Source organism: Polyodon spathula, chromosome 11, assembly GCF_017654505.1.
Source record: "Polyodon spathula isolate WHYD16114869_AA chromosome 11, ASM1765450v1, whole genome shotgun sequence".
Taxonomy (NCBI): domain Eukaryota; kingdom Metazoa; phylum Chordata; class Actinopteri; order Acipenseriformes; family Polyodontidae; genus Polyodon; species Polyodon spathula.
This window is the reverse complement of record NC_054544.1, coordinates 20,191,337-20,335,515: the sequence shown is the minus strand read 5'-3', so window position 1 is coordinate 20,335,515 and position 144,179 is coordinate 20,191,337. Positions and strand designations below refer to the sequence as shown.

General features: G+C 38.0%; 3 protein-coding genes across 8 annotated transcripts in view; all 3 read right to left on the bottom strand.

The window, feature by feature from the left end:
• The window catches only part of igfbp2a (insulin-like growth factor binding protein 2a), a 25,161-nt gene extending 14,104 nt beyond the window's left edge, over positions 1 to 11,057 (bottom strand). For both annotated transcript variants that reach the window (XM_041264873.1, XM_041264874.1), the window contains exon 1: positions 10,579 to 11,057. In XM_041264873.1, the coding sequence (XP_041120807.1) occupies positions 10,579 to 10,939 (361 nt within the window). In that variant the 5' untranslated portion in view covers positions 10,940 to 11,057. The remainder of the gene's footprint in view (positions 1 to 10,578) is intronic.
• A 6,852-nt stretch (positions 11,058 to 17,909) lies between these two features.
• On the bottom strand, positions 17,910 to 22,042 carry LOC121323665. Its single transcript, XM_041264855.1, has 3 exons — positions 21,857 to 22,042; positions 19,451 to 20,676; positions 17,910 to 18,772 (listed from the first exon to the last, which is right to left on the bottom strand). Exons 2-3 carry the CDS (start codon positions 20,651 to 20,653, stop codon positions 18,623 to 18,625), a joined length of 1,353 nt encoding a protein of 450 aa, XP_041120789.1. The 5' UTR covers positions 20,654 to 20,676; positions 21,857 to 22,042; the 3' UTR covers positions 17,910 to 18,622.
• A 30,745-nt stretch (positions 22,043 to 52,787) lies between these two features.
• LOC121323395 (anion exchange protein 3-like) lies at positions 52,788 to 136,715 on the bottom strand. Of its 5 annotated transcripts, none has more exons than XM_041264436.1 (24): positions 136,595 to 136,715; positions 122,091 to 122,241; positions 98,005 to 98,161; positions 96,604 to 96,854; positions 94,941 to 95,095; positions 88,407 to 88,630; positions 77,900 to 78,042; positions 76,313 to 76,493; positions 75,215 to 75,350; positions 74,399 to 74,539; positions 73,205 to 73,376; positions 72,216 to 72,315; positions 71,607 to 71,791; positions 70,706 to 70,922; positions 69,201 to 69,413; positions 64,952 to 65,100; positions 64,232 to 64,426; positions 63,468 to 63,680; positions 62,550 to 62,639; positions 61,362 to 61,528; positions 60,217 to 60,470; positions 58,711 to 58,880; positions 55,770 to 55,943; positions 52,788 to 54,567 (listed from the first exon to the last, which is right to left on the bottom strand). In XM_041264436.1, the coding sequence occupies exons 2-24, from the start codon at positions 122,136 to 122,138 to the stop codon at positions 54,490 to 54,492; spliced, it is 3,813 nt and encodes a 1,270-aa protein (XP_041120370.1). In that variant the 5' UTR covers positions 122,139 to 122,241; positions 136,595 to 136,715; the 3' UTR covers positions 52,788 to 54,489. The 5 variants fall into 5 exon arrangements, with proteins under 5 accessions (XP_041120370.1, XP_041120372.1, XP_041120371.1 ...); XM_041264438.1 differs by having other exon boundaries at positions 74,483 to 74,539; XM_041264437.1 differs by lacking the exon at positions 136,595 to 136,715 and adding an exon at positions 124,688 to 124,840.
• Between the last annotated feature and the right edge of the window lie 7,464 nt (positions 136,716 to 144,179).

Genomic DNA, 144,179 nt, shown 5'->3' with positions numbered 1-144,179 from the left:
CTTGAAAAAGTCTGCCATTAATGTGAAGTCATTTTGCGGGGGCCACTTTTAAAGTGTAAATGGAAAGCCTTTTGCTCATCCCTTATTGTTGCTGAACATGGCTGTGAAGATGCCCCGCCCCAATGCATATGTGTTGTATGTTATATGTTGTGTGTATTTATTGGTGCATGGAGTGTGGGTTATCATGGGTGATTTAAAATATATAGTTGTATTTAGGCACAGGAATTGCACAATCCCTTTACATGCAGGTCAAGTGTGTATTAGTATGTGGGCACGGGGACTGCAGAAATTCGTTCACGTGCTGGGATTCAAGTGAATGATTAATTAGTAATTGAATCCCGGCACAGTAGTATATATAGATGCATGAATCACTCACTCAGGGTTGGGTGTCTGGTGAGGAGAGAACAGGGGAGAAAATATGGGGGTAAACTTAAAACTAAAAGTAAACAATTGCTACTCATGCTGGCTTTAAACCAGCACGATCTTTGTTTGATTTAGTGTTCTCTTTGTTTTGTCTGTTTGGTTTGGCCAGCGTACCGTTTTGTGTGTTAAGTGTTTTGTTTTCTGTTTAAATCTTTTTATTTTACAATAAACCAGTGCAAGCAGTGCTTTCATTACCCCAGCATTGTTGTCTGTGTCCACTGCCTTCCTGGTCTAACGTCACTACCAGCCATCCTGGTCAAAAGATATTATCAGCTTGTTTGGTTGTTTGATCTGGCAACTTTAACAACCACAGTCGACTGACCTGATGATTAATGATGTGTGCCAATGTTTTGTATGGTGCATCATAGAATGGAAATGTGGAATGTTTTACTCTAGTGTACTCTAGTGTGTTTACCAGGATCTCCAAAACAGGTAAGCTCAAGGCTGCTATCCATTGAGCAATTAATGTGTGTGATGTTGGAATAGCACAATACAGATTGCTATAAGAATGCTTCTTGTATCTGCTTCCTGCCATCTTGAATCCAACTCGCCACTTCATCATTCTAAGCCAAAAAGGTGCTTCTGCTACTACTTACAGCAGTAGGAGGTTATAAACTGTATACACCCATGTACAATGTTATATCAAAACAAATTTAAAAAAAACATCATTTGGATGACCCCTTTATGACTTGTAGCATGAACGAGTAAAATAACTACAGGAGTTATGGAAAAGAACGATTGACAGACATTCAATGACTATTTTCATTGTAGCAACTAGTACAATAAATGCAAATATATATTGTTTCTGAGAACTCTGTGAGCAATCATTTTATTTACTCAGTTTGGCAGCCATCCCATCCACTGTAAATTCAATAAATGGGCATATGCGTGGGAGCAGGTGACAGGCTTTAAAAAGCTTTTTTTTTTTTCATGGCCCCAGGTGGGTTAACCAAGTCCTACGAGAGGCAGCTTGAATTCCACATGCTTTAAGACGGATCCCTATTCCTCCTCCCTGGCCTCAAACTGCACATTAAATCCTGGGCTGTCTGCAAGGGCCGCTCTTTAAGACAGGTTCTGACAGTCATCAGCCTCTCCCCCTCACCTGTTAATTACACACGACAGGCTTTTAATGACACCCCGGGCAGACGAAACTGCAGTGCTGTGCGTGTCGGAGTGAGCCTGTCAGCTTGGAACAAGCCTTGGCACGACTGGTAGTCACAGGGCTGGTATGGTAATTACAAGGGAGGATCATCTAACCACAGCGACGGTGTGAAAGAGAGGGCTGGCTAGTGAGGAGAAGATGAACCACACCATGATTCTGGTCTTGGCAAAAGTGCCCAGTTGGGAGAAGGTCTGGGAGAAGATTGCACAAGCTTGCATTGTAACCTTTTACTGTATCACCTGTAAGTCACATTGGATAAATAAATAAATAAATAAATAAATAAATAAAAAGAACACAGAATACTTGCATTCTACAAATGCTATCACTGTTCATTTCCTCTAGCTAGGGGATCTGGTAACAAGATAAACCATCAATGTCTCATTAGGATGCTGGTCTCCTTGTAGTCCCTAGGCTGAAGTCAACTGGAGACAAGGGTTTAATTGTTCAGTTAATGTTTTTAAATCTAGGAAAAAGCCCCTCTTTTACCTGGCTATAACAAATGTAAGTTTGTATTGCATTCTAATGTCTGTAGCCATAGCAGCCAGCTCTTAAAAGCTAAGCAAGTTCAGACCTTGTTAAAATATGGACCTCCATGGAAAATTTGGTGCTACAGAAAATGGTTTTGAGCCAGAGTTCACCCAATGCGCCTTAATCAATGTTAATGTGCTGCAGGAGGTGCCGATTATTGGACAACTTAAGCAGGTTCTTGCACTGTAAATGTGATTGCATATCAGGTAATCAAACATGACTGAAGTCATATGGTTTAAAATAATTGTTCTTACCTGAATTAACATTATCATGAGTCCCCCTTTTTGTTCTGCTAAAATACTGAGCTTTATTGCTGTATTTTAATTCAGGATATTCAAATATTTTAAATAGGTCTGACTAGAGACAGGCCATTGGAGTGAGTTTAAACTACAACATAGGAAGGGATTAGACATGAGGAAGCAGAAGCAACTTCTTATCTATAGTGTTGTATTTGAGAAATTGCATATTTTAAATTAAAGTATAAAAGGTGATAAACAAAAGATTTTCAACACAAGAAACTAGTGTGCACTATACTGCGATCAGAAGTTAGACATCTATTTTAAAACCTTGGTTAGCACTCCTTTAAAATGAGATAAGTTTCAGTGGTTTATTCATCTCACCAAAACTCAAGAGATAGATAGATAGATAGATAGATAGATAGATAGATAGATAGATAGATAGATAGATAGATAGATAGATAGATAGATAGATAGATAGATAGATAGATAGATATTAACAATAGGGTTGTGGTATATTTAACTAACAGCTGTAACATTTACAAAGACATTTGAATATTTTGAAAAATATAGAGTTTGTGAAATCCAATTCCATCATGACTGGCTAAATGACACCACCCTCCACAATTTCAGAGCTTCAGAGTTGTCAAACCACATTGAATCTTATATAAAAGTTGTTCACCTGGCACCTCTACATATGATAGTGTGGAAAAATGACCTCATAATTGGGTCTCCAAGAGAACAGATTAACCATGATTCAGCTATTTAAGTATAAATGTGACTTCCACCTCACCATCCAGTATTAGTCTGATAGGATTGTTCAAGGCTATACTTTCCTTTGTCCATGATAGTATACTCAATCATTTTCCCTGATTTATAACTTATTTCACCTGAACAGACTCTCAGGTGTTAGTTGGGGTCAAATGAATACAATGACTCAGTACTTGAAACAATGGTCTACTGAAGCTAATCCCCTGGTTATACATGGTCTACCTGTCTTTCAACTCTCATAAATTTCCCTCCCAATCACCTCTTAAACAGCAAATAACATTAAACAGTTTTCTGATCCATTTGATGGGTCTGATTGCCCATCAGTACCTCCATATCTTCAACCATAACCTGTAGGCCACACTGCCTCCCAGTCCCTCAACTCTAATAACAAGACCCACCATCTCCCAGTACCCTCACTATAATTACTAAACAAGGGGTATAGGCAACCTTGGCTCTTCTAGGCCATTCACATTGCTGGAACACGTTTTTCATTGGGTTACAGCAATATACAATGATACAATAACAGGTATCATCCATCATTGTCAACACTTTCATGTTAATTACTTATTGGTATACTAGGGTTTGAATAATAATCGATAATATTTTTGCAGTAATAATTTTATCGCGTTGAAAAATTATCATCAATAGCCATAATTACCATCTGTGATCTAATAAAGCAGCTCTGCATTGAGCAATAAGCGGTACTGAACTGTAAAACATGATCTGCGTGAGCACTGCATACATTGGGAAGTTAAGTGCTGATTTTAAACCATACGCATAGGCTTTAACTTTACGTCACGGTTTCATTTTGACAATAAGTTGTACACACGTTTTCTAACATAAAAACGCAAATATTGTTGTTTTTAAAATAAAGTAACATGCTAGCTAAAATTACTGTAGAAAAGTGGCACTTTTGACTATAAAACATTTTGACACCATTTTTTTTTTTTTAATGTAAATTGAATAATTGCAAAATAAAAAAAAAAAAAACACAACCATATGGCAAACATTGAATAAGTACTACACTGCAGCCCATGCACCAAGTGGGTGCTCAGAACCCTCAGTGGTTCATATAGTCTTGGGAGAATATATATATATATATATATATATATATATATATATATATATATATATATATATATACAACTTTCCATATACAAGATAACATTTCCACCAACGTATTTGCTATTGTAAAAACCTCCATAAACAGAGAGTTAACTTTTAATGGAGGATAGGCAGATAGCAGCCATGTGCAAAACTCAGTATGTTCTGAAAAGTACACAAACTCTATATTTAGAGTCTGTACACCCATGTGCACTACACAACAAAACCTAGTGTGATTCACTAATGGCAGATTTTACACGCAAAATAAGTGGGTAAAAATTATCTTGTTAAGAAAACCATTTATGTTTGTAACGTTAGCAATTTATTTTTATTATATTAATACATTTGGTGGCACTTTTTTTAATGAAAATAAACATTCTCACATTAAAATAAAGTTTTAAATAAAGTATTACTTTATAGGAAAACTACATAATGTATTAATATACAAATTATAACAGGTGTAACATAACATAACATACTCATGTTTCTTCTGGGCACCCACCAGAAATAAAAAAAAACTGGTGGTTATCAATCACCTCAAGTATAATTTCATAAATTAAAATCATTTTAAATATTTTATTTATAGGCCGATAATCATGATTATCGTGATCACTTGCAGACGATAATCGATAGCTGAAATTTTCATTATCGTCCAACCCTGTAGTATACCATTGCAATGCAGGCTTCCAACATAGTTTCACAAGGGCAATGCCCTTGTGTCTTCATCTGAAACCATCTGAACAAGTTAAATCGTAAATCATTTTGGTAACATTATGCCCAGTAAGCCTGTGTCTTTTCTGGGGAATCTCCTATCCACTTTGCTTTCCCACCATATATCTTTCCATTCCAGAGGCTTTATAAAGCTGTAGCCTTGGGAACAAGAAACGTAAATGCTCTTGAGAACACAGGTTCTTGAACAGTCATCTTTGTAACCACTAACAAGTCTACTAATCCTAGCATGGAAAGAACAGTTAAAATAGAGCGACAAAACTTATACAACATTTAGCTAACTGGTGTGTTTTCAAGGAACACTGCCTCTTCAGCTAAAACCACTGGAGAATGTAAACAAAACAACGAGTCAACAAGGCCTTAGACTGCATAAAAAGGTTGGAAAAACAGACACCATTTTAGTGTTAATCTAAATTGTGGGGCACAGCAGCTTTAATCTAATCAGAGGAAATAGTTTTTACCAACACCATAAACTATTTAACATTTCGTGTTGCATGCTTAACGATTACTAAGCACTCAAAGTTTGCACAGTGGATTAACATATTCCAGTAACAATGACTTTTCATGTGATTGTTAACGACTAGACATGCTGGACCCTAACAGATGCAGTTACTATTGCTAATATTCAGTCAAACTCATTCAAAGACAACTAGATGTAAACACAACATCAACAGGTAACAAAATGAACCCACCAATTATATTCTTAAATGTGTAGGCTATCAGTGCCTGCAATTTTTACATTTTACACAGCAGGTGTTTTAGGTGTGACTTCATATTTGAAAATAGAAACCAGTGTCAACAAAGATCTCATTGATTAGCAGAGACAAAGAACTTCAAAACAGGACAAACTTGGGGGTGGATGCGACTGATACACTTCTATTGGCTTTGCCACCCAGCATCATAGTCAATCAATCCACCAATATAAGAGTATATTTAGAGTAATATACAGCATAGTCCAGACAAAATGTATATCCCCAGACCCTATTAGTACAGCTTTAACTAATCAATTCATTAATTAATGTTCTTATGAATAAAATATAGTATGATATTCATTAAAATTTCTGTATTGGACTTCAGTGAAGAGACCATTGGTTCTGCTTAGTATCAAGCTATTTTCCAAGTGGTATCCAAGCATTAATATTGACTTGAGAAACTTTCAGCCAAAATACATGTTGTATTTGTATTTTAATAATGAAATAGTAGACGATACATGTATAGGGCTGCAATCTCCTGTGAATAGGTTATACTGACACTTGTGGCGTGTTTATTGCTACTTGTTTGCCATCCTATAACCCAGCAGTACAAGCTGCTACTAGATTATTAATTTTTTTTATAATAATAATGTTCTTGATGAGAAAGTGTATTTAATTATTTTCTAACAAACTATACATATTTCTATTTTAAAACCTTGCAAAACATAAATTATAAAGTGGGTAACTATTAAATGTGTATTCTTGTTACCGTATACAAATGAAGGTGAAATATTAGGTTTCATAAGTTAATACACTTCAAAGGACCTTTGGACATATCTAAAAGATAGTACTGCTCCACAGACAAAACAGAATATGATATTGTAACAGAATATGATATTGTAACAGCAGGGCAATTTGAGACTGCTTGGGACTGGACGCTGGGGTGGGGGGTTAGTGTGTGTGTGTTTGTGTGTGTGTGTGTGTGTGTGTGTGTGTGTGAGCGAGCTGTCCTGTCTTACCTGCCATCTGTGTGTGCCACCCTGCGTGAGTCTATGAGTGGAAGTGTGTTTTGTGTCTCGGCAGTGCTGGTGCGCTGCCTGGGGTGTCACATGCACAATGCAGCTGTATGAGAGAGGGGTCTGTGTTGGCTGCACTGTGATATGTGTTCAGTTTTGCCAGTCAGCTGTTTGCGCGGGACCAAGGGTCTGAGCGATTGGACTGTGTGTATGTAAATGTGCCCCTGAGTGTGTGAACCAATAGGGTTCTGGGGGGATCACTATTTAGGTGCTGCGTTAGTGCAGGTCGGGGTCGTGTTGCGTTCATGTGGTTGTTGCTGGGGAGTGTAAAGGGGCTAAATTCTTTTTCTGAAAGGGCAAATATTAAACGGCACTTTTAAGGGCCAAAAAAAATTCCTAGTAGTGTCTTCATTACTGCCGCTGAGAACCCACCACATGTCGCCGCCACACCGGTGTCAGAAGTGAGCAGGATATGAAGACTACAGGAGATGCCCATCAGAAGCGACCAAAAGAAGCAGGGGAAGGACGTCGATCTGGGAGACAGAGAGAGACACAGAAGAGAAAGAGTCCTAAGGAGAGAGCCCAGTGCTACCGCCTGAGAAAAGAGAGCCCCGTGCCGCAGCTGCCGTCAGAGAGCTCCGCTCCACAACCGCCATCTAAGAGAGAGTTTCCTGCGCCGCCCGGGACAGTGTCTTATGCCGTTTGGGAGAGAGTGTCCTGCGCCGCCTGGGAGAGTGTCCTGCACCACCCGGGACAGAGTGGCCTTCACCACCCGGGAGAGAGTGTCCTGCACCACCTGGGAGAGAGTGTCCTGCGCCGCCTAGGAGAGAGTGTCCTGCGTCACCTGGGAGAGAGTGTCCTGCGTCACCCGGGAGACTGTCCTGCACCACCTGGGAGTGTCCTGCGCCGCCCAGGAGAGTGTGTCCTGCACCACCTGGGAGAGAGTGTCCTGCACCACCTGGGAGAGAGTGTCCTGCGCTGCCCAGGAAAGAGTGTCCTGCACCACCCAGGAGAGTGTCCTGCGCCGCCCGGGAGTGTCCTGCGCCGCCCAGGAGAGTGTGTCCTGCGCCACCTGGGAGAGAGTGTCCTGCGCCGCCCAGGAGAGTGTGTCCTGCACCACCTGGGAGAGAGTGTCCTGTGCTGCCCTGGAGAGAGTGCCCTGCGCCGCCCAGGAGAGTGTCCTGCGCTGCCCGGGAGAGTGTCCTGCACCACCCAGGAGAGAGTGTCCTGCACCACCTGGGAGAGAGTGTCCTGCACCACCCGGGAGACTGTCCTGCACCACCCGGGAGACTGTCCTGCACCACCCGGGAGAGAGTGTCCTGCGCTACCAGAGAAAGAACCCCTTGCACCGCCAGAGCCCCAGAGAGACTGCCCAGTGTCACCAGAAACCCAAGGAGATAGTCCAGTGCCCTCGCTCGAGAGTCAAGCACCAGAGCCAGAGACAGAGTTGTCACGGAAATTCATGGTTAAATTAATTTTAATATAAGCATTTCCCAGATATTTAATTCAGACTGTTGTCTGTGTGACGTGCTGTGGTGATTGGGTTGTTATCACCAATTCCAGGACATTCTTAACCAGATTTACTCAAAGCTTGTTGACTAGACCAAGGCACAGGCCAAACGTAGTGTTAACTCTTGAAGCTCACCTTCCAAAATGCTATCTGATTGTCTGGTCTAAGCTGTCATAAAACTTACCAAGCCAAGCTATAGTGACTATGCAGTTGTACCACTATTGTGTTAAAAGTTAGCTAAAATGCTTTAAGAATCATTTTTAACTACATAACTTGTAGACACAAGCTATATAGTTATTTAAGTTTCCCAATAAACCTTAAGGGTTTATTGTGTTTTAAATGAATATTATAAACTAATAACTATTTTTGAATATTATCCTTTGATTGTATTATGATGTGTTTTACATGATTGTAATCGTAATTTTGTACGGAGAATGAAATACTGTGAACCAATGGAAGGACCGACGAGAGCTTGTTCACAGTACAAGGGAACGCCTATGCATTATGTTATTTAAACTTAAAATATGGATTTTCGTCCTCTGAATTCGCGCATTCTGGATTCGTTCTTTCTCTCTTCAATCTCATCGCTTACAACTCATCGCAGTTTTTCAACGAAGACGCAATTATGTAATCTTCAAAGCTGTCCCGGAAAAGATGAGCTCTCTCCGAAACGACCAAAGCCTTTGCCTACAGCCTTCACGGAGTTGCTACGCTGTGCTGCTGTACAACTAACTTCCACTTGTTTTAAACATCGCACCAACATAATAAGTATCAAACTTATACTGTCTGTTTACAAGTAACTGAACTGAAGCCATGATATTGATATCGTCACAATACGTAATGTTCGTCTATTCAACTAGATGCTGGAGCATTGTACATGCGTACTTAGCCAATTGAGTGACTGAACCGAACAATGCATGATGAACTATTAAAACTACTTCACTAATGAACTGTATGACCAGAGAGCACATTAAGGATTCATTATGAACATTTAACAATGCATTACTTTTCCTTGAAAGTTTTATTTTGTTTCTCCTTTATACATGTTTAACTATGAAGCCTAACCTTTATTCTTCTTCCTTTGAGAACATGAATAAATGTAATAATAATTTGGATTGATAGGTTTCTTTTTGTCTTATAACAAAGACACATCTGTGATTGATTTGAAATACTTAAACATACATAACATTAATTGTTAATCTCTTTGCATCATGAAAAGAGGGGGCAGACGTGCTAGTGTTAGTGTATGTGTGTGTGTGTAGTCCTGTCTTCGCCGCCGTTTTTGTGTGTCACCCTGCGTGAGTCTGTACCAAACAGGTGCATGAAGTAAGTGCATTATTTAGAACTTTCAAATTGCACTTTGCAATAGCTGTCTTCTGTGCTTACTCTTTGCTGTTGTAAGCACAAAATTGAGTATATTGTTCTTTAGAGCAATTTGGGTCAAATTACTATCCTTATAATTAATATTCAGACAGATTAACTAAGCTTTTGATTTCGTGAAATACAAAACTGCTGGTGTTTTACAACTAGACATAAACAAGTCTGAATGTTAAACCAACATCTCCTACACACACCTGTATTGTTATTTTAAATTTCTGGCTTTTTTTTTTTTTTTTTTTTCTCTGAAGTTTTTACAGCCACCTTAATTTCCTAAAAAACGTTCACCTTGAATAAGGCACAACCTGTATAATGTATTGTGACTTATTTCAACGCTGGTTTTAATAATAAAATGAAAGACTTTTTGCATGTTTTTTTTTTTTGTATTGGCACAAAAAAAGAAAATTGCTTATAAATCCAATTGTATACACTTACACAATGGAGGAAAACACCAGCTTTTTCATATCAAAGTGTTCACAAAGGTTCATATTTATCCTGTTTTTTATTATTATTGTTACTCAGTTGTGCTATCTGCAGCATATTCACGTTTCGTACTAACTGTATAATTCCACTGTGTGCTTGTATTCTACACATCGCATCTTCAAGTCAACAGCTTTGATAACTAAATGTGCCCAAGGAAAAGAACATCCACTTAAGGTTATAAACGAGTTAAAATTAAAGGATTTATTTTTGTTTCTTTTATTATAAAATTAGCGTTTCTGTTTGTTTGTATTTGCACATTTCTTCTAATGCACACTACAAAGACCCGTGGATTATCCATCCTTATTTGGTTATTTTGTGTTGGAAAAGTCATGCTATCACTAGTTTTACTGCTCACAAACAACACAGACTAATTCGTAAACAAAATTGGTTGTATTGTGTATCCACATAACGGTGAAGAAAAAACGGTGACTTCATTAAGTTAACTGTGTCTGCCGAACTATTAGTGTTTTGTCAATTTATCCAAAAAACAAACAAAAATATATATTGCTTAATTCTCACTAGCTAACAGGTAATATCTACTACTTACCAGTATCAGCTCCATTTTCTTTACTCGCCTTACTCTCCCCGTCATTTCTTCGCCCACAGCGCCCGTACCCCTGCACCAGCTCCTGTAGGGGTACCTCTGAGCCTGGTTTCGGGTAACACCGAAGTCCGGTGGAGCAGCGCGCGGTGTACACCCCACAGGTCTCACCTTCTTGTCGGGCACATACAGGGCAGCAGCCACAGCCGGGCTCCCGCACTAGCTCTGTGCAGGGCGTCCTGCGCTCAGGGCAACTAGCCTGGCGCTCTGCAGCACAACTCGGGCAACGAAACACCACCTCCCCAAGCGAGGTGTCGAGGATGGACACCAATGCCAACAACAAGGTACAGGTTATATTCGAGAACATTTTACCATCAGAGATCAAACTACAAACTAATAGCACAAAACAGGGGAGAGCAACTCCAGGTGAGAAACTGAAGAGTCAGGTAGGACATGTGGAGGACGCCTACTAGGTCCTACAGACTGACAAATTCTGTGGATAGTGAATTGACAAGACCAAGCCACCTAGTGAAAATGATAGGTAAAAGCAGTAGTTTTAACAACTCTTTTTGAAAAGACATCCAAGAATGTGTTGTTATATACAGTAGATAAAAACAAATTATTTCATTTGGTCTCAATTTAAAAAAAAAAAATTGGTATATATCTGCATTGTGCTATTAGGCTTCCCAGCCTATTGTTATTGCTAGGAAGCCTATTGTTATTGTTAGGGTTCTTCTTCTTCTTCTTCTTCTTCTTCTTCTTCTTCTTCTTCTTCTTCTTCTTCTTCATCTTCTTCTTCTTCTTCTTCTTCTTCTTCTTCTTCTTCTTCTTCTTCTTCTTCTTCTTCTTCCATTAACTTCAAACTGCTCCTGTTCGCACGCAATGTAACCAATCAACATGAAACTTGGCAGGCATCATCCTGTGTGGGTTACAGTTCAGATGCAAAAATCTCCTGCATCCACCCAGACTTTCAAAATCTTCCTCTTGGGAAGCAGTGAACTGATTGATCTGAAATTTTGCATACATTATCAGCAACCAAACCTGCTTCAAGTTTGTGAAGCAGAAGTTGCTGCGATAAACTTTACTATCAAAATGGCATCCACCAAATTCGGCAAAATTTGCTGCAAACATCAAACTGCTTCTGTTTGCAAACCGTTTAGCCAACTTACTTTAAACTTGGTAGGTATCATCCTGTGGACAATGGAATTCAGATATGACAAAATGGTGTTCTGTTGTGTAACAAGATGGCCACCAGACATACAACTAAATTTAAAACTGCTTCAGTTTAAAAATGGTTTACTTGATTAACTATAAACCTGAAAACCATCATGCCTGTGTCAGTACAATTGACTTTTTCAAAAATGATGTTTGTGTGTGAACCAAGATGGCCATCTGACACATTTTTTGGAAAAAAAACCTTTCAAAGTCTTCTTCTGGAGAACTGGTGAAGTTACTGATTTCAAACTTGTCAAATATCAAGAAATAAATCCTCTTCTAGTATTGTTTGGCACTAGTACTGGGGCTTGGGAGCTGTAAAACTGCCTGATAGTTCTAGTTATTGTTATTATTTATTTTTTAGCAGATGCTCTTACCCAGGGCGACTCACAGTTGTATACAAAAAATACATATCAAGAATTACAGTACAATTAAGAGCAAGATACAAAACACAATGACTTTAGTCCTAATAAGAGCAAATACAAAACACAGTACGATTAGATATCGGGGCAGTTCAAGAGCAGATAACAGTGTTGATAGTTACATCAGGGTTAAATATGAGTGCAAGTGAAATACAAAGTACTACAGATTGGGTTAAGTGCAGGATTAATTACAGTAAACTAAGGAGCAGATAAGTGCAAGTTAAATTGCATTAAACTTACAGTGCTATATTGTCTAGATGGGAAGCGTTGAGTTTTACAGGTGTTATCTGAATAGATGTGTCTTGAGGAGGCTCCGGAAGGTGGTCAGGGACTGAGCAGAAGGTCGTTCCACTATTGCAGGGCAAGGGTGGAGAAGGAGAATCTCTAGAGGCAGGGGAGCATAGAGGATGTACAGCCAGTCTTTTAGTGCAGGTGGAGCAGAGAGGTCGGGTGGGGGGTTAGGAAAAGATGAGGGTCTGGAGGTAGCTGGTTGCAGTCTGGTCCAGGCATCGGTAGGTGAGTACAAGAGTCTTGAGCTGGATGCGAGTGGTGATCGGGAGCCAGTGGATTGAGCGAATCGGTGGAGTAGCATGGGAGAAGCGATGCAGAAAGAACACCAGGTGAGCAGCGGAGTTCTAGATGAGCTGGAGTGGACAGGTGGCGAATGCAGAGAGGCCAGCCAGAAGGGAGTTGCAGTAGAATAGGAGGGAGAGAACCAAGGCCTGGACGAGGAGCTGCATGGAGTAGTTGGTGAGGAAGAGTCGGCTTCTTCGTTTGTTGCTCAGGAAGAAACGGCAGGTGCATGCTAGAGTGGAGATGTGCTGGGAGTAGGAGAGGCAGGGGTCCAAGGTTACTCCAAGGTTCTTGGCTGAGGAGGGAGAGAGAATGGTAGATTCCAGAGGAATGGAGCTAGAGAGATCAGGGGAGGGGGAAGATGAGGAGGGGAAGAAAAGGAAGTCAGATTTAGAGAGGTTTAGTTTGAGGTGATGCGAGTGCATCCAAAAGGAGATAGCAAACAGACAGGTACAGATACAGGAGGGGATGGTAGGGTCAGAGGGTGGGAAGGAGAGGAAGATCAGAGCATCACCAGCATAGAAATGGTATGAGAAACCATAGGATGTGGGTGGAGAGCAAGAACAGGAGAGGTCCCTTCGGGCACTCCTGTTGAGAGAGGATGAGGTGTGGAGGTTGAGCCACGCCAGGTTTCCTGGTAGTTGCGGTCAGAGAGGTAGGAGGAGAACCAGGCCAGAGCAGTGCCAAAGATTCCCAGGTCAGTGAGAGAGGACAGGAGAATAGAATGATCGGCAGCAGAGAGAGAGGCAGCACAGGCAGAGTTTAATGAGTTAGTGACAGACAGGAGAGCAGTTTCAGTGGAGTGGAAACCAGATTGTAGAGGGTCAAGCAGAGAGTGGTTAGACAGGAAAGCAGAGAGCTAGCGGTGTACTGGCTGCTCAAGAGTTTTAGAGAGGAAGGGTAAGAGGGAAACAAGGAGATGGGGTCGAGGGTAGGTTTTTTGATGGGGGCCTGTTTGAAGGCGGAGGTAAAGAGGCCAGAGAGGAAAGAGGTGTTGAAAAGGAAGGAGATGAAGGGGAGTAGAGCAGGAGCAGCAGCTTGAAAGAGGTGAGTGGGGAGGGGGCCCAGCGCGCACATGGTGGGTTTGTGGTCCTGGAGGAGGGAGGAGAGGTCAGAGTCTGAGAGGGGAGAAGAGAAGAAGTAGGGTGAGTTAGTAGGGGAGACAGAGGGTGTTGGGGTTGGAGTGGGGGAGGGAGAGGTGTTAAAGAGTTTGCGAATATCAGAGATTTTAGAGGATGAGAAAGAGGCAAAGTCATCAGGGGAGATAGTGAAAGGAGGAGGAGGGCGGTGGGTTGAGGAGGGAGGAGAAGGTAAAAAATAGTTTCCGGGGGTTGTTAATGGAGGATTGGATAATAGATTTTAAATAGGAGTGTTTAGCAGAGGAGAGAATAGAGGAGAATGAGAAGAGGAGAGAGCGGTAGAGGTCTAGGGCAGCATGGAGCTTGGTTCTCTTCCATTTCTTTTCAGCAGAGTGCAGCTCTTGTAAAATATAACATAGATAGGAAATTTAATATGATACAATTATACAAGCAGTCACAGAAGGGATTATTTACATGTCCTATAATAAAAGAGTATCACCATGAAGAAACTCCAGCAAGACCATTGACAGCACAACAAATTTGAAGCAATATTACACAATAAAGGTGCATACTAGTACTGATATTGTACTGATATGTATTGGTTCATGCCGTTGTGACATAGTTGGTATGCCAAAAATGGATAGGTTATCACTGTATGGAACCATTTTACCAATTTTATATAGCTTGTACATAGTGTGTACAGCACATAGCACATTTTCAAAGTCTATGTTGTTTTAATGTTTTAAGTCATAAATAATTAATTTGTAATTGTTTATTTGGCCATCTGTTCACATCCATTCATAGTGTTTTCCTAAAAAAAAAAAAACATTTAACAAACCTTTGTGGTCTCTTGTAAAGATATTTGTCCACTTCAGGGTTACAAGTAGAATACAAGTCAAATAACCTTTTAAGATTCTATCGTAATCCTTTTGTTTTAACCGTGTGCACAGGATGGAATGCCCTGAAAAATCCATCACTGGATTGGTTAATTTAACATAGAGTGGTGCATACTTTTCCCCATGGTCATTTTTATTTGAGATAGTGAAAGGGGCTTGTTATGCAAATCCAAAACCTCAGTGTGACTGATTCAGCTCCCTTCCACCTTCCATCCCCTCTTCACAAACGATTTGTAGTATCACATCACAGGTTCTCAAGTGGCTGCATCTGCTTAATTAGATCAGGGTCTTCTAGAAATTAAAGGTTCTAAACATATTATGGAATGTAATCAATTCAATTGTGTGTTAGTAATGTCAGGAAATCATAATATACATGCATTGTTGGATAAACATGTGGGTTTAGCAAAAGGTATAAGAAAAAAATCAAAGAAAGCAGACGTTTTTTTTAGCATATTGTCAACATGCTCTACAAACGATGGCACCTTTGATATGCAAAGCTTTGTCCCAGCTTTGCACAGTTGGTCGTTTAAAAGTAATTTTTTGTTTACATTTGTTGTTTGCATAATTTTACCCACTAGATAAGGATAATATGTATACTAGAGATGGAAAAATATACAGCATGTGCATATAGGAATTTTAGTAATTTACAGTCTTACATTGATGTACTGTTCTGCCCTAACTCCACGATAACGAAAAGTAATTACAAAATGTACCTGAAAATCAATTCTGCCCAACTTAACCCTCCTATTATGTTCATAATTTAGGTACATCTGTTATGTTTTGGGTCAAATTGACCTGATGCAATTTCAAACAAATTTAAACGGCCTTAAATTGATTAAATGTTTTTATTTGGAAAGGTTTTACTCTTTTATGCTTTTTAGTCAAGGAGCTGTGATTAAACTTGTTTGACTGCCAACCTGGGAGCTCCTCATTTTGGAATGTCTACCAGTGAGATGCTGTTGCAATACTGACTGAGAAAATTAGGCTCTGCCTTGTAGATATATATTATGGGTTTTTTTGTTTATAAATATCATCAGACAGGTATAGCCATTTCCAGAGATAATAATAATAATAATAATAATAATAATAATAATAATAATAATAATAATAATAATAATAATAATAATAACAGATTAAAGAAAATATGTTTTATTCCTGCACACAAATCTACATAGATAAATGCCACGGGTCATAGTGACCCGAAACATCTTATTTGTATACATGACCTGTTCTGCAAAAAATAAACATCTCAAAGGTTCTGTTTTTTGTGTATAAGTTCATGACCCCAACTTAGGAAAAGTCATAAAATATTATACAGAAAATGAAAAGAAAAATAGCATTTAAGCTAATTGAAAACTAGACCTGAAACCTAGTAGGAGAGTTAATGTCGTAATGCAGGTTTTAGAATTGTTCAACTTTGAAACAAATACTGTTACCGAAGGACAAAACCTGAAGTCTGAAAAAGGAAAAGAAATTCAGAAAAACGATATCAAGGAACAAAATAGGTAAGGGAATGTTTTGGGGTTTTTTTTGTTTGTTTTTTTAAAACTTGCTTATTGCAGTTTTTTGCAAGTTAACTTGCTTTCATGATGTGCTATGCTTGTAATACACTTTGCTGTGCTTTCACCACACCAGTAAACTTTTATAATAATCTTAGGCTGAGATTTGGGGGATGATTCATGGGTGCTTGGTTCTCCTGCCAAATTTACTAAACCTCAATAAGCTTGCAATCCCAGGCGAAGCTTTAACCTCCACCTCCCTAACCTCCGCTTTACTTGCCTCTTGAGGGTAGGGGTGGTTGTGTTTTACGCAACCCCCCCCCCCCCAAAAAAGTTATTTACACATACAGTGCAGCAGTCAACCTTGGTTTCCCTTGGAGACAGGCTGTTGTTTACATAAGCCTACAGAAATAGCAACACTAGTTGAAATCCAATGCTCCACTGTACAGTGGTCTGACACACATAAACAAGAAATATTATGTTTTGTGGGTGTCGTATGATTTTATAGCTACCTTAGAGAAAATGAAATGGACTTTGAGCTTGCAAAAAATATGTGCTGTGCTGGCATTGAGGAGGGTGCAGTTAAATTAACATTATAAAGTATACATTTATTTTCAGATGTAGTAATATTTTACAAAATGCAGGGATTATACACACACTTTTCTACATGCTATCCCCCAACAATTGTATACAAGTATTTCAAAAAGTAAATTTAATTGCAACTTAAAATTAGATTATTTTAGTGATCAAACACTAAAACCATAGTACATGTAGTACATATTACAATTCAATTAACATGCATTTAAGTTCATGTTTAAAACCGTTCCCCCTGAAAGCATGGCGGTGTGGTGTGGAGGGTGAGTCATACAGTCTGGGGAGTGCAGCTTTGAGTTCTGGCTTTTTTAAAGCTGCTGACATGGGTTCTGGTGCTCCCACAGTTTACCCTTATAATATATAACCACTGTAATTGTGCAGTATTCCCATGCTTTCCCCATAATCATACTATACATTTGCAACATGGTTTTCGTTGTTTTTAATATGCTTTACTATACCTTTCTGGGTTTTGTAATGTGTACATTAAGCTTTACTGTGTTTCACTATGCTTTATTAGTGTCCCTTAAAATATTGTTTTTCAATAATGGTGAATTATTCTGAAATTATATAGAAATGTTTTTGAAAGAGCAGGTCAATGTTAGTTCGATCAAAATGATAGACAGGTTTAAAAACTGTGATGTTGGGTCAGTCACACTATATAGCATAACTGTACTCCCAAGTGTGGCAGTTAATTGTACTGTGGGATTTATTGAATAGACCCCATTGCCAACCCTGTGAAAACGCTCCTAACCACTAGATGGCGATGAGTTTCTATTATTTTCCAGTTTTAAAAGCAGTAGGGGGTGCTGTGCATCCCTCAGTTAAGTAACGATTAATGGCAATTAATTTCCACATTGCGTGATTTTAAAGTTGATTGGAAGCAAAATTTGCCTTTCACTTGAGGTGCTGACATTTTTATTGCCATACCTCCAGTCGGTGACGTATATTGACACAAAAAAAAAAAAACATGTGAACGTAGCAAATGTAACTGATTAATAATAATAATAATAATAATAATAATAATAATAATAATAATAATAATAATAGCATCACCGTGGTATAATTTTAAATGTTCACTACATAATTCAATTTAAACCATGGTTATCAGAAACCCTGAATAATCAAACAAATCGGAACAAGTAACCTTATCAGTCCAATGCAAAGACAACCTCAAACAGCAAGCAGACAGAAATAAGTCTGTTCATTCTGATAACATGGAAACTGGATTGCAGATTACAGCTAGATCCCCAGTTTTTATATTAGACCAAGATGATCTTGAGTTTTACTCATTATTTTCTCTGGTTCTGGCTAACGCTGGCAGATTGCTCAAATTTACATAATTATTTAGCAGGAATGTATTTGAGATATTGATTTGAAATAACAGCATTACCAGGAATGACAACACAGTAGACTTGCAACAAATAAGACATGATGGTCCCAATACACTATCCAACTGTTCCAGATATGGCACCTTAGTACTGGAATACCTTTGTGTATATTATTTGTATAAGTAACAAAACTTTGGAACTGTGGTACCGTTCTACCAATGGCTTAAATATCATTAGCCATGTGATACCATCTTCATTGCCATTGTAGTGCCACTTCATTGTCATAAATTGTTGTTTGGTCAAAATACAACATGTTTGTCTTATAAGATTTAACATAGAACCTTCTTGTTATACCAGGATTGTCTTTCTTGCTTGCAGTCCCCCTATAAATAAAAATTATAATAATAAGCTATATTGTACTAATAAAGGTATTGCTGTAAATGTCTATTTGAAAGAGAGCACATTGGATGAATTGGAAAAGATGGAGATAGTATCTGGACTGTGGAAGTCGCTGCCCTGCATCGACTCAGGATGGATCTCCAACCCTTCTTTCACTTTTAGTTTTTCCTCATGTTCCTTGCAGCGATCTTGGATCTTAACAAAAGAAAAACAAGAGAAACCAAAATCAGTTGTAAAATGAATGCTTGTTTGTTTCTTGGATGTGTTTTGGAACACTTGACAAAAATATCTTAATGGGTTCTCACCATGGTTAAATAAAATTAAAAAAAGAACAGAAAAAAATCCCAGTGAATACTTGCAAAATAATAATAATATATACACTGATAATTAATTAACCTAAATTCATATGTTACTATTCAAAACACATTTTGAGGATTGGAATCGTGCATGATTCGGTTAAACTTTCAGAAAACTGCCTGGTGGGTTTTTACTAAATTACAGCCCGACTTACAGACATTGAAAGGGGAGGGAAAAATAGCAACATCATCATTCAGTGCTGGTGGCTTTGTGTTATGTTATATCCACAGGGAGACCACAAAATGAGGCCGGAGCTGGATTAAACCCTGGCCAGCAGAAGTAAAAGGCATATAAGGTTAGTGATTTTGCCCACTTAGTAAAGCATTGTTAAAGTATAATGAAAAACATGACCAAGCTAAATATAAACTATGAAAAGAACATAGTAAATGCCTAATATAAGCATAGGGGAAGCATGGGAAATTGCACATTTAAAAAGTATTCTTCAAATGAAAAGTGGCAAGTATTAAGAGAGATGGACAGGATACAGGCTGTCTATTTTATAGTTTCTCAAACTACCATATCAATTTGGCGGATAAGAGCTGGCCGGATTTCCAGCTCAAGCATCCAGTCTCCTTTCAGGATTTTCTGACGGTATTCCTCTAGTTTCAGGTGCTTTTCCAGAACCTGAACCTGGGCAGCCGTTTCCCGGTACTTTTGGTTCAGCATTTCCTCTTCTTCCATGTCTCCTGCCTCCCACTCTGCCCTGTGCAGGAGGAGGTCCATTTCATTCCTCTTCTCCCCTAACATAACCTGAAAGGTCTGGATCCTCTGTGAGACCTCGTTAATCTTTTTCTCCAAAGCCATAGCTCTTTTGTCCCTCCAGGCCAACGTCATCAGCTCCATTCTGCTATCCCTGAGCTTGGCTCTGATCTCCCCCATCCTTTCTCCTTGACTCTCCCAGCTAGCTGTTTGAAGGAGTCCAGATGTCACCTGTATGTTTTCCATTCTTTCTGAGTCAAGGCTTTTAAAACTTTCTGACCCTGCTTGAGAGTTGCAATGAGTAGAGAGCTTCTGGGGAACCCTGTCACTGTATTTCCTCTGGTGGTGATCCAGCCATTGAGTAGCAAGACTGCAGGCCAAGAGACTCTTGTAGAAGACATCTGGCACCAGCCGGAGGACCTTCTCAAAGCACTGAGTTCCCCATAGTCCATGAGGAACACTCTGAGGGCTAAAGTTCTCTGCTCTGATGGGTCCAGGAGCTAGAAGCAAAGCCCACTTTCGTCTAATGCTAAAAAGCTCATTGGCCACTTCAGTAATTGACTCCATGGTCGACTCTTTCTGTCTCTTATGGCCAGACATGGGCAAGGACCCCTGAAGAGAAGATAAGGAGGAATCTGAAGCAGATGCAAAAGAAGTGTTTAGTGCCTCCTCTTCCTCATTGACATAAAGGTTCTCACAAAGAGGGATAACTAGTTTTTCATCGAAAGTCTCTTTTAGCTTCCTAAGGTAACCCAGGTATGAAAAGAACCAGGAAATGTAACCGTCAATGTCAGCACTCCTGTCATTAAAGCTCATTTTTACCACGCTTTGTTCTGTGGATTTCTGTGCCCTGGCTAGATGCTGGACAGTGTCCAAGCTCTCTAGCTCTCCATGATGACCCTCTGTGAGCAAAGCCAGTAAACTTTTCAGAGTGTCAAGGTCAAAGGCAGCCTTGCAGTCCTGCACATGTCTCTCAAAGGAAATGATTTCTGCCCGGAGGTTAGAGTAGAGCTGCTCCATGCTGCTCACTGTACAAAAATGTCCTAAGACAACAAGAGATATGGTATCAGAATAACTAGCTCAGAACAACATCCCTCTGTTTCTCAGTATGTTAAGTTGAAAGAGGTAGGACCTGTTTATTATTAGGAAGAAGACAGACACTTTATGTCTTAATCATTATCCCTGCACACCTAAATTACAGACTCCAAAACCTGTATGCGAAGAGAACTACTTTTATACTGCTGAAACATCCTCCACACCTGTTGCGGAACACCACTGTCAGGGAAGGTGGAGCATCCCATTGCCTTTCCACTGTACAAGTTCTGTTAGCATTCAGGGCTACAATAATCAAAAAAGGTGTTGGTATATAGTGATAAACAATGAGAAGTTGTATTACTTATCCAAGCATTTACTTATCATTATGCAGAGAAAAGCACCATGATGATTGGCTCTGTACAGGGTGATTAGAAAGAGTTTTATGGTGATATGGTGCATCGATGTGGTAAACTTACTTTCTAATCAACCTGTATATTGTCCCCACCATATTGAAAATTCTACAGAAAAAAAAGCTTATTTGCAGGGGAACAAAGTAAAGTCTTATCTGTGTGTCTCATGTAGATCTAAGCTTAAGGTTCTAGTTTAATTTGAAAGCAGGAAATTCAGTGTGCATTCAAATTTATTTAAGCCCACACCTGTGACTGGAGAGATTTATTAGACCTTTATTTGTTTTCTTATCTTCCCAGTTACTTGAAATACCTTTCAGTATTGCTTCATGATTATGTGGCAGTTTTAGGTAACTCCGATCTCTCCTGAAACTTAATGGCCTTATATAGGCATTTTCATTATTTTCTGGAGAGGCCCATCTATCGGTTCTTATTTACTGTGCTACTATTGCCCCTTTTTGTAGACCAATTTCATTGCCAAGACACTTTAACATTGAATATCATTAGTTAGGTGCTCTTTTACCCAAAGTGCAGTTTAATATACCTGTAGGTATTATACATTAGCTATCACAGTATTTAGCCTTATCAAAATGAGAAGCTGTTTTGACCCTCAGCTGGTTTTTACGCATAAGACTAAAATTAATTCTTCAATCTCTAGGGTCTGAATAGAATCATAAACATGTGTGAGAGAACATCATCTTCAAAACAATACTTAACAGATAAAATGTCATCCACTGTGTGAGATCAGACATCTAGACAAAGAAACACACATAAAACTTACCGCAGCTTCAGAGGTAAATAACACACAGCTTCCTAGAGTTGTCAAAAAATCCTATTTTGCTGACAGCTAATTTGTGCCATCAACGCACAGTTAAAATATCCATTCAATTACAATCCAAATTGTTCATCAAAGTTCAGACATGATCTCGATTTCCTTTGTTAGCAGACAGACATTCTCAAAGTCAGGAGAATTCTGAATGTGAAATTATAATAATTATAATTTTAAATGTTTTGATATTTTCTGAACCTTCAATACTTAGTTTTTCCGAAGCGATATATTTAATTTCCAGCCAGCTATTAGAGTTATTCATTTCTACCATGATTTTGAACTAAAGTATTTATTTATGTTGTCCATAATGTTTCAATATAATTACTGTCTACATCTAAAACAGACCTCCAGCAGCGCTTTCATAACATTTAGCACACCAACCTAAGTTCTCTGCCCTAACTTGCTAGGTGAGTGCTTTGCAGGGCCCAAGCTTTGGAAGATACAAACTTTGCTCTCCACGGTAACCACATGTTCTGACTTGCATTACATAAGCAATAAAGCCTTCTGTCATCATCAGCTTTTTCCAACACAAACACCTTCCTGTCAGTCAAATAATACAGCAAGTTTACTGTAGCAGAATCTTCAAACATATTACAGGAAGTCGATTCTAGAGTAGTGAGTTACTGTATATATCAACTGTGGCTTTATATTTAGACAAAAATAACTGATATGTTGTTGTTGTAACTTTGTAATATGATAAAATCGATTTACCTGCTTTTTTAGGAGGTTTTACAACTCTGTCCAGAGGTGGGCGTCATTGTATTTTAATTCAGATGGGGCTATGCTAATAATTGTGGTCAGGCATTGCCCTTAAGTGGTAAAAGAAATGAATATTAAAATTAAAAACATTTGGGATAAAAGGTTTAGTAAAATAAATATAAACACAATATGAAAGACTTATATATTTGTTCCTGCTCACCAGATTGTACTAGTTAAATACATCACAAATATTTTCTCAGGGGGGCACCCGAATGTAATTTTCTATTTTTTTCCCCACAAAGTTACAGGGTGGCGGGGGACATAAATCTCCCTCCTGCTAATTGTTGCCCCTTGGTAGTTCTGTCAACACTGGGTCGGTTCCTAGTAGCTGATTGATCTAGTTGACACTTAAGGATCCCTATGACTCGGTAGCAACATGGCATGGTAACCCATTCCATAAACTTACCACTCCCTGTGTAAAAAGTCTCTGACCCCTGTGAAATGTCTTTCTCCACTTAGTTTCCAGCTGTGTTCTCTAATCCTTCAGACTTCTTTATTAATATCGATGCACCTGGAACAGGAATTACCTTGTCCGTCATTAGGTTTCCTCACTATCCTCCCAGCAAGGCTTGTGAAGGTCCATTGAGTCTCGTGAAGCACCACCATTGTATGTAGAGTTCAGAATTAAGCAGTTATGTTCATTGTACCTTCCTTAATGCTACAATAGCACCTTATTGTAGTAATATGCATTGCTGCTGTAAATCCACTGCCAGTCAAAATTGTGCAGTCTATACATCAAACCAAGTCCACTTTATCTCCTTAGATTTGATTGCAATTGACTGGAAGTGTTTCTTTTTTCCTGGTATTCATCCGGCACTATTTTATATATTCTATTTTAAATGACTTATATTTTCTTCTGGTGTATGACTCCTTTCGTTTCATTTTCTATGAATTCTTGATTTGTGTGTAATTAAAAATAGGTACTGTGATTGTGTAATTTTACTTACCACTGTGTATGTCCCTCTTCTGTTAGTATTTTATAATTCCTTTCCCAATTAAATGCTAGCTGTTTTCTTCAATGGAACCTCTTTGCTAAGGATAATCGTACTAAATGCAGTGAATCAAACCCCTCCAGATATTTAAGGATTTAAGGTAGGTTCTGCCCTATGGGGACTTGTTAAACAAGGTATTCAGTGTATCATGTGCTGTACTAACTAGAATAACTCCTCTTACTCTCTGGTCCTTTTCCCACTATCTTCCTGAAGAAGAAATTATCAATTTAATCCTGAGGTTCTGTACTAAAATTAGGGATCAGCTGATCTAAATTTTGGTCACTGTATGTTTTCAGTTAGTACGCAGATCTTGTTTGTTGAAATTGGCCAGTTGTGTTTGTTATTGTCATTAACCAGTCTCTGCTTTTCCAATGGCTGTGCATGAGTTTCTTCATGAGAAATGAAATGATGCCACAGAAGTGCAGTATTGAAATATCTGGAAGGCATAATTGCCAAATGAAGTCCATGACTATATTTGAAAAAATATATATACAATTGAAAAATCAAATACATGTTTACCATAATGTGTGCATCTTTTTATAGGAAAATATGCACATTAGGTACGATTTACCAGAATTACTTTGTTAGCTCTGTGTACTTTAAAGCCTTGGTGAGCACTACTTAAATACTGCAATTTCATAAGTGCTGCTGTTTTTGCCAGTGCACTTCCACACTACTTTTCCCTGAGGAGCACATACAATAGTGGTATTTGTTCCAATGGAATTAGCATTAGAACATAAACATCTAAAAGTAGATTTCACTTTTTGTTAAATGGGGATCTGATGAATAGACTCTCTGGTGCTTCAGTCAGTATTTATAGTGCTAATTGTTTCCTTGAATAGAATTTGACTGTACTTAAGACTGATCTGATAAACATATTTAAAATAAAGTTGACATATACATTGAAATATAGGAAAATTATGCTATCCTGGTTTTCTTCTGAGTTAATTGAAAAAATAAATATTTCTTCAAAATGAGGCACTTGTTTAGAACGAAGTAGCTCTCTCAATATAGTAAAATTTGAGACGGTACTAAACGGGGTCTGTCATATACTTTGTTATGGATATTTTATTATGGTTGATGAATGAGGAGTTTACAACCATACCAGTGCCCTCCTATAAATACAGTTCCTCACAGTAAGAACTCCTGCAATTTCCATCCATTCATTTATTTTAAAAAGGTCTAAAAAGGTATACTTGTTAATAAGTCTAGTCAAGGGACCAGTATTAAATGGCCTACAGGGAGGTGTCCTTTTATACTGAAGATAGTGGGGGCAGGATTTTCAAAAGGTTGTAAATGATAACTTCAGTGTTAATCAACAAATCGGCATGTTGCATTGATTTTGGCATTTGCAAGCGGTCGCCTATTTCGTTATTAAATAATCGTGCTAATGTGATTTCAGAAATTATGTTGATATATGAAATAATGTTAATATCTTAATGAGCAGTGCTTCTTGCAACTGTTTCTTTTGTTTGTGCGGGAATTTAAAAGGAAATCTGTGTTAATTGTTATAATTTATCAGGAGTTAATTTGCACTTGGAAAAGGAGGTTTTTAATTAAAAAGTATATAACTCACATTGAAACAGTATTTCAGTTTTTTGGTGTTAAAAAAATTTAATAAAACAAACTGCAGTATGAATTTGCTGGGAATGGCAGCAATTGCAGCAGCAGTTTTAACAACTGTAATTTTAGAGCCTGAGATTAACAGAACCCAGCTGTGGTGCTGAAGATACAGAGAAAGGGTGTACAGTACGGGAGTTCATTTCTTAGATTTACCAGATGACAATCTAAGAACTCAATTGCATCTGTATAGGACATTTTTTTGACATCTGTCAGACTCTGCAGGAGGACCTTGAATTGCCTATGAAAAGGAAGAATAAACCTGTTGGCTTAGCAGCATTGTCCTTCTATATATGTCTCTGGGTTATTTCAAAGGGTCACAAGCAACTTGATCAGTATCCCACTTAATTAGGAGCAGCTGCAAAATATTAAAAGGGATTTTTACAATATTGCTGGATTTCCCAGTGTAATGGGAGCCATCGATTGCACACACTTTGCACTCAAATCCCTGCAGCACAATGCATATATAGATATGTGAACAGGAAGGGGTTCCATTCACTAAACGTGCAGGTGATTTGTGATGCATCCTATAATATCTGGAATGTATATGCAAATTTCCCTGGCTTCTGTCATAACTCTTACATTTTTACATAATGATGTACAATCATTTCAGATACCCAACAGACCAGATGGCATATTAGTAGGTAAGCATTGTAAGACTACCTAGATAATTCAATATTTGTATTTATGAAAATATTTTTGTCTTTGTTGTACATGTGGTTATGAATCATTTGTAACCTTACTGAACGTCTGTTGTACCGCTAAAATGATATACCGTTATTTGTACTCAGTGTATTTTTACAACCAAGAAATTATCAATGCAACTGTAGTCCTACTGAACTCTGGGCTGGATATGTACATTATATGACAACTGACCTCTACTGTAGATTTTATTTGAATTATACAAATAAAAACTTAAGAGTAAATAATGAAATCTTGGTACAGAAAATTACATATTATTACAGTAAAGCTTCCTTAGAGGTGAGTTCGGATTTGCAATGCGTCCTTGTTAGGGAGTTTGCGACAGAGAGTCCTGTCGCTGGTTCGTGCATTGTGTGTCTGCCTTGAAATCAGCTGTGACTCGCAAACGGAGACGCTTCGCTAAGCAACCAGTTGAGAAGTGGGCTTGCCCTGGGCTAAGCTGATGGGGAGGACTGGATTGGCTGGGGGATGTGCCTGGGAAAGTTGCTGAGAGCTCAAAAAACAGCTGAGCCACAGGTCAGGGTGACTGCAATGCCATTGACACAGACGGGCGCTGATTGTGTGTTTATTGACATCAAGGACGTGAGCATCCACTCTGTAGGAACTACTACTATGGAACCCTTCAACTGCAAGACAATGCCTGTGAAAGCGCTTGCCCAGCCAGGACCATTGGCCCGGAGTTGCTGGGAGGCCGGCAGTTCGGGAGCAACAGAACAATAGTAGGTCAGTTTAGGGGAGATGATCCCAACACAGTATAGAGAGGGTTGAAATTTCTGGAGAGGGACGTGTGCTCATCATTTTGTGTGGCAATCTTTAGGCCTACCATTGCTGGTACCCTAGTGTCAGCACTGTATTGAAATTAAGTCTGCATGCCTGTGTGGCATATCAATATCTATGTCAGTATTTTCCAGTGACTACCCGCACAAGTAACACATCCTTTGTTACACAGTTCTATTGTAATTTCGAAAGTTTAACAAATATATAATGAAGTGTTACATACACGGTATACATGTATAATAACTAACAACTACAAACAAATGGCATTTCAAACGTATTGATTTATAACCTACATTCATACGTAATAAAATACAGACAAGTAAATTCAAACCAAGCTTACATAGCCTACATTTTCTTTTTAACCAAAGATTTCAAAATGCACATTGAAAGAGTTGTATATAGTAAGCTGTGGCAAAATATCCCACCAAATGAGGGTGTGATGGAGAGATTCCATCTTCCATCACTAACTGTGAACACGGACTGTTTTAAAAACTCGTAACTCGTTTTACCTGAGTTGATTAAATTAATTGATTTAGCTAAGAAATAGTTATCGTTTCTCCTGAATCCTGGAGGCAGTTGCGCATCCATGCTGATAATGGAATGAAGCAACCATGTTGAGGGAGCAACAGCACTCATATAGATCGTGCTTAAGGTTAAGTCTATGGAGGCGCTGTAGGCAAGCTGAAAAGAATAAAGCATTGTAAATATTTATGGATCCAATGGGAAAATGCGTTTTATTGTAATGAGAGTCATACTAAAGTAAACTGATGAAGTTTAGACATGATATATGGAAATATGTCTATGGTAATACTGGCTAAGTGTTTATTTTGTTGTGGACAAGTCCAGGGGTGGGGTTAACAAGGTAAACCTCTATAAATAAGAGGTGGTAGCTCATTTGATGGAAGAATCCCAAAGAGGATTGAGGGTAGCTGTGTACCTGCAAATTATAAATTAGATTTTAAGTGAAAGTATAGGATAGTTGAGTATCCTGGTCAAACAGTTTCATACCTGTGGTGCTTATTTGTTTTGTACAAGTTTGAAACGTACTTTTACTTTCAGCGTTATTCATTTTTGAAAACTGTTGCCTAAAACCATTCAGTGTGGCCCACGAAGCTTCAATAGAATCGAGATTTCTGGCCTTCAACCTTGTCTCCTGACATCTTCCTGCTACAAACACTAACCGTCCGATCACACAACCTCACAGAGGGTAAATGACTGTTGGGATTTAATTATTTATTTTGTATTTTAAATCTGTACCATTCAATTTTTACCAACAAGCCAGATAATCGTAAATCAGCATTTTATATGTGAAGTGTTCTAAAGAAATGTACATTTTGGATGACAAAATGCACAATTTTAAATGGAGTTTACAAATTATACACAAAATAGATATTCCCATTATTTTTTATTTCCATTTGGCTGCTGCTCGTAGGTGTCTCCCTGTACGGCAGTAGTTTCCATAGCAGCGAATTCTGCTTCCATTTTTCTTAATCTCGTTAACATGCATTTTGATTAACGAGTTTCCCTTATCTAGTCGATGAGATAGGAAGGGACGTACGTGACCTGCAACAAATATGCAAATGCATTCATCAGTGACCACATTGACTCAATTTCAAAGTATTAACAGGTTTCTTTAATTAACGCATTTCGTTTGAAAATCGCTTGCTGCTAAAGCTGTCGTTAATATACCAAGAGTTCAATACAATAACACTGGCTTTTGAAAATCCGTCTTAGGATTTAAGTGGTCTGCAGGTATACATGAGGACCAGCATTTAAAAATGCAGACTTGATGATAATATAGACTGTGAGTGCAAATTCAGAATAGAATACCAGCATGTTTTATTTAAATTACATTTGAATGTTGGTTTTCTATCAAAAATGGATGGCAGATATGTTTGAAAAAAAATTTTTTTTAAATGTTTGGGACTGCAGATGGTTGCAAAAATATTAAATACAGGGGTGGCTTTAATATTGAAAATAACTTTCACAAAGAACAAATCAGGACAAATGTGGCCATAATTGAGTAGTGTCCTTATGACGGAGGTGACCACAAATCTTCATAAGGCTGACCCTCGTTTTCTTTTTTTCTAAAGTGGATGTTTTTGTACATGGAAAATCATTTTTGGTCAGATTCCATCTACCACACCTCCCCAGTAAGGGCTGTAGAATTTGTATTCTATCAGAGTTCAGCTCTTTAAAAAATCTGACACATTTGAATAACCCCAAGAAGTATAGGAAATGAGTGGGTTTAGTATGGCATTACTTATTATCTTTTGTATTCTTAAAGATCTGTGTAACATTTTATTGGTATCGGTATTGCTGTACCATGTCACTGAGAGAATTTTACGTTTCTTTCAGGATTATGTAATCCAGTTATGTACAGTACATCCCAGGTAGGGCTCACGTGTAAAAGACAACTAACCCTGTTCATTTTTACACTGGTGTATGAACAGTTGAATTAGTTTGCTGTGCCACATCACTGCCAGAAACCTAATTTTTGGTGAGGAGTTTAATTCGGCACAAACAGATTAGGTGGCTATCGGTTCAAATCATATGCTAAGAACATCTGAACCGTTACATTTTAATACATTTCCATTTAATACATGTGTTTACAAAAGGGAAAAATATCATTGGTTGATTTATAATAACTTCATCATAACATATCTGTATCATCATAGCATATCTTTTTTAAACCTTTTTCAGGTGAAGTAAGGTGTAATCATAATTGTAAAAATTCTGTTTTGTGTTTATAAATGAGGCTTTATCTGGGTCAACCCTAAAATCAGAACCCCATATTTCTGGTAAACTGGCACAGTAATTTTGAAGTATAGCTACTTTTTTTTATACACAGTTCATGTGTGGTATTTAGAAGAAAAGCCTGGAAGTGTTTTATCTTCTGGCATCCCAGCACAGTATGTTTAGTCATTATTAATTGGTAGAAATGTGTAACTAAGAAGCCAAAAAAAAGCCCTAAGAAAGTTTCAGTGATATTTTATAAATCAAAATTGAAATTGGCTGAATTTGTGTGATCCTAAACTCACCAACCAACCTTCAATACAGGACATAATTATGCTTCAATACCAAATTTACATAAAGCTGAAATACAAACGTACTTGTCCACACAGATACATCAACACGCTGTACATTCACTACCTAAGCAATGACATTTTCCTAAGCACACATATAAGATAACGATAACAGGTCCCTATTCTGACCATATGGGAGTCAATTATCAAAAAAATATTATTGACGTGGTTCGTAAAATATGAACAGCTATTTTTTCAATTGTGGCAATTTACTGGTGTTTGACATGCTCTGTTTGTGTAGCAATATTGCAACAGTGTATTGAAGCTATTTATGGTGTCTGAGGGGAGAGATTAGATAAGAAAACTGCTAGGATCCCAGGCTTCAGTGGACTGTGGAGAAGTCTGTAGGCCTCAGGTACTGAGACTGCTGCAAGGAAGGGAATACAGTGTAGGTGTAAGTATCTCAGTGGTTGTGTCTCAGTTTAACTGTGAAAGGTAATTGGTTTCACTAACCCAGTAGTTATAGTGGATTATCTTGTGAAAGATGCTCTGGCAGGTAAATTGTTACAAGGCTTGGAGATAGAGTAGAATGAAGTTGAGAAGACTGGGCTGAAAGCCAGAATATTTCCCCTACTCTTAAGGTTACATTTTTTGTGATTTAAAATTGGATTTTTAAATAAATAATTGCCTTTTAGATTTTTTTCCCCTCAAACCCAAGCTGACAGTATTGCCAATGGCAACATACTGTTTTTGTAACCATTATAGCATAGTGGTCTATATATGGTATAATTCTGGTACTGATATGGAACTATAAAAAACTAGTGTGCACTCCTTTATATCTTTGTGTTACGATTGGTATGTCACCTTTTAAAAATGTTCCCATTATACAAACAACTCACACAAGTAAAATGTAGCAGCTACAGTTACCCCGGTGCATCATTTACATAGTACTGTCAATGCATTACCAGTGGAGGTCATTTAATAAAGAGTGTTTATGTAGGTTTTTGTGAGTTTACAATGCCACTCTGGGGCAAATCGTGGGTTAAGTCAGAGCAGCATTCCTTTTGAATTAAGATAAAGACCACTTCACTCATGAGATTACTAACAAAGGCCAGTGGAAGGTAAGTACCTGGCAGCCAACAGCACTTCTGTATATAAAAACATGTATCGAATTCCAGATGATGTTTAGTCTTAGTCAGGGCTGCTCCCATAATGGGACCAGGGTAACCATGAGCAAGGAATGTTTGCAGAAAAACTTCTGATATGAATTATGTTGTGTGTCCTTGCTAGGTTTGCTAGGCAAACACTGGCAGGGACATTTTCAATACAATGGAGTTTACAGATGAATAAAATACAGTGCACTTTATTTCTTCCACCAGCATCTTGGCAGACACCAATTAAGTTTTTAGTGTGAACACAATACAAATCTTCACTGCATTGTGTCACTCAGCCAACCTTCTTTTTGTGTACTGGTGTCAATACACCCTTTGAGTGTGGATGTTAAACTTACTGAAGGCCTAGGGGCAGAATCCCCCCCCCCCCCGCACAGCACCCGTTTGAAAAAGCATTGATTTGATTTCAGTTGCCTTATGAAAGTTGTAGGAAGCACCTGTTGCACCGCTGTATTGAGGCAAATGCATGCTCACAAATATCTTAAGCTTCAATTGGTGTGCATTTGTGACAGAGATTGAATGACGCTTGGTGTTAGATCTCCCTCCCGACCTGTGAGGACACTAGGTAAAGGGAACAGATTACCCTCGACTAAAAGGCACGACACTTTATGTGGAAGTCGGCCGGCTAGAAAAGGGACGGAGCTACGGTATCCGAACTCAGTGACCCAGACAGGAAACGGCGTGGCATCCGCGGATTGGAGAAGGGGATGAGCTTGTTAACCAAGGGGTTAATGAGTGAGGATATAAAATAGGGGCATAGCAAAGTAATCTGTTTCTTTGGAAATGGTTGGATTTGACCTTGAAGAAATACAGTGTAATACGAAAACTGTGAGTGTTTTTTTGTGTTTGTTAGTGTCGGCTATAACTGTTGTCTGTCTCTATAGACTATCAATAACACGATCCGGAGCTATAGCGCAAGTCAGAATCAAACTGGACATCACTTTTACCCCAGCATTTCACGGAGAACGTTGCACCACTAGCACGTAATATCACTTCACTGTCTTGTGTTTGTGTCACATTTACGAGTGATACACGCCACTGTATCACTCTAGCATTTATCATTTACTGGTGTTTGTCTTAAGGCTCTGGACATTGTAATTATTTCAGTAAACACCCTTGCACCTGAAAATAATAGTATGTGTGATTAATCTGCTCTGCATTGCACTCACCTGTATTCACTCACCGCTTTGCCACAGTATTATAATAAATGTTAACTATATTAACCAAATATATATATATTTTAAAAAATGTAATGCAATGTTAAAAAACAAATGCAACTATAAAGATATGATAGTTTCTTCTATGGCCTGCAAATCACACATAAAATTACTAGCTGGCCCATAGGTAAAACTGTGTTGGATACCACTACTTTTAGTTAGCACAGTCTTATTTCTGTAGGTCTCAGATTCCTGGGTTTGACAACTCTTCCCATTTGTTCACTCTGAGGTCAATTGCACCAACAGTGATTCAACATGTACAGGATACAGCAGAGGCATATTTCAAAAGTTTTACTACAGTCTGTAATTTACTCCTATTGAAGTAGAGAAGTCTATAAACTAAAACCAAAGTACTAAGTGATATAATTCTCCTATGCACTCCAGTGTTTTGTTGGAGTAAAAGTTTTGCTCCATAGTCTATAAAGGGCTTTGAATCCATAATTTAAGGCAGCAGCTGGTTGGTTAATACACAGGAAATATGGGAATTGGGAATTTATTTTTGTTTCAGTGCAGAACACATTGATGATGCATTTGAATAGTTTACAGTAAGTGCAGATAATGCTACTAAAATACACTATTAAATATGATGCAACAAGTTATGATTACAAGAGGTTATATCTACAATGACATAATAGTAGTGCAAGGATCATGCATTAGATGAGGATTCAGTAATGTGGTCAGGGACGCTGGAACTTGGGGTGCTGGGGGTGAGGCAGCACTCTTTGGCTTTGCATGGCTTCCACCTTATAAAGGGGTTACAGTTTTGTTCAATGGCTTTCAGCACTCCCACTTTAAAAATTGTTCCAGTGCCACTGAACGTGAAGCGTAGATCAAGGAAGTCCAGTGCATAGTAGCAGGGACAGATCAAGAGATTTACAAGTGCAGTCTAAACAGGTTTACCCCAGTTCGGCTGTTAAACACATTTCTCCACTAGCCAACAGACAAAATAAAACAGTAGTCCATCATAGTTTATACTAATATACTTAACTGTTACACACTGCCAGCGTATGTTTATAAATGCACTACATACATCATACTTTGCATAAAATATTTTCTAAACAAAGCTGTTAAGGCAGGAGAAAGGCAGACAAAAATAAAGCCTATCCTATTGACTTAATTTGCTAAACTTAAATAAATAACCAACCATATAATTATATACTATACAGGTGAAAAGAAAGTGAAAGAGTTACCTGCACTGGGGAAAATAAATAAACACTGTTGGGGAAGGGCTAAAATAATATAACTACAACTTCCAACAAACACTAACAGAGGAAAAAACAACAGTAACTAGATTTGTTCCCAGAGAAACTAAGTGGTATTATAATATGAAACTTGGAAATATGTCTCTGTGGCAGAGCAAAGCTCTGCCCTTTTTAAATTGGCAGGGATGGGGTTAATTTCCCCTACCTGCCTGGGTTTATTATGTTCAGGTGTCTGGGGTTGATTAGTTGATTAGGTTAATTAACGATCAACGAACGTTAATTTTTGTGGTTGAAATTTTGTTAAATCCAGTGAAGGCATTGCCCAGCCTGGAAATCTTATTTTTGTAAGTTTTGTTTTGTTATCTTTCTATTTGTGTTTAAAGATCTTTATTTTGCCCTTGTGCACTTTATTTTTGTGTTTATTTATAATAAAATTAGGATTTTTTTGAACTGCAGTCTGTCTCTGGGCCTCTATCCACTCGCCAGCCTGTCACAGTCTCACTTTACAGATGCAATGCAATAGGCATATGAGTGCACAATGTCTTCTGGGAATAGTAGTTTATCTGTTACACACTGAAAGGTGTTTCCAATCACCAGAAATGCAGAAGAGAAGGGCAACTCCCATCATCTCCATATTTCAACAACGTGGTGACTTCGTATTCAACTTTTTGTTTCTGTTTTTTTAATTTGTCCTACCATTATGATGGATTTCTTTTTTTTCGATCACTTTTAAAAATTTTCAGAGAATTGAGTACGAAATAGAATTATGTAATTTCTATTATTTGACACTTCACTCATAATCGAGCACACAATAGCAGTGCTTCAGCTGGAGGCGGGAGGATGAATTGCTCCTCCAATTAAAACCAGGGCTCAGACTACATCATCCGCCATTGCTAGTACTGTGGTTATAGAGATAGGAGTTTATAACGGAGGCTTGTCCTCCGATGAAAAAAACTCTCTGGGCTCCTCCAATTAAAACCTGTGCTCAGATCACATGAGCTACTACTGCTCGTACTGTGGTTAGTAGCAGATAGGAGTTTTAACTGAGATTTGCCTCTTCTAAGGAGCCAGTACTGCTGTTAATAAAGGATTGTTGACTAGAGTTTTGGTAAAAATTCATTTTTTTATTACATTTTAGACATTGTTTCTTGCATATTGTTTTTATTTTTTATTAAATATTATTATATTGTAATGCTACACAATATATATATATATATATATATATATATATATATATATATATATATATATATAAATATAATATATTTAAAATTACTCCGGAGGCTAAGTTTTTTTTTAAGAGCTAAATTTTGTCTTGTCTAAGGGGCCTCCATTGGCCAGGAGCCTATATCATCTGTTGATCTAGTTGTGGGGGCAGTGAAACCACAATGTAAAGTGGAAGTGGTCTCAAAGGAGGAACTTGATCTAGACCGTGGGAAATAAAGCAGATGTGCCACAGAGGTAGATTTAATGTCTGCTTTTACTTAAGTTCTCTGCAAAGAGAAACCAGTTGACAGTCTGGCTGATAAGACACAGACCTACAAAGAGGTGTCGTATCCTGCAGCACAGGTGATCTGTTGGAGCACCTTTGGAATACGTCTGGATTGAATCCTCTTTCTTTTCTCAGTCTTGCTCAGAGGAATAGAGGAATTTCTATTGTTTTTCTGTGAAAGGTGAGTCTTGAATGGACTATTAAGAGACTTGTATGTTTGTGCATTTGTTTTAGCCTACCGGTTATTATCTATGACTATAAAATACTCATTAGTGCTAAATTTAGAAATTATACAAGAAACCTAATACAGTAATTGTATTTGTATAAAAATGACTTTGTTTTACATGGTATCAGACTGTCTTGTGAGTGCTTTGTGTAGGCAAGTACTGTCTGTTACGAACCATGCAATAAGTAGACCACAAGAGTAGGGTAAATTCAGAAAGATTTTTGGTTATTTAAAGAATGGTTGACAGATGAAATACAGTTTTCTATGCCTGGAACTTGTCTGGTCTGTTAAAGAAATCAACAACAGTTTCAAGTACCAAATAACAAGAACTACAGCCTAACATTTCAAAAACTATCAGTCATGTTTTTCACAGTTGTTATTTGTTTTGTATATTAAAAAAAAAAAAAAAAAAAAACACTTTATAAATAGCGATGTCATAATTAAAATGGAATCCTATAGTAAGTGATTACATTTAGTTTTAGATTAGATAGTTTTTGGAACTGTGTTAACTGTATTGAAGTGATATGAATGTCTATAGCAGATGATGTTTAACACGGTCTGAAAATACTGACACATCACATTGCTCTTCTCATCATTTAGTGTCTAGCTTTCCTGTACAGCTTAATGCTTTAATCAGGATACCTCTGAAAAGTAAGGTTTCATCAGTAGTGTGCAACTAGGTTAATGTAGTAGACATCAGCATCCTGATGTGAAAAGAAAAAAACAGTTAGAATCACTGAAAAAATCAAATGTAAAAGCCTGGTTCACACCTTCCTGTTTCCAATACTGTTACACTAGAGACAATAGAAACACATGTGTGGCTATCTAGATCTGCACAAATGCTAATATACAGCTCTGGAAAAAATTAAGAGACCACTGCAAAATGATCAGTTTCTCTGGTTTTACTATTTATAGGTATGTGTTTGGGTAAAATGAACATTTTTGTTTTATTCTATAAACTACTGACAACATTTCTCCCAAATTCCAAATAAAAATATTGTCATTTGGACCATTTATTTGCAGAAAATGACAACTGGTCAAAATAACAAAAAACATGCAGTGTTGTCAGACCTCGAGTAATGCAAAGAAAATAAGTTTAAAGTAAAGAAATGGAAATAACGTACATTCTGCAGGGTAATGGGTCTGATATATTGTGTGGCATAAGTGAGTTATGCTCACAGAACTAGTGCTAGGGGCCTGTGTTCTTTTTCTTATCACAGGGCACAATCATTTCACATATAACAATAAATTGGTCCATATCTGTATTTGCTTAGAGATAGCGTTAAATGGAAAGTTAACCCTTTTTAATATCAGCTTGTGAGGCGAGAGTGTATTAAATGGAATGTCCAGACAGTAATTTATGTGTACAGAAATAAAATAATTTATTTTTATTTTCTATACACAACAAAAGGATTAAATAACAAACGAAAAACAAAATGGTGTGAGGGAAGGAGTGCAGGGGTGGGATCCAAAACAAACTGTGATGACTCGTCTTTAATTTGTCTTCGTGGTGACCCATACATAAACAAAAAAAAGACAAAAGAAATGTTAGTGTTTCAAAAATCCCGCTGCACAAAACCAGACTCTCCCTCCACCCGTTACTCCTCCTATTTTACTTTCGGACCAACCCCGAACACAGTAGTACGTTCCCTTTAGTATGTAATGTCCCGCCTCTGTAGTCAGTGGAACACCAATCCCCAACCGACACGTGTCCTTATCCTTCACTTGACTCCAGTGGCTGGAATTTACATACTCGTACTTCCGCCCCTCACCAAGGTGCCGCCCCTCAAAAGATGACTTTTGCCATGGTCACGAGATCTTGGTAAGGGAAGTCCCGAGTTGGTTTGATGCCATCTACTGTCGGGAGGCTGAATCACAGACCGAAAACCCTTTGACTCATCACACAGCTCAATGAGACTGAGCAAACACTGTGACAATAAGCAGGGTTGCCTTATCAGGAGTTTACCTGATATAGTACAGCAAATAAGCCTGTTTGATGTAGAACAGAATTATTACTATAATGTTTATTAAGACAAGATTTTTTCACAGTACAGTCTACATTGTGTACATGTCATTAAAATGACAGGAAATAAGCTTTTGGTTGCTGTATGTATATATTCAGATGGTTATGTCAGAATTTGCAAACTCTCCTATAGCTCAAAGTAAAACAAAAATGAAAAAATAGGATCCATCTGGAAATACCTGTGTGACAAGTTCTGTAGACAAAGGGTACTAATGTATAATATTATCTTTTTATTTATACAAACCGGAACTGGCAGTGCAATGAAGTGTAAGCTTATATTTTTCCTCCACTTAGAATTGTTTTCTGAAGACATTGAGAAATGAAAATGGCAGACAAACCAAGTCTTCTGATATCACAGAAGCTGATCATTAATTATTACAAGACAATTTTACTGGCGTGTTTCGTATGATATACTTTAAGAGAACATACTTTTATACTTAAATTGCTACAGTAATAGTTTGCAGGCTGACAGGAATCCTGAGATAAAGATAAAGTCAAGTGCATTTGCTCACCTTTATGTTTGCCAACACAAAATAAACAAACAGCTTGCAGTTTCAGGCTTGTAATGAGGAGTCTTCCAGTTGGTGTTTTAAACATAGCACTTCATTAGCACCTTTGTATACAAGTCGTTTCTACAGGCTACCTCCTCCTACATGTTGAAGTGTATTTAATCAATCACCCCAATCAATGTATGCACAAGGGTTTATTTTGACACACATAGGGCCTCATTTACAAAAGGGCACAAAACCGTATGGTTCGCCATAATTTAAATTAGTGTGGACGTTCATGAACTATTTGGGAAGCAAGCAAAATGTTCTCTTAGCCAAAGTGTTCTTTAAGACAGAGTTGACCACCAGACACAATATGAATCAATATATAAATAAATAAATATGTATTACTTGCCTGAAGCACGTGCATCGACATAAGAATAAGTATAGAATAAGAGAAAGGCAACAGACAAACTCATGTTAATAAACTGTCAGACTAACTTAACACAGCACTAATACACACATTGCAAAATGCAGCAGCCACTCTAGATTAATTATGAATACCTGTATAGGAACAATATTCAAGACATGCATACAATTATTTAACAGAATGGTGAAGCAACTCGCCAGAATGAAAAACACCAGATTGCTCGGAGATTTGATTCAGGCTTTTTTTAAGAGCTCCACCCGGTTTTGTAGCAAGAGAAGCAGTAGCACATTTTGCCATTTGTTTACATGCCATTTTGTAGCAATGAGGTGCACTCGTGGAAATCAGGACACAAAACAAGGCAATTATATGATGGTGGTTCTGGAAAAATTTAATGAACCAACCAGTATGCCTCAAGACACTCTCAAGATGACAAGTCACATTTGAAAAGATTGAATAAACTATTTGAATTTAAGTTTGACGATGAGGAGTTATCAGGTTACAAAACAATACTGTATCAGTTGTGAACATAACCCTAGTGGTGCCAAAAGATGTTCTTAGAAGTTATTGTTTCTTTATGTTTGCAATGAGAAAAATCTGTTTCACCACAAGGGTGTTTTCTTAGGTGAAGTGTTCTCTTAGGAGGCTTTCTTTATGCAGAGACAACTGTACTACAATTTTATTCCTTATCGCATGAAACTTTATATCATGGTGGTCACAGGTAAGTCTCGGACATTATCGTGCACATTAAATGATCGCTCACAATACATGTAGTGTGCACGCTGTGGTATGTAAATTAGCCAGATAAATTAGTAAATGGGGCAGTAAATTTAGTTTTATGGTGCATATTACAGCTATTTTTAGTGCTCTTCTGCAAATGAGGCCCTTAGGGACATAATTTTCAAAGCTTTTACTCTAGCCTTTACAATACACTATTTACACTGGGGAAGCCAGCTTGCTATTTTTTAAATACTGTCCACAGCAGATCTATGCAGGCAGTTGTACATGAAAAATGTTCAGTATACTGAACACAAGGACCGAGGAGGATAGACACTGTCAATAATGTGTAAAGCCACCACATTTAAGTTTGCATGGTGTTTAAAATGTACAGGGGGATACAAACCTTAAAGATTTTACCTTTGAATCATTCAAGAAACTTGGGACTAAAAATATGCAGACAAATCTCCAGAATGCAGTCTGTCAGATCTGTCGTGCTGCCTATTGTGACCAAAACTGACTTCCAACAGGAAAATGCAGTTTGCCTATATAGCAAGAAATTTATTTACAAATGAAACCATTCACGTGTGGAACACCTAATTGTCTTATTTGTCAGATGGTGAAATAACAGTCAGGACGGTTTAGCGGTATCTCTTTGATATATATATATATATATATATATATATATATATATATAGTATATATATATATATATATATGTATATATAAGTTATTTAGTAGCCAAGGCAGTCCGTGGAGGTGTCCCGTTCCGTTAAGTGTAATCACATACAGGCGGAGGGTCGCACGAACTTGGGACCTCTCGCAGAGCGTGATTTCCGATATCCCCTGTACTATGGGGCCACTCCTTTGTCGGCTGAGGATACGTATACTCGCATATATATATATATGTGTGTACGTATTATATATATATGATATATATATATATATATATATATATATATATATATATATATATATATATATATATATATATTTTTTTTTTTTCTTTAGGCTTTAGGTCATTTAACATTCAAAGGTACATACATGTTTAAAATCATAACCAGTTTGTTATTGTCTTAAATAGGGCCTTAAACTAAATGTGAAGAAAGAGGAATGGAAAAGTGGTGGGTATTGACTGTTCTGCTCTACCTGACGGTTTTGTGTGGTAAGTAACCTATAAGCTCAATAATACTCAAAAGTCTGTGATACACAACCACGAAAACATGCTGTAAGGCTCTGTGGCAGGATGGCTTTGCAGGGGTGACGTCAGAACCAGGAACAGAAATCAAAACACGCTGGCTGGCAGTGAAAACTGAGCCATGGCACTCAGTTTATTCATTAAATAATAATACAAACAAAAGATTTAAACAAAACACACAACTGAAAATAAAGGCGCATTGGCTAAAGTAAATAGACAGACAAACAAAGTGGATGGACAGAAAACAAGTACAGTGCTGGAGCTTCCAGCATGAAATAACAATTGTTATCTGAATCTCTACTTCTCTCTCCCATTCTCCACTCACAAACACACAACCCCGAGTGAGTGAAAACATGCTGTTTTTATGCAGCTGTACGGAGACTCGATTGCTAATCAATCATTCAACTGGAGTCTCGGTACAACTGCGCGTGAATTAAGTGTAATTCCCCATGCTCACATATTAAATTTTACCTGCACGTGAAGTGTTGTGCAATCCTTGTGCCTAAATACAAATATACATTTTAAACACTTGTGCTCGTAACCTATATTTATATCCCATGTATTTTATACATAAACACTAACATTAACACACTACATACAAAATAAAACGCTTAATAAACATAAAGGGGCAGGATACTTCGCCACATATGCCCCCCCTTGTGTGCAGCACACCTGGCCTCAATGGCCACCTCCCCCTCAGTCCCAAAGTCCCACTCGTAGTCCTGGCCCAGGAACAGGGGCAGCAATGGACCAAAGGTGGCGGCCAAATTCTGTCCTGGAAGAATGTACTCCTGACAGCTGTTCTAAAATCTGTTTAGAAAACAAGGTCAAAATACGTCACTGGTAGAATAGTGTACCTGCTTCTATACTCTACCATGAAGCCAACAATTAAAAGGTTGCAATATCACATTTTCCAATAAGGAAAAACAACACAGGCATTAAACAAGATGACTGTCAGTTAGCAGGCTCCGATCATTTGATCAAGGCACCAGCTGTGGTGTGCAAGTGAGTCACTAAGTCGGGGAGCACATGCTATAGCAGCCTCTAGTGACCAGGTGCACTGAGGCACGTTGGCCAAACAAATAAACAAATAACAAACAGAATTGTGCTGGTGTATAAACCAGCAGGCTTAGCAATTGTTATATTTGTGGTTATTTACCTCCTGTCTCCCGTCTCCACTCTCATTCTCTACTCCGAACCCTCAACTCTGAGCGTATACAGCTGCAGGCTTTTATACAGGTGACCATCTTCAGAATTAATTTGGGAGATGGTCACCTTCTGCACAAGGTTTTTATGAATGGGGATTTTAACCCCATTCATGTGACCAATAATAATATCGGACAGCTTTAGTCCCTCCGCGCACAAACATATATATATACAAATAATACTGGCTTCCGCCATCATATTTACATATTTACATACAAATCATAATACAAATGCAATAATAAACAAAGGGGCGGAACACTACATCACATGGCCTTCATCTTGCGGGAGAGGAAATTTGAGCTAAAGTAAGAAATACTTACTGTTTGTTTGCCATTAGGGGCACTCAGAGCCTCCTAACTGTCATCTTGTTTAATGCCTGTGTGTTTTTCCTCATTGGATAATGTGTTAAATTGATGTTAAATCTTCTTTCCAGTACCGGTAACTGATTGTTTTGTTCACAGGTCCTGAAGTTAGAGCGGATAAGCACCCCTCGTGCAACCTTGATGTCTTTGACAGTTATGTCAATAATTACTGTATCCTCCAGTTCACCAGAGTTATGGAGAATTTGAACTACACTATAAAATGTCCCTGGCCCACCCCGAAAATGTGAGTATAACTGTTACAACCTGTTAGCATGTTAAAGAGCTGGAGAATGTCTGTATCTACAGTTTTAATTACTGAAGTCTATAACAAATGGTCTTGTGATAAACAGGATTTTTACAATGTTTTAAGCACTAATAATATGTTGTACCTTGTTGACATCAATATTTTATGAAGCAGACTGTTGTAAAACATAGCTAAGATAAGTCATTGCAATTCCCTTCTGTATTATTATTATTATTATTATTATTATTATTATTATTATTATTATTATTATTATTTCTTAGCAGATGCCCTTATCGAGAGTGACTTACAGTTGTTACAAAATATCACAGTACAAAGTATCACATTACAAAATATTACAGATAAGAGAAGTTAAAAAGTACAGTCAAATCAGTAGAACATAAGATCAGATTAAAATAAGAGCAAAATAAACAATACAGCAGTTAACTTCTAATAAAAATATTTGCTTATATGAGTAAAGTCCATTAAGAGCACTTAGTAAGTACGATAAATGGATGAGAACGATTTCAAATAAGAGCAATTGCAAAAAATGTGAATACGGATATCTATAAGAGTAAAATTAAGTATAAGATACAGGAATTAGTTATAATTAAGAGCAGTAGCAGAATACAGCAAGGTATGGAACAGGTCAGTGCAAGTACAAGCTGATGCAAGTACTGGTACAAGTGAGTGTCATATAGTCCAGTATAGTCGAGAGTTGTGAGGTTTACAGATGCTGTCTGAACAGGTGTGTCTTGAGGTGCCAGAAGGTGGTCAGGGACTGAGCAGTCCTGATATCCGTGAGTAGGATCCACCTTCCTCTTTTTTTAACTTGATTTGTTGTTTTAGAACTTCCCACCAAAAATGAGATCCTACATGAGCACACTTTTTTTTTTTTTTTGTAGGTTACACATTGTTCTGACCTTTATATATTAAGCTAAATACTTATGTCAAGACCTCTCAACAACGGTACACTGGTAGAGACATAAAGGTGTTGAACTTTGGGAAAGTTGGATCTGCAAACTGTTTTGGAGTAAAACTTACCTTGCTTCTTTTTTTTTTCCTAGCCCCTATAGTACTTTGATGGAGTGTGTGGATGCTATAGCTAAGGGCACTTTTTGTACAGACCCTTCTTTGAAGAACCAGCTCTTCCTGAAGCTTCACCAGCAGTTCTTCTTCCTGTGCCCCTCCACTCAGCTGGCTAACCCCAGCCTCCACATTATCCTCCTGCTGGTGTTTACCTGCGTCCTAAGCAGCTTCCTGCTGCCCTTCCTATGCATCCTTATCACAGTCAGGACTGTGAACAAGCCCCTGTGCTTCTCTGGACTCTGAGAGTCAAGACAATACTATCCCAAAACTCAGAAGTTCCACCACCCATAATGCCATTCTGGGAATTGGAAAGGAGCTCTGTCATTTTAGGAAAGTTCATTCAGGTTCTACTAAACAAAGAAGGGTAAAAAAAGAGTTCTCAATGTAGGCGGAAACCAAAAATAAATATCCCTGTAATCTATTTTCATTATACTATAGGAAAAAAGAATGAAACTACTACACAACCCAGAAATTGCTAACTAATGAGAAATACATGCAGTCTACTTCCCTATGCACTGAGCAAACAGCTGAGCCAGCTAGATGATCAAAAGTAATGTGCCTGTTTGCTTGTTTTTTTACTTTATTATTTGAGTTTCGTAGTTGTATACAGTCACTGTAGGATTCTTTGTGATGTATGTTTCTACAAATTATTGCTGATCCTGTTTTGTTTGAGAATTAAATATTTGTTTGTTTGTTCTGTGTTTACCTTTTCACATTGCTCAGCTGGGATGCTGTAGGCATGGTGACGTTATTGACTCATGGGTAATGTAGTTTTCTATGGAAGGATTATTAACCTTTGTGTTTATAGTGGCAGTCTATTGGTTCTGAAGCAGAAAAGAAAGGCTCTTGCAGTATAAAAGGAACGCATATCCGGATATCAGGGGCAGCGTAGTGCAGCGCAACTTAGATCAGGTCAGGTCAAGTCAAGCACGGACGTTTGTAAACGCTGGGTCAGACTTTTACCTAGAGATGGATATGCTGCTTGCAAAGCTGAGTGAACAACCCAGTTATTTAGAGTGCTTTTTAGAGGCTTTAGTTTGTTTTTCTAAGCAGGACAAGGCTCAGTTATTTCAGATTTTTGCTGCTGTTTTTTATGTTTTGTTTTTCTGTTATTCTTTACAATTCCTGCCCTGTACTTGCTTTGTGACTGGGCTTCTATCACTGGCAAACTCAAATTAATTCTAGTCCTGGTGCTTATCACCAGGTGGCATAGTCAGCGACTATATCCTTTATTTAAGTGGACCCTGAGTGTAATAGGCACACTGTGTGACAAAACCACTTTTTTTTCCCCCTTGCAAAGTTGTTGCAAGTTTGTCAGAGAAGGCGCAACAGTGTTTCATCTGAGCTTGTGAAATAAAGGGTTACCACAGCGGAAAAAGAAAGAGTCTGACATAATTCATAGAACCTATTCACAATCCAAACATTGAATGTTATTATCTCCGAGTCCTGAATTATTGTACTGTTAATGTGTATCTATTTGTGTTTAGTTTGTTCATTATTTTAATGTCTTCTGTTATTGCAATCCACTTGGCCTTTAAAATACTCTGCTAATACTTTTCCATAATGACCCTTGTTATACAAACAGAATACACCATAAATGTTTATACATTCTTGATTTTTTTTATTCGGCTCTCCTTCTTTCGTGGAGTAACTACAACAACATTCTATGACTGTTCATCCTTTATATACAGTATAAGCATAATGCCATATTCAGAATCATAGCTAGGGTCAATAATGTAAATGAATCCTCTATTTCAAGCTTTATCCTCTTGCAGCAAGTACAGTCAAACCTGCTTAATCTCATTCATGTTACTGTCACATTGTGTTTATTGTGACCACATTGAAATGTCAAGTTCTGATGACATCAATGTGGTTATTATCATTTGGTTAATATCCCTCACATAGCTAATTTCCACACCAAAGTTCACATGTAAGTAAGTTGCTGTATAATACTGAAATGTTCTGACAATAGCAAAACAGGCATATTTCCTTTTTGTACCAATACTTATGCGTTTTAGTGCTTATCCTGTTATTGGTGAACCTTAGATCTAACTTTAACACTGTTACTGTGTACATAAAGGGGGGAAACATGTCATGCTGGCAATATTCTGGATTCTATCAAAACAGCACATCACAAAAGTATATTTTGCTTGAAATTATCATGTGAATGACAGACTTGAAACACACTCATAATAAATATTTATTTGCAGAGGGAAAAATAACTTTCATTATTATGATGGTATGTAAACCCTGTTTAGAGTGCCAGCAACTATGTCTGCTAATGTAAAATAGCCAGTTATTGAAGTTAAGGACCATTTACTTTCATTAGACCCAGAAAATCTACAAGAGCAAACACAAACACCACAACTTTTAAATACATTTTTGTTATGATTTCAAATGTCCATTGTCAATTATAAAATTGTGTGATTTCAGTGTCACTTGGTCACCAAAAGCATCACAGTTTTTTCAAAATTCATCAGTAGCACAGCACATTGTGGAGAAACCATTCATTTTTCTAAGGGTACTAGTGAGCAGTGAATTAAATTTAATAATAGGCAACAGGGTGCTTTATTACTTGTGGTGGTAGTTCTAGAATTTTCTGAATTTTTTTTTTCCCCATAGCACAAAATGGTAAATATACCTATTGCCACCTCTACAGAAACACTGCTGATTGTCAGGTTCCCTTCAATTGTTATAACACAATGGTTACGAAACTTAATTAATCTGATCCCAAACTTGGTTAGAACTGACCAGCATGCAAAAGAAAAAACAATTCCTGCCCTCAATAAAAAAGAGAAGGCCATTTATTATCTCCATATACCTGGCAACAATGATTTAGTAGAGGTGCTCCTCCAACTGTTTTTCACACTTCCAAAAAAAAAAAAGTCCCTATTTATACCTTTGCATTACACTTTGATATTTTCTTTAATGTAAATAAAGTTTGTTTTGGGGTGACAGGCTGACTCTCTGCAAATTTAAATACTTTAGGTTTTGTTTTATGTGGCAGAGATAGGGTTAAAACTCCCTATCCCTGGACTAAAACCAGGTGAACATGGGCAGGCTAAATTACATAATTAATTGCCAATTTAGCCTGGCTGCATGTAAAGGCAGGAGCTAAGAAACAGTTCCTTAGTTCAGTTGGACTTCAGGGAGAGAGAGGATGACTGTTGAAAGCAGACAAGATGTTGTTAAAAGTTTGAGTTTTTGGTTTTTATTTAGTTGTATCATAATTTATAATTTAAATAAGTGTACGCCCCAGAACTGCATATGCTGATCCTTCATCTCCTATTCTGTCTGCTGCTCGTTGCCCAATGAAAAACAAGTGATCTTTTTCACAACCTTTTTTGCTTTTAATAGAAACTAGAATCGTGCATTTGCAGCCACATCTTTACATGCACAACATCATTGTTGCATTTGCACTCACTTGTGAACGCTGGCAGGCATGACTTACAGTACTTCCATAGAAAAGAGTTCCTTGAAAATAAATAGGAATTAATAGAAACCACATTTGTACAAAAGTGTATCCATATTGGATAATCAGATACTCAATGAAAGCCATGACTTACATTGCCCCTTGAGTGAGCCGTACACATTGGTGTTACATTAGAGTATCACTTTCTGGAATCTAAAGCATAAATTAATAAGCAAGGGCTAGGACTGGGAGTAGGACACTTGCATAACAAATATTTGGAACAGGAATTGTTATTTAATATTTGTGTATAAGGTGTTACAACTTCAACTTCATGTTGTGAGTTTGTAACTGTAAAAAAAGTGCTTCCCTTCCAAATTTCCAGCTGTGTCCTTGTCACAAAGACAGCTGTAGTGGGTGACATGAGACCAGAAACCAGTAACCAGGAAATAAACAACAGAGAGGTGGGGTTTGGTGAAGCTGAGCGATGATTCTCGCTCAACATTTAATAATGAAACAGAAAATAAAAGGTTGTAAAGACAAAACACACAGGACACAGCACTTTTGCCAAAATAAAGAGACAAACAAAACGGACTACACAGACAAAACACGGTGAGCTTGTATTTTAACTATTCTTACTACCGTTACCTCCGTCTCCAGTCCTGTTCTCCACTCAACCAACACACAACCCCGAGTGAGTGAAAACATGCTGCTTTTATGCAGCTGTACCGAGACTCAATTGGAGTCGCGGTACAACTGTACGTGAATTAATAAAGTGCAATTCCCGTGCTTGCATATTATTTACATTTTACCTGCACGTGAAGTGCTGTGCAATCCTCGTGCCTAAATACAAATATACATTTTAAACAACTCGTGTTCCACAGACCCATTTATATCCCATGTACCAATGACTATACACCAATATTAACACACAACACACACCATGTAACACTGAAATACACACAGGAGCGGGGCAACATTGCCACATATCCCCCCCACCCCTTGCACGTAACACACATGGCCTTGAGTCTTGCTTAAAGTCCCAGGCCAAAAACGGGGACTTTAAGGGGTTCATGGGCGGTAATGTTGCCAGTAGCCAGGCTGCTACTGGCCATGCTGTCAGCAGATGTGCTGACAGTGGGGCGAGTCTCTCCTCCCACTGTACCACTGGCAGAGGAAATGCTGCCAATGACGAGGCTGTCAGCAGGCGCGCTGACAGCTCCGAGACTGACTCCTTCAGCCGGGGCAATTCCGGCAGCAGAAAGGCTGCTGAGGAAGGTGGTCTCCTGACCTTTCCCCTCTTCTTAGCCAGCAGCTCCCTACTGTGGGTCTCCAGCCACAAGAACTCCTGCAGCGAAATTGCTGCGGGGGAAGGTGGTCTCCTAACCTCTCCCCCCTTCTTTATAGCCAGCAGCTCCCTCTGGTGGGGCTCCGGCCACACTGACCCCTGCGGCCAAGCAGAGCTGACCGCGACCCCTGGCGAAGCAGAGCCGGTAGCCCCAGGCAATGCAGAGCGGCTGGCAACCCTAGGCGATGCGGAGGGGCTGGAAACCCCAGATGGTGTGGAGCGGCTGGCAACCCCAGGCGATACGGAGTGACTGGCTACCCCAGGCGATGCGGAGCGGCTGGCAACCCCAGGCGATGCCAGGCTGGCATCCTTGGGTGAAGTGAAGCAGGCTTCCTTGGGTGAAGCGAGGTAAGCATACTTGAGCGATGCGAGGCAAGCATACTTGAGCGAAGCGAGGCAAGCATCCTTGGGCGAAGCTAGGCAAACATCCTTGGGCGAAGCGAGGCAGGCATCCTTGCATGAAGCAAAGCAGGCATCCTTGGGCGAAGATGTGAGGGGAGTCAGGACAAGTTGGGGTGTGGGTTTTGGCCCTCTTCTCGGCCAGTGCAGCCGGGCAGGTCTTCCCAGTGCTTCCCTCAGCAGACTATGCATGGTCTGCTGAGGACCACCAGCATCTAGTCCTGGTCCTTCTGCTGAAGGGAGAGGCAGCTCCAGCTCCTCTCCTCGTGATGGTGGGGGAAGTGATACCAGCAGGCATTCATCCTCTGCTGGGGAAAGGGACCCAGCAGGCATTCAACTTCTGCTGGTGGAAAGGGACCCAGCAGGTATTCACCCTCTGCTGGTGGAGGTGGCGAAGGCAGAGGCAGCTACTGCTGCTCTGCTCCTTGTGGTTTATGTGGCGGAGGCACAGCTCGAGCGGCATGTAGTCTCCTGGCGACAGTGGTGGCAGCACGTGTAGTCTCCTGGCGACGGAGACTCTCCCTCACTTGCCAGGGACTGGTGATGCTCTCCCTCACTTGCAGGAGACTGTTGCGGCCCTTCCTCACTTGCAGGGGACTGATGCGGCTCTCCCTCACTTGCAGGGGACTGGTGCAGCTCTCCCTCATTTGCAGGGGTCAGCAGAGTTGGCTCCTCTCCCTCTGGTCCTGGAGACAATGTCGGGGCTTCTCCTGATGAGACCAGAAACGGGACCCCTCCCATATGGGCAGCCATGTAGTTGAGCACCAAGGGTGCGATTTCTCGGAGGGACACTGGGTGGTGTTGCTGTTCCCAAGTTTCCCAACGTTCCCCATCTCGGGCCACAGCAGGTTAATCACCTTCGGGAGGTCTCTTTCCAGGCCACCATCAGGGTCCTTCAGCCAGTCCCAGATCTCCCTCGACGGTGGCCCTCAAGCAAGCAGGGCTTGTCCCACCGACGCTGGTTACGGGACTAGCAGGCACTCTCCCTCTGCTGATAGAGACTTGGGCTGTGGATGCTCTGACTCCCTCTTTGTGGGCTGTGGACGCACTGGCTCCTCCCTCTTGGGCTGTGGACTCACTGACTCCTCCCTCTTGGGCTGTGGATGTTCGGCCTCCTTACACGCAGGCTGTGGGGGTGAACTCAACAGGCATTCTTCCTCTGCTGGCGGAGGTGGAAACAGCAGAAATTCTTCCTCTGCTGGTGGAGGTGGAAACAGCAGTCCCTCAGGCTTTGGAGTCCCGTGGTCCCCCCGTCTGGGCGCTGGACGCTCACGGTCCCCCCTTCTGGGCACTGGACGCATGGGCTCCTCCCACTCAGGCATTACTTCTGCCTCTGCATATTGCGTGGGTCAGAGGGCCAATGTGTGCCCATACGCTCCAGAGCCGGGGCACAACTCCGCCGCGAGGTTCTTTAAAAAATCATCCGAACTGTCATCCCCGACCTCCTGCTGTTGCTGTGGTTGCTGCTGCAGCTTTCTTCTCCCTCTCCTTCTCCTCACCTTCCTCTCCTGGGACGGTTCCTCCTCCTCCTCTTGGAAGGGGCAGACAGCCACCATGTGCCCGTACACCCCGCAGACAAGGCACCAGCCTTGGTCCTCCAGACTACTGAGGAGCTCCTCCAGCTCAGAGCAGCCATCTCTCCAGCCTTCCATTTTTGTTTTTGTTTTTTTTTTCAAAAAAAACACTGCGGTTCCCATTCTGGTCTGCGTCTAGGAGGCACTGGTAATCCCACAATGACACCACACGTCACAAAGACAGCTGTAATGCGTGACGTCAGACCAGAAACCAGGAACCACGAAATAAACAGCATAGAGGTGTGGTTTGGTGAAGCTGAGCAAGTGTTCCTCGAGGCTGTGGGGGTGAAACCGGCAGGCATTCTTCCTCTGCGAGTGTTCTCACTCAGCATTTAATAATGAAACAGAAAATAAAAGGTTGCAAAGACAAAACACACAGGACATGGCACTTTTGCCAAAATAAAGAGACAAACAATACAGACTACAGAGTAAGCTTGTATTTTAACTATTCTTACTACTGTTACCTCCGTCTCCAATCCCGCTCTCCACTCACCGAACACACAACCCTGAGTGAGTGAAAACATGCTGCTTTTATGACTCGATTGCTAATCAAATCAATCATTCAATTGGAGTCGCGGTACAACTGCATGCAAATTAATAAAGTGCAATTCCCCGTGCTCTCATATTATTATATTTTACCTGCACGTGAAGTGGTGTGCAATCCTCGTGCCTAAATACAAATATACATTTTAAACAATTCGTGTTCCACAGACCCATTTATATCCGGTGTACCAATGACTATACACTAATATTAACACACAACACACAACATACAACACTGAAATACACACAGGGGCGGGGCAACTTTGCCACAGTCCCCTAGTCCTGTTAACTTTGAACTACTGACTTGGGTTTGACATTATTTATACATTTGGGATTTTCTAAATAGGAAGTTTTGGAATGGCCTAGTCAAAGTCCAGACCTAAACACTATTGAGATGTTGTGGCAGGATCTGAAACGAGCAGTTTATGCTCGAAAACCCACAAATGTCACTGAGTTGAAGCAGTTCTGCATGAAGGAGTGGGTCAAAATTCTTCCATGGGATTGTGAGAGACTGATCAATAACTACAGGAAGTGTTTGGTTGCAGTTATTGCTGCTAAACGTGGCGTAACCAGTTATTGAGTCTAAGGGGGCGATTACTTTTTCACACGGGGGCATTGAGTGTTGCATAACTTTAATGAATAAATTAAAAAAGTATCAAAATGTTGTGTTATTTGTTCACTCAGGATCCCTTTTATCTAATATTTGATTTTGGTTGAAAATCTGATAACATTCAGTGTCAAAAATATGCAAAAATGCATCTAATCAGTCAGGGGGCAAACACTTTTTCACGATACTGTACCTACAAAATTGTAACAATCGGCAGTGTAGTCTGTGCAAAATAAATTGAGCTACACATGAAAGCCAGAGGCCTGTCCATTTTTATAGATTTGTTTAACTGTACTATTTGTGACTGGTCCCACAAAGCCCGATTAGCACTAATCTTCGGCTACCTCACCTTGGGTACGGTAATAAAAAAAAAAAAAAAAAAAATATATATATATATATATATATATATATATATATATATATATATATATATATATATATATATATATACTACTCCAATATTAAAAAGTTACTCCAAATGCTGTCATATGTTGTAGACTTTTCATGTAAAGACCTCTGTGATTGGTCTATTACAAAGAAACGTCACTGAATCGACCAATTACACAGGTTTCCTCAAAGCTTCAAATATAACATCACTATTAAGGCGTCCTCGTAGAAAAAATGGCACAGACAGACTCTTTCGTACATGTTATGATACATACATCTTATGTTATGTTGCATTTAATTCTGGCCTGTATCTGCAGCTATTTCCCTTATAGTTTCCAGTACATTGCTATCTTGCCCAATCTGCAGATAACTGTTCCAGTAGAATGCACTTCCAATGCAGCTTACTGTGTTTCTTTTGGTCTGGCTCTTCCCTTTAATTCTCTTGTTACAGCAGATGTAGAAATGGAAGACGTAAGGCATAGTTTTAAATCTTCCTTTAATTGGCACCAGCACTGTACCCTAAACTTTCGCCTCCATATAAAAAAGCAGCTGTTCAGTACGGTCTTCAGTTAAGACAAAACAGAAACCTGGGTACGAAAATGCTATAAATACAGCTTTCTCTGCTGAGAATCGAACCCTGATTTAAGGTTTACTATCAATTCTCACACTTCAACTACCTCAGGTTTTTCTTTTATATGAAAATGTATCTAGAAAGCCTGTTTTTTTGTTTTTTGGTACAGCACATGAAAACATCTGTAGTGACACTGAAACACATAGCTATGGAGTATAGTGCCGACAATAAACCCTTGACTTTTTTAAAATCTGACTTTTTAATGTTGTTTTCTCTCTTTAAAAACTCAACTGTTTTCTGATTTGTATCTGCATGTCCACATTATTCAACTGAAGGCTGCTCCTATAACAATGTCATGCCCCCCATGTGACCTGTCTTCCTGTCTCCATTTTGTCTTGTGTATGACATGTTGTTGTACATGTTTTTTGTTGTTGTTTTTTTTTTTTCTGTGCAGCTGTTTAAGCTGTTGTAAGCTGTGTCTTTTATGGAAACAGGAAGATGCATCAATAGGAAGACAGGTTGGGTTACAGGCAGTTAGTTCAGGGATAATCTCCAGAAGGACACATTGATACAACTACAGCAAGTACTAAAAATTACAAAAGCTCTTGACCAGGATATTGCATTTATAAAGATTGCTATTAAACGATTCTAGCTAACAAAGCAATTCAATTTTCCAACATCCAATCACTATACAAGTCTAAGAGAAAGAAACTTATGTTTACCAAACATATATTTTAATTTTAAAACATGATTTCTACTAAGTTCAGTAAATCTGTTGTTTGCATTCATTCTGAGTGGTTCTCAGCAATTACTAAAATACTGTGCTTTCACCTGAGTTCTGCCTGCCATATACTGTATGTAACCATGGTTGGATTTGCCTAATTGTATTTAATGAAATAATAGACGGCTCCATCGAGTGATCTGTCACTTTGGATCAAGATATCTTTTGTTTTGCTCGCAATACACTTCCCCTTCACTAGATGGGGCTGGTGCTGATCAAAGCAGCCTGATCAAAAACTGAAAAAACACAATATTTGAGTAATCACAATAAGAAACACTCATAATTATTGCAAACATCATAGGGGATAGTACGTTTAAAAAATAAATACATTGTGAACCGTTGGTAAAATACATTTTTGATAAAATAATACACATTAAGTAGTGAAAATGCTATTAAAGTCAAGGGATCTTTGCTAACTCTAATCTCTACTGGCAAAATGTACTGTAGGTATGTATTCTAATAAAACATTCTGGGTCCAAGTCTCAAACAATCTTAATTTCAGAAGGACGATTCCCACACAGCAAGTTTTAGAAGAACAGCCCCAGCGATTCCTCCTCCTCCAAATGCAATAAGGTCTCAAATGACATGCTTTTGGGCTCACTGTAAGGGTTTCTTTTCAATTTAAATGTGGGAAAACCTCTGCCATAGAGTTCATTATTATTTACATGGCATTTTCAAAAAAACAGCATCAGGAAACCCCAAAACTGATCCACGTGATTTTAAAGATCACCTCTTTGTGAATAAAAAAAAAGGCTTTGGCACTGTCACGTCTAACTATGCACAGTACTTAAAAAAATAAATAAAAATAACTTATTAATATGAATTAGAACAATGGTAACACTTTGTTTAAATGATCATAAAACCATGCAAGTTATATAATAATTCTGAAACATGTTTCAGGCAAACAATATACAGTCTAGTCTCTAGTTAGAAATACATGAATCACAAAATATTTGATTATATCTGATTCAGTTTAACTGCAGTGAAAATGCATTATTTTGGTAACTTTACAGTAGAGCTGATTAACATGAGGGACTGCTGCACTGGCTACTGGCATTAGCTGAAATGTTTGTGAAGCTGATCTTAATAAAGCAATAACTACAGGGGTCATTGAGTGTTTGAGTAGGTACGTCTTCTGAGTGGATAAACATAAAACAGTTCTCCAAATGCACTCTTTGCAAGTTATTTCATGTTCCTGTTATCATTCTAACTTTGGCGAAATCAGTAATTGGCAACAGGCCCCTGGTGCCATGCCCTCAATCGTACCCTTTGTGGCGCTATCAAAACTGTGCTACATAGTGCTGTTTAAGGGTAAAAGGATTTGAAATCCCAATGAAAGTGATAATATTTTTTGACAGTTTTACCTGTGCAATTAAACTAATCTGCAATAAAAACTGCACTCCCAATTGAATGCACAGTGAAAATACAGGTGTACAACTTTTGTCATTTTTCACAGTGGAACGATTCTAACCGTTAGGTAGCATGGTAATTGTGTCCAAATAAACAAAGTATTACCAAAGCATGTAATATTTCCTTTGTTGCAACACATATAAAGTATAAATTACAGTATAAACTCTGCTGTTTGAGTGCTTTTCCAGTGAGGATCCTCCACAATCCATCACCCAGAAATCTCTTCTTTGCTCAAAAGACAGAGACTCCAACTGGATGGTTTTACAGGACCTCTATATACACCCAACTGTCATCATTGCACCCAAGCCCAATGTCCTAATGAGTTGTCAGAGCTAATATAGGGAGACCAGAGTGGGATTTAAAAAAATATCTTCTGTCACTTTACCTGCTTTCCCTCTAATTCACACTTTATGTCTCCCTTTGAAAAATACAATGTATATTTGCTTCATGGTCATACACACTGCCTTACCCTCCATGCCCATCTCTCTCTCTCTCTCTCTCTCTCTCTCTCTCTCTCTCTCTCTCTCTCTCTCTCTCACACACACACACACTCTTTTTTATCTTGTTCGTTGCTCTTCCTTTCCTTCAGTGCCTCTCCACCGTGGCTCCTCACACCTTGTCTATACTGGCATGTGGAGCTCATTGTATTCATCTTGACCATCTTCATCGAAGTTGGGACAGCCATCGTCAGAATCCAGCTGGAAAAAAAATAAAATAACAAACAGTCCTAACTGAGGTTTGAATACATGTTCTTACTTCCTTTGTTTCGTATGCCAGGGTTTTACACCAAATGGTTATTGGCATGTTGTTTTTTTTTTTTTTTTTTTTTTTTTTTTTTTAGAAAATGAAAACGAAGGAATCCAAGAAAGGTTGTCAAACCAGAAATAAACAATGCTGATTGCTGATTTGATTCCATTTTTTTTAAGTTGTCTTAAGTTGTTTCATTAGTTTTAGGATTATAATTGTTTTTTGTTTTGTTTTTTTTTTTCCTGTTTTGCACTGAAATCATCATAAACGTGTTCTGTATGGGCAAACCTGAGACTGGTTTACCAGTCTGTCTGCTGAGTGGAGTTAACATCCCTAGTCTGCAATATAACTGCCATGTAGGTTTGTCAGTTATTTTACCCAGATATATATACAGGTCTCCTGCGTTGAAAGAATTAAGGTTACCAAAAGCACAAAATCCCTAACCATTTAGTGCCTGAAATGCAACTGGCAAGCTAATATGATCACATTTAAAATGTTTCAGATTATGTTTCAAGAAAACAAGTTACCACTGCATGAATTTTTCCATTTTGACAGGTGACGAGGGCCATAAACCGCTACACTTAGTGGATGTTATGATGCTTTATGCTGCCCTCTAGTGAGAACCGAGGGAGGAACACCCCCTGAATTACTTTTTGTATAACAGGTAGCAATTGTGTTACATGGAAGGGTTAATTGCTGGAAAAAATATCAATAAAACGTGTGCACTGGACACTGGCTCAACAACTTGTCCGAAGTAACTGTTGAAATAAATATAATTTTAAATGACTCCTTAGATTTAATTAAGGAAATATATAGTGTTTATCATTATTTTATTTTTATTCATTTTGAAAACCTATTTTTTTCACTTATGCTGGAATGATAGCACTAGGGATTGAATGTGTCCCAACTACCCTGCCCTGAAGGGACCACCTTCTTAGGAGTTAGTCAACCTCAGTCCACATAGACCTAATAAGCATGTAAAGTTGAACCAATTGTAATAGTGTTTTTCAGTCCACTATAGACTAGGCCCCGACAAGTCATCACTTCCAAATGACTCTCAATCATAACTGACAACCTATTTAATATCCCAGTGCCAGTATAAAGACCCACCTCACCCCCTATAAGAGCTCTATTTAAATGAAAGGAAACGTACAGCTTTCAGCTCCCTGTCCTCGAAGATTCGAGTGAGGATGAAGCGCCGGAGAGGGACAGTCATGATGAGGACGAAGGGAAAAGCCAGGGAAGCCACAGTGGATTTCACTACCCACAGAACCACGATACAGCCCAGCTGGATACAGGTAAACATGTTCATTCGCCAAGTCTTCACCTGGGGGCAGCAAAACAACACAACAACCTCACCTTACCTTAAATGGAAGCATGGGGTAGATTCAATCAGAAAATACAGCACCACTTTACAAGCTCTGTTACTTCCTTATGGTGCTTTTTAATCAAACTTTGAGTCTTAGGACAGAGTGAAAGGATCAAAAGCTAAGTATAGTAGCTTCAGGAGTGGTTCTTCAGTTCTCATAGTCTGACATAGATATATGTAACACAGGCTAGATCAGTCAAAGTTTCTTTATAGAAGAGCAAGAGTAATGTAGTTTTACTTTGTATTGCTGACAATACACAGCTGTTCACCAAATGGTGATGTGGCTTACATATACAAAGACTGTGTGTTTCATGTCTATGGCAGGCAAATAGATCAGATCACCTTCTGAGCTCACAATATTTGAGTAATTGAAACAATGTCAAAATTATACTTACTCTCGAATATTCTGACACTTAATTTAAAATAGGTATACCAGAGGTATGATTCAACAGGTATAATTGCACAGTAATTGCAATTAGAGATTTGAGATAAAACCTCAGAACATTATGTGCATGCTTCTGAAAGTTAAACACATTCTGAACAGAGGTGCTCCAGATACTAATAACAGATAATAAAAACTAGGGGTGCACCGAATCCAGGATTCAGTTTCAGAATACCCGAAATCCCAAATGCCTACTTTTTGGAATGCTAGAATGCCCACTTTTTGAGCAGGGCTCAGATTCGGCCTAATACTTAGGATTCGGTAAACCAAATCCAAATCCTATATCTGCCTAGATACACATCAATTTTAATACATCCATCATGACACAAATCCGATATTGAACGTAACTTTCGTATTTAATAACAAAAACATGTTTGATAAACTCTGTTGCAGCTCTCAACTCCCTAAATTACTGATGGCGCACGGACTAAACACATCACGCACCTACTGAATGTAAACATAGCCCAGTATGCAACAGCACATTCACATCACACTTTTCATGGAGTAAAGTTACGCAGTAAACCTGTAATACATAGTAACAGCAAACCGTTGTAGACTTTTGTGCTTTGTTGCTCTGTCTGTCAATGTGTTATAAAAATAAAATTAAAAAAATGGTGCACAGAAAAATATATTTTTTGTAACCAATTTCAAACAGAAATCTTATTCACTGATATATTTCCATTTCGCAGTGCTTAATTTGTAAAGAAAGAGGTGCCGGGGCGCAAGCAATGGCAATAATACCATCACAAAGAACAGCACATTCAAAATCATAACACGTTTATTTGAATGAGTATTGCACGTACTAGTGTTAGATGTTTACAGTCACATATTCTACATCATATACAGAGTAGTAGTACGTGCAGAAAAAATAATTAAAGGCAAACGCAGGACACATAATAATAATTATATATATATATATATATATATATACGTATTTTTTTTTTAAAAACCCTGTATATATGTTTTACTATGGTTTTGCAATTAAACGGTTTAAAAAAAAAAAAACACATTAAAAGGCATTCAGAGGACTCCAGAAGGACAAAATTGATTAAGAAAAAAAAAACACACCCCAGCATGAACATTGGTTTGACCCACGGTCTGCACTATTATCAGCGATGTGAATGCAACAGAAGCCGCTGGTAGATTACAAAAACGATTAATTAAACTTAGGTTAGGTAGTTGTTATCTTAGTATGTTTTTATTCTCTGTTAATTAAATTATATTCATTGAAAAAGGCAAGAGAAAAACAGATTGTTATTATTTTTTATCTTTTATTATTGTTTTGGTTTAATATAATATAGCATAATGTTCCGACTGAAGTAGGCTACAATCTATATATTTTTTTTATTAAAAAGTTGTTGTCGTTGTTTGTTGAAATTAATCAGCTTTCTTATTTTGTTGTGTACTATTCATATCATTAAACCAAGTAGTGTAAGAAGTTGATTGTATCGTTCATGACGTAAATAAGCTTATTTGTGTATAAAAAATGACATTGGAGTTTCCGCCAGTGTCATCTTACTTGGGCGCTCAAGCTGAAATCGTGAAGTAATTTAAAGTAGGCTACAAACGCGACAGTAGAGTGCCTCTCTTTGGAGCACATGCAAGAACTTACAGACTTGATACAACTGTGTTGAGAATTTAAAAAGAAAGATTTTATGAGATTTTTAACTAGAGGTACCAGGAATATGACTCTGCATGCCCAGAGGTTGTATTAAAAAAATAAAAATACTGTTAATTAAAAAGCTCAAAACTATAAATTGTGCACATCCCTTGTTAGTAGCTGCCAGTCTGACTTCCATTCAACAGTTTCCTCCAGTTTTTGTAGATTCAGTTCGGTATTCGGTCAAATCTTTTGAGATGGATTCGGTATTCGGCCAAATGCTAAAAACTTGGATTTACATTAAGTGGAATTTCAGGAATTTATTTGGATTTACCTAGTTCCCTGAAGCCATTTCCAATAAGTGTAATATGCAGTGATGTGTGACGCACTGCTATAATGGAATTTAACTCGTCAATGAGATGAGAATGCTGAGTGGTTAAGAAGCTCACTGTGGTCTGGGTGGTCACTGATTCATGCCTAGCCTCTGTCCTGTTATCCTGGCCATTCAGATATTGACAGTTTATCTCTATCATTAAAACAGTTACTTGAAATGAGTGTGTAATTTTACTTTTAGAATCTTAATATCAAATGTTGGTCAGCTGCTGGCACATTAGGCCTTTTGATTGCCTGTTTAGTATAGTGCTTAGGTAACTCTCTATAACTGCTCATCTTGTAAGCAGTACCTTGGTGACATAGACATGGTCTGGATGGTGCTTTGACGGAGTGACCAGGAGCAGCATTCGCTCGTACAGTTGGATACCAGTGAGGGAGGTGATCCCCATGTAAAGGAAAATTCCAAACAGGACCGCCAGGGGAATCAGACGCAGAATATCAGCCATGACAATCGACAGACCTGCAGAGATATAAAATGGGTGGTGTTACTCATTTAATTCAATTTCTACCACCAGTTACAATATACCAAGCACCTTCATTACAAGACTCCCTGTTTTAATACTTTAGAAAATATTTAGTATTTAGTATGGGGGGGGGTTGTCAAGGTCATGTAAAATAATAATAACCCTGTTTCAAATTGGAGATTTTGTATTTTTTTTAGTTGCCTGTTTTCTCCCCCCATTTAGAATGATCAATTGTGCTTTTAACCAACACAGCAATAACACGGCCAAGCTGACTGCCTCTTTATACCTCTTAACACACAGGAGCTCTACAGCAGATATCAAAAAGCTCTGTGCTTTGAGCTTACCGGGAAACTGGCCAGTAAGATACACTGAAGATTGGTGAGGAGAAACAGTTCCAATTGGTTTTTGCCTCCCTAACATGCAGGAGCACCAGAGCCAATGTGACGCTCCTTGTGGAATCCCCAGCAAAGATCAACAACGTTGCACAGTCAGGACACACTCCCTTGACTATATACCTCACTCTGCACACCCTGCAGCAGTGCTTAACCAGGTGCATTACCAAAGGCTAAATGGAAATCGCTAAAGCAAAAGGAAAGGTTTAAACCAGTGGTTGCCAATAGTAAAGATTTTTGGTGGATCTCAGGACAAATCAGAACAAGCACTAACATGTAAGCATTCCGACAGTTTCTGCATATGAGACTAAATAAATACTTGGGTACATTTTAATTTAGGTGGACGTGTGCAACTAGATATTCCTAAAGGTTGACTATAAAAAATAAACGTGTATTTTTGGTGTCCACTGCCCACAGTTAATCACATATTAAAAACTACAAATCCCATACCCAGCCAATTCCACTGCTTCATCAGTGCGATGGCTGCTCATTTCCAGACAGCTTGAAAACCTTTCAAACCAAGATGAGGCAAATAACAAATGATTAAATTATTGATTGGAGAGGTTTCAAAAGAAAACCGCGATGAACAAAATTCAGATATGCTGGCATCTTTACAAGAAATGAGCAATGAAGGATTGTCAGAAGCATACATGCCAACAGTCCCTATATGGTCGGGACAATCCCGACTTCCTAGCAAATGTCCAGCGTTCCGATGCATAGGAAGAAATTTACCCATAGATAAAAAAAAAAAAAAAACATTTATTCTGCACAGTGGAGTTAGTGAAATCCACAAGCTGTGCTCTTCGTGCGGCTGACACATCTGCTGATCACTAACTTATACAAAGGTAAGAACGTTTCATTATGTCTATTTTTACTATCATGATGGTCGTGTCGTGTTGAGTTGGGGAAGATATTAAAGGCTTTAAAAAGAGGTTCTTACCCACAAGCACTGCGACCATCATGGCGGTGATCCTCTGCTCTTTGACCTCCCTGATCTTGGGTTTCTCTCCAGGAGCTGTGGCCTTACTCATCACGGTCAGGGCATTGACGTGGGTTATCGAGCGGACAGTAGCAGCAGTCAGCCAGGGCAGGCCGAAGAGGGGGCACAACCCCCCCATGGTCACGACCAGGAGCAAGTCCAGGTGGAACCCAGACCCTTTGGCCAGTCTCCGCTCCTTCTTACTCACTATCAGGCTAAACAGGAGCAGAAAATAGCTTCAGTATTATGAGGAATATTTCCAAAGGATTTCCTTCAGGCGTTACTTAACACCTATTTTTTGATGAAACAAAAATCTGTTCTGATGTTTGTTTCTCAGTTTTGTACACTAAGGTTGAATTTTCATCTTTCATAAAACAGGAGTTTGAAAATATGGCCCGTAGTGTTCTAAAGAGCCTGTCCAGCTCTGTATTTCACATTTTAGGACCCTGTTTTGAGCTCACAGGCAATTTTTCTTACAAGTGCTAAGTTCTTAGTTTCAAAAAGGTTTTGCAGCTGGATGCAAAATTTGTACTGTCATCACAAAGGCAGTTTAGTTTAGTAAAAGCACAGTAGAGTGTAATAAAGCACAGCGAACGCATGACATAACATATGTAAGCACTTTAAAGCACAGAAGGGTGTGGTAAAGTATATTGAAAAAGATGGGAAACCATGGTAACTATGGTAAGTACCTAGTATAACTATGGCAAAAGCATAGGAAAACTGTATATTTACTGTGGTAGACTTTTATTATGGTTCAACTACCAACCCCTCTGACGAGGCTAACAAATGAAGTGGCAGTTAGAGAGGAGGATGTAAACTCAAAGCACTGTCCTAACTGCAAGGAGAGGTAGGTTCTACAGTAATATACGTGGCTTGAATACTATTGGTAGCTGCTATTGAATGAAAGTAAAATGTTCCTGTCAATGAAATTATTACATTTGCTGGGGCATTGGGAATAGAAGTGCAGATGAGATGTATGGATTCATTTCATTAGCTTTTTAAATTGGAAAAATATAAATAAATTAAATTATGAGAATGAAAATAACCCTCTGGCATCCCACTGCTTTTCCACTGGACTTTATATAGTACAGCAGGCATAGACTCACGTGGTAATCTGGCTTTCCATGAAGATGAGAATGAACACCAGTAGGGCTGGTATTGCAGATGCAAACATCATCCAGATAGGGAAAGGCTGCTTATCCCCCAAAGGATGGATAAACCAGCCTCGCTTCATAGGAGACGTAACAGAGAATCCAGAGGGAACATTTAGCTTCTGTAATTAGAGAAAACAAAAAACACAATGAGTTAAGTAGCCAGCAGATTATGCAGACATGGACACAACCAACGTATAACTTATTAGCGCTTCTCACTGAAGTTACTTTGCAGGATCAAACCCATATAATAAGTTATTTTAAAAGGGATTCATTTTAAAATGGGAATGTATCTTTATAATGGTTGCTTCGCAAATTCACTTAGTTAGTATGAGAAAATGATAACTACAATGTTACTAGATCGTCTTGACCGTGCTCCAAGGGATATTCAAGGCCTTTGATATTTTTATACCCATCTCCTGGTCTGTGTCTTTCAACAACTTTGTCCCAGAGTTCTTTTGAAAGCACCTCGGTGCTCATGGTTGAGACTTTGCTTTGAAATGCACTACCCAGCAGAGGGAACCTACAGGAACTGCTGAATTTATCCTGAAATCATGTGAATCAATACAATTTAACACAGGTGGAGGCCACTTAACTTGGTGTGTGATTTTGAAGGTGATTGGTTACACCTGAGCTAATTTAGGGTTGCTATTACAAGGGGGGTGGACACTTATCCAACTAAGCTATTTCAGTTTTTTTTTTTTTTTTATTAATTTTCTACAGATTTTTAGAACATTTTTTTCACTTGGAAGTTGTGGGGTAGGATGTGTAGATGTGTAGGATGTGTAGATAAATTATATATGTATATGTTCACAGAAGGTGAACATTTTGAAAGGGGGTGTTGCCTTTCTATAGGCACTGTACTTGGTCATTTTCCTGTATTTTGAAGTGCATTCAAAAAATTGTGTTGATTTAGTTGGGCACATTGTCAACACGTGTCATGACAGTTCCCCAAAGCTTTGCATAAGTACTTCAAACCAGATCTGTACACACCCTGCCATTCAGTCCTGGCCCTTTATGTTGAGCAGAGATTCCCATTGTGCCAAATGGTGGTTTTATGAAGTGTATCAATATAATCTGGGGGCTATTTTCAAACTACAAAGTCATTGAGTAGAAACAGGGTGTGAAAAGACACATAGTTACCTGTGTGTAGGTATCTGTAATGGCATAGTCAATAAATACTGTCAAGAGTATTGAAATAGGAATTCCAAAGTCTCCAATTATTCTCCTGGCCTGGAAAACACATCAGTTACAAACATATAAATCAGTTGGTAAAGGCATTTTATATAGTTATACATTCCTAGAGATGTAACAGTTAATCTATTATTGATAGTGGTGGCTTTTATTTTACATTAAATAAACATTAGTTATTCAATAGATCAACCTGGTGCAATACTTGTAGCATCGCCTATATATTATATTCCTTACACATGCATGTTTTCATTTGTATTTGAAGGCTTTTTTGAAGTATATACCTTTTTGGTGCTTCTTGCTTTGGTATAATACAGTGTTTTCAATCCATCGATTTATTGTGATAAGGAGGTTATAAGGAGGTTGCTGATTGCACTACTACTAATTTTAGTTTTATTTATGTTACCTAGTGTTACAGGACACATACTACAGAACAAGATTGGCATACAGTTTATTTGAAATCTCTCTGTTGGCTTCAGGTGAGAAAAAAAGTTGATTTAAAATGTATATTTTATTGCTGCTCATTTCATGTCCCTAGTCATGCCCTTGGTCTCAGGAGCCTGGCTTATTGGTGTACAAAAGTACAGAATTAGACTTTCTACCAAGGGATTCTGTGCTTTTTTAAACTAGGTGCTTAAATTCTATTTATCATTTCCAAAGCAAATCTTGGACTCAGAATCTGATATGTTTTTTATCATTTTATTTTAATTGTGTAAGTCTTTATTTATTATAGTTTAGCCTGTTTTACTGTGTTTTAAAGCAGTAGTTTTTGTGTTCCACAGGTACAGCATTTTGAGGTGTCTCAATACAAAATAAAAAGCTTTAAAAGTTGATAATATTCATTGTTGTTGTGAGCACGTTTCCCCCCACCTTGCCTCCCAGGAACCTGCTATTCCTGAACTTCCTCAAGAAGAAGGCGATGAAGAAGGTTCCCAGCATGAGCACCATGGAGAGCAGGGCTGTGTTGGGCTGCATGCCCACTGATGACTCCGTGGTCTTGGCCACATCAGACAGATTGATGTATTCCAGGCCTGGCTCAGTGTAGGGAGGGTAAGACTTCAGCAAAGGGTGATCGTAAAACACCTGAAACAAGGACAGATCTTCATCTAATAAAAATTGTTCTTCAAGCATGGACAGGCTCTTCTGTTTATATATTCTGTTTATATATTTAAAAAAAAAATGAAACCAATTTTATTTGATAGAATAAAAAAAATGTTTAGTTATTTGTTAATAAAGTGTTGGGTGAATACAATAATGAGGACCATTCTTGAGCTATTTAACAATCGCTGTTTTTAAAGTATGCTTTGTACATTAATTAGTTTTTAGTAGGGTTGAGTTCGAGTACTCAATCACTCATGCAGTACTTCCTGAAAAATGTAATTGATACTTTAATTCATAAATGTTATGGGGTTTGGCAAAAATTTGAGTGCGAGGTTCGAGAAATATGTGAATGCTGACTTCAAATTAACCTTAAGTCTACCTTGTACCTTAAAACACATGGGGTCGATTAGATTCTTACACACGCTCTCTCTGCTGTACTACTGTATTTGTCCATGTATATCGTTCCTATTTCACCCAGCCAATCCTAGATTTAAATAAGCAGAATCTGCATCTTGAACTTAGTGTTACTTTACCTTGAAGAGCTTGTAGAAAGTTTCGTAGATGAAGATGAGGGAGATGAGGAAGGCAAAGATCTCCTGCGTGAACGGAGAGATGTAGCGCACTAGGAAACTCCCTTCTGCTGCCACCATAATGAACACAATGATCATCAACCAGAACCCGATCCAAACCCGGCCTGTCAGGTACTCAAACTCATGGTCCTGGCAGAACTGAGTGGGATACAGTGGAGTTTAGGGTTACTCCACCTGGGGCCAGTTTCACAAACAACTTCTAGCTTGCACTCCAGTTTAATCCAACAAAAGAAATTGAAAGAAAATAAACAGTTTTGCTTTTAACTGTTTAGGCTGACTTGACTTTCTACAAAACTATTATGGCAGATGGCTCTGAGAATGCTCCATTGATATTTTTGCATTCCATGTCAGGACCCGTCTCTGGTAAGAATGATTTACATCAGTACTGTTCTTTTGAACTTTTCTTAGTGTATTATTACTTTCAGTAATGGAGCGGATGAACAGCAGTGGATGAATTATTTTGGTAGCTGTCACAAAAACAGCTTTTGAAGTGACAAAATGGAGTGGCAGTATGCTTTGATAATGTAAACCATGTCTTGTCAAGCACACAATACATTTAAAATTCTTCACACTGAGGGTATACTCGTACCAAGCTGATTTGTAATGCAGATGGACTCCCATTCCTTTCACAAGCACTAACATGTAAACCTCTTCATTGCCTACCTTATAGAAAGCCTCCTCAAAGACCAGGAGGGGTCCAGAGAAGCCTATAATGAGCATAGGCTGGCCGGCAAGGAGTGAGAACAGCACCCCTAAAGCGGAGGTGGCGATGATCAACTCTGAGACACCCATCATCCCTTCGGTCTTCTCCCCTAGAACACAGTAACACAACAGCCCATAGAGTTTGATCTCAAAGGCCTCTGGAAGTCTTGAAACTTCAGAATAAACACACTTATATTGTTACACTACTTGGTCACTTTAGAAGACCTGTCTAATTGACTGTATTTGGCATCACCCTGGTGTGGGACATGTTCTCCTGTTATATCCTGGGTACCTTGATCTAAAAGGCCAAACAAATGCCATTGTTTACTTAAGCATTGCTGCATATCAAGTTCATCCATTACTGTTGCTCTTCTATGCTAATGATGATGGCAACTTTAAAGAGAATCCATCACTCCTGAAATGGTTTGATGAGCATGACAGACTTCAGGCCGTCTTCCGAGGCCACCACAAACATTCATCATCATGATCCTACTTCACTGTACCAAATGCATGAAATATTACTGACTGAATTTATTAACATCCCTTGAGACATCTGCCAGCACCTGGAGTCTGTGCTACATAAAATTACAGGAAATCCACTAACTGGAAACCACATAACAGTCATAAACTGATAAAGCAGAGCATGTATATGGTACTTGTTAAGAGCAGTTCTGGTGGAGTGACAGGCCCATCTTGTGTAAAATATGCATACTAGAGCGTCTGATCACTCAAATAATGGGCGATAGTCTTACTAAGACAAGGCAAGATGTCCAATATTCTTTTTCACTGCAGTATATACTGTTGTTTAACTGCACTCCATTCTCTCTTGTATTTACAGTCTGTTCCTATTAAATATTGTGTCTATTTGTTACCTGAAATGATGACAATGGAGTCAGTAAAAGGAAGCAGTGAAAATGGCAGACATGCTAATTAAACAACAGAGCCCTGTTTAGATACAAGTCCCAGGTATATCACTGTAGGAGCAGCGACATGTATCCCAGCTTAAAAATAAAGTGAATTTTATTTGGCAATAAACTACTCTCCCGGTAAGTACTTTCTTGATAGTTTTCTTCCATTACAGTCGTTTTATTCCTCACAGAAAATATGCCTTTGCCTGTTTGCTTTAAAATAGAACCCTCTGCCTGAATGTTGCAGTGGAAAACCACTGTGTGGTTTTGAGGTTTATAATTATATGAAAGTAAAATAGGTTTTAAATCCTGAAGGACTGCACTTTTAAACACACGTGGAACTGTGCTAAAGAGAATGGGGTTGTTAATTGCCAGGTGTCTTGCCAAAGGTTTGTTTAAGCAACCAAACAGCCTCCAGCCAGGTGGAAGGAGTACATTTAATTGCTGTTGTCCATTGTTAGGACTAGACAGGGCATGACTACATGACTACTACCACTTAGGTATATTATTTAAATGATAAGATGCCAGGAAGTTAACACTCAAATGTTAACTTTTTGAACCTCTGTGCAACCTCTACAGCTGAAATACCCCAGGGGTTTCTGTTTTTTTTTTTTTTGTCAGCACAGTTTGACATAATTGGCAGACTCAAGATGTCAAACTATTTAGGCTGCAAGAGACTATGGCTTGGTTTACATGCATGTGAAAATGACTCCACATGACTGTGTGACGTTGTCAACAAAAGGATGTCCTTTTAGCAGTGCGACCTTAAGGGCAGGGTCAATCACTTTCTCATGATAAAAACAGCTGTAAAAACCCACGTAAACCAGAGCAGGAATTGTGCTTGTGGCTCATTTCAGCAGTCAAAATCCCGTTCTTCTGACGTAATCTCATGTAATCTCCAGCAGAAAGGATGTACAAAATATACCCCCCCCCCCACCCACACACACACACACACACACACACACACACACACACACACACTGTACATTTATGGACTATCAACACTAGAACCGTCGTGGTTATACTCTTAATAACGACGGCAGTCATTATCATGGTACATTTTTAACATCATCAATTTTAAAATGAAAGACAAACAATCAGATACAACTCATAAGTTTTATTCAAGCACATCATATCAAACATCTGCAGCCGAAACGCTGTATGTAATAAACAATTAAACCGAAAAGCGGTTATTTTTTAACTTACCACATATAAAGCACTACTTCAAAAATGAAAAACTATAATAAAAGAAACATTTCAAAAGAAACTAGTCTGTAAACAGGTGTAAACAGGTTTATATACATATAAAACTGTAAAATCAAAAGTTGTTTTTAATCTAAAACGAAAGTAACATGATTTCTCTTGTGTGTGTGTGTGTGTCACTCGCAGCACAGAATCCAGGTTGAGCTGCTGCAGCCTGCAGATTTCAAGTTTTCTGATAAATTCAAAATAAAAACATGTACTGTAAAAGACGGTTCTAGTGTTAATGAAATTTAACTTTAGACGTTCCACAAACACACACACACACACACACACACACACACACACACACACACACACACACACACGTTTGTATTCCTATACTTGGGACTTCTCATTGACTCTCACTATATTTTTATTTACTATTTCTAACTCCACAAAACTCCACAAGGGGGGTAAGTCAACAACAACCTGAATTTTGCTATTTTATTTTATTTTTTTAAAGGCATATTTAGTTCTTAAAAAGGTGTTTTACAAAGTGGGGATGTCCCCACAATGTTGTTTCTCCAGGAGATACTATCTTTGTGGGCACATTTTCTCAAATTTTGTCCCCACATTGATAGTAATACCTGCCCACACACACACACACACACACACAAATACAAATTCTAAGTAGTACAACTTGTACTTAGTAGAAATTATATTTTATATAATTTTGTGTGTGTGTGTGTGTGTGTGTGTGTGTGTGTGTGTGTGTGTGTGTGTGTGTTGGAAAGGTAACCAGACAAACAGGTAGCTAATGCATCGGATAATAACACAGGACCCCTGTCTGTGTGTATCCGCTGGTTTAGTGATTAAAAATTATTTAGATCCGCCATCGTTTAGATTAGTTTAATAGACCCCATTGTGTGCTTAAAAGTTATCTAATTTGTATACAGTGGATATAGATTGTACATGTTATTTCAGAATAATGTTTCATGGATGTTTAATGCAGGATAATAACCAAATTAATAGACACAGTTTGCAAACTTTACCTGGTTCTCAGCTCTAGCTCCCTATGCACAAATACATTTGATAAAGTTTTTAAAGGATGGGAAACTGCAAAATTACAGTGATAACTAACCATCTTCATTGTTTTTGTACTGACAGGATATCCAGCTCACAGAAAGCAGTCATTTAATAATCTGGAATTTGAATTTGAACACATACTGTATACAAACACAAACTACAGTATAAATGTTTCACTTCGAAAATGACTAAACAAACCATACCGGTAATTGTATCCTATATTGTTTTTTTTTGATGAAGTTCAAATGCTTCTGTCTTGACTTGAGAGTTAGACCATGATTATTTTTTAAACATCTTGCTGAAAGCGACCAATGAAATCATAGCATTTCCATTAGTTTTTCCCTCATTAAGGCATTAGCTGAACCATTCTTGATAGTCTCATATTGAATCTGTTAACTGTTAGTGTTTGGTGTATCAAAGAATTAAAATGTTACCTCTGTGATACCACTTTACCAATGGCTTATATATTGTAATGTAGCTTAACTTGAGCTACCATTGCCCCTTAGTACAAAACAATTGCATTTTTTTTAATGCTACCCTGATGCCACTGAAAATGTATAATGAATCAACCCCAATCATGTTATTGATTTGTCAAAATTCCACTATGTTCTATCCTGTCTACAGAAGTCATCCAAAACTCTTTTTTAATGTGTCTCTAATAGCAATTCCTAAGTACTAGCTTTGTTTAGGGGATTTATTAAAAGTTATCACATTGTGTGTAGGGTTCTTGTTATAAAATGCATCCTTTCTCTTAGTTTGAGCATCCAGAAAATCTCTTTACAACAAAAGACCTACACACCTATTGTATAATTAGACATTTGTTGCCTTTTGATTTGTTGAAACAGTGTAATAATTTGTACAAGATATAACCACATTAGCAAACAAAAGACAGAACAATTAGAAAAAGCATGTCTTCCATTAAAAAATGTGGGTAATATATATTTGAGCTGCCAGGCTTTGTACAATTTTTTTTCCGTGGCATATTTTATGGAACGTGGGCATGAATCGGATGTTTGGTAAATAGAGTTGCTTACCCAGCAGCCCTCCGAAGGTGATGGCAGGCGAGAGAGCAGCGAAGTAGATGAAGACGACGGCAGCCAGGCACTGTGTGTGAAGCACGTCTCGCAGATCACTCAGGTACCGGGGGTAGCGCCGTTTGATATCCTTCACCAGCCCCCCAAATAGGATCCCAGTGCGCTTCAGAGGGTCGTCCTCTACCTCCTCCCGCTGTTCCTCCTCATTTACTTCTACAACACCAAATGCAATAGACTCACGCCTTTACCCCACATTAAATTAAGGATATACAGTATATGTCATGCTCTTGTGCTTTCTTGGCTCTGTGTGCAGTGTAAGGCACACCTGTTTAGTCATAGATTCAAAATGATTTTGATTACAAAATCAACGCGTTACTATTGTACCACAATTATTACAAGGTACAATAAGAAATGTACAACTTATACTATAATCGATGTCCTTTATTCTCCTTTATTGGTATTTACCGATTTTTTTTACCCAAAATGTGTCTCTCAAGCATGTGAAAATACACCAAGAAAACCAATGACTTTACATTCAGTAGATACATTGATGTAAATAAAAAACTAGTTTTGGTATCACTGTATAAGGGGGTCTGCTTAACACACTGTACTGAATTTAAGCACTGATATAGGTTAAGTTTATATGGTTTAAATTCAAAGGTGAGCTGTTTTTCCAATCGTCCTCAAATATAACCTGGGAAATTAACAATTGTCACTTTTTTTCACCAATTTTCATATAAATATATTTGTTTATAAATTAAATTCCCAGGAAATGTTATATAAACTAAATACCAAATATTGACTATAATACAGAGAATAAAGTACAAACTACTGTACATAATCTGACATTAAAAAGCCACCAAGGAGTTCCGTGATGTCACAAAGGACGAGGCCGCAAGCCCAGTCCTCCTGAGATGTCATGGAACTCCGAGGTGGATTTTTACTCTTTGATTTATGTACAGTACCTTGTATGTTATTTTGCATAATACCAGCATAAAAGAAAAAAGAAACACACACAGATAAAATTAAACAAATCTTTTCTTTATTAAAAATCACAAACTACTTTTTTTTTTTTAAATAATTAGGCGCTGTCGGTTAGAATCTTGGCTTTTTCTTTTGGTTAACACGAGATTCATAAAATTTCACGCTGACTTTTGAGTTGTTAAAAATAGAGTTATGCCCAGAAATGCTCTGGAGGCTGTAACTTAGTTTTGTGTGAATGGCCTTTGGGTGGCGCTGCAACAGAGACTGTATCATTATCGTTATTTTCTTACTCTCTGTCTTCGTTGTTTTGTTTACTGGCATGGTCTGTCATCATAACAGGGATTACAGGATAGTACTGTCGTCACAATAGGGATTACAGTATAGTACTGTCGTCAGTAGTAGCCTGTAATCATAGAATTAATAATAGGATTTTATAGGGAAATATTAGTTAAACTGGTATTATATGTTAAACTCAAGACTCTGTGGTTACCACTGCATGAGATCAAAGAAGGCAACCTCACCTTTCATCACAGGGACAGTTCCCACATTCCCGGACTTCTTATTCTCCCTCTCTTTCCTCTTGCGCAGCATCTCTTTCTGGAAGGAGGCGACTGACTTGAGCAGGTCCTTGCCCTCCACCTCGGAGGGAGGGATGACGATGCTGCAGTCCAGGAACTCGTTGATGGCATTCAGGAGGTCCTGCCGATCGTCGGCAGAGTACGCTGCCTTGTGGAAGTGCTGGGAGAAACACACAAAGTCAGACAGCTCTAGTCCACTGATCTTGACAGAAGAGGATCTTAATACTGCTGGGACTTTCACTAATAGACAAACAATACTTTTTTTCTTAATACGCAGTAGTCTGAGCATTGCAAAATATTGGGCGTGCTATTAGTTGGATGTTGATGATTATGTTGTGTAAAAGCCGTTACATGTTATATACCTATACTAAGTATACACCTATATAAGTCCATTTCTAACCACCAAATATCTAAGATTCAAAAATAAAATGCAAATGTGTCAATCCAGTCACCTCTAGAGGCCTGGGTTGGAATCCAGTTATGACCACAGATTAAATGAGTCTCAGCCTATCCTCCAGTAAAGATTCTTCCACATCACAAAACCACCACACAATTAGGCATAACTGGCAGAGGTCCAACGACCAGTTGAAGTTACATTTCTCTTTAGTTTTCCTCTAAGTGTTTCTTGAGTTAAAGGTTTGTGCAAAAAAGCAATTTAATGCACTTAAATCAAGCCACCCAGGACTGAATGGTGATGTTCAGGCTGGGACTGACGGATATGAGGGAACGCTCTAATGGCCCGTCTGCACTGCCCATTGTCTTTTTTTAGGATGAGCACCACATTTACAAGCACCAACATTTTTTAAAATCCATTTTAGAACAAGAAGTAGAGATCAATGGGTACCTTGTCAGACATTAGAGTGGAGATGGATCGCCCAATTTCATGGTAGTCGATGTTGGACTGGCTCGGCCCCAGCAGCACAAAGAGGAAGCGGACAGGGACTGGAACCTCCAGGACAGATTCAAGGAATACCGCCTCGTTCAGACGGACAAATGCCATGGCCGGCTGCTCAAGAAAGTCCACACAGCCTGCAATCCATACAAACACAGTTTTCCCAAGATGCAGAATTGAATGAGAATCTAATCTACACTGAGGCCACATCTTCTATGTTGCAAAATTAAGGTCAATCATTACACTTTAAGAACCATGTCAACAAGAAGAAATTCCACTGAGCTATCCAAGAGTAACATTATGCTTATGTGTGTGGCTGCAGTTGCAGCACAATCTCATGATAAATGATGCATCAAGCGTAACAGCAGATTTGTTTTCCAGATTTGCCTTGTAGCGGCGTGTGTTTGTGTGGAGTTCTATGCAAAACAACGTAATTACAGTTGTAGAAGATGGTTTGGAAAGTCTCAAATAACTAAACAAAAAATAAAAATAGTTAAAAACAAACCAAAACGGTAAAAAGCTGATGTGTAGATTCTTAAGAACAGACGTCAGACTCCTTACCGACTAAAACTACAGTAGCTTCAGCCCCCTCAGGAATCTTCTCCAGGAGTTTCACTGATTTGTTCCAGTGTCCCTCCCCATTGTGACGGTGCACAGATTTCTTCACACGGAGAAAAACAAACGTACGTAAGGAAAATAAAAAACTTTATTATTCAATATTCTTTTTATATAAGTATATATTTGTTGAATTAACAGCAATAAAATGTGTAAAAAAAAATGGTCAATTAATTCAAGCACTATTTTACCTGGTGGATCTTTACTTTCATTTTAAACAGACTGCTTTGACGCGGCTTAATTTCGAACCCTGTTTATAGACTCTTTGCAGCTGTTTTTTTATACAGAACCTTGAGCTCAGTCAGGATTTGAACGTAAGCAAAGACATATTTGAAGCTTGTCCCGGTAAGCATGTTATTCCAATTAATTCCTTAACTTAATTCAATAACTTAAGTGGAATAACAAAAATGTATCCTACGCTAGATATACCCACGCTTGTGGTATGAATCTGAATATTCCAAATTCAAGTGCAGAATACAAGGAAAGAACCAAAAGTTCTTCACGAGAAGAGACCAGTATTGCTAATGCTAATAAGATGTGAGAAAATGGACTTAAAAATGTTGGTTAATACACCTTTAATATAATGGGGAATGGAGCTATTTCAATTCATTTATATTTTCAGAACAATACATAATTTAGAGGTTCCACCTATCTCCAACTTAGAAAATCAGGTTCAAACGGTAAGTTATTATCTAACCTCAAAATGTTTTTATTTATCCTTTTTTTTTTTACATTATGGTATATTATTCATATTTTTGTAAGAAAATGCCTTATATAAGCAATAATGCACACTATTGTATATTTTTTGTTTTCTGAATTGACTGTTTGTTTTTCTAGGTGTAATTTTCTATAACACAAATAAACTACTAATAAAATACTACATATATGCCAAATACTGATATGCCAGTGTAAACAGTACTGTAATGTAAACCTACTTCTGAATCCTGTGATTTGGTGTCATGCAGTTCAATTTTCTCCTCCCCCACTAGGGGGAGACATGTGTCTGTGGTGTGGTTGTGGTTGTGGTGGTGACTGGCCATCACCGAACCCATGCTAGTGGCAGAGGAGTTCCGTGGGAAGAACCCATCTTTCTCATCATTGGGGTGGCTAAAATAGAAGAAACAGGTTGCATTATTTAGAGCAGTCGGTTCTTTAGTCTCATATAGAAATCCACCAGAAGATAAGAGCTGTGTGTCTGGCAATGCCATGTGAAGTGGGGATTATTGTGTAATCTGCAGAATTGTTTGTGTCTGAACACATTTATTACAAAATCTGTCCTCCACAGTAGTACCAAATTAAATAATTTCAAAGAGCTAATTATCAATTCCATACACTGGATAATCATAATAACCCACTTTATGAAGAAAATGTACTGATAATATACAGAAGTAATATACTGAAACAAGTTCAATATACTGAGTTCAGTAAATAATCAGTGTAGTGATTTTTCTGTATAGAGTTGTCATTATAGCACTGAGAACCATGCTGCTGTATAACTGACATTAACAGGGGTTTTTAGCAGGGATTTTTTTACCTTTTAAAAGCATGAAGAAATGCAGGGATGGCAAATGCACAGTTCTCTGTTAATAAATACAATTTGCATATAGTAGGCTAGTGAGTATAGCATTATTAATGCACTAATGTCAGAGGAGTGCTCTCAGGCCTGCTAATATGAGCTTTGAATATCATGGACCCATTCAAAGAAGCCTTGTGCTGAAGGCATATCTTCAACGCATACAGCATATTTACTCTAGTCTTTAATTAACTCCTATTTTTTAATTGAAGAACATGTTGGAAAATCAGTTTGGGTACAATGTTTTTAGTACCCGTGTTTGCCTTTAAAGGCCATGACACCTTTTCTGGCAAATTCTCAAGCTACTAGGACCTTTTCTAGCACTGTTCTCCTTGTAGTCAAAGAACAACATCACATAAATTTAATTGTGAGAAAATGCCACAATCAACTTGTTTGCCTCAGCGGAAGTTGCCTTGTTTTTTTGTAGACTCACAACACACACAAACACACAGGGCGTTACAGATCATTATTGTTCTGGTTCAACATCATCAGTTGTTAATAGTTTTTACATTTTTAGTGATTAGTCCTTTTTCCATTTGTATTAAATATGTATTACATTGTCCACATCCTCGTCTGCAATGTCTCTTTCTTTTCAGGAGAAACATGCAAGATAGGGGATGTTAGTTTTTGAAGTTGATACCATTCTGACTTTACAGGTAAGTCCAGAAGAGCTGCTAGGATACTGGTTTGAGGGAGTCTGAAAAAAATGAATCTTAGTCAATCTCATCTTTTGGTTACTTTGACCATCAGCAATTAGAAAAAAAATCAAATTTCCCATTCCCATGCTAAGTATATTATGAACCAGACTCTGACAACAACTAAAGAATATCCAGGAAGTGTAGCATATTTTACATTGTACAAACGTACTGCCGACTCTACTAATGGTTTATGGAACCAAGACCAGTTTGATGACAATAATATAGAAATGTGTTTTACAATACGATTTTACTATATTTATTTCTGTAATGTATAAAAGTGCTTTCAACTTGATCTCAATAATTCACAATAGGTACAATGACATATGCCTCTAGTATCATGGCTATTACATTAATATTAGTTAATGGCCCAAATACTGCACTAAATGGTGGGTGACCTTAACTTCATGATTTTGAAAATGATTCCACTGTGAAACCTTAAATAACCAGCCACCAAAGGGACAGAACAGAAGTGGCTGCTTATTCAAGATGCCTCTTTCTTTATATGAATTGAAAACACTAAACCCTTTGAGTTTACTGCCTGGTAAAAACAGGTCGTTTATTAAGGTGACTGTAAAGGTTTTGCTGTTTCTACTGTACTTCATTCTTTGCCACAACAATACAGGAGCATTTGGCACTGAAAGCTATCCCAGCAGTCTCTATGTTTCTCCGTGTACCTGTGTTTGAGCAGCAGGGCTCTCAGCACATTGGCCCGGTCCTCTGCTTTGATCTGGTCTGAAATGATCATGGTCTCCACCACGAGGTGAGCGATGCCAGGCAGCGTGGTCTGCTCCAGGTCAAGCAGGACCGCCCCTGTGAGTAGAGAGGACACACAGCACTTTCCTCACACTGTTTCACTGGGATGGGCCAACACACACATTCTGCTGTGAAGAAGCCCCTGACTGAAAGTCAAACTTTACATTTGAACTAATTATGCATCATAATTTTCACTTTGAGAAAGTACAGATAAAACTGCCGTCTGCTTCTTTCATTGGCTAACAGATACTTTATCAGTTTGTATTTCTAATTTGACATGCAGCGCTTCCCTTTGTGGCTTTGTAACAAACAAGTTGAAATGCAACACTCGTGGTCTCCTGGCCCAGCATGACCTTGAAGGCATGTAAGGTGCCTGTCTCAAGCTTTGGAACAGACCAACTTCATGACCCTACTTCCTGCCTCAGATAGTGTCTCTCTAAAGCCGAAATATTAAGAATAAAAAAGCACATTTCGAATATAGTACTGCATATTTTTGGCTAAGCGAAACTAAATGAAAGAAAATATAAAATTCAAATAATTGCTTTAAACACATATACTGCAAAAACAATGCTGCAAATCAGGGGAAAGTAATAATGACCATTTACATGTGCCACCTTGTGGTTTTGGAGAAGTGTAACTGCTACTTTTTTTTTTTCTTATTTGAAAAATACCTGTATTAACACCTGTCTGAAACGTTTGGCTAGACTATACAATTCTGGGAGTTCTCTCAGCAGAATCTTGTACCTTATACTTTAGCAGTCAATGGACCCTACATGTATCCACAAAGCTGGTATATTCTAGTCCATTTGGATTAATTAAATCCAGTTCATTAACCCTTTTTCAACTTTTTATAGAAGGTTTATTCTCATTTTTCAAAAGCTCTGTTTTTCCAGTAGAAAACATTTATAAAGACTCTTCAAAAAACAGTCCTTAAGCAGTTAATACGTTCTTAAAGTTATGTGCCTTTTTGTGTCTAATGCAGACGAAACTCTCATTCAAAAGCCTCATGACTCACTCACCGTGTGTGATGGTTCTCCGTAGCTCCAGCAGACTCCGAAAGGTGAGGGAGGCTACGTGGGGTTTGCCCCAGCGATCGGTCTCCTCTTCCACATCCTCCTCAAACTTGATCCAGCGCGCTGTCTCCTTCCAGCGCATGTCCTGGTTCTTGTCCACGATCAGCTCATTCAGTTCCACAAACACCTAGGAAAGATGCAACAAGGCTCAGTTAGGCTCAGAGAGACATGCTTTACACTGTACAGCAACATAACAAATGTTTTCCCTGTGGAAATGTTCTACCAGGAGCAACTTTATGTGAAAGTGTAAGAAAACATGCTTCTTCATAAAATAAATGTTGTTTTTTTCTTTAGTGTCTTGAACCCAGCTACTTGTATCTCATTTAATCACAATCATATTCCAAATAAATGCATTGTTTTAACAGCTTTAGGGATGTGGTAATATCTCACCATAACTATTTTACTTAAGTGATTTTATTAAGGATGGATGCCTGGATTGTTGTCTTACCAGTTTGTTTCCACTGTTTAGCTAAATTTACTGCTGCTGTAGAAATGCCTGCCTGTCAGCCTTGATTTCCTCAAAGCAGAAATACTGAAATCTGTTGGTTCTATCTGCTCTTTTGTAAAAGACAATCAGTCAATCCCAGTAATTTTGGACTTCATATAATCAAATCAAGGACTAGATGTTTTAAATGTATACTTTTCAACTCAGACTTTTGCCACAACACCATAAATTAATTTCCTGTGTAGCAAGAATTAGGACCCCTGAACCTCCTTGTAACAGGGGAGATCAGTGTTTACTGTCTGACGTATGCATGGTGCTGCAGGAAGAGGGTAGCAGCCTCGTAAGATCCGCCTGTCAGTCACGGCAGTGACACGGAGAGGTGGGGAAGAGGGTGTGTTGGCTTTCTCTCTCTCTCTCAGTGGCTGAGAGGCAGGCCTTGGGAGATTGCTGGGCTTATAAAATAAGCCCAGCAATAAAATTCTGTTATTCCCTCAGACCTGCCCCTTTAAGATGGAAAACGAGCCAGCGGAAGCGCCGCTGCCAGACTGAGCACAGCCGGAGAGGAACAAGAACAAAACAAAATAAAAAGAAAGAACATTTTTTTTTTTTTTTAGTAGCTGGAAAAACCTGGACAGACCCCCGGAAAGTATAAGAATATGTGAGCATAGGATGAAGACCCCGTCTGTACGGACAGCGACGGTCGGGATAACGCTGCAGAGTGTAGCACCTTTATTTTGTAGTTTGATTGCTAGTGTTTTATTTTCGCTTTGTACCTTCTGTTTTTGATTTTTATTTTATGAGCCTGTGTGTGCACTGAAGGTGATCTGTTAGTCATGTGTACCATTGCTAATAGCAACAGTGCCACCTTGTGGCCACAATAAATCGTGCACCAGAGTTGTGTTTTATAGGGTGAGGTAGGGTCCTTAATTCCTGCTCAGCCGGAAGTGAGTCAATAGCATGGCAGACAAAAAGTCAAAGGAAAAATAAAGTCAGGTAAACTGACTGAGCAGTAGCAAAAAAATAAGTTGAAGAACCAAAGCTGAATAACTGACAAGCTGCTGTTTGAAACGACCCTTTTCCCAGCGCACCTCATGGGGTTTCCTGTCTGTCTTCTTCTTTTTGAGGGTGGAGGGGGGCGGCAAGGTTTTTCGGTTGGCTCGGGTCAACTGGCTGCGGGACGGCTTCTTCACCAAGTGCCGCCGCACCCCGGGGTTGTCCTCAAACCTGTGACCTGGAAAGAGACACATACCAGATCCGTTGTACTAACAGAACAGTTAGTACACGAGACAGAATTCCCTCGTCACTAAGCCAACTGTAACATGAAAAACGATATACTCTATATACTTGCAAAACTTTGTGTGACATACAAACTTATGAACAGATCCCACTGCTGTATATCCTCAGGGTGGAATAATCATATTCCTCAGAACTTTGGTACTCCACTGAACAAATGGCTAACTCCATGTATTACTGGGCGATAATGGACCACAAATTACATAAAGTGCAGTTGCCTAGTGAGCTGCCTAAAGTCTATTTAGAATTATCAGTACATAGCAACCACCCAATGGCGAAGCCTGAAAAGTATTATGAACAGTACCTACTAACAGCTTTCTTAATCTCTCTCTCTCTCTCTCTCTCTCTCTCTCTCTCTCTCTCTCTCTCTCTCTCTCTATATATATATATATATATATATATATATATATATATATATAAATACTGATGCACAAAATAAATCCAACACTCTAATGGATTTAATCAAATATTTTAAACATAGATATCAAACAAAATCATAGAAAATGTGAACAAAAATACAGATCTGTAACGGGAGACCTGTGCGGACTCTCTGGACGTATTCATAGTGCCCCGGGAAGAGGGCAGAAGCCCTACAAAATCTGCCTGTCAGTCACGTCAAGGAGAGGTGGAAAAGAGGGTGTGTGGGTTTTGCCCCTCTCTATTAAGTGACCCCGGCAGGCTTGGGGGGGGGGGGGGGGGGGGGGGGGGGGGGATAAAAATGACGAATAAAATGACGACCCCAAAGGATTCCTGCCCGGGAGCCGACAAAAGCTGTTTTACTCCAGCTGGTGGACCCACTTCGAGCTGGACCTGACACGGCCGGAGGAGAATCTTACTCGCTTTATGTAAAATATTAAATAAATAAATAAATAAATAAATAAAATAGAAAGAACGAAAAGATTATTGTTGTAGCGGGGAAAACCTTGGGCAGACACTGATTATTGGTTAAGGTAGTGAAGGAACGCATGAGCGTAGGAAGGAGACCCGGGCCGTACGAGTAGCGTTTATTTTGTAGTTTTATTACTGTGTTTTATTTTCCCTTTTTCTTTCACCTTTTGTCCTTTGTGGTTATCATTTCCAGAGCACCTGCAAGTGTACTTGCATTGGACTGTTTACCTGGATTGGTGTTTACCGTTGCCAGTACTCAAACCACGGACAACAGCACCCTCTGAGGGTTGAAATAAATTAGTGCGCCTGAGCGGTGTTACAAATAAAGTTCTGTCTCCATGTCAGTGAATTGCCTACCACCCTTCCACAAAATCAGAGAATCATTATACATTTTCAGTATGAAACGCGACACACTGTCAAAATGAAAACAGCACAAAGCTAGTATCGGGTATAACCTCCCAGAGTTCACGCATAGACCTGATCAGCCTCTAGATATTGCTGTGGGATGTTCTGCCTCTTCCTGTGCAGCTGGTTGCGGTTGTCTCTTGTGGGTGGCACTGTTGATTTGGTCCCACAGATGTTCTACTGGACTCAGGTCCAGGAGAAAAAGCTGGCCAAGACAAGACCTCGACATTGTTTTCTTGAAGTCGTGCAATTGTAATCCTAGCACTGTGTCATCTTGCATTGTCCTGCTGGAAAATCAACACTTCCGGATTGGCTTGCAGGAACGGAAAAACTTTTGTCTCAAGGACTTCGTCAATGTATCAATGAGCAGTAAGATTGTCCTCAATCTGCACCAAGGACATTCCTGTTTTAAAGGATATTCCTCCCCACATCATCACACTTCCAACAACGCAACAGTCAGCACATTCACCACAATGTCTCCACACATGCTGTCTACTGTCAGGTGTGTCAAGGGCAAAACAGCATTCACTGGTGGAAAAAACCCTCTCGTGCTGTAGCCACTGCAGTCTGAAAACAATTACGCAGATGGTTCAGTCAGATTTGATGGACCTGGGCCAATGTGGTGACCCTCTGCCTTCCAGGACGTGGCCTGTCCCTCACAGAGCCTGTTTCCTGGTTTCTCTGGAATAGTCTGCTGATTGTTGAAGCAGAACATCTCATTCTCCGGGCAACTTCTCTCACAGACAGGTCGCCTTCAATCATGCCGACAGCAACCATGCGATCTTCATTACTCAAGCGGGGAATGGTCGTATCTTTCGCTGTTCTTCCATTACTTAAGATCATTTCTTTTCGAATAGCTATTTACACAGATTGTTAATCAATTCAATTTCTTTTTAGTACTATTATCGCATGATTGACTGTTGAAAGTTTGGGCTTTATGTGACAGATTGAGGTGTCCCTAGTCATACTTTAATGTAAGTATTTTGTTTTTTAGTTTGGCAGTGATGAGATTAAACACATTCAGTTTACCAAACCGCTGACTGAATGATATAAACTAGTGAAGGGCCAAAAATGTGAATATTTAAACAAACCCTTTGTTGAAATGTACTTTGAGGTAAAATGGTAGTCACAAATTTCAAAAGTAACTTATAATTACATATATTTGTATATCAAAAATATATTATAAAAATCAATCAATCTTTATTTTATATAATGCCTTTCACACAATGCACATTAAAAGAATTGCACATGCAATGCACATTAAAAGAGTTGTATACAGTAAGCTATGGCAAAATATCCGCCCGAATGAGGGCAAATGACTAATGGGGTTTCATTCTCTTTTTTGCCGTGTGATTTTTACCCATACGCCAGATAATCATTCAGAATGACAAAATGCATAGTTTTAGAAGTTTAGAAATTATACACAAAATAGATATTCCCAATATGTTTTTGTTCCATTTGGCTGCTGCGAGAGCCGTTTCCCTGTACGCTACGTAGTTTCCATAACAGCGAATTATGCTTCTATTCATTTTTCTTGATCTTGTTAACATGCATTTTGATTTACGAGTTGCCCTTATCAAGTTGTTGAGACAGGAAGTGATTTATGCGACCTGAGACAATTTAACAAAGATTTGTTCATTAACAAAATTTCAAAGCATTAACGGGTTGATTTAATGAACACATTTAGTTTGAAAATAACTTGCTACTAAAGCACTTGTTAGTATACCACAAGTTCTATACAATAACACTGTTTTTTCAAAATCCTGCCCCTAATTTCTTTGCAGTTAACTTCACACATACACAGTCATTTTTACTGTAGGGCAGGTGCAGGTGAAGGAGTTCAATGAAAGAATCCTAAAACATAGAGGCCAGCACAGAGGAGCACTGATATGCCATACAGAGATGGCATAAGTTGTGGCTTTGGTATTTTTGTACTTATTATCAAAATGTGCTTATAAATCAAAAGAACAATCTAACATGACCTAACAAGAAGGAAGTTCTTCAATCAAGCTGAAAGCATGATTCGGACAACATGAAAAAATTAATGTAGAATGAATGTAAAGAAGACTCTTTTCCAGCCCATGGTTTAAAAATTTAATTTCTGGAAAAATATATATAGTTTAATATTTAAAATATATATAATTATTCTCTTTATAAAAGATAATCTTGATGCATGTCTCCAGCTCTTTTGTGCAGTCTTGTAGCTGAAACTTGGCAAACGAGATTTTATATGAGAAAAATAACATTCGGATGTGACCCCGACACCTGACAAAGCAACGATCCCCAGGCAAAGGGATACATTTATTTCCACGTACGCCGCTGATAGTAGCTTGTTTTATTTTCTGAGTATAACAATTACTACCATTATGTACTGTTAGCACTTTTGTCATAATTTCCTACGCCCACGCTACAGTACAACAAAAGGGGTGGTTGACTAAGGTGAAATTCCACAGTTCTATGGATTCATTGGTTGGAGGGGTTCCTAGGTTGGGATGCCTAATATCATGGGGGCCTTGAGTCAGCAAAGTTTGGTAACCCCTGAGTGAATGTACGATATACATTATATTGACAAAACAAAACTGAGCCTGCAATCTGCAATTTATGCAGTCTTGAATTCCCCTGCCAACCATGTAAACATGTGAGCAGAATGGAAGTGCAGACGAGGCTGGGGGGTCTGACAGGGAAACCCAGGGCTATATAAGGACAATATTTAATTTAGGTACTGTTTGATTGCTACAGCACCAGGGTATGGAACAGTTGTGACACATGTTATCCACACCCTGTGGTCTTTCACAGAATCAATGGGATAGTGCGTTTCATAATCAACAGGCAATGTCAGAGCTATATGTAAAAGGTGAACATTACAATACAGGGAACTGTCAGAACCTCCTATGTGTCACAGCTTTGGACATGATTAAAATTACAATGTCCACCAACAAGTATTGGGAGAGGTTAATAAACACACTGCGCTGGGGTAGTTGTTACTCTTTTCACTCCACTTAGACCTTGTTTAACAAATATCTTGCAATACCTTAAAATATAATCATTACTATCTAAAGTGATGAGATGGGAGTTTTGTTCTTCAGTTCTCACACCCAAAAATGGGTCCTGCAATGGCGACAGTCAAGCCATTTTTTATATTTTGTATGGAACATATGTTTTGACCCTTATACAATTAACTAGTATTGAAACTTATAGTAACAGTCTGGTGCATTAGTTATCAAGGAAACAAGTGGTGTAGGTTTGATATATTGATTTACAGAGCTTGAAATTCAGTAAAATGTCACTCATGGCTACATACAAACCTTCATACTATAATTTGAGCTTGAGAGCGAGGCTCAGATTTATCAACCACCATTTGCTCTGTCAAAAAAATCCAGCTGTTAATTTTACAATACTAGTAACAAAGAAATGAGAAGCTTCGTGTAACTCCCTGTGTTTTAAAGTCAGCTGTTTTGATAAATATGGCCCTTAAATGTTCAGTACAGACCTGATATATAAAGAAAAGGGCCTAAACTAAATATGTATTGCAGATTGCCAGTTCTGCACACAAACACTCTCCTAAATCCTACCGTACTTACCAGGTGGAGTATCGTATCCACCCAGGTGTGTTTGGATAGATTCCAAAAGATCATAGTCTTCAAATTCGAGGACAAATTCTTCTAAATCCTCGTAGTCGTCCACGCTGAAGCAGTCCCTGCTGCTCACCCTCCCCTTCCCCCTTTCCCTTGCACTCTTCCAGAAGGGCCTCCTGCTCCTCCTCAATGACCATCTTCTTCTCCTGGACCTCCACAACACCAGCTTCCAAGTGGTTGTCGGGACCATCCAGCATTCAAGCTTCTTTTACAAAGCCCTCTTTTGGATTATAGCAAGCCGATGTCAGCAAACAACAAACGAATCTTGAAACCCCATGAATGATTCTTCAGGAGGTAACTAATACTGAAATTCACAAGTTAAACAAAACCCTGTTCAATTCTATACATGTAAAGAAAATCTTTTCCTTGATTGCTCCCTCGGCTGTCTGATGCCCAAGGCTTTTGTTTTTAAATATAATCTTCCAGTTTAGCTCCTGCTGAATGCTCTGTAATTAAATTGTGTCTAGTATGACAAAATCTCTGCTGTCCTAGAGAATGGTAAACTGAAACAAAGCTGGCTGGCTTGAGATTCTCCTTATTTTCTGCAAAAGCCGTTCCTTGCGAGAGACGCCATCCACTTAAACATTAAAGGCAAAGTGTAACGTCAGTAAGAGCTGAAAGAGATGTCTGTGTTTATAACAAGAAGACTGAAGCCTTTCAGTTATATGAACAACAAGCTTTCTTTGTAGATAAGATAGGGATCTCAAAGTGAATGTACAAATGTAAAAACTATTTTCTCTAAAGCAGAAGGTTGTTGGCGTCTAACCAAAGCTGCTTTCAAATCAGCACAGAGACCAACATTAGGAGGGGAGCTTGCAGAAAGTGATCTGTTTTGTTTTTTGTTCCAGTTGATCTATTTGCTGCTGGTGTTTTTTTTAATCCTGGGGCTGATCATGTCTTTCCATGACGTCACCCCATCAGTCCAGGCTGACCATAATTCCCTGTTAGTTTTATGTATTTATTGTTTTAATTACTTCATTTTATATCTTAATTTCAAGTCTGTGGTGGATGCTTCATCCACACAAACCATGGTGAATTTTGAAAAGAAAGTGACAATACTGGTAGCTCTGACTGTCTCTCCACCGAGCACAAGCAGCACATCACAAGAATTAAATAATATGTGCCTGGAAAAGACAAGGGGCTGATAAGCCCCTGCTAGTTCACAGGGAGGTATACAGGGGTGAAGATACATAATAGCTTTGGTTTATCCCAAACTGTTACAAACTGAAGCACACTGGACAATACACACCAGATTGGGGTATTTATTTGACCCATGGAACAGCAGTCCTTTTTAGACTTTTCCCAAATTACACGAGGTGGAGGTTCACCAACCAGCTCTACCTTCTACTGAATATTAACCTTTCAAACCTAATCAAACGCTACCAAAGCAACTTAGGCAAACCTTTCCTTCCCCTATTAACTGACATGCTTTCAGACAGTAACATGCTTTGAACCAGAAGACAACTGCAGATTGGTCTAGGAACTGCAAAAAGTAAATGTCTAAAATAAACACGGGAATGCACAGCAAACTGCTAATTACTAAGCAAACTGACCATGCCAAGTTTTATAAGGACTGTCACATAAGATAACTCTTGTTGCTTTGACTCAGTAACAATCAGACATGTTTCTAAACAAGAACATTATGCAGATCAAAAAATAATAATAATAATCCAGGGGTGGAAATGTTGCATTTTACTGCATTGCAGTTTCACGCATTCCAGGTTTTAGTACGAGCTTGATTAGCCCCAGTGTCTTATTAAAACCAGAAATGGATCAAACTGCTACTGCATGCAATGAGAGTCATATGTCCATGCCTGGAATCAATAGCAATCTTGCTAATTATGTTTGCCTTGGTTTTAAAAAATGATGATATCATGCAAAGCGGGCTGTGAACAACAGACCCATTAAAATGCTAAACATCAATTTGCTGAACTACAATCTTTTCTCTGACCATAAAGACCAATTATGTTCTTATACAATATATTGCTCTCTCAATAGCTCAACACACTGAGTGAAAAAACCTACCAAAACTAAGGATAGCAGTATCAGATTAGAAAGCTCAATCGGCAACAAAAATCCAATTCCCAGTTCCAGCAAAAGTTTCTAATTCAGCTCAGTGGGGCGCTCAATGCCTACATCACGATACAAGCAGATAAAGCCACAGGCCAGGATTGTGGTGAAGAAAATCAATCAGTCCACAGTTGTTAATTATATCTGGGTACAATGCTATTGGATTTCAATCACCTCGGTTAAGCCAGAGCCAGTCAGGTTCAGTTGGTCAATGGATTGTTAGATTTTCGTTAAAGGGATCTTGAAATGGGATGGTGCACGACAACCCACATCAAATATGAATCCAGTTTCTGAATTAAATCACTTGATTGTCTTTGTGAGCTCTATTCATGTAGTTCTCATAATGATTAAACCTCATTAAACACTCACAGACTTCATTTAAATTACTTAACAGCTTAGATTACTTCAAAACACAAAAAAGGGTGGCTTCATTCAGAAACTGCCACATATAATTACAACACCTCTATTAAAAATGAAAGAAGAAACTAGAATTCTTGGCCATAACTTCTCAGATTCAAGCGTTATGCAATATTATTAATATTGACTTCTAAGATGCATTATATGAAAATTAGTGGTCTTTAAGTCAGAGTAATATTCAAGCAAGGCATTGTGGTTAGGCATATTCAAATGACAGATTTACATTAAGTGCAATAACGTCTTCTGTTCTTAAGATGCATGTAAAAATGTATGCCATAGAAACACCTCACTGTATTCCCACGGTCTGATATTCCTACTAACCTGACAGTCTTTTATAGAAAATACAGTATAGCATGTTTTTCTTCTTTCTATCATCCTGTCAAGGGATGAAATCACTATATCATGAAGTAAAAAAAACAGAAAATAATCTCTGATATATCTGCAGCACAAGATAACCTGGACCAGTAATACTTAAAAGGCCCTCCGTCACTAAAAATGACATCTATCTGTGTATAAGAACTGTACCTGAACAACATCTAATTATATATGGAAGAGGCTGTGAAGAAATGTTGAAATCAAATGGCACTTTTCACTTAATAAAGTGTATACTTACCTCTATAAACACAAATGGCTGGTTTCACAGACCCCTAACTATTATTTTAGGTAAAGCAGTCCAAGACTAGTGCTAATCGGGGTCCTATATTTTTAGCCAGCATATTTTTGACAGCAGTTAAGCATTTAGGTAACATTAGCTAGTTTTAAACTCTAAACTGTTAACATCCTTAACAGACAGGGATGCAGTACAGCTTTAAGAATTCATATTTGCAGTACAGTGTCACAGCTAGTGGCTTAGTTCTGCAAGAGATCCTTGAACTGCCCTGCCCTGATTGTGTTAAAAGACTGCCAAATCAAATTCGCCATGTTTGTGTACAAAGAGGAATTAATGAATATGGACATCTGTTTTCCTCTTAATTGATATTGATTGGCAGGTCACAACATCAGAATCATTATTTTATGTAATTCTAAATGCCAGCTTTCATTTCAGAATAGACATATTTAGCTGTAAGCAAAAAAAACCACTAAACTTCTTTGTCACAAATGTCTGTGACAGCAGAGAAAAAGTCAATTTCATGGCTCTGAAATTCCAAACAAGTGTAATTTGAAGGTCTATTGATGAAGGTTTTAATTTTGAATATATGTGTTGCAAGTGCTGGACAGAGCACATTTTCAGATGAAGTTGTTTCTGTGTCGTTCAGCTACAGCACAGTTTCAAATATTAAAAGTTCAACTGCATAACGATCAGTGTCAGGAAATTGATTTTATTACCTGTAACTAAGTAGAAGCTGTATGGGAATACTATGAAAAGGGCATTTTAAAGCTGTTCCTAATGCAAATGCTGGTACTACACTGATCAATTCCAAGTGCTCATTTTGTGTTAGGAGGCTGTGTGATCCAGTGATTAAAAAAAATGGGCTTGTAACCAGGAGGCCTCTGGTTCAAATCCCAGCTTAACCATTGACTCATTGTGTGATCCTGAGCAAGCCACTTAACCTCCTTGTGCTCTGTCTTTTGGGTGAGACGTTGTTGTAAGTAACTCTGCAGTTGATGCACAGTTCACACACTCTAGTCTTGTATCTTCTAAAGCGCTTTGTGATGGTGGTCCTCTGTGAAAGGTGTTATATAAAGATTATTATTATTATTATTATTGTAAACCCAGTGTCACTATACCCTTATGTAGCTTCAGTTATGTTAAACTACAGCTGCAGTACAGTATACAGTATTATTTCATGCTGAGTACATTTAAACCAATTATGTCGCTGCATTTTTGTACTTTGTCAGAGCATAACAGCATTCAAAAGCATACTGCTGGCAGGCATTATTTGACAAGTGAAATATCTCTGCCATTCACTTTCATTGTGATTCCAAATCCTGAGATAAAACAACATGGTAAATAAACAAATATTCCATAGAGTCCATTGACAGGAAAACAAAGAGCACTTAACTGGCTTTTTTTTATTTACAAAAGGACTTAAAAACAAAAAAAGACCAAAAGACTTGACATCAGTCTCCCTTGCTAGTGTAACATCCTTTTCTTGGAATCAGTTATTTCCTCATACACTTGTTGGCTCTGTAGTAATTATTTAAGTAAAAGTCCTCCTGAATTCCCTTTTTAAGACAAAAGAATATTCAAAGCCGAGCAACAGCAAATACAGCACTTTCGAGAACAGATACAAAAACAAAATGGCAACATTAAAGAAACTAAGAACTATATGAACTATAGGAAATATCACCTCATACAATGTAGTGTCAGATACTGTGCTGTTGAATCTCACAGGGCACATAAGGTTAAACTAATATAGAAAATGGCACTCTACAACAGGTAAGATTTAAGGAATTGTTTCCTCAGCTTGAGCCACTTTAAACTCATAGGATCTGAGTAGAACTAAATTAACATCCTAGTCTAACAGACAACAGATTTGACAAAACTGCATTTTATTTTATGAAGGAATTTTATAAAGCATAGAGTAAAGGATGTCTCTCTTTGTTTTAAGAGATGTCACCTATTGCAATTTGGGAAAGAGGACCACAAAGTGAAGCTCGCTCCTTAAACTGTACTTTCTAAGTGTTAATCACAAAAACAAATATTGTACTCAGGAACTACTATTAAACCATATTTATGTTTATAAATTTAGAATTGTGTCACGTGTTATATGCACAGGATGTCATCTGTGCCCACAATTTTGACACAACGGTGACACCGGGAAGACAGCTGTATTGGAATGTTGACAAAACGATGATTGCTGCTTGATTGTTGCAAGTGATGTATTATTTTGATCAGCTTCAGAACCGCAGCACAGATAAAAGCACATTCTCACGTCAACCTTACTTTTCATGCCATCCAAATCTGCACTGGCTAGCATCCGTGCTTCGGCCTCGTCTGTGGGCACTTTCTGATAAACAGCCGTCTCCATGGCGGTCATGCTTCCGATGCAGATCCTCTCACGCAGGTCATAGCTGGCTCTCTGGCCCCCAGCCAGTCTGTGAAGGGGTTTCTTTTTAAACCACCCCCTCGAGGGCAAGTCCAGAGTGTCCTGGGGAAGCTGTGAGAACCTTAATGGGAGAGGAGGGCAGGAGAGGGGTGACAAGGCAGTCAGTCAAAAGGGACTATGGTATATCAAAACAAGTGTTTTACCCTCAGAAGAAAATGTTACTATTTGTAACTACTGTATATTGATCAAATAGTCGACTCAAAGATCATTACTGGGTGAAAATGGACCTGAATTTTTAAACTTAGTATTTATTGACGAGCAACACAACACATCAGTATAGAAGTTTTGACATTAATAATTTAACATGGGTTACATTTCTGAAGTTATGACAAAGCATATACATAGGTAATCAGTATAAATGATATCTTGGGTGAAACAAAACAATTCAGAGTGTATTTTTTTCAATTCTAAAACATATCCCAGCAGGTAGTACACCTCAAGGTAATTACTTCAACAAATCCCATTATATCAGCCCTGAGGTTGTTTCACCAATTCAGTGCAATAGTGTGAAAATTGTGACACAGAGACAGATATCTGTCTTGTCGATTTTGTGGTGTGTTTGTAATTTTTTCCGTATCAGCTAATTCCCCACAAAGTCCCAACCACACGGCTGGCTGTTGAGGGCACCAGGTCAGAATTCCAGCATTTTGTTATGCATTTTCTAGCTGCAGCCAAGAGGTAACCAATCAGTTTATTAGTGTTTAAGTTTAAAGTATTAGGAGGAGCAAGGCCAAGCAGCACATATAGGGGGTCCAGAAGAATAGTGATTTGAGTAACGTGTCCACACTGTCTCCAACAGATGGAGGTGATTTCTTTATTTATTTTATTAAGTTTGTCAGGAGGTATAAAAAAAACGATGAATTAGTTTAAAGTGAAACTCTCTAGTTCTATTACAGGTAGAGGCTGAGTGGGCTATTTTCCACACATTCTCCCATACCTCCTGATACTAGTTTCTTCAGATCAGTCATCCAGTCTATCCTGAGGTTATATGTATTTACAGGTTGCATTTTAAGAAAGGTGTAAGACAAATTAGAAGTGATACCTCTGTCTTTTTTGTTTGATAAAGTGATTCAGTGATCTCAATAGGAGTCATAGGCTCTTGCATTTTCTGTAGCAGATCTGCAAATAGCCAAAAGAGTTAACTTTAACAATGTTAGATTCTGCTTGTAGTTCCTCAAATGATTTTAAATTTGGGCCCCTAAATAACTGAGAAATTCTGAGGATTCCTCTATCTTCCCATTCCTTAAATCCCTGAGACATTGGGGCTGGGAGAAAGCTTGGATTGAGAAATATAGGTGAATGTCTACAGAAATTTCCGCAAAATTTATAAAGACGCTCCACTCCTTGCCAGGTTCTAAGTGTATGCATTATAACAGCGTTGTCTTTAGTTCCATCTGTTGATTTTGGGTTATTTATAAATGGGAAGTAATTTAATGGTATTGACTGACAATCTTTTTTTCAATTCAGTTCAACTTCTAACCATAATGAGTCCTCAGGATGTCTATTCCAGGCAGTCACATGATAGAGTTGTGCTGCCAAGCTTTCAGTTAGAAGACCAAGCCCTCCAGATGTTTTTGGTAGCTGTAATGTTTTGTAACTTACACATGCTTTTTTATTTTGCCAGATAAATTTGGATATAGTCCGATCAAGCTGAGTTAGGACTTTGACTGGGATTGTAACTGGAAGCATTGAGAATAGATGGAAAAGATGTGGAAGGATGTTCATTTTGACTGAAGTTATGCGACCAGCTAATGAAAGACGCAGTGGCATCCATCGTTCTATATCTTCACAAATTTTACCTAATATTGTATGAAAGTCAGCCGCATATACTTTATCATAATTTGGAGTTATATTAACACCTAGATAAGCAAATACTTGAGGAAGTCCATCAAAGGGGATAGTTTTCCCTAATGCCTAATAGGTAGTGGCCCAAAAGCCATCATAGCTACTGTTCTGTTCATATTTATTCAGTAGAGAGACGTCACACCATATTCCTCAATTATTTAAAAAATATATTTAATGGAATAGAGAATAAAATCTTTGGTGTATATGGATATTTCGTGTTCTGTTGTACCGATCCGCAAACCCCTAAGATTTTCATCTTACTGCCTCTGCCAGGGGTTCTATACTAAGGGCAAATAACGAGGGGGAAGTGGGAAACCCTGTTGCTTGAATCTTTGGAGTGGAAATGAATGAGAAATGTTATTATTGGTGCACACTGAAGTTCTGGGACTTGAGCATATGATTTGTATCCATTTTATAAATTGGTCACCAAACCCGAATTTGTGAAGTGTAGATATTAAAAAGTTCCAATCAACTCAGTCAAATGCCTTCCCAGCATCAAGGGACAGTACAAAGGCTTCTGTATGGTGAATTTTGGGGTAGTTAATTATATTTAATAGTCGCCTAACATTGTTGGGTGAATGTCTACCTGTAATAAAACCTGTCTGGTCTGGTTTTTAATTTAAATTATTTTTGCTGAAATTTTTGTTAGAATTTTTTAAGTTAATTAGGGAGATTGGTCTATATGACACACAGTCCAATACATTTTTGCCAGGTTTTTTAATTAGTTATAGTGGCATCACACCATGTGTCTGGGATTTTGCTAGTTTGTATGTGTAATCTATAACTCCTTTTAATAATGGTGTTATTTCATGAATATTTTATAAAATGTATCTGGAAATTCATCAGGACCTGGGGATGTCATATTTTTTCATACTTTTAATGGCAGTTTCTATTTCTAAAGGCATAATAGTTGAATCTAAAATATCTTGTTCTTGTTCTGTTAGTTTTGTTTGATCTAGGGAACTGTTTGCTGGGTAGTTTTCTTAGGGTTTTCATACAGTTTTTCATAAAATACAGCAAATAATCTATTTATCTCCTGTGGGTCTGAAGCAGTTTCACCTTTGGTATACATCGTTCTGCTGTATCCTTTTTGAGCTGAAAGGCAAGTTGTCTACTCGGTCAGTCGCCCTCAGTATAGTATGTACTGTGTGCAAATCGTGCAGAACCCTCAGCTCTGTAAGTAAGGAGTGAGTTGAATTCCCCTTTTCATACAGTTAGTTAAATACTTTTATCTCCTTTGGTTTTATGTTTTAATTCTAATTTTGAAATTTGCTTTTCTATTTTTTCAGTTTTTCATATAGTAATGCTGGTGTGACCCCATCCACTAAATTAAGTTCAATATATCGTTTAATTTCAGATTTAATAAATACCTGGAAATCAGACTCGCCAATCAATGAGGTATTAAACCTCCAAGAGAGTTCTCTGAGCGACTGATCCCTTAGTTTCAACGATAATGTCACTGGGGCATAGTCCAAGATAATTATGTTATTAATTGTACAATTTTTTATTTGCTGTATCATTGCCTGGGGAATAAGGAAAAAGTCAATACGTGTATAGCTAGAATGAGGTTTAGAGTAAAATGAAAAATCTTTAGTAGTGGGGTGTAAATATCTCCAATGGCTTTCGACATTTTAGATAGCGGGGAATTTGTCTTTGAGGATTTGTCTAAGTGTGGGGATAGAGTACAATTAAAGTCCCCAGCAAGTATTGTACATGGGCTTGTCTGTCCTACAACTTCAAGAACATTTTCTCACTGAATTGTGGTGAATCCGTATTTGGCGCATATAAATGAACCGAAGTGAGCTCTAGACCGAGTAAAGAACCACGTATTAATAGGAACCTTCCTTCTGAATTTGTAGCTGTATCTCTAAATGAAAAAGCTAGCCTTTAATGAATAAGTACACACACTCCATTTCGTTTGGAGGAGGGGTGTGAAGAGTGATACGTCTGGCCCACTCAGTCACGTCAAGTTTTATACGCTTCCTATCTGGCGTAGGGCTATAGGGCAGTTCATCTGTTTAAGCTGTTAGGATATTTTTGTGCTTGATAGGGTGATTAACCCTGTTTACATTGTATGTCATTATTTTGATTGATGTCATGTTATTGACAAAATAACTGAGTACATAGTGTACCTAGCTTGACCACGCACTTGCTACCCTTATACTGAACTATCATATGACTCCACATATAAGACAGTAGTATTGGTTGCTCTTTTTTCAGAAAATCGAACTTGCAAACAAACAAACAAAAAAATATATATATACAGTAAACAACAACACTAAAGTAACAGTGAAAATCTCCATTTTTGGTGAGAGATCTATCTAACATGGACAATAAAGGAAGGACACTTGCGGCTGACAATCCCTGGGAATTAGGTGGTCCCTGCTTTACAATACAGATGAGGATTACTCCAGGACCAGCATTAATCATTAGCTGAGGAAAAAGGAGGCTGTACGCTTCCATATCTCCCTAGCGATAAAGTAATAATAATAATAATAATAATAATAATAATAACAACTTAAAGCTATGTGTTAGAACTCAGGACAGCATTCCAAATGCACACAACTTAATATTAACAATATACAGCCTGTTTATCAGATAAGCGATGTATAGCTATGTCCCCATGTAAAAATCACTTGGAAAAAACAAAATAGAATAAAAATAATACTATAATTGCAGCTATTTATAATATTTACACTGAAAAGAAATGCCTAAAATGTAGCCGGCGTTATCTTTATTTTAAGCATTCATTCAGACAGGGTGTATAATTATTGTAACATTACTACCAAAATTAAAGGGGTTAAGGTAAGTACTTATCTGGGAATGTTCTCAACTGTCCCAATAAGTCTTGTTGCAGCACAGTGTATAAAGGTATATTCTTAATTATTTTTCTTGTTAATAATAACAATAATAATAATAATAATAATAAATAATAATAATAATAAAAAAATAAAAAATGTGGTCCTAGAATGTTGCCAGTGTAGTGTGGTTAGTTTTTTTCTTACAATAGACTGTTCTCTGCGTCTCTCACTTCTTCTTGTCATTACAGTTTCCCACATTGTCGCCATGTATCTCTTGCTCAGTCTGCCATCTGATCTGTCCGGCAGCGTGATTCTGAGGGTTCCAAGGAATGTGTCTGCCTCTGCTGGGGTGCTGAAGCAGTCTGTCTGCCCTTCATGTGTTATTCACAGCCAGGCCGGGTGCAGAAGAGAGTACCGTATCCCTTTAGCTGTAAGAGCTTTCTTAATGCCATCATTTTATTTTCTTTTTCGCAGTAGTTCAGCTGAAATATTTGGGTATATTGAGATGAGATCCATGAACTTTAGTTCTCCTCTCTTACTAGCCCGGTGAACAATGCTTTGCTTGGTTTAAAAGTTCAGAAGGTGCAGAACAAAAGCACGATAATGTGCATTGGGGCCCTTTGGCTTTGGTGCTACAGTTCTATGTGCTCTTTCGATTTCAATCTGAGTTGCTCTGTCTATGTTCAAGAGCTCTCTCAGCATTTTTACAATAAACAATATAGTCTCGTTCCCATCTGCATCTTCCGACACCCCAAATATATGCATGTTATTTCAGTTATCAAGATCCTCAATTCTATCATGTATATCACTGTTCTGTTTCATTAAGTAAAGTAGCTTTGACGTGCAGGATGAATTTCTTGTCATGTTCTTAAAATCTAAAAACTTTTTTTTCTTTTTTTTCCAGCATGCTTTTAATTTTATTTATTGAGCTTTCCATTTTATCAAATGAGGCAGACATTTCTTGCCAAATTATTTTTAGCTCTGTGAGAATCACAGCCGTGTCCTCTAGTGACTGTGATGAGCTGCTAAGGTGACAGCCTTGTGGCAAGGGCGAATGGCTCCTGTTTATACTTTCAGACCTGGAAGGCGAACTATGTGTTGAATTGCTTTTCTCTTTCGTGGGTTTAGTCTTAACCATTTTTGTATATTTAGTTAAATTGTGAATGTTTTAATGGGAAAAAAGGTACCACATAAAAACAGGGATTAGCTGAATCTCCTAGACCTGCCCCAAAAAAATCCCCCAAATTATGTTGTTTTTAAGTACACTAGACTTGTGAACTACACAATCCATAATTCCATGTTCTGTTTAGAATTAACATCAACTTCAGTCACCATCAAAATTATTTATTTGGCTAGATATAACAATACTGCGGCTTACGGAGCCAACAATGAATTTTGGTACTGTCAAAGAATACGATGATGCAATCAAAACAATGATTATTAAACAATAACTGTAACATCAGTGACTTACATCTAATTTCTACATTAAAAGTCAAGCAGCACACAGAGGAGTTATAAGACAGTGAGTGTCTGTGTAGGGATTATATTTACAATCGCAGTGCATAAATAAGCCTCAGCTGTGCTGATGGGTTTTGCTAGGCCCAAAGTACATACAGTGCAGACAATTATTGGTGTGCCATTCATTCACTGCTGTACTGTCACGCCTTGCCTGAAGACTGGAGAAATTAGAAACACTGCCCGAGGAGGGATGAATTTTAAACTTACCGGCTCAAAGTCTCGCCCTGTCCCGAGGGGTCCCAGCTCATGAGAGGGGTGCTGGTGGAGGGTGGAGACTCGGGGGTGGGGGTGCACTCATTCTCCACGTGAAAGTTCTGGAAGGGCAAAGGCTGGTTGAGGTCTTCTTCCCTCCCAATGCTGAACTGTGGGCCACAAAATAAACATTCAGTAACAAGCTAGTATTGAGGACTCTTTTTTTCTTGTAATTGTTATGTTGTCCGTGTGATAAGTCCACCAGCTAGACCTTTATAAATGTTTACAATAGTAAAAACTTGGCAAAGTGTAATAAAACACAGTGAAATCATGGTAAAGCATAGGTGATCATTGAAAAGCCCAGAGTTGTCTGACAAGCATATTAAAAAACATGGCAAACCAGGGTAAACTATGTTAAATGCAGTGGAAATCCATGGTAAAACTGCACAATTACTGTAGTAAACTTTTAAAAATGGGACTACATCAGAGCTTATTATTAGGGACTGTACATTTTTGTAAATTTCACTGTCATAGCATTTTAAAAATGTTAAATTTCAGCTATTTAAATCTTAAATGTCATGGTGGTGTAACAAAGTATGAACATGTAGTTAAAAAACGGCAAAATATAAACATTTCAAACCCCGTAGTTAACAAAAGCATGTGACTAACAAAGCAGAAACACTAAAAGAAAATTGAAATCTAGAGGATTGCTGCATTTCTGTTATTATTTTAAAAAAAGAAACTGTTCTGGTTATAAACCTTGTTTAATGCAGCAGTAACTCAAAAAATATTCTGAAATGCTGTTTTTCTTCATTTCCTGTCTCTGCGGTGTAAATACCTGTCTATATTTAGACACAGCAATACCAACAAACTCAATCCATGGAGTTTGATGGAATTGACAGACAGCACCGAGATAGGGATGAGTATGTAGCTGGACAATATATCCAGAGACTAAAAAATATAAATGTGAAGTCTCTGAAATTACTGACATATTTATTGTATTTATCTTTTTGTCTTCCTTTGTTTTTTTTATGTATTTATCTGCTCATACTAATACTTGGCATATATTTGGCTTCTAAATTATTTTACATGATCTGCTGAAGTAATAATTGTAGCACTTTTTAAATTTACTTTGGACACTTATTTTAAAATGCAGGTCTAATTTGACTAGCCTAACGGTACTACCTGTTGAGATCCGTAGGTCATACTAAACCCGACCCGGATGCCCATGACTACCAGTTAGTGGGTAGAGCCCAGTTATTGGCTGTTGTCAAGAGTCAATCAATAAATCTTGCCCTGTTCATGATGAGCTTTCTTTTTTAGATTGAAATAAGCTAACAATAGTATCAGGAACCTGTAATGGTACATATAACTACATGGAATTTTACTACAGGGTAAAAGTACATAAATGACCATATTTCACAGGGGAGACCAGATTTCATGGTCTGTGTATTTGGTAAGGCCCTACTTATTATACTGCAGCACTCTTAATTACTGGAAGGATTACTTACACCACAGGCCCTTTAGTGACACTCCTGAATCATGTTGGCTTAAATTGAAACTGAAATGCAACTACATTAGAAGTTAATTGTTTGTCCACCAGATGATTGTTATTTAAATTACAGCATCATTTTTATATGTAGATCCCCATTACTTTAATGACTGTAAAGTTATCTACCTTTGGTTTGTCGTCTAGGGGTGGAGTTGGCATGGCACACTGGTTCCGCCCCTCTGCATCAGACTCCTCCTCTTCCTCATCTACTTCCTGGATGGTTGGCGTGACGTCGGAGGGCGGGACGGACATCTTCTTTTTCTTGCGTTTCTTCTTCTTGCGGCGGTCGACGCGAAACGCCTTCTTGCGGAACCTCGTGGTGGGGGGGAGGTGGGTGGAGAGAGGGTGGTGAGTGTGATGGGAGGTGTGCCGGTGATCTGTGAAGCAGGACACACACAAGAACAGCACAGATAATTACACTGTTTAGCCTCATCTCAGGTTTTCTTAAAAATGTTGTTGAATTATTTTACTCCCCATTTTCTTTCCAATTTAGAGTCAATTCCACACAATGGCTCAGGAGGACTGAAGGTCTGTGGCCATCCTCAGATTCCATGACCACATAAATTGCCTCTTTACACCCAGGAGCTCGAGCAGTTGTTGTCGAGCTACCGGCCTATGGCGGACAAAGGCAGGCTGTGCAGGTGTCTGCTTGAGTTCACCAGGATAATGGGCAGTAGGGTCGACTGTAGTGCAGTGAGGAGCAGCAGTCCTAACCCTTACGTACACTGTGCCATATCATAAGAGTACTAAAGCATGGGCAAGCATAATAGTGTAAGGAGCAAGGAGCGTATATCAGGTATATTAATGGTTTATTGTTAACTGTTTTGTATATTGTTGTTTGTGATGTGCAGTACGAAATAAAATGAACAGTAATTCTAAGTGCCTATGCATGTTGCAGCTAATAGTAATTTTTACAAATTTTTTAACACCTTTCATATTGGACCACCTTCACAAGATTGCAGTTACTTACAAGAATGTCTCACCCGAAAGACAGAGCACAAGGAGGTTAAGTGACTTGCTTGAGGTAATACAACGAGTCAGTGGGTGAGGTGGGATTTGAACTGGGTATTTCCTCATTACAAGCCTGTTTGTTTAACCACTGGACCACACAGTCTCCTATAAGCCACAACCAAGGCATAGACAGTAAAAATGGGGAGCCAACTCAGTCCTGACGCTCTATATGCTTATATTACTCCCCACCTCTGGGCATATATATATATATATATATATATATATATATATATATATATATATATATATATATATATATATATATATATATGATATATATAAAGTTTATACAGATGATAAAAGCTCATAAGGAACATTAAAATGATATTTTAAGCTAAGATACTAATTGGTTAATAATTAACAGAAAATGTATAGCCTGTACATTGTTCAATTAAATGAAAGTTTTCATCTTAACATTTTCCTCAACGTGATGCATTTTCACAGTAGGAAAACTGCAGTTGCTTTTATGTGAGGGAAGAGCCAGCTGATGACCCTTATGGTGACAGTGGTACCTACACTCAAAGTCCCTCTCGTTGTAGCTGCGCCCCGTTTTCTCAGCGTTCCGTGAAGAGGTTTCAGAAATGAGATCCCCAAATCTCTCCACTGAAAGGGCTTTCTCCCAGTCCTCTTCCTCTTGTCCATTTGGGGAGCGTTTCTCAATGTCAGCAAGAACCTGGAGAACATAATCACACACACTGAATGCCACACCTACGGGTTAGGTTGACATTTATTTAAAATGTGCTTAAAGGGATATTTATATTTTCAACATATTTAAAGAGTGAGGGCCAACTTCAAAGTGTTTCCACCATTAATTAACTCTTATTTTTTGAAAATAGAAGAAAAAAATGGTGTTTAATATTTCAAAATGAAAAACACAACACCTTGTGTCCTTAAGAGACCTGAACATATATAACTGTTTGGTTCTAGTTTTGTAAAATTAATTGGGTGTTTTCCCTCTTTCAAAAAATAGGAGTTAATGTCCTGGCTTGGGCTTTTCTGGAGAATTGTAAGCATCTGGACTGAACAGATGTTCTAACTTCTTTCAAAGCATGTGACGATGTGACCTCAACTCTTAAAACTTTTAAATGATATCTGAAGCTACTTTCTTTTTAAAGAGGTTATAGTTAACAAAACAATTTCCTAAATATCACCAACTGTGAACTTCCATTAGCTATATAGGTCAGCCAAGTATTTAAGGGGAAGGAGTTTGTTGGTTTCTGATAGGAATGAAGCCGTTGAAGGGCTGAGGACAATTTCACTCTCCAGGTGAATGGGTCAAGGAAGTGCAGGATTACCTAAAAGTAAGGCTTGCAAATACATGTCTTTCTTTAACCTAGTGTTTGACCATATTTGATGTCTTAAAATTAAAATACTTGTTGCTATATTTCTTTCAGTACTGCACATTTTGAGATGCAGCATTATGAGTGAAAGTGAACAGGTATAACTTATTTTTAAACAAAATACCAGTAACCACTTTCATTTCTTATGTTTAATTTCCTACTCTGATCTTCGAAAAAAGACCCCAAAAAGTTAATTAGAATTAAGTTAACTCAGTTTTAGAATGACCACTAGGGGCACCCAACTGTAATGGATACAATTGTGAGTTAGCAAATGAAAAATCTCTATACAGAGGGGACAAAAAGCACAGCACTTGTCATCCCAGCTAAATGTTCTGCAGACATTCTGTCCGATAAACAATGTAGGAGGATGTCAGCCCTGATAACCCTGAGGGGTGCTAGCTGTTTGGTGATATTGTGTCTTTTATGTGTACTTTGAAGTGAATGGTGTTTATGACAGGCCTGGTGCCAGTGTGCGAGTGACAGCTCTGTGATGGCAGAGAAGCTGGGGGGGCACAGGAGATGAGAAAGTGAAAATGTCAGCCTCACAGCTAGAAAGCAAGCCAGGAGCCGGCCTGGTCTTGGGAATCGGTGGAAAAGCAAGTCAGAATTACTTGTATGGGGAGGTACAAAAATAACTGCTGTTAAACTGAATTGGAAACGCATTCGCTTAAATTGGAGACAGGTAACTCTTTATACCTTTAGTACAGTATAATGTTACAGTAAAGCATGGTAAAGCTTAGGCAAGAAACTACAGAAACGTATGGGAAATATGATTTGGAGCATGGAAAATGCATAGCATGAGCCTTGTAATGGATAACAGCGCGGCAATTTGCAAAATGACAATTCTCAATGGTTAAGAGATGCGGTAAAGCAATGAAACTACTATGGAATTTATTTGCTGTTAAAGGTGCATGGCACATTAGGGTACAATAATTGGTTTTGGGAAATGAGAGATTGGGTCAATGTCTGCAGTATGTTAATTGTTTCATTCTTTCAGTGTCAATAAGACTAAAATAAATATATGTGCATGTGGCACAATAAATCAATAATATGAAACAATATTGTATCATGTATATATGCCATTGACGTCAATGTAAATTATAAGTATAAATTATCTGTAAAATGCAGTTTACTGCAATATACCAGAGAAATACAGATGTTTTACATTACACTACTGACCACGCTCAACACTGCACTCTATGCATTAACCACTAAGGGGCAGTGTTGTTAACCTACAGAGGTTTAGAGAGACATATTGGCAAATCTATATTGTAATTAAGGCATAAATTAAGTTAAAGAGAAATTCCCTTTGATGCATTAAAAAATTTAACTAAATGAGAGTTGAAACAATCATGTTACTACAGAGGTGGGATGACAAACACTTGCAATATGTAGCATGTACCCTTTATTGTAAATGACGAAATAATTTGTTTTACAAATGTCTATTTAGTAATCTATCAAAGTTGCATCTCCCTGTCCTAAATCTATTTCAGTCATAATTGACAAGACTGCAGACCTGACAGATTGATAGGGTTTATGGGTTCTTGCTTCTTGCTACAGAAGCACTTGCTTCTGTACTATAAACTGGCAGTTGTTTCACGAGGAGTAATCTCATAAGGGATGACTGTAGGTTATTCTAGACAGCAGACTTTTCTGTAGATTTCAAACCCCTGGAAACAGAAGGAAACATACAGATTTTATTTTTTTTTTGTTACAAAATCATGTTCAGTTTTACACTACAATATGTTATACCTGAGTAAATTAACATTTACTGCATTCTTCCACAGTCACATTACATAAGGTAGTTTTAGCTGCAGACAAAAATGTCCAGCCACTCTGTGAACTAAACAGCCTTCCTCCTGCCGCTGCCTGCACCAGAAATGGTTTACCATTTTTGTAAAGGGGGAAATGATTAGCACTGTCTCAGAATTTAAGTATTTAGGTATTACACTAGATTCGCACCCTGCCTTTAGGAAACACATAAAAAAGGTCAACAAAACTGTGAAATTTAACCTGTCCAATTTTAGATACTTTCAAAACTATTTACCTATTACTGCTGCTAAGATGTATTTGCACTCTATGATTTTATCCCATATGTCCTATTGTATAACTATATGGTCACAGGCTGAGTTGACTATGTTAAAACCACTTCACTCTCTATAAAAACAAAGTTTGAAAGTTCTAGACAAAAAGCCAGTAAAATATCATCACTATCACATTCTTAAGAAATATAACATGTTAAGTTTTGATAATTTTATAAATCTCTCCAATGCATGTCTGATTTTTAAGTCTCTACATGAACTGGCTCCTCCACCCCTAAGGGAATTTGTTCAGCCCTGCTCGGTAAAAGCTGTTAGAGTCACCCGATCAACCACAAGAGGAGACTGTATAGTTTCCAAGGCTTTCTCAATCAAGGGTGCCATGTTCTGGAATACGCTACCAGATTCTTGAAAAACATATCAGACTACAAGACTTTTTTTAACATAACTGAACAAATGGTTGAAACAGGAAAAGCTTTTTGACCATGTTTAGCCCCCCTCCATTTGTTGACTCTCTTTTATTGTATTTTATTGTTTTTTTAATTGTTATTTTTAATTGTATTATTGTTATTTTAATATTTAATTGGATTTTAATTTTAAATGGGTGCATCGCATGTTTTAATCATGAATGTTTTTATTGCACATTTTCCCAGTCGAATAAATGGTTAAACAGTACGAATGCCATTTGCAGGCTATGTTTTAATAACTTTTTTTCCCTAATAAATATTTTAAAATGGGCTTACAAGTTATCAAACTTATTACATATGCTAAACATATTTTTAAACATGCATGAGGCACTGTACCTATAAGAAGCCAGTTTATCACCAAGTTAGTACCATGCTAGACTGCAGTCTGTAGGCCCCTAAATAACTTCCCTATAATAATGCAAAACAGTTGTGCTACCTTTTTACTATTAGGTATTGAACACAGTACAGTACAGTTAAGCAAGACATATTTGTGGCTTACCCAGCACAAAGAACCAATATCTTTTGTTCTGAAAATAATACAAGGAAAATAAGGTAATGAGTCAAAGAAAAAAAATTTTTTATAACTTTAATTTTATTTTTCAAGAGTTTCACTGATAGTATATAAGTAGGGCTTCTGATTTTCGTTTTTAACTGATAAAAACCGGTAAAACACCCATGATACAAAAAAAAATGAAACCGCTGTATATCCAATAAACATTGGAAAAACACTGGAAATGGTTACTCAGTTCACAATGACTTGACATCTTTCCACGTGAAAAAACAAAAAAACAAATAACCTGCCAAAAAACATTGAGCAGTGCAGTTGGGCAATGCCCCTCCTTCCTGATTTGTATAAGCTATATTCCAGTTCGATAGGGAGTATTTACACACTGATAAACATAGAGAGAAGACATGAGACATAGAGGTCACTGAGAGCTTTAAACTTCTGCATTTTGTCACCAGCATGTGAAGACTTCAACATAAAATGACAAGCAAGTGAGTCTTTACAAGGAGATGGACAGAAAAGTTAAGATAATTGTGATAAAACAAAGAGTTTGGTATGATAGAACAGTAAAAATTAATATGAGCCTAACTGGATAGAAACTCTCTCTAGACAACATTGTTAGTAGTCTGCTCTATAGTATTCGGCTGTTTAGTTTTTAATGTGAAATTAACTTTTCAGCTGTACAGCTAGTAGAGATGCAATCATTCACCATTTAACGGCTCGATTGCCATTTGAGAGCCTCAATTAAACATTATCATTAATCAATTAATCTACACACACACACACACACACACACACACACACACACACACACACACTTTCACATTTTGTTGGCACCTGAGCGTACTCTACAATGCTTTCAAAGATTTTACATGTAGAATCTACACAAACTACTCCAGATTGATAAAGTTAAAAAAGGCATAAAGAATATAAATAAGTATGATTTACAGAGAAAAACAGATTCATCTCAGTTGCATAAGTATTTTAAATTTAAAATCTAAATTTTCCAAGTGTTACGTCTGGCGCAAGCCCAACACTGCACATCACCCAGTTAACACCATTGTAACTGTCAAGCCTGGTGGAGGTAGTATCATGTTATGGGGTTGCTTCTCTTCAGTAGGGACTGGGAAGTCAGGATAGAGGGAAGAATGGATGGTGCAAAGTACAGGCAAATCCTTGAGGAAAACCTGTTTGTGTCAGCAGGACAATGACCTGAAGCACAAAGCCAAAGCCACACTGGAGTGGTTGAAAAAGAACAGAATTAATGTTCTTGAGTGGCCCAGTCAAAGTCCTGACTTGAATCCAATCAAAAATTTATGGCAAGACTTGAAGATTGCAGTGCATTGATGAACCCAAACAAACTTATCAGAACTGGAGCATTTTTCCTGTGAACAATTGGCAAAAATGTTACCAACCTACTGTGCAAAGCTGGCTGAGACCTATCCAAAAACACTCACAGCAGTAATTGTTGCAAAAGGTGCTTGACTTAAAGGGCTGAATACTTATGCAACCAGTAAATTTCATTTTGAACATTTTCTTGCTGGCATTTAACCTCCTCCTCATATAACAGTGTTCAGTTTAACCACTACAGCTTTGAATAAAAAAAAGTTTGTTCGAAAAACTGAGCATACATTATTTGAAATTCAACAAAATATGACATTATTGGTAATATTATTATAAAAATATATAGTAAATATATATTAGATATTATATATATATATATATATATATATATATATATATATATATATATATATATAGTCAAAAGTTTGAATACACTTGCAGGAAACTAGGTTTTTTTCATAATTGACAATGTTATAAGTTTCTGTAAATACCAGAAAATGAAAACACATGTTACAATATACAAAACAAAGCATAAGGAGTATCAAAGCAATGTTCAAGAAAATTGAAAATTGTCTCTAAATCTTGGATTCCTCAATTTAGCCACCCTTTGCCTTAATAACAACCTCACATACACAAGGCATTCGTTTAACAAGTTTCTGCAAGAAATCACCCAACATGTCTTACCAGCTCTTCTGCAGCAATTCCCAGAGATGAAGGGCACTTGTGGGTAGCTTTGCTTTGACTCTTCTGTCCAGTTCGTCCCATACAAGGTCTATGGGATTGAGGTCTGGAGACTGGGCAGGCCAGGTCATTAGATTGAGTTGTCCTTCACTTTCCTTCTTCACCAGATAGTTCTTGCACAACTTTGAGGTATGTTTCAAGTCATTATCTTGCTGAAGAATGAAGGACTGCCCAACTAGCCATAATCCTAAGGGAATGGCATGCCTCTGAAGTATGCTATGATAGCCATGCTGGTTGAGTTTGCCATGGACTTGGTAAAGATTACCAACTCTGTCACCAGCAAAGCAACCCCAGACCATGACACTGCCTCCTCCATGCTTGACAATGGAAACCACACATGCAGAACTCATGCGGTCACCCTTGCCTGCCTGACCTTGTTCGGTCCTCATGAGTGCCAGTTGCTTCAAATCGTTTAATGGTCTTGGCCACAGCAGTTACAGACACTTGCAAAGTTCTTGCAATTTGTCTTAAAGATTGATCTTCAATTCTTAAAGTAATTACAGACTGTCTTTTTTCTCCCTGCCTAGATCAGGCCATTCCTCCAAACTGGATGACCGAGCAAGAAGGAGACTGATCAGAGAGGCTACCAAGAGGCCAGTGGTAACTTTGCAAGAGGTACAGGCTTTTATGGCCAAGACTGGTCAAAGTGTGCATGTGACAACAATATCTCAACAACTCTACAAATCTGGCCTGTATGGTAGGGTGGCAAGAAGGAAGCCATTGCTCAAGAAATTCTACCTTGAATCCCATTTAAAGTATGTAAAAAAAAAACAATCATTAGATTCTCTAGCCATGTGGCAAAAAGTTTTGTGTTCTGATGAATCTAAAATTGAACTTTCTGGCCTAAATGCAGTGTTATGTTTGGAGCAATCCCGACACACATGGTGGTGGTAGCATCATATTATGGGGATATTTCTCAACGGCAGGGACTGGGGCTGTTATCAGAAAAGAACGGAAAATGAATGGAGCAAAGTATAGAGAAGTCCTTGAGGAAAACCTGCTCAATAAAAACTTTTTTCTCCTTAACAATGTGCAGTATGGTGTGTAGACAAGTGGGAAAAAAATCATCATTTAAGCATGAAACTCTGAGGCACTGACATAACAAAATGTGAAAAAATGTTCAAGGGAGTGTAGACTGTCTAGAGGCACTTTCTACACATTACTGTTTTCAGTTGTATTTGCATTCAGCATTTTTTATTTTTTTTTGGTTCTTGGTTTTGAATAATGAAGTTACTGTTGTCTGATATATAACAAGGGAACTGGTTGCTGCTTGCACCTCCATCAATGAGTACTGAAGATGATAAAGGGTTGAAACAAAATGTAAAACCATACCATCTAAGGATAACAAATTAAACCAACTCTGTTATAAAGGTAGGGTCTACAAATCATGAGAATGAAAGCTGTAAATGTAAATGTTCTTTTTGTTGTGTTTTTTTGTTGGAATATTTTTTTTCTATGAATGCTGACCTGTCACATCACAAAGACAGCCTGTACAATACCCAACATTAAGACTGGCAGTAAAATGTGATATTTGTTTTACCTCCTGAACAGTGTAAAATCAATACTAATTACCAAGTTATTTAAAGCCAAGGCTTCCAAGCTGACGTTAAATCAATATATTTTCAGTTTCTTCTTGGCTGCAAGGAAGGAAAAGCACTTGACCTCACACACCGATCATTCCAGTCTCAAAATAGATTAGAAGCTTTGGATTCCCAGTTCTTATACTTTCAGGCCCAAATTTATAAAGGGGAAAAAACAACTGCAAAAAAATACATAATGTGCGTATTCAGTACGGCCTCATTGTCAAAATAATGACCTAGTTTATAAGACTAATTAGGTAAAGCAGGCGATTCCGCAATCAAACAATTTTAGTACCCCTCACCGCAATTACAGACGAGGAACTGCACACCTCTCACAATAAATAGCGGGTTTGGGTCAACCCTGCATGTATAGGCTACATATTCCAACAGAAAATTAATGGCACACAAAGACCTAGGCCTGGTACTACCCATGGTGATGAGGATGCTAAGAAACAAAAACTGAATTGGAAATACAGAATTGGAGATTTTGGTACAAGCAGTACTTGTAACATATGAAAATGTGTTAGAAGCTCGAAATCCATCACCAGGACAAATGAATAAAATATGGAATGTGCGGTGGCTTCTTAATAAACAAATGTACCACTTCAGAGTTTGTAGTAGGTTGCTTATACATTACAACGCATCATCCAGTTACTGTGCTTCACATATTAGTTCAATTTCTTATTTCGTATGGAATAATTCCAGGCATATACTTTTCAAACTTCAGAAACAAAAGTTTTATTTACTTACATCCATGGCAGTCAAATGGGTGGATAATCCTTCCATTGTTGTACAGCAATATGTACAGCAACAATACAGCTGTATACGAACAGTCTTCAGTTTAACTACGACTTATATCTTTTTAAAGTCTTATGCAGTTACACCTCTATTTCTTATGTTTGTCTATATTTCTTATTCTATGTATGATTTTAAAGCATATCTGTATGGTATATATGGTCAAAAAACTGTACTCGCTCTAGCTACAAACTAACTGCATCATCTGTTCCTCTGTCCTTTTTTTATCATTTTCTGTCCAACTCAAATTTAACAATACTGCCCGAACAAGTATTGTTAAATACCAGAATGCCATATTCCAAAAATACATTCTGTAGGCATTACTAAAATAACGGTGGAGGATGAGCCCTCATTGTAGATGAGACTTTTTCTTTAATGTTCCTCAGAACATTAAAAATTGGAGTTTGCAAAACAATACGGTACCGGTACTATAAACTGTAATTTACAAACTGACTTGATCAGAATGGTTAAAAAATTAGCTCTTTGCAAAATCTTATCAAATGTTGGCCTTGAAAACAAAATCTCCCACATCACCTTGCCTTTTATATAGCCTACTGTCTGACAGCAGCAAATTAATGCCTGCTTTTCAGAGTTCTTAAAATAATCAAGCAAATACGAGGCCCATAATTACCGGCAGCTTTAATAAATTAGACAGAATATTAAATAGACCTCATTTGCAAAACCCCCTCTCAATTTTAGCGGTTTCGTTCAGAAACGCCCCAGAATTACATATGCATTTACAGAATTACACATATATCAAGGGCTAAAGCGAACAGAGACATTGCCCCCGCAAATCACGTCTTAATTGCGTGTTTATGCCATTGCATGTGTTTTATAAATCCCATCCAAGAACCCTTAGTGCCCGTTTTATGGTCGTAAAACATGCGCAATCCGTTTATAAATCTGGGCCTCAGTTTCTAAGTGCAAACAACTATATTGTGACACTTTTCTTTCCACATGAACTCTCACCTCGAGTTTCCCAGCAACCTGTCACACCACAAAAAAAGAAAGAACTGTCAAGGCTACCGTGGGCTGCTCATCTGCTGGAAAATCCAGTTTGTTTACATTCTCCAAGGGTAGTTTTGGCCTAAGCGTTGGCGATCTCGTTCTCCTTTGCTAGCTGCGCTGGTAGGGATCACTTGCAGCACCGAAAAGAAGAACGTGCTGCACCTATAGTAACTGCTTCAATGAATCTTATATTTGACCAATAGAGACGATAACCATTATCATGGGAAGGCCTGAATGTTGTTTTCTCCACTCAAGGTGACAGTATTTGGGTTGCTGATTCATTTTATTAAGGTCTGTAGATAAATCTTAAGAAATAATACATGCAGAATTTCTTAGTACTGTTTTTTTTTTTTTTTTTTTTTTTTTTAAATCTTAAATAAAATCCTCCTACTGTAAATTACAACCGGGAGAATATCACTGAGCCCAGACAGAGTCAAAGTGGAGAATATCACTGAGCCCAGACAGAGTCAAAGTGGATTGAGATCAGACTGTGTACTCTCCTTAACTGTCCCTGACCGAACATTAACCAAGGCCAGAATCTGCTATCAATCATTTTTGCAAAATAATTTTAATACCAAGTTTCATGACAATTAGATAAATGGTTTTCCACATATATGGATACATCTGCGTGACAAACCTACGCTTGACCGCCTCCACTATAATCTCTTCACAGGGGATTTAATCCGCAGCGGGGGATAACAAGAGATAATAACCATGTTAGATGGGACAAATACAACTCAATGCAAATACAACTTCTTGTCTTTGATTTAATCTGGGTACTTGAATTTAAAAGGTGACATGGCAGTGGTGTTCACAGACCTCAGTAGCTGTATCTTGAGTAAATGTTGGGAATTCACAAAGAAGGAGAAAACAAATTTGGGTGGCCTGCATGAATTCTCACCAAGTCCATTCCAGACCTCTTAGAGTGACTAGGAAGGGCACCCTGTGTTATCAGTGCTACCACTTTAATCTTCAATTACTCACTGCTTATGAATAATGCCTTATGCTGTTTAGACATAGCCATAACACTAATTGTGGTGATGTTATTATGTAACACCTTTCAATCAGTTAAGTAAAGATTGCTGTGAATGTTTCTTTGCCAATTTTTAGTTATGAAAAAAACACAATATAGATTTATAATGCACAATGAATTATAAAAAATAACAAAGTTGTCTACCATTCTCAACCCACTGTCTACCCAATCTTCACCCTCGAAGATGAAATTTGAAATTTTTAATGGTAAGCTGCTGCATATTTGTAAACTGTAGTGTTTCTGGTAGATACATTGTTTATATACCTGCAGACATTGTAACAGCTGAATTATTAGATATGAGGAACAGTAGAAATCAAACGTCATTACTTTGTAATTGTACAGAGCGGTAGGGTGGGTTTTATGGATTGACACGTCTGTAGCCATTGGATCTCGGAGAGCTTAGGCAGGGGTGAGAATAGAACAGCATGAGTATTGTGAATAAAAGGCACTGAAGCGGTCTTACTGTTCAAATATTACCACTGAATTGCATCAACCATTAGGTAAACTTAAAGTAAAAAATAGCTGTAAGTTACAGGTGTTTTAATTGGTTCCCCCTGTATAAAACACAACTGTGTTACTGCGTAGGTTTGTAGTTACATATCGAATGCACTTTTTATAAATGCACTACTGGCACACACTGGACCTGTTTAAATGAACACCATTAATCGTAAAATAATAACATGGACATAGAAAAGCAAAAGAATTTCAAAGCAAAAGATCAGGACACACATAAAAGGGTGAACTGAGATGTTTTCTAGACTATAGCAGACGTCTATTTAGGTTTGTTTATGACTGGTACTTCCCTACAGCATGATCCCCCAGTGGCTCACCTAGTAAAAAGCAGAGATGCGTGATGTGCAGGATGAGTCACACAGTCAGGGGAGGTCAGGTTGGCATGCTGCCGGTGCTAAGTCGCCACTGGGGATTCTGGAGGGAGCGTTGCATTGGCTCTGGTGCTCCCGTGGTAGGGAGGCAAAATCGGCAGAGACTGTTTCTCTTCATCCAGCTAAAGTAGACCCTACTGGCCAGGTGCCTGCAGGGCTGGCCTTTGTCCTCCAGAGGCCAGTAGCTCGCTGACATCCACTCTCGAGTTCCTGGGTGTAAAGAGTAAATTGGCTAGGTAGTGGGATCGGAGGACACCCACTGAACCTTAGGTTCTCCTGAACTGTGTGGGGAATTGCTGCGGTGAGGGAACATAATTGGACATTCTAAATTTTGAAGAAAATCGGGGGTAAAAGTTGGGCAGTCTAAATAAAAAAAAAAAATAACAAAAAGTTCCCTACAGCAGTGATTCCCAAACTGGGGGTTGGGGGACCCTGAGGGGTACCAGGATGGTTTCAGCAGAGGCGCAGTAAATACATATTCTCTTACAAATGACCCGGTTCTAACAAAGCAAAGTTTTCCTGAGGAATCAATTTATTTACATGAAAGTCTTCCATTTTTCACAAAGTTAATGAATTATTTCCATAAATCTAGTGCTCGGCCATTCCATACGATGTCCCACCTCTAAAATCTTGCTCCCTGCATCATTGTTTTAGTCGGATTGTGATTTAGATGTGAGACTTTCAAATGGAATGTCAGAGCATTCAATTCATAATTTATAGAAATGTGAAATTTGGTTTTCCTTACAATCAACCACTTTCGTGGTACTGGAAATAGATGTTCGACAAAGTTGACATTTTTGTGTAGTAATTGTTACATTCAAAATAACACCACATACCCTACAGCAGCGTTCATGTAATTATATTGACCAACCAAGACAAGTTTGCTTTTTTTCTGGTCATTTGGACGGGAATATTTCTGTATTGAGGAGTTTCCTGAAACCACCCTGTGGCCCCTCTGAGGTCTCCTAACCTCTATTTTGGGAGCCACTTCTGTAGGGAACTTTCAGTAATAAACAAACCCAAACTAACCCCTGCTATTGTCTAGAAAACATCTACATTAAGAACATAAGAATATAAGAAAGGTTACAAACGAGAGGAGGCCATTCAGCCCATCAGGTACATTTGGTTGATAGTAGCTTATTGATCCCAGAATCTAATCAAGCCGCTTCTTGAAGGATCCCAGGGTGTCAGTTTCAACAACATTACTGGGGAGTTGGTTCCAGACTGCCACAATTCTCTGTGTAAAAAAGGGTTTCCTATTTTCTGTTCTGAATGCCCCTTTATCTAATCTCCATTTGTGACCCCTGGTCCTTGTTTCTTTTTTCAGGTCAAAAAAGTCCCCTGGGTCGACACTGTCAATACCTTTCAGAATTTTGAATGCTTCAATCCAGTCGCCGCGTAGTCTTCTTTGTTTAAGATGGAATAGATTCAATTATTTTAGCCTTATAATTCTGGTCATTCTTCAAGTTTCCTTACTATCCTAGAATTTAAGTCATTAATGTAGATTAGGAAGAGCAGAGGTCCTAATACCGATCCCTGTGGTACACCACTGGTTACCACACTCCATGCTGAGGTTTTTCCTCTAATCAGTACTTTCTGTTTTCTAAATGTTAACCACTCCCTAATCCACGTGCATGCACTTCCTTGAATCCCTAATGAGTTCAGTTTGAGAATTAATCTTTTATGCAGGACTTTATAGAAAGCTTTCTGGAAATCTAAATAAACCATAACATATGATTTGCAATTATTCATTGTCGATGTTGTATCCTCAAAAAAATCAAGCAGGTTAGTTAAGGTTACACGATCTCCCTTTCCTAAAACCATGCTGCCAGACTACCCCTTTATGTTGTCCTGAATGATCTTTTGCTTTGAAACCCTTTGCAAGCTGCCCTGGTTAATTAGCACATAAGATGCATTTAAAATGGTGAACTGATAAAAAGGAAAAATAAACAGAAGCACAAATATTTTCTTTATTGAAAGGGGTAAAGTCAACCTTTTAAAATGTCCTGTCAAACATGACTAATAATAACGTGTTGCTTTTCTATCACTGTGTGATACATATGTGTTTGTTTAATTGCGTTCATTTACATTTTTATATAAAAATAAGTCTGCAAATAAACAGGACAAGCTTGTGCCAATAGTACACTTATAAAAAGTGTATTTGCATGAGTTGTGTAACTGCAAAGTCACCAGGTTCAAGTTACAGCTGCTTACCACTGAAAGTGTCTAATTTCATGTTCAAGGCTGTTGCATTGTAAGATGCAAAATGTTGTATGGGATGATTGACTGTTTGGCCCAGGATCTCGCCTTCTGGCGACAGGACGATAGGAGCCGCCCTTGTTTTAGGTGCGACCTCTGACATCGGTCAAAGGTCACCAAGGATGGGTGCTGGGGGACCACCGATCCCCAGAAGGGAGATACTGACATATCTAAGTCAAGTTACTTTGTTTATTCAATAACCTGTAAGTAATTTAAAACAAGGAACATTTTAATGGTCAGTGCAAATGTTGACGTTACTATCCATTCACAAAATGTCAACAGTAGATGTTTTACATTGAGAGAACTGCAGTCCAGAGTTAAAAAAATAACCAACTCCCAAGTATCTTGCTTTTTTCTTATTAGTCACTGCGTTGTTCTGCTTAACATTTTTATATTCATCATAACATTAAATTACCTTTTTAATTTCAATGTTTCCCAAGTTTGACTTCCTTCTTTTAGCACTTGCTATATGCATCTATTTTATTTCAATTCACACATTTTTGCATGTGCTTGAATACGTAATATGCCATTCGAATATTTTTATTTTATTTTCGTGTAACCGTGTATTCGACTGCACTGACCCATCCCTAATTAGAATTATTATAATTTCGTTTCAGCGTTGCTGTGACCATGGTAACAGCTCAGTTACGGGTTTGCTTTGTACACATAGAATTTTAAATCCTAATAGTATTTTCATTTTTTTATCAGCACACAAATGTGTGCATGTTAAATGTCTGAAGTAACATACATTGAAAAGCTTTGCTTAGCCACTTTCTTTTTCTTTTAAGAGACATTGTCTAACTTCGGTTACTGTACAGTTAGAAACACAGTGAAAATAAAAGCCCTCATGACAAAAAATGTATAAAAAACATATATTGGACCAAATACAATTGATCTGGTCCAGCAAAAACACAAGCTCAGTGGCCCAAGAGGCCAGTAGTTAAAAGTCTATGTTAAAATTACTTACTGTAACCTTGGCTCTCTGAAAGAGAAGACGACCACCAAAACATATTTATGGGATATGCCTGCTTATTGGTAGGTATGAGCTCTGAGCTCTTTATATCAGAGCTGCTGATAGGCCCCATCCTGGCGTGATGTCCTCGGTCCCGTCTACTGTCAGCCCATGGAAGCCATGTTCTCTTTTTGCATCAAACCCATGAGGACAACCAATGCGACCTCGTTGGTTGGTGGTCGTCTTCTCTTTCAAGGAACCAGGGTTACGGTAAGCAACCTAACGTTCTTTTCAATTTGAAGACGACCACCAAAATATACTTATGGGAAAGTATACCAGAGCAGTCGTGACGCCTCAGAACCGTTTAACCCAAGGTTAGTGTTGCGAGTGTGCAACCTCAAGGACAGTCGTGCCTAATGAAGGCAAGAAAGAATCTATAACATTATGGCAACAGAACCTGGACAAAGTATGCGCATAGCCCAGCTAACCGCAGCACAGATATCGGACAGCGAGGCCCCTCTGAAGAGTGCCCAAAATGTAACCAACCCTCTAGTAGAATGCGTTGAAAGTATCTCCATTTGTAAGCCTATAACGACCTAGTGCCCTAGCGTTCTGCAACGTACCCACGACCATATCAGATAGCCCTTGGGCTGACCAGCGGTCCCGTTCAAGGTCCAGACCCATAATTGGAACCTGTTCCGGATGCCAGAGAGTGTCTTTCGCCAGGCGAAGCAGGATCTCCCAGGGCTGGCCATGTAAGAGCTGGCACAGGGTCGAAAAACAGATTCTCCTGGGCCACCGGAGGGGCCACTTGAAGAACATTACGGGTATTAACTGGCTCTGGCATTGGGTCCGCATGCAGCGAGTGCCGCTTGCATCAAGCACTACATGCACTAGGCACCGCGTGCTCCGGGTGTACCGAGCGCCAAGGGCGCTATGCGCACCAAGGTACTAAACACTGTACTCAACGGCGGGGCCAGTCGGAACATAGCCCCGGTGGAGGCATATTCCATAAGTATGTTTTGGTGGTCGTCTGCAAATTGAAAGTTTATAGTAGAGCTTCCTGGTGTAGCCTGTCTATAGATTTACTGATAAGACACCACCAGAAAAAGGAACATATGCTCAAAAACACAAATAACATGGTATGCGTATATCACTGCTGTATGAAAGGTTTGCTTGACTGTGGCAGTGTGCCCTGCCCCTGTGCATATTTTTGTGTTATATGTTGTACCTATGGTGTTAATGTTGGTGTATTGTAATTGTTACATGGGATATAATATGGGTTACGAGCACGAGTGTTTAAAATGTATATTTTTATTAGACACGAGGATTGCACAGCACTTCACGTGCAGGTAAAATGTAAAAATATGTGGGAGCATGGGGAATTGCATTAAATAAATTCATGTGCTGTTGTACCGAAACTCCAACTGAATTACTGATTAGCAATCGAGTCCCGGTACAGCTGCATAAAAGCAGCATGTTGTCACTCACTCGGGGTTGTGTGTTCGAGAGTGGAGAACGGGTGAGAGAGAGGAGAGTTAATTTAAAACTAGAAAATAGAAAATAGCAATTGCTATTGCTTGCTGGAAGCACCAGTGCGGTACTTGTTTATGTATTCGTCCACTCGTTTGTCTGTCTGTTTAATGTTAGTCCGTTTTGTTTGTCTTTTTATTTTGGCGTAAAGTGCAGTGTCCTCTGTACAACCTTTTTATTTTTACAATAAACCGTCGCAAGCAAGCACCTTCATTATTTCACTCGTCCTGTTTGTGGTTTTTCATTTCCTGGTCCATGACATCACCATGCACCTGCGCACTGTGACCATCCTGCCACAGTGACAACATTTTTATGTTGTTCTCTATGCTGCCCCCTAGTATGCATTAGAAACATTTTGTAACAATATTGAAACAGCAGAACTCAGAATCACACAGAAAGATTGCAGTAATAGTAAGGGAAAATCAATTAAAAAAACAATCTGAATGCCACTTGCTCTTTTAAGCAATGAATGGATACTGATAACAGTTGACATATTATGTGATAAGCAGGATTCCATTTTTACACACATATCAACCGGTGATTTGTTATTGTCCGGGATTTATTCTGTACTGAATGTCAAGTCACTAGTCTCTAGCAGTCTCACCCAAAACATAATTTTTCTTCAAATCATTTACTGAAGATCAACCTTGCCTTTAGGATATGTGTGTAAGAGATTACACACTCTTATTTGGATGGGGTTTTTTGTTTGATTGTTTCTATGAAAGATTCTGAGGCTCAAAACTTCTAAACCCCTTGTTGGATTGATATGATAACACCTACACACCCACGTCTGGCTATTAATAGATTGACGGGCACAATCATTTGCAAGCACAGCAGTGGGGTTAGGCAATGCCCTTGAAGTTTGTACAGTATTATAATGTCTGCACAGTCAACTATCTCAATAGAAATCTGATGTTTTATTATCCCTAAATAGGAATGCATGTTTTTGTTGACATTATCTAGTTTGTTTATTGAAATATATCTGCAATATGATCTATAAAAGTAGCTTATCATTACCAGAGCTGTCAACTTAAAATACTTTCTAAAACTCAATAACATTAACCAGACAACATGATTTGATTAAAGCAGAACCCCTCTGCAGTTCAAACCACCTAGTTAAAGGAAACTTAAATCAATGCACACACACTTCTTTCTTTTTTCTTTCTACACTTCTTGTAAAACATGTTGGTGCTGGATGGGCAGTTCTGGATAATACATGCTGGTGCTGGATGGGCAGTTCTGGATAGCACTGTAGCCAGAGCAAGGAATGGCACAAGGTGTATTATAGCACTGTGAGGCAATCCTGGAGTTTTATAGAGGTTAGTACCAAGTTCAGTCTCTGTGGTCTCTCTCCAGGAGACCTAGTGCCAACATTCTTTTTTTTTTTTTTAATCCACTGCAGCATTTCAAAGTTGTCTGCCCCACCTACTAGTACTAAAGCCTGTTTTCCAACTGCCACTGGGATTGAGTTGAAAGTGGTCTGAAATCAATCCTGTTTGTTTCCTGGACGCAATCTCTGTAATCCCCAATGAAGAATAACCGACTTCAAACAACCAGGACCAAACTTCATGGGAAAAGGTAGCAACTATCCTGATTGTTTGAATGCCATTCAACTTATGTTTCTGTACAGATCTACACATTCTAACACGAAATACATGTCAAAATTACATCTGTTTACAGATGGGAGAAATAAGCAGTCAAAAAGTGGAAAGATCTTCTCCTTGTCTTCCTGTTCTCCTTGCTGAAGAAGTAAAATGTGTAGTGAATTAACATGACTCCTCATAGAACTCAAAATGAATTAAACTGAGATGAATTGGGGAATTTTTGTTCAACTCTGCAGCACCATTCATTTAACACCAAGACCACCATGGTAACGGCAAGACATAAGCAAGGTTACTGAGTTGCAACACCCAAGCTGATTCTGGATAAGAGACAATAGAAAACTGGGAGGTCTATACAGTATGGCCTAGTGGTCTAAAGCACTGTAAACAGGAATTACACCTCTCCTGAAGGCTTTTGTTTAAAATAAACCCTGCGTGGTACGGGTTATTCAAGCAAATAAAAAGTGTGTTGGGATCCCCTGCTGTCAGTCTCACACAAGCAGCACATTCATCACTGTCTATGTGGTGCAAGCCTACCAGATTGTAGACTGCCAGTCCTTGTATAAATGTATTTCCAAACAAGAGTTAACCTCTTTACTCCTTCGCCCTGCAGTCGATAACCTCAACTCTGAGTTAGAAATCGGGTTGCCCTGATTGATCTGCTGTACGTCCAGACTGTGTTTATTTTACTGTAATTTGAGGATTGGGTTACCCGGAGGAGCAGGAGGCACAGTTGCATACTGACTGCTGAGAGGCAAACTGAAACTGTTTGTGTGTGAGTGAAATTATGTATTGTAGCTAGTCCCTTCCCCTAATGCCTAAGGGTAACTGAACTAATCTGGGATGGTCTGGTTATGGTGGTCTGAGTATGAGTGGCATCCTTGGCTCTATTCGGGGCAACTCAGGTGTAATGGGGCAGGGTATTGGCATGTAACAGTGGTATGGTGGTCATTTAGGAGATGGGGTCAGGCTACATTCAATGTGAGGGGTAGAACATAGGTAGCACATTTTGATTAGCAGGATATACAGTATTTGTGCATGTGGTGCTGTGGCTAGTTGTATGGGGTTGCAGTAAGTGTAATAGGGATGTTGTCACAACAGTAATGTTGTTGAAGCTGACACCCTGGGATCCTTCAAGAAGCTGCTTGATGAGATTCTGGGGTCAATAAGCTACTAACAACCAAACGAGCAAGATGGGCCAAATGGCTTCCTCTCGTTTGTAAACTTTCTTATGTTCTTATGTTCTCCCCCACTATTTGAATACATAAAATAGAAACTTTTTTGAAAATGTGCTATCTCTCACATGACTGATTCAATTGCTATGCAAACAGAATATGTATTCTGCAAGGATGTTGCAATTAATTTTCCGTCACTAATGGCCAAACTGTAGATCTGACACACTTTTATTTTTCAAGTGGAACACTCAAGGAGAACAGATTTTGTTGCAGATTTGCACCCCCAAATACCTGAAGAGGCCATTTCTATAGAGATACTATATACTGTAGGCACTATTATGTGTTTGTACAATGACCACATGGCAAAAAAAATAATGTTTTGCACACTGCTAGGGGCTGTAATCAAATGGACATGGACATGAGAAAAAGTATGTGATCTGTATCATTGGTCAATGTGAAAGTGAAACTCCATTGAGAATCACAGAATACAGCCATCATTTGATCTAACCAGTGCCAGGTCTAAATACAGCCACTGAGATAATTTTAATTTGAGCAATAATATTCTGAAAATCATCTCACTCTTAAGTGGACTTCTATCTGTAAAATTAATAAAATGTCACTAAGAGCTTGTATACAATGTAGCAGTGAAGAGGTACATTTTTACTGCACAAAACTGATAACAAAATACATCAGTCTACCAAAAGTGAAGAAATTTACTCAAAGTGTACTGTCTCCATACAGCAGAAAAAAAACCAAATCATTAATCAGCCCTACTCAGTAGCGTATATTGACAGCAATGGGTTTATCTTCCAAAAGTGACTTGGAATAAATCTGTGTCTTAGGCAGTCACCTATGTACTTTCATGCAGCCCCCTTTCCACTCACTCATCCCAGGGAAGGTATTTACCATATCCCTTAAGTACAGCTCTTCCTGAGTGGTCGGGTAGACTGTAATATATAGCGTGTAACATTTCTAAAGTATGGCTTGACATCAATACAAGGCCTTAATTAAATATGATCCTGTTATTTTAACCTGCCAAGTCTTATAGTGGCTGGCAGTATTTACAGCAAATAAAAAACACATTAGCAACTGGTTCGATATAGTGTCTTGCTTTCAAGTATATTTTCTGAAAGAAAAACGAGAAAAAAGGAGTGAGAAACTATTTCTTAGCAGAGAGGAGTAGTTATGTTTTTTCTGAGTAGCTATTTTGCCCATGGACCAATCTAGTAGATGATTCATAAAAACTTGCCAATGGGTGTATAAAAGTTTAATCACAATGGTTGACCGACTCTCTGACAAAATGTGACAGAGACACAAGTTCCTTTATTATATCACTGCACAGTGTAGAAAGGATACACAATGGCTCACAGTGGGCAAGACACAAGTGAGGGAAGTTTGGTGTTCAAATGTCATTTCCCCCTTACAATCTTAACTTTTACAGGGATATCTGTTTGGTTTTCACAGTTCATACATGACACTGTTTAGGGAGTTGTGGTGTCAAAAAGCCCACAGTGAAATGTTTACCATCCATTATGTTTAATTAATTGTTACCCACAAGAAGAGGCCTTCTAAAGCATGTGTAAATGATGTTAAAACTGTTTTTGCTGTATGTTTATTTGTATTAGTGATGAGGCAAATAGGTTGGTATTTTTAAGTATGACTGTATAAAAAAAGATATTAGCCAAAAGACACCAATATCAGTACATTTACTGTACTGAGGAGAGTTTATCTCAATTTATTAATGGGTAATTTGATGGGGCAATGGGTTTATTTAACTTCTGATAGATTTCTTACTGGTATATTGTACTCATTTTACTTTTCCTGCTAATTCAAAATTAAAGACTATTTAAGTAATATTCAAACAACAAAAAACTAAGTCCATCACAGCTCTTATATAGATATGGGTAATTTATAATTATAATTATACTGGGTGGCTGCATAAAGTGCAGTTGCCTAGTGAACTATGTAATGCAAAGACCATTATCATGCGTCACATTCTAATGCCTAAGATTTGTTTAGATTCATTTGACTATCTTCATTTTTGTTTTTCACATTAAGTCAGAAAGCGGTCAAAATCAATGGAAGTTTAAAAAAGGGATTTTAATGCATTTTTAGGGTCTGCGGTATAGTGTATATAGAATGGTAAGAGTTGAAAAATGGATTATTCTTTTACGCTTTTTTAGAGATACTAAAGCTGGAATTGACTCGCAGTGCAGTTCTTTTATCTGCACACGTACATGACACAAGTATAATCAAAAAAGTAAGTCACATAATTTTTTTAACATAGGTTAGTTTGTTTAAAACTACTCTAGTAGTAAATAATGCAGACTCGAAATTACCGCAGGAGATGGATTAGTCAATCGCACTCAGACGCATTGACATAAGTGTGGACCAAACAGGTTGTGAGTATTGCTTCGGTGTGCACGCTGCTCAAAAGTACCAGGGTGAAAATGGTAAAAACAGTATAAAAGATAGCATGAGACTAATTGGATTATTAGTCTCAGTTTCAACACCTGTGCAAAATTCCCTGCTGATAATTGCCTTGCGACAAGCTGGTCTATTTCCTGTTGGTGGGATTTCTATTAAAATGTAGTTTTATAGAATTGAATCATAAAAGGCACATTAATATTAATCAACTGCTTTTCAAGAGCTTTCATTGACATGTAATATCGCATCAATATAATACAGCCTTTCTCTTTTCCCTACATATTACAAAAACACCAGACACAATCCATTTCCCACAGTAACTGACTCAACCCGCACATCACAACACAATTGTCTGCAGGGAAGCTTGCACAGGTGTTGCAGGTAGTGTTGATCTTTGGCAGCTCATCTTGTGGCTTTGAACCATGATGAGCTTAAACTTAACTAAGGGATGTAATATTTTATATATATATATATATATATATATATATATATATATATATATATATATATTGTAATTATTCTCTGGCTTGTCCTTATTAATTAATGATCAGCTATAAATGCACCTAGGGTCACAGAAAGTAATTAAAGGTGCTCTTAGTGCAATGTGCTTTAGATAATTTAATGATGCTCTTATTATTATGACTTTCCCCGTATTATGGTGAATTACTAATTGCATTAACAAATTAAGACTCAAGAACCACTTCTGTATGATAAATTACAGTCTCTTTAATATGGATTGCAATGTGCTTATGTGGCAGGCTTGCGAGTGGATAGAGGCCCACAGACAGTCTGTAGTTCAAAAAAATAACTATTTTATTATAACTAAACACAAAAATAAAAGGGCACAAGGGCCAAAATAAAGGGATTTAAACACAAATAAAGCAAGACAAAAAGCAAAAATAACAATTTCCAGGCTGGGCAATGCCCTCACTGGAGTCAAACTTTCAAACATACAAACAAAACACCAACCTACTTCCTCAGCTCCCTCTTTCCAAATGAGAAGCAGAGGCCTCCTTTTATGTCAGGTGGCTGGGCGCTGATTGATTGCTAAACTAATCATCTAATCAACCCCAGCCACCTGAACACAATGAACCCAGGCAGGTAGGGGAATTTAACCCCATCCCTGCCAATTTCTAAAGAGCAGAGCTGTGCTCTGCCACAGCTTACTTGAACAAAGTTAAAGGAGTAGTACAAATACAACCTGTTTTAAACACTTTGCAATCAGTTTGACCAACAAGTATTTTTACTACCATTGGTAATTTGCTATATAATTCCCTATATAAATGTATTATTCTGCGATGCCAAAGCAGGGGTTCTTGTATGTAGGAGGCAAACGTAAATAACTCTTAAAACAATAAAGGCACTACGAGTAATGCTGCTACAAACTAACACTGTATGTAAAGAAAACATTTAAAAACCCCAAAAAGTTAATATATTTAAAAAAAAAAAAAATTCTAACCTCGATATTAATCAATATAAAATTCTAACCTTGATAATTTGCCTTTTGGTTTCAACTGTTTCGTACATAGGCTACCCCAACTGTATTGACTTCTTGCTAGAACTAATTTCTTTAACTGTAAGTTGGCAGTTTACATAATCCCGTTGGCATTTGTGTCACCAGCATGGTAAGAAATTATATGTTTGGAATTGGATTTACATATTTAGTCTAGTAGCTACTGATTCAAATGCAGAGATAACTTGTAATGATTATAATACTCTACTAAGCATCTATAAAGTGTTTCTACCATATTTATAAATATATATGCAAAGACTGAAAATTTGCAACCTGGCTAAATAGTAACTAGTAACTAGCATCAGACCATATCACCACAAGGTAAAAGTAAGATCCTTTCACCAGATAACTAGTACTGGGAAAAAAAGGAGGCAGAAATTAACTGATCCATGCGTATAAGGTTCAGACAATTAATACTTCAACTGTACATGGGTAAATATTAGAAAGATGTTTGGGTTGGAGACTGTAATTGTAAGTAAAAGCTAATATATCTGTTCTGAATTGCCCTACAGGTTCTGCAGTGTTATTAATTAAGTGTAACTTATTGTAATCCAAGTTCTGGGTTGCAAAAATATCTTAAGAATCCTTGCTGCTCAGAATCAACAGTAAGCTTGTGGATTGCCCGGGACAGAACACAAAGGGACCCATTGATTAGCCTTGGGCACCTCATTCCGATGGTCTGAGTGTGCCTGTTGAGACAGCATTCAGCACAAGAGGGCGTGGCAGCCAAGCGTGACCAACATGTATAATAGGCATTAAAATAACTGTATTTATTATAGAATAGCTGCTAGGTCACATTTCCACCAGAATCATGAAACCTGTCAGTAAATCTCATAGCAGTATCAAAGTGGGCCTGCTACTGGTTCCATCTGCAGGTTCCCATCCAATCTGCAACCAAGCTCAGGATCTGCTCCTCAGTTCTAGTTGCTTACCTTAGATACATGTAACATAGTCTTCGTGGCCAAAGTGATCTGCCACTATTGATGCATTCTCTGTTTATTTATTTATTTTTTTTCAAAACACACTGCATTACACTTGATGGTTAGGGTTCTTACTAAAATAAAGACACTTTGAGTGATGTTGTTCAAAGGTTCAAGGTAGCCTTTCCATTGGATGTTCATTAGGTAACTATCTTCCATCAGAATGATGATGGAGATATGTCTGCCAATCCCCAATCCTACCTGGGTTATACTTTTGTCAAAATTTGAAAATGTACCCACTTGGTACAGGACAATACCAGGGTCACAACATTGTTATTGGAAATATTTGGTTAATGGTTGACACCAACTAGTCAATCAGCAAGATCCACCTGTTGTTGTACATTAAAACCAGAGACCCAGTTCAGTTCAGAAATGCCTCTATGTCTGCTGTGCTCAGGTGGGGATGCTCAGATCTCACTCTCCTACCTGATGCAGGTTGACGAACACTTCGCTCTCATCGCCGCCAGCTGCCATGCTTGGACAGAGAACACCACAGGAAGCGCAGGGTGGGGGGAGGGAGGGATCAGCCCTTCTCTTTCACTGTTGGGTTTCCAGTAAACCTGTGGGGTGGCATAACCTGGAGATGGCAGAGAGAGAGATGATGCCATTTCTACTTCAATGGAAACCACAATACCTGGAATATGCTTTTAGAATGTTCACAGGCTGAAAACAACATCATATATTTCAAATAGATTGAAATAGATGTAAACACGATTTTCTTGACATCTGTTTAAAATAAGAGGAGAAAGTTGTCCTGCAAATGGCCTTGTCGTGTCTTTAATATAGTTGTCTTTCTCATGGATGCTCAAGTGTCTCAGCTGGAAAAGGCATGACTGCATGGTGAGCACAGCAAAGCAATCTGTTTCTGCACAATACACAACACAAAATGCTGTTTATGACTTTATTTTCCCTTTGACTCAGACTAAGCCCTTTATTCCTGCTACAGAAGTTAATGCCCTGTGTTACAGTATGATTGGAACTGATTATCGTGATATTATTGATAATTTCCTTAGCCTTGATATATTGTGCTAAAACATGATTATTGAATATTTGTATTAATGGCAATAACCTTGTTTCAAAGAGTCATCTGAGGCCACATAGCTACCAAAATGTTTTTTCCTTTCTCTTCCTGTACACAACAGATTTGTCCATTAGGAGATTGGGGGGTTACGCGCCACTTAATTAAAACAGGGGAGAGAAAACCAAGTACATTGATCAAACCCAAAGCGTTGAGGCAGGATAAATGATCCTTACCTGAGTGAAAATAAATTTTGGAGAAAACCTACCCTTTATATCCTGACAGGACCTTAGCGCCGTATGTTAACATATGCCATCGGAAATCACATTCGAACCTCATGGGACTCTAGGTCCCAATCTGAGGTAGTGTCAAATTCTCATGTACACTCAATAAAAGACTTCCTTCTTCAGCTCACCGAAAATAATTCAGGACTTGAAAGGGTTAAGAGAAACAGCAAAAAATGCTGTTAAACTGATTAGAGAAAAAAATGTTTTTTTTCTAGCCTTGGTTACAGCCCTTTGAACAAGAAAGAAACACATCTTTTACATTTGTTTTTTCAACAACATGACAAAAGTTGCTAAACCTCATTAGAAGACAACTTAATCGACAAGTAACGGGAGCTCTGTACTGTAATTGCTGGGAAATCTTCCAAAGACCAGACACTAAGACTTCTGATTAAATGTTTAAAGACTGTACAACTGATACGTTACTTGAGGCCTACTGAAGTACTTTCTCACAATAAGCTACTGACAAATACCTAAAAGAGTACTTCTTTGTAAAGTGTACTAAGTATCTTACTGGCCATGGATACCAGTCCTACCATGGACATTGAGACATATTTATCAAAAACCTTCACTGACTCTAAACACCAAAGGAGATCTTTGCGCAGAGAATTTCTATTTTGCTATTTTGCTTTAACCTTTCCATGTACAGTTACATGATCCATAACAGCAGAACGTGTTGTAAAAAAAAAGAATATCATGTGCAAATGGCCATTCCATTCCTCCAACTCGCTTAATTGCTACTGCATGCCAGAGGAGAGGGGTGATGAACACAGAATGCTTCCTTAGCAGGGGTACAAATAAAAGTACACTAAAGAGACTCCCCTGCCGTGTTCGAGGTTTTGTTTTTCATTGCCTTGTTTCACTGCTTTTGTATTTGGATCCGCTGCTGTTTTCGTCTCTTCAAAATAACAGGCCTACTTTATTGAAACGGATGTTTTGTTTTTTGTTTTCATTTCACCACCACATTTTGTTTTCATTTCACCATAACAGTCCCAAAACAAAAACACTCCAGAAATGATTATTATTATTATTATTATTAATATTATTATTTGTTTATTTAACAGACGGCTTTATCCAAGGCGACTTACAGAGACTAGGGTATGTGAACTATGCATCTGCTGCAGAGTCACTTAAAACATCATCTCACCTGAAAAACGGAGCACAAGGAGGTTAAGCTACTTGCTCAGGGTTACACAATGAGTCAGTGAGCGAGCTGAGATTTGAACCAGGGACCTTGATTACAAGCCCTTTTCTTTAACCACTGAACCACACAGCCTCATATAAACTGTTGCCATTTCTGTCTATTTTTCATTATAACCAACTGCTAGATTTTAATTTAATCTCTTTTTTTTCTTTTTTTCTTTATTGGGACTGAACACTTGTTGCTGCTTTAGACTGCTGCTTTAAACTTAAAGATGCCTCTACCATTTAACTTCCACAGAGAAAATACTTTAATAACTGGTAAACGCAGGTGGCAGCTTACCTGTAGTACAGTACTTTGTAAAGTGCCTCAGACACAATACTAGAAAAACAAACACACTTTCAGTCCTATTCAGTTTGGCAATTCAAGTAATTTTAACCCCTGTGCTATATTTAAATCTAGCATTCCTAGTCAATTCCCAGTAGTCACTGACTTCTGCAAGAGACAACCATGTTATCAAACACATGACAAGCAGCCTGCATTCTATATTAAGTAATTTAACACTGGTGAAATATCTTACCCTTTCCAAGAGTCCTCAGGTCCAACTCTTCTCTATATCCCTGCTTCACAACCACATCTCCTTCATACCTAGCCTAGCTTCATACTTGGAGCACCACCTCCTCGACAGACTTGAAACAGAGAAACCCTCTCTCTACTCAAAACAAGAGAAGAGGGGCTGAGGAATCGCATTTCCTCATGGTTGCCGTGCTTGCTTAGTGACAGCTGTGGAATGTCCACCTGACTAATGAGACAAAAAGACACTTGGCACAACTTTACTGTCAATGACTCAGATGTCAGGGATGCCAATCAAATCCCCTGTGGAGAAAAAATAGGTTTTTTTTTTTTATGTTTTCACAATGTGTTTAAGTACATTAATTTTGGAGAATTTATATTTAGAGCTATAGCCAAAAGTAATGCATCACCTAGAATATTAGGATTGAGAAATAATTTAAAAAAACTATATATATATATATATATATATATATATATATATATATATATATATATATATATATATATATATATATGAACATCATTTACATATTTTATTTAACATCATGTAATCAAAGAAACTACACAAGTTTACTGAAAGCCATAATCGTAGTACAGTATTTCATGTTAGATTTTGACAATTTTCAATTTTTTGTCCGTTTTTCTTTAAGATATGGAAAACTACAGAGCAGCATGCAATTCAATGGGTTAACATAACATTATTCAGCATGTTTTATTCAACTTTATGAAGCAAAATTAGCTAATTCTATAGGGTGATGCAAAACCTTTGGTCATAGTTGCAGAACCTGCAGATAATTGATTCCGACTATCTTTAATTAGAGCCCTTACTGCTCACGTTGTCTCTGGCTGTAGTGGGCTGTACTGTATGCTCTACCTTCACCCTAGTGCAGTATTTCCACTACGCATGCAGTTTGAATACTTCCTAAGCCAAAATTGAGTCCTCTTGTCTTCACCTGCCACATTTTCACTGGTTCAGAATGATTTAAATTTCTAGGCCACGCTCTGCATGCGCAAACAGCATGGCTGGCAAGGAAACAATGTCATTAACAAAACCAGGATACTGTCTAAACAACAGACAAACAAGAAAGGCAGAACAACATAAATGTCAATAAGATGCTAGGGCCACCATGGGCAGCCACCTTAAGCCTTGTCCGCACAATAAGATTTTGTTGACCATTACTGTAGGGCAGGGTTTTTTCTAAATATGGCCCCAAACAGTTGCTGCTTCTGCTGAGGCGAGCATTTTATTTTAATTATTTTTAAGGTGTTTTCACTAAGAGTTCAGGAGCTATTCAGCCTGCCACAGTCATAGGTGATGTATGCTGGCTAAAGTGTCTGTTTAGTACTAAGCAATCCAAAGCGGCTGATAGACGATGCATGTTCTTCTCCTTCGTTGCCCTGATAAGCTGCTCCCTTGGTGACTGGGAGCTCAGGTACCTCATACAGCAACTGTCTACCCAAAACCAATATACAGAGCCACATGTGGAACCACAAGGGAATGTGACATTGGACTGTGCAAGTTACTTTCACAGCTTTTGAGTGACAGAGTGGGAAGAGGGCTTCCAAATACCTTTAGAGCAGAGGTTTTAAAAAATGTCAGGCCCCATACCCCTTTCTAAATAATCTAGTCTACTGCGTACCCCCATTTGAGATAGGGTCATAACATACCTATAAAAACGGGAAAAAATATGGTATTTTCCAATTACTAGATTAAGTACGTACTGTAAATGGAAAACTATTGTTAAAAACGATCAAAATAAAATACAATTAGTAAACCATGATGCAAATGCACCAACTAAAAATGCTATGTAAAATTATTTCAAAATCCAGACTCCAATAAGTTTGCTGAAACGAGTTCAAATTAAGAGTCCAACGCCAGGTTATGCTTCTGAAAAACAAAATTAATGTTCCAATTTAAAACAAAATTTAAAAAAAGCAATTATCATCAACAGACATGCATTTCCTCCAACAAATGCAGAAGTGTAGAGAGAAAACAGTTGAACGCTGAGACAATATAAAATGCTATGTGTGTCTTGTGCGATATTGAATCCAGCCAGAATAATTGTTTTGATAGGTCTGGAGTAGGGAATCCAATTCTGGACACTTTTCCCAATCCCAAGATATAGGGATTGATTTATTGCTTTTGCTTTTGCTTTAATTAAACTGCCGGTGTGGAGGCGTAGGGTAATGCGCTCGCACGACAAAGACGTCTTCAACAAATTAATTAATAATGAAAAAACACATACAAGCATTGCAAGCAAAGAACAGTCATTTCTCTAGCTCCAGCGCAGAACAAGTGAGTGATTTCAATGTGTAAAGTAGGCTGACCCAGCTGCCTGCTCAACTCAATAAGGAAGTGGCTTGTTACCAGGAGGTTCCAGGTTCAATCCCCACCACTGACTCACCATGTGTGGCCCTGAGCAAATCACTTAACCTCCTTGTGCTCCATCCTTCAGATGAGACATAAAACCAAGGTCCTACTATAAGTGACTCCACAGCAGCAGTTGTGTTGCACATTTCACACTTTGGATAAAAGTGTCTGCTAAATAATAATAACACTGTTATTTAAAAACACAGAACTGATTAAACTACTAACACTGAACATTTAAATTCCAGAAAGTAAACTCTAGAAAATACTATACATTTTTAAAAGAGGCAACATCATACAATGACAATCTTTCAGTAGTTTTTTTTAGCCCACAGACTACAGTAACCTATCTCCTGCTATTTAAATATGTAAATTAGCCATGTGTGCACTCAACCCACTGTCAACAGCTGGCTGGGTGTTTATAGGGTGAACCTCACCCAACAGAAAGGAAGTACACCAGTATGGCTGAGGTTTTATTTGAAAGGTGACTCAGCAGTGTTGATTCGATTGCTAAGTTGCAAAGTACTACAAAGTTGTAAAAAGAAAAGTGTTGTCTGCCACTACAGGATTTTTTTTCGCACACCCCCTGAGGAGAGCTTGCATACCCCAGTTTGAAAACTGCTGCACTAGAGAATTTAACAAAACTAAATGATGAACTAGCCAGTTCAAGTTTCTGATACAAATGTAGTGTTCAGAGGGCTAAGGAAGAATGCGTTAAACGTGGTATTAAAACACTGATTGTAGATTTAAATTATTGAGTATTACGTAAAATACAATTATTACTATAAACCAATAACCAGTAGGGGACATTATACTGCCAGTTTATATTTAGTGTGGATAACTTGTTATCCTAAACCAGTAATATCCAAGTTTCTGTTTCGTTAGAGTAAATAATTGGATTAAATCATCTGTAGTTTGTTACATTGCCAACAGATAGCACTGAAATAAAATGTGTCCAGTTTATAAGGAAAGGGAGGGGGTCCTATTATAAATCAAAGGATCTGGACTAAGTGTCAGAATACTGAAGCATAAAAGTTCTGGAGCAGTAAAATATGTAGTTGAAAAAGCATGACAGTGAGCATCTGGCATACATATCCCAGACTGCAACTTCAACCAGGGAAATTAGAGCACTGTGTCACACATCTTTGGCAATCGTCCTGGAAGCTAACCACTGATCGGTCTACTGTAATGGTAAACAAATGGCGACCAGCGGGCCCAATCTGGCCGGCAGACAGGTGTCGTCCGGCCCCCTGGCAGGGCTGTATCAAGGTTCTGAGTGAGAGCCGAACTTCATTTTAATATTACCGCAAGGGGGCTGTTGTGGGGGATTCCCCGTATGACCTTCATATATTTCTTGCGAGTAAGCAGAAAATGAAGCGTTTTGTAATATCGATTCCAAAGTACAGTACTTGCTGATTGTGATGATACATTTATGATGTAAATGGCAATGGTACTGGAATCCTCATTCAGGAATGCAGAATAACATAAAACACAATTCAAAAGTAGCATACTTTTTTTTTGTAATGCTTCATTGTGTTATGACATATTTAATGAGAAAAATGGTGCTGTCCTTCTGCGATCAGCTTTAGAACACCAGTTGCAATAGATGCATCTGTTTTTAATATTGCATTCATTGTGGAATAAGTCGCTTCGCACGTGTAAGTAAATCCAAACATGGAGAGCACAAACAGAGCCAGCGGTAGTTGTCTGGACATATATTGGCGGACCAGAATGATTCCAGATTTGCTTTGCTAATGAATTCAGTTTTCAGCAACGACAATGCCTGTAAACATAATACTAGTTCTAACTGCTGGTTCATCGATTGCAGGAAGAACTTGCTTTGCATGGGACAAGAAATCACCATCGGGGTTGACTGAAAACAGACAAAAACAATTACGTCGGGAATGCTGAAGTTGTCATAGCGAGATGGGATTTATTTTGAGTTACGTTTCACTTACAATATATTGGAATGTTAAACTAAACTAATTTGTCTCTTAACAGATACAACACAGAGGATATATTATTTTACTAATATTTATTTGGAGGTTACACAATTGTTACTTCTTTTCTCGTTTTGGTTTGTTTTAAACCAACCAACTTTTTTTATTTTTTTTATTGATGAGCTGGTATGCCTTGTGCCATGGTGCAGCACATTTTTGGGGGGAGGGTGTTACAAGTGGCCCACTCTGCGGCTGCACGAGGTTCATTTCTCCCACTACCAAATTTAATTGCCGACCACTGGTCTACTGTATGTCTGGCTACAAATGACTTGTGAATGATCATGGATGAGGACTTGAGACCTGAACCAACCAGTATGCATGGCACACTAATCACTGAATGCAAAAGTCTACCTGTTGCAAACAACCATCTGTTTTAAAAGACAGTTAGAACTGTAAGTAAAGAGAGAACTGTGTTCTTTTAAAACTCTTGTAGAAAACCACCTTTTTCCACAGGGCATGGTCACATTGATAGGAACACAAAACCCCAAACTGCTTTGCAATTGGACAATGCAGATTCAAAATGGAAAGACCCGGAACAATAATCTTACAGGTAGTATCTTTCTTACAGACAAGATACAATATTGGTATTAATCAGCTGGGAATTGCATTTCTCAACTTTTCTCAACTCTTCAGAACATTCTCCAGTAGAAAGCGAACTTCTCGTGTGAGAATCATAGCGCATCCAGCTCCTGCCCCCTCTCGCAACATTACTCGTTTTCTGTTCCTAAAATTGCCACTCTTTTCAGCCACTGCACCAGCAGTGTTGCAGCAGGGAGTTGGCAGAGTACGATGCCCAAAACAGAGCACTTTCAAGTAAAAATCGAAACATGTCTATCCAGCTGATTATGTGGCAATTGTATTCCTGCCTTATGGGCAACACAGAATACAGCAAAGGAAAGCCTACAGAAACAATTTGCTGTGAATTGTCTGATATGCATCAACCAAAACACAGAATGACTAATCATTTCAAAGTACAGCAACTAAAGGTGTTAGATTCTGTTTAATTTCCTAAACATTTAGCATTAAACATGTTCAATATTGAAACTTTAACACACTGGAAATGCTGGCACCCACTCACATAACCTTAACAAGAAACACGCCAATCGAGCTTTAGAATAAATGACTACAATATGAATGTGTACAAAACTGTGTGGAATGGCCTACGAATAAATACTGAATATTAAATAAATAATCTTTCACTGTATAGTTGCTAGAAACAATAAGGCCAATACCTATATTTCCCATTCATATTTTTGATGTTTAATCGTTTATAGTAAATGCTCTATCAACACCCCGACCAGCAACTTATATCCAGCAAAACAGTATGTAGAAAAAAATAAGCAAGAAGAATATTCATAGCCGTATGCCATTCAGGAAATACTACAGAATGCAACATGATAGGTCGCTTTCAGGGATGTAAAGAATTATGTGGTAAAATAAATCCGTGACAAGACCTACATGGTTTACAAGGATGGAGGGATTAGAGTACGCAGGCAGTCAGAGCAAGCTCTTTGCCTTCACTTGGGCTTGCTTTTGTTGGCCTGGTCTGGGACCAGTTATTCCTTTGTAGGTGTATGTTTTAACCTGTTTTGTAATTGCAATACTACTGGCCATGTGCACAAGTAGATCAGGACTTGGTGGTTCATGAGCTGTATATGGTTCATCGACTTCTAAAATATGGGTATTTTCATATGTGAAGGCTGGATAATCTGTAGTGTTTGGTAGAAGTGCAAAAACCAAATGATGGTATGATAAAATGTACTGTAACATTTTTAATAAGAACAACATGCTAAACCAGTGTGTAGTCTGATTAAACATTTTTTTTTTTTCATTTGATGTAACTATTGGTTATCGGTGTGGCTCCTTTTAGAGAATTAATTTTGTCACAAAAGTAATTACTTTGTATAATAGCATCATTCTGACTACCATTGTTTTACAATCACTGTTGGGGGTTCTACAATTTCCACAACACTCAAAAAGGGGCAAAATTCTTAGAAAATTCTATCATTTAAATTTAGGAATATTTTTAATTTTATTTTAATATAAAATGCTATGTGTGTCTTGTGCGATATTGAATCCAGCCAGAATAATTGTTTTGATAGGTCTGGAGTAGGGAATCCAATTCTGGACACTTTTCCCAATCCCAAGATATAGGGATTGATTTATTGCTTTTGCTTTTGCTTTAATTAAACTGCCGGTGTGGAGGCGTAGGGTAATGCGCTCGCACGACAAAGACGTCTTCAACAAATTAATTAATAATGAAAAAACACATACAAGCATTGCAAGCAAAGAACAGTCATTTCTCTAGCTCCAGCGCAGAACAAGTGAGTGATTTCAATGTGTAAAGTAGGCTGACCCAGCTGCCTGCTCAACTCAATAAGGAAGTGGCTTGTTACCAGGAGGTTCCAGGTTCAATCCCCACCACTGACTCACCATGTGTGGCCCTGAGCAAATCACTTAACCTCCTTGTGCTCCATCCTTCAGATGAGACATAAAACCAAGGTCCTACTATAAGTGACTCCACAGCAGCAGTTGTGTTGCACATTTCACACTTTGGATAAAAGTGTCTGCTAAATAATAATAACACTGTTATTTAAAAACACAGAACTGATTAAACTACTAACACTGAACATTTAAATTCCAGAAAGTAATCTAGAAAATACTACACATTTTTAAAAGAGGCAACATCATACAATGACAATCTTTCAGTAGTTTTTTTTAGCCCACAGACTACAGTAACCTATCTCCTGCTATTTAAATATGTAAATTAGCCATGTGTGCACTCAACCCACTGTCAACAGCTGGCTGGGTGTTTATAGGGTGAACCTCACCCAACAGAAAGGAAGTACACCAGTATGGCTGAGGTTTTATTTGAAAGGTGACTCAGCAGTGTTGATTCGATTGCTAAGTTGCAAAGTACTACAAAGTTGTAAAAAGAAAAGTGTTGTCTGCCACTACAGGATTTTTTTTCGCACACCCCCTGAGGAGAGCTTGCATACCCCAGTTTGAAAACTGCTGCACTAGAGAATTTAACAAAACTAAATGATGAACTAGCCAGTTCAAGTTTCTGATACAAATGTAGTGTTCAGAGGGCTAAGGAAGAATGCGTTAAACGTGGTATTAAAACACTGATTGTAGATTTAAATTATTGAGTATTACGTAAAATACAATTATTACTATAAACCAATAACCAGTAGGGGACATTATACTGCCAGTTTATATTTAGTGTGGATAACTTGTTATCCTAAACCAGTAATATCCAAGTTTCTGTTTCGTTAGAGTAAATAATTGGATTAAATCATCTGTAGTTTGTTACATTGCCAACAGATAGCACTGAAATAAAATGTGTCCAGTTTATAAGGAAAGGGAGGGGGTCCTATTATAAATCAAAGGATCTGGACTAAGTGTCAGAATACTGAAGCATAAAAGTTCTGGAGCAGTAAAATATGTAGTTGAAAAAGCATGACAGTGAGTATCTGGCATACATATCCCAGACTGCAACTTCAACCAGGGAAATTAGAGCACTGTGTCACACATCTTTGGCAATCGTCCTGGAAGCCAACCACGGATCGGTCTACTGTAATGGTAAACAAATGGCGACCAGCGGGCCCAATCTGGCCGGCAGACAGGTGTCGTCCGGCCCCCTGGCAGGGCTGTATCAAGGTTCTGAGTGAGAGCCGAACTTCATTTTAATATTACCGCAAGGGGGCTGTTGTGGGGGATTCCCCGTATGACCTTCATATATTTCTTGCGAGTAAGCAGAAAATGAAGCGTTTTGTAATATCGATTCCAAAGTACAGTACTTGCTGATGTTGATGATACATTTATGATGTAAATGGCAATGGTACTGGAATCCTCATTCAGGAATGCAGAATAACATAAAACACAATTCAAAAGTAGCATATTTTTTTTTTGTAATGCTTCATTGTGTTATGACATATTTAATGAGAAAAATGGTGCTGTCCTTCTGCGATCAGCTTTAGAACACCAGTTGCAATAGATGCATCTGTTTTTAATATTGCATTCATTGTGGAATAAGTCGCTTTGCACGTTTAAGTAGATCCAAACATGGAGAGCACAAACAGAGCCAGCGGTAGTTGTCTGGACATATATTGGCGGACCAGAATGATTCCAGATTTGCTTTGCTAATGAATTCAGTTTTCAGCAACGACAATGCCTGTAAACATAATACTAGTTCTAACTGCTGGTTCATCGATTGCAGGAAGAACTTGCTTTGCATGGGACAAGAAATCACCATCGGGGTTGACTGAAAACAGACAAAAACAATTACGTCGGGAATGCTGAAGTTGTCATAGCGAGATGGGATTTATTTTGAGTTACGTTTCACTTACAATATATTGGAATGTTAAACTAAACTAATTTGTCTCTTAACAGATACAACACAGAGGATATATTATTTTACTAATATTTATTTGGAGGTTACACAATTGTTACTTCTTTTCTCGTTTTGGTTTGTTTTAAACCAACCAACTTTTTTTATTTTTTTTATTGATGAGCTGGTATGCCTTGTGCCATGGTGCAGCACATTTTTGGGGGGAGGGTGTTACAAGTGGCCCACTCTGCGGCTGCACGAGGTTCATTTCTCCCACTACCAAATTTAATTGCCGACCACTGGTCTACTGTATGTCTGGCTACAAATGACTGGTGAATGATCATGGATGAGGACTTGAGACCTGAACCAACCAGTATGCATGGCACACTAATCACTGAATGCAAAAGTCTACCTGTTGCAAACAACCATCTGTTTTAAAAGACAGTTAGAACTGTAAGTAAAGAGAGAACTGTGTTCATTTAAAACTCTTGTAGAAAACCACCTTTTTCCACAGGGCATGGTCACATTGATAGGAACACAAAACCCCAAACTGCTTTGCAATTGGACAATGCAGATTCAAAATGGAAAGACCCGGAACAATAATCTTACAGGTAGTATCTTTCTTACAGACAAGATACAATATTGGTATTAATCAGCTGGGAATTGCATTTCTCAACTTTTCTCAACTCTTCAGAACATTCTCCAGTAGAAAGCGAACTTCTCGTGTGAGAATCATAGCGCATCCAGCTCCTGCCCCCTCTCGCAACATTATTCGTTTTCTGTTCCTAAAATTGCCACTCTTTTCAGCCACTGCACCAGCAGTGTTGCAGCAGGGAGTTGGCAGAGTACGATGCCCAAAACAGAGCACTTTCAAGTAAAAATCGAAACATGTCTATCCAGCTGATTATGTGGCAATTGTATTCCTGCCTTATGGGCAACACAGAATACAGCAAAGGAAAGCCTACAGAAACAATTTGCTGTGAATTGTCTGATATGCATCAACCAAAACACAGAATGACTAATCATTTCAAAGTACAGCAACTAAAGGTGTTAGATTCTGTTTAATTTCCTAAACATTTAGCATTAAACATGTTCAATATTGAAACTTTAACACACTGGAAATGCTGGCACCCACTCACATAACCTTAACAAGAAACACGCCAATCGAGCTTTAGAATAAATGACTACAATATGAATGTGTACAAAACTGTGTGGAATGGCCTACGAATAAATACTGAATATTAAATAAATAATCTTTCACTGTATAGTTGCTAGAAACAATAAGGCCAATACCTATATTTCCCATTCATATTTTTGATGTTTAATCGTTTATAGTAAATGCTCTATCAACACCCCGACCAGCAACTTATATCCAGCAAAACAGTATGTAGAAAAAAATAAGCAAGAAGAATATTCATAGCCGTATGCCATTCAGGAAATACTACAGAATGCAACATGATAGGTCGCTTTCAGGGATGTAAAGAATTATGTGGTAAAATAAATCCGTGACAAGACCTACATGGTTTACAAGGATGGAGGGATTAGAGTACGCAGGCAGTCAGAGCAAGCTCTTTGCCTTCACTTGGGCTTGCTTTTGTTGGCCTGGTCTGGGACCAGTTATTCCTTTGTAGGTGTATGTTTTAACCTGTTTTGTAATTGCAATACTACTGGCCATGTGCACAAGTAGATCAGGACTTGGTGGTTCATGAGCTGTATATGGTTCATCGACTTCTAAAATATGGGTATTTTCATATGTGAAGGCTGGATAATCTGTAGTGTTTGGTAGAAGTGCAAAAACCAAATGATGGTATGATAAAATGTACTGTAACATTTTTAATAAGAACAACATGCTAAACCAGTGTGTAGTCTGATTAAACATTTTTTTTTTTTCATTTGATGTAACTATTGGTTATCGGTATGGCTCCTTTTAGAGAATTAATTTTGTCACAAAAGTAATTACTTTGTATAATAGCATCATTCTGACTACCATTGTTTTACAATCACTGTTGGGGGTTCTTCAATTTCCACAACACTCAAAAAGGGGCAAAATTCTTAGAAAATTCTATCATTTAAATTTAGGAATATTTTTAATTTTGTTCAGTGGAAAAATACACAGAAACTGCAGTCAACAGAATGATGCATACATTGGTGAGTTAATAATAATAATAATAATAATAATAATAATAATAATAATAATAATAATTCCTATGGAAAGCACGCGAGGGTGCTGCACAAAATCGGTCCATTTGCCAATTTATTGCTAAAGCAATCTAGAAAAAAGCAATATAAAAAAAAAAAACAATTTGGAAACAATGACAGTCAGATGCATGCTTCTTGACACAGTCAACTTGATATTTTTATGTTACTAATATTTAATAATTTATATAAACATGTAATGCATATTCAGTCATTTGGCACTGGTATGTAAATTTAGTCCTGGTTTATTAATATAAGATTAATAGATATATATATATATTATATATATATATGATATTATATAACTATCTATATATATATATATAAATATATATATAATATATATATCACTTTATGTGTTTCTTTCTGTGCAGTTAAAAGCCCTACAAGCAGCTGGAAGATTGGTACATATTTAATGCTCTCTGCACTGGTAACCTAGTTTTGATCAATTTATAACTCACCCAAGAGTTAACCCAAGGCTGTACATATCTAGCAACCCGTTTCATTAAAAGCATGTTCCCATTTGTATGAACAAAGAAAAACAAGCCTATACTTTTCCCTGAAGATCTGTTTATAAAACGCATAGATTTTAATACATTTTCCACGCTTTCGGGTGCACGAAATGCACTACACCATCAAATGCAACGCCTCCCCCGCTGCAATAGACGCATCACCTGATTACAATTCCACATGCATCACACACACGTTCATCATGTTGTTGATTTGGGAAACTCAGTTGTAATCTTGCTAATCTCTCAGTAAGCAAAGGTGCCACAATGTCCATAGCCCATGCACGCGTTTTTATATTTTTTTTTCTGACAGTATGTCCAGTAACACATATTTTCCTGCACATAAAAACACACACTGCCTTCAAGAAACTGCTTCGAGGCTTCGGACCAAAAACATGCCCATGCAAAGCAAACGCGACAGCGCCCGCCTTCCGTTCAGATCTCCACTCCCGACCCAACAGTGACTGCCCGAGTTAGCCTCTGTTATGGTCAGGCTTGGATCACCTACCTGTGCGTTTCGAGTATTGACCCTGTGGAATGTGACTGAGCGCTGCGTAGTCACAGAGAGTAACGGCTGGGATGCTCCATAGTGTGGTCTCGCCACCTCCCAGCAGCTGCTCTATACTCTAGTGATCCTGGCACTGGTCATGTGATTCTGAGCATCACCCTCCTCAATTGATATAGCGTTGAGTCACACAGTCTATTAGACAGATGGGGTGGCTGGTGGTACATTGTGACGGGCAGCCGGGGAAAGGAGCCGGAGAAAAAGCCAGCAGAAACATCATTGATAGTGGTAATGGATAGGGAAAAGGTCTTTCGTGTGTTGAAACAATTTAATTTTCATTTTTTACAAATTTGACCCATCAGTTACCATGGACTATTTTGCTTGGGCTACAGTTACCCTTTTTGTAAAATAACAAATAAATGTGCTTACTAAACATACCTACACTGCAGTATCTGTGCAATAAACTGCAGTAAATTATAATAATGTATTTTAGGTATGTTTGTTGTTGCTAAGTTACTACCAATATATTACTACTGAAGCCCAATACTACAGTCAGTGGGCATGTCAAAGGTGTTGTACCAAATTTATTTTTATTTTTATATAGTGCCTTTTACAGTGGACATTGGACATTGATTTAACATCTCATCTGCAGGATGGAGCACAAGGAGGTTACGTGACTTGCTCAGGGACACACAGTGTGTCAGTCAGTAGCAGAGGTGGGATCTGAACTGGTAACCTTCTGGTTATAAGCTGTGGGCTTTAACCACTGGACCACACTGCCTCCTATAATTTATAAAGTAAGTACTTACATTTACATCTTGAGGTATCTGCCTTCAACCAAGTACTGCAGTATATTTTTTTATAAGTGTTACTGTACCTAAATTAACCAGTCATTCATTAAATAACTAAGTAGGATATCTATGTAAAATTGGAAAACCTGTAGGGTATGGCATTTGTTGCCCATTTTTTTCCATTCGAAAAAAATAAACAATCATCTGCTTTTCAAACGAATTGGGACTTTCGAAATGATTGGCGGTGAGGAATTTATTGTATATTTAACCAGACCCTGTTCATTATATTTCTTGGTATCCCTGAATTGAAAATCACACCACAAACCAGCACTAGTTTTTCAGGAGGATATTAAAGAACCAATAACCAGAAAGCCTTGGAAATTGTGCTTTAAACATGTTGAGTTTGTGTGGTAGAAGCACACGTACACATGTGGTGTAAACTAAAACTAAACACACATACACATGTGCTGTAAACTATCCACATTTGCCACAAAGCTCCATTGTTAATAGGGAAATAATTTACTAAGCTTAATTTTGAGTGCATATTGCTAACCTTTGTTACAAAAAGAAATGAAGTGCACACAGGAACCCCAAAATATATTTTACATTTGTATAATATTTTAAATAATCCTATTATGTATGATCTCTAGTGTTCACTATTATTGTTTCTGCTAAGATCCTTATATTCCATGGCGACTAACTATTCCAGAAATATATCCCTTCTAAACCAATAATGCACAATGGGGCAAAGCTGATACCACAAAATTACGAGTGCTTTATGTACAATCACCATGCATTAAAGGAGTCTATGCATTGTATAATGAACCCAGTATTCTATTATTAGCATGTTTAATCGTATTTTATCTGCACCTTTATTGAAGAACTGGTGTGTTCTTACACCTTCACTGGCTTAGCATTGAGGAGAGCCAGGAGAGCAGCATATCATTGGCTGAGAGAGATAGAGACTAGTAGAGTAAACAGGGTAAAATAATGTAAATACTTAATTGAATTTATACTAGTGCAACATGTATGTTGACAGTATGACCTCTAGCATCTCAGTGTAATAATAAAGTATGGTGCATTGCCTGCAAACCTGTGGTCGTATCCTGCCACTCTCCATAAAACTGGTTACTGTTGCTTAAAGAGTAAGTAGTGGGGTTCAGAAAAATATAACGTTTCACGGTCCACGTCCCCTACAAAAATAACGTACCCATAATTTTTCTTTTTTTTCATTAACATCCAGACAGTTTTTATACTTATAACTTTAAAGTTTAAAAGCTATTTTCAAAATGTCCACTCTAGTGCACTGATAGTGTCGGGATTATTGCCCACATTGTCAAACAGGTAACCCAGCAAAAACGATCCATGATGTGGTACGAAACAGAAAAGCTTGAGCACCTGTTATTATGTTTTTCTTTTGTTTTTTGTTTTTAATCGCTCTTCTTGCAGCGATTTAGAGGACAGATATCAAACCACAGTGCACTAGAGCGGACATTTTGAAAACAGATTTGAAACAGAGTTTGAAATTACAGGTACTTTATTTAAACAGTTGTAGTAACACGCGCAGACGTGAAATGCTAGATGTTTCGGAACCCCACTACTTACTCTTTAAACAAGTTCTTCATAGATGCTGTGCAGTATATTATTTAATTTTTCCATAATTATCTTACCAAACTATACAAGATGCAGAAGTATGTCCACATATAATAAATAAATAATCTGCCATTAGTATGGGAAGTCAGGGTCTATTTATATTAATTTAAATGCAAAAGACATCACTCCATCCTTTTATGCTCTTTTCTCTGTATTGGCTTGGTTCTATATGAAGGGGAAATGCTAGGACAATGGGCAGCTACAATGGTTTCAGCCATTGGGAGAACCGTACTGCAGTGGTAACATTTTTTGACTTGCCGATGACATAATTCAAACCAGTACACACTTTTTGTATTCTGTTGCAGCAGCATGGTACCTATCAGTAGCAATTGCCTAATGTATCACAACTACTAGACACTATTTGTTCCATATCTATTGTGTTGCCATTGCTGTGTGGTCTGCCAATGGTTCTGCTACACAGATACCATTTTTAAACCGTGTGCATTTTATATGTTTTTTGTTTTGTTTTGTTTTTTTCCAGCGTTCAGCCATCAGCTATTAACATGGCCAACTCATTTGGACTTCATAACCAGAACATGCTTAATATAGGGCACCTTGATCAACTTAGCAGGGGAATCAGTCATTGTTATACCATGACTGACCATGAAGCAGTGATGGTCTACTGTATATTAGGGTTTCAGATTTCAGCAGTGCTCTGCAATATTGATCGCAGTACTACAACAACAACTACAAAACTCGTGGTATAACATTCATTTATAATGACAGATACCATCCAAGTACTTTAGAAAAAAGGATTGCTCTTATATTCAGTATTCAGTCTTTGCAATTCCAAATATATATATATATATATTATATATATATATGTGTGTGTGTGTGTATGTATATATATATATATATATATATATATATATATGTATATATGGTATGTGTATATATATATATATATATATATATATATATTTTTTTTTTTTTTTTTTTTTTTTTTTTAATGGGATGTGTAATTTTTACCTTATCGTGTCTTACTGATCACTACAGTTCTTTTGGGATACAGTTCAGCTTGGGATTTCATCTCTAATTATTTCTGATAGAGATTACATAGCTACTAAAACTCAAGGCTGCACAGCAGAGATTACCCTGGGACCAGGCAGGGTACTTAAGAGACCTTTTAGTTAGTAATGTACAACATGTCAAACATGAGCAGACTGAAAGCTAATGTATCTGTTTCCTGAGTATGATCTATATATGGAAATAAAGAGACTAAAGTCAGAGGCTTCTCATTTTGGTACTTGCTAATGTAGACAGAGGGTTATTTACTTACTTGACACGGCTTTCACCTCTGTAAGGGAAGCCTGGTTTTGAATCTGACCACCAAACAATTTTGCATAAGTTGATGCAGCTGGTAGAGTTTAGCATGGTCATTTTGCACAATAATCTTGCAGTTTTCCCATGATTCTACTATGCATTAGCACCTTAGCACAGACTTCACAGTGTTTGAGTAATGTCTATGAGAACAGCTGATCATTACTTCAAACAAGTATAGAAACAGAACATCAGTGATATGGTTGCCAGTGCTAATAAGAAATACAATGTAATTTGCACTTATGTAGTGCTCTTCTTGCAGTTTTGCAAAACTCAAAAAAGCTGATGGCCAAATAAGCGAACACAAACAGATATGTTTTTACATTTGATTTGAAAGATTATACTGTGCCAGCATTCCTGATATGACTTGGGAGGGAGTTCCAAAGGCAGGGAGCTGAACAACTAAAGGCCCTTGCCCCTCTTGATTTTAGACTACTTCTAGGATCTACCAAAAGTTCAGCATTCACTGATCTCAAGGTGTGACTAAGAACATAATGCACCAACAGTTCCTGTAAATATAAAGGCCCAAAACCATGAAGGGCCTTATAAGTCGTAACGAGAAATAATAAACTATATTTTAAAGACTTGTTTATCACATTCCTTTGAAAAAATGTTTTCTGAAGGAATTCCATTCCAAGAAATGGTTGTTTTGAAGTATGTGTTACATGTGCAGTATTTTATTTGGCCTCTTAGCTGCAGAACATTGATATTCATCAGTTCAAATAAAGGACTAGTTGTTCTGTTGTTGTTTTGTATCTTCAGCTGGGAGTATTTCGAAGGTCATTTTTTTATTAAAGTCCAGGTTTGCTTGTGCAAAAAAAACTGTCCTTGAAAATGTTTAACATTATTGTTTGCTGTTATCAATATAACAAAGTAAACTTTTGGAGGGAAAAGGCAAACCCTTTGTTTACGGAATTCTTCAATAGACAATTAGATACAAAAAATCAACATCAAACAAAACTAATGAATGTTTTATTCTACTAACAAACAGACAGCTAGCTAGGGGATCTAACTTTGGGATATGAAGGCCTTTTTCATTTCATGAGCTGTGCATAAGGGCATTTATGTTGAGAATCAAATTATGCTATTGGAACATGTTCTCCATCCCCGTTTAAAATGGTTGCAGCAAAACAAATAATGTCATAAATCATACCTTATATGGGTCTCAAAAGTGCAATTTTGAAAGAAACATGTGTCATAGTAAACCTTTTTTTTTTTTTTTTTACATGATATCTGGTACAACAGTAAGTTAAAGAAGATTAGCCAGCTATGCTTTCAGATAGTGAAACTATCTCCACTTCCTTGGTCATTTCATCTGGAGGGTGGAATTTTCCCCACTCTTTTAATGGCTTATTTTGTTATATTAACCAACCAGCTGAATTGATTGACAAGTCAGTAACATTCTTTGACCCAGAAGACATTGCTAAGGTGAGATGACCTAGAATGTTCTCGTGTAATAGATTGCCTGTTAGCTAGAACCTTTTATTTAACCTAATGTGGTAACCGATCATGTTTTAAAATGAAATATTTATTTATTTAGCTTAACTTTAAATGCTATTTTTAAATGCTACTTCATTAATTAATATTGCTTATAGTTATAAGTAAATAACAAAATGGTGGCAGACAGCCACTGTTTACCTTTTCTCTGCTCTGGTGCAATAAATAGTTTTGTGGGAAACACTTTTATTCACTGGTGCCTTATGTCAAGGCCAGGTATCATATCACAATATCTTATAAAGAAGAAAACATATATTTTTGTTAATCATTTAAACCCTCCCACTGGTTTATGATATGTAATTGTGTTTTTAAGAGGAATATTTAAGAGGAATTTTAAGAATGGGCCCAAATCACTCCGACACTGTGTGCAAAGCTGGTACATACTTACCCCAAAAGACTTAAAGCTGTTATTGCAGCGAAAGGTGGCTCTACCAAATATTAATGTGTGGGGGTTGAATACTTATGCAAGCAAGATATTTCAGTTTTTTATTTTTCTTAAAAATATTTCCCAACATAAAACCAATGTCAACTTACAATAATTGAGTTTGAGTTTAAGTGTTTTAAAATAAAATATCAAACAGAACGACATTTCCATGTACCATTTGTAATTCAGTAATATGAGAGAATTGGTCAGGGGTCTGAATAATATATATATATATATATATATATATAAGGACGCCATTACTTAATTAAGAGTCTAAGACCTGGGTTCAGGAGCGATGGAGGGTATATAATTATAAGAAAATATTGTCGTGACGTCACCGTCCATTGAAAGAGGACCCCTATAGGACAGTACTTGTTATGACATTTAAGAATTGTACATGCTTCTGCAGTTGGTTTGCAATTGGATGTGTAGGCCCTATTTTTGGGTACTATACGTAATTATATGCATTAATTGTCATAGAATATTTATATTAATAATTTCATATATATATATATAATATATATAATATATATATATATATATATATTTTTATATATATATATATAAAAAATAGCTTGATAAAGATATAAACTAATCTAAGTTCAACAGATTAGCCAAAGTATGGCTTCTCACATTTTTAAGTGTATTAATTAAAAAAAGTTCTTAGAACTTAGAAGATTTTTTTTTAAAACTATCTTTCATTTTCTGTTAGAAAAAATGCTTGTTTAACAGGAATAATTTCAGGGCACCGTTACAGGGTAGCATCACGGCCCAGGATGTTATCATCAGGGAGAGAAACATAGAACACAGAAGCAAACACTAAACAAAACACATTTAACAAAACAAAAGGCACAAGGGCCGAAACAAAAGTTCTACACAAATCTCACGGACAACACAGCACAGGACAGCACAGCAACAAACCCTTACCTTCACCAACATTAATTTTCCCAATAACACCCGTGATCACTCTTTTTATACACATGTGATTTATGGCTCCAGCCACATTCCCACATTATTTCTGGCAGGGAGGATTTGAACACCTTCCCTGCCAACCCAATATACCCCCACAGACACACACACGCACACTTTTTACCCCTGCATGACTTTCATTCTGCCACAGATTACATAGTCCTATGAATATCACATTTAGTTGACTTTGCACCGATATGCCTGTTTTGCTGTGGAACTCAAATTCAGTACTAGGTACAGTCTGGTCATTAAAGTGAAGATACATAGCTCTTACAGGCTGTGCATTTTCATTAGCTATACAGGTCTTAAATGTCCAGTTTTGAAAGAAACACATGTTATAATAAGCTTGTATTTCAATTTTAAAACATGATTTCTGGTTCTACACTTGGTTAAAGCATTCTCTGTTTGCAAGCCATGCCTGAAGAGTGTTGCATTTGCTTGTCCATTTCATCTGAAGAGTGATATTATCCCCAACCCTTCAAAGGCTGCTTTCCTGTAATTAATCAACCAGCTGCTTCCCGTATTGACAGGCATGCTTTCAGACAGTAACATGTTTGACGCAGAAGACACTGCATGTGCAAACAAGTAACCTGAGAATATGGCACAAGAAATGAAAGCTTCCATTAACCTAAAGTAGCACCTGTTATCATGGTCTCAAATGAAAAGACGTGTGCTGTAACTTTTTCATTCACAAATGCACATTTGAGACCTATTTTGCTCAAAACAGGTAATTATTTTGTTAGCTACAATTATTTCGTTAATACAGTTTCATTTTCAATGTGTACAGTCAAATATACAAAAAAAAAAAAGCTTGCTAGAGACTAATCAAAAAATTAAAAAACACAGTACTTTAGGACCACAATCATTTTAGACTCCATAATAAGGGGGTAAAAAAAAAAAAAGGACACATCGAGCATTCTTAGAGACAACCAAT

What these genes read in the sequence shown, in the direction of transcription:
- LOC121323665 (XM_041264855.1), bottom strand. Translation starts at nt 20,653, where the DNA reads ATGGAGCAGCTCTACTCTAACCTCCGGGCAGAAATCATTTCCTTTGAG. An exon ending in TTATCCGCCAAATTGATATG is followed by an intron (nt 18,773 to 19,450) that starts GTAGTTTGAGAA and finishes TCTTTTGTTAAG; the next exon opens with ATCCAAGATCGCTGCAAGGA.
- LOC121323395 (XM_041264436.1), bottom strand. Translation starts at nt 122,138, where the DNA reads ATGGCAGCTGGCGGCGATGAGAGCGAAGTGTTCGTCAACCTGCATCAG. An exon ending in CCAAATCACAGGATTCAGAA is followed by an intron (nt 72,316 to 73,204) that starts GTAGGTTTACAT and finishes CTCCGTGTGAAG; the next exon opens with AAATCTGTGCACCGTCACAA. An exon ending in CCACTCTAATGTCTGACAAG is followed by an intron (nt 70,923 to 71,606) that starts GTACCCATTGAT and finishes TGTTTCTCCCAG; the next exon opens with CACTTCCACAAGGCAGCGTA.